This window comes from Thermobia domestica, chromosome 7 (assembly GCF_964235325.1).
Source record: "Thermobia domestica chromosome 7, izTheDome1.hap1.1, whole genome shotgun sequence".
NCBI lineage: Eukaryota > Metazoa > Arthropoda > Insecta > Zygentoma > Lepismatidae > Thermobia > Thermobia domestica.
Window position 1 is genome coordinate 295,292,111 of NC_137460.1, and position 124,074 is coordinate 295,416,184.

The following is a 124,074-nucleotide window of genomic DNA, read 5'->3' on the forward strand; positions in this document are numbered from 1 at the left end:
GACAGTTTCAGGAGCTTAAGAAAACATATTTTTGCTATCTCGTTTTTCAAAAGAAAAAAAAAATACGAAAGAAGTTAAGAAAGGCGGGATTCAATTTTTTTTAAATGCCAACAGTTCCAAAAGTTTGAAAGAAGAAATGTGCAATGCCAATATTGATTATCTTTAAAAAGTTAAGGAAACTGGATATATCCTTTCATCCCGAAAATATCTAAAAACGAGGATTTCAGTTTGAAAGAAAAACTAGAAATGTCAATATCTTGAAAAGCATAAAAGATAGGAAAAATGTTTAAAGGCCATTTTTTTTTTTTTTTTTTTGTTATTTTTCTCGAAAAAGAAAGAAAAGATCTGTTAATAGTTAAATAACGGCGTTTGAGGTTCATAGATTGTCTCAGAACTTGTTTTACGAAGCAGAAACTTGTTTGTCTCTTTGTTTTTTTATTTATCAATTTTGCTCGAGGTGCTACTGTCTATTGTCTTAAGATGCTATTGATTTCCATCCATAGTTACAGACAAATAAATTCCACACAGGGGCAAGAAAAGAACAGTCTGACACTCGTCTAACAAGAATTACAATTGCGGATAATTTTATTTTAGGACAGATCTTAAGAAAGGAAGAATTTGTCTCTGATGTTCTCTCCCCAAAGCCAAAAAAAAAAAAAAAAAAAAAAAGGAATTCTAATCGATTGCTCTCTCTCTCTCTCTCTCCTGATGAAGAATATCCATACACCTTTTGTCGCAGGGCCGCAAGAGACAACTAATTTCCCAAAAAAAAAAAATTAAAAAACGCCAATTTTATTTATTGTATCATGCTGATGTTCACGCTCAACTAAGGCATTGCTAATACTTTATTTTCGTTCTAACTTTGGTTTCTGTCAGTTGATAGTTGCAAAAATTTTGAATTTTTGAAATTTTAAAACGGCCCTTATTTTAAATTTTTGACAGGTCATTGATTTTCACACTGAAACATTTTAATCATATTTTGGGGAAAATTTGGTTCAAATCAGTTAAAAATTTTGTAAATTACAGTTTTAAAGAAAATTTTAAAGGGACGATATTTTGAAATTTTTCATGCAATTATTTTGGCATCCAAATCTCAAACAAAATATTGCCAAATTATGTTTTAATTTTTGCCAAGTTGGAGTGTGTCAGCATTCGAAATTAAATAAAATATAGTGCTTAAAATTAAATTAGTTACAGTGCTTAAAATTAAATATTATTTCTCAGATATTGATATACAATTTTATTGCTTCTGTCTGTAAATTGGGGATTATTCTGAAGTAAAATGCTCATCGATTAGTCTTTTATTTGATCTGTTCTGATTCGAAATGGGACTGGGGTATATTGGTCTTTAACGAGGTAGACCAACAAGTTTGCCTTTTTGTCAACTTTAAATCAATAATGTAACGTTCACCGATTAAAAAAAAAAAAAAGCACATTACGACCAGAAAGGCAAGCAAACAGTGATGGTAGTTGTCGCAATTAGTGCTCTCAATCGGGTCAGTTCGGGTCGACTTTTGGTTGGACACCCTCGAGTAACGGGTCGGGTCAGGTCAGCCTAACTCGGGTCACGGGTCGGGTAGCGTTAGACCAACTCAGTTCACCGGTCGAGTCGGGTCACCCGAGATAGTTTGACCCGACCCGACTGGTGAACTGAGTTGGTCTAACGATACCAGACTCGTGACCCGAGTTAGGCTGACCTGACCCGACCCGTTACTGAGGGTGTCCAACAATAAGCTGACCCGAACTGACCCGTTTGAAAATACTAGTCGCAATGTACACGAAGAAAATTAGAGAATTTGAAACCGAAATTAAAGTTAAAACGCCACCATCTTCACTAGTTTTGTAAGAAGCATTTGAAAATATATTTCTAAGCGTTTTTTTTTTTTTTTTTTTTTTTTAAGGTTTCTCAGGAAAAGAAGTGCCACTTAAAGCAACACATTGATGGTGCTGGACATCTTGCCAAATCTAAAGCGAAGAAACAACAGAAACAGACACAGTTAACTCAGCCTTCTGGATCTGGATCTGAATCTGGAACTGCGAACACATTTAATGCGGATCTTGCTAGAGCCCTTGTCGCTGCCAACATCCCATGGAACACACTTCAAAATGAAACATTCCGACAGTTTTTACAGAAGTGGTGCCAGCAATCGATACCGTGTGAGTCAACACTCAGGAAAACGTGTTTGGATTCTGAATACAACAATACACTTGATACAATCAGAAAGGATATTGGCGATTCCAGCATTTGGGTAGGCGTCGATGAGACTACTGATGCATGCAATAGATACATAGTGAATGTTGTTGTAGGAAAACTTGATGAAGATGGACCTTCAACTCCTCACTTGTTAAGTAGCAAGGAAATTAAGAAAGTGAGTGCCCAGACAATTGCTTACACCGTGAACAAAAGTTTGCAACTTCTGTATCCTAGTGGTGTGGATGATTCTAAAATTCTTCTTCTTTGCACAGATGCAGCTTCTTACATGATTGCTGCGTTTAAGAACCTAAAACCTTTCTACCCCAACCTCATCCATGTTACCTGTGTAGCACATGCTTTTCATAGAATTTCTGAAACAATCAGGAACGAATTTCCTCAAGTCAATGCCCTCATTTCTAACATGAAAAAAACTTTTTGCAAAGCCCCATCGAGAATCGCTGTCTTTAAAGAAAAACTGCCTGGCATTTCTCTTCCTCCACAACCTGTCCTAACGCGCTGGGGAACATGGCTTGAAGCAGCTTTGTATTACGCAGAGAACTTGGACGCTATTGCTGGTGTTGTTGGCGAACTTCCTGGTGTGGAAAACATTGCAAGTGTTTCAGTTTTGAAGGAACTTTTCAAAGATCCCATTCTCAAAAGAGATCTTGTATATATCAAGTCAAATTTTTCATTCTTACCTACGACGATCACTAAGTTGGAAGCTACGGGAAAGCCACTTAGTGAACAGGTGTCAGTAGTTAACGAAGCCGAAAAGAAAATCCAAAGTGCTACGGGGAAAGTTGGGGAAAAAGTGCAGTGTAAGTGGGAAAGTGTAGTGAAGAAGAATGAGGGATTTCTTGTGTTGGCTCGTATAGGGAAAGTTTTGATGGGAGAGGATGAAACCATCCCCGACGAAGTGGAAATGAAAAATGTATCGAAATTTAAGTATGCTCCTGTAACATCTGTCTCAGTGGAAAGATCGTTTTCGGCAGCAAAGATGATCCTTACAGACAAAAGAGAGAGATTGACAGTCGAAAACTTTGAGAAACTGTTGGTAATTTACTGTTTCCAAAATTACGAATGAGCAAGTTGTGTACTGAATGAATCACCTGATCCACTAAAAACAAAAGATGTTAATAAAAAGGGGTATGTAATAATTTATACTATTATTTTTAGAGCCTATTTTTAATTTTTAGCGCCTATTTTCCTATTTTTAGTACCTATTTTAGGCGCCTAAAATTAAACTTTTTGGTGCCTAAAATTCCGAAGTCTAGTTATAATATCGAAACTGCTCCAACTGGTAAATTGTACATCTACGAATAAAACTGTAATAATGGTAATTGCAAATGTGAGTCCTTAAAGCAAGTAGACAAGTTTAAATATCTAGGTGTTTTTGTGGATAAGAACCTTAGCTGGAAGACACATATCGAACACCTAAAGAAACAAATTAAGAAACATAGGAAAGTATTTAATGTTGTAAGACGAAACTCCCACTGTTCGGCTTTGTTCCATGCTTTCGTAAACTCTTATGTACAATACTGCCTTCCGATATTTACTATTGTGGAGGTAACGCGTCTGGTTTGTTTGCATTACATAGGTACTTAATTAGAAAACACAAAATTAAGTCTGTAATGCCAATAGGAACCTAAATCTTGTTGCGAAAATTATTATTTGCTCTTAGAACCAACGAAACATCTATACTTACAGATAGGCAATTGGGATTATATAAAGAACTTGGACAACCAGAAAGAGTTAAAGAATCTTTAGACACCCGGTACTTAGAACGAATAGCTAAGGCAGAAGAAGCAAAAGAAAAGAACATAAAAGTTAACAAACAATTACAGAGTAAAATTGTTCTTCCATGTGTTGATTTAAAATTCTATATTGTAACTCTACCACTTTTATCAATTAATTAGTTGTGGTACAGTTTGTTGTTAAGCGTTTGTTCAACTGCGTGACATTAGTCACTAAACAATAATATTGAACCACACATTAATTGGCGTATTGTTAATTGAAAATGTTGAAAGTTTAGACGATAATTGATTTTGTATATTGCTGGTTTACGTCACCTTGCATTTCAGGTATTTTTAAACGTAACTGTAAAATTGTCACCTAGTTTTTGAACACCCTGTATTGAGTCGTGTTCCATATAAATTTTATCTAAAAGGGTTCATTTCGAAAATTATAATCTGTTTCATACCCAATTATAATTGTTTAAAGGATGAATGTTATAAAATGTTTTAAAAGTATATGCGAACCTATTCATTTTGCGCTAAAAGAATTCGTCCTTAATTTCATTTAAAAGTTTAGTTCAAAGAATAGAAACTCTTCTTTTGGCCATTCACTATTTAAAGAAAAAAACAGACCCTTCCCAGACAGGGCTGTCGTATAATCTATTTTTTTCACACCACTCTGACCTCAGCGTCGAGTGTAGTAGCAAAAAAAAAACCTTTGAGTGTCAGTTTCCAACTACCCTTAGGTAGTGGGTAACCTTACGACCCTTTCATCTTAGCGAATTCTAGTAACCCAATTTCGGTAAAGGTTCCCTGTCTGTAGTTAAAAAAGAAAGAAAGAACAGCAAAACAAACTGGCTCCATTTTCTTATCGTATATTTAATGGTTTGTTTTGATGAGTTTAGAGTCAGTTATGTGTGTATTTTTTTAAACTAATGTAGCCAAAAACTAAACGTAGTTTGTAAAAAAATATATAATAATAATAATAATAATAATGGATAAATTAATTACTTCATTAACTAATGTAGTTATATTCTATATACGGTAGTCTTGCGATTCTATGTAGTGGTGTTATAACCTCTAGATTTCAGGTAGTTGATTCTTGTATTCTTAATAATATAGAAGTTAATCAAATCTTTTGCTAATTTAGTAACTCTGTATATATATCTAATAGAATTTCGTTCAGGAAACGTGCAGTTCCTTGAATGTTTAGTTAGGTTAAGGACACAAATACTGTGAGCGATTGTAGAGTAGTATATATGTATACTTCATTTTTTGTTTATAATTGATTTGTATAGCATAATTGCATGTTCCTTGGGTTTAGTTTCTAATTATATTATTTTATTATGGATCATTCATTCCCTTTACATATATGTATATCCTTTGTATATGTAGGAACTCACATAATAATAATAATGATTATAAAATTGAGTAAAAAAGAACTATTTTGCATGTGTACTGTATATTTGTATATATTTGAGATTATTTATAATGTTACCCCTCGATATAATGTTTTAATATGTCTTATGTAGATATATGAAACCATGTTGTATTGGCCTTGATAAGCTTCGTATATCTCTATAGATAAAGTTTAGTTTTGTAAATATGTAGGAACAATTCATATTAATTAGGGTATTCTTTGTATTATACGTATATAATCATTTATAGAGCCACGTAGTTATTCATTAATTTGTGATTCACTTACGATCGAGATTTTATATATAAATTAATTATATTAGGTAGTAAATGTATACTCATACTCAATATTAATCGTGTAAAATTACTGTATTTGGTACTATATTACTGAAGCCATTTTTGATATATAGCTGCCATTTGAAGTAGTCCTTAATATTTTAAGTTTTACTATGTATGTGTTTTGTAGTTAATTGGTCCAACTATATATATATATATATATATCTTTAATTGATATTGATATTGATAATATGTGTATCGTTAGTGTGATATTATGAGTTCACTCTGACCTTTGTATCTCTCTTACCTAATATAAATTTTTATATATATTAGCTTAGACAAGTGTTTTAAAAGTTATTCCTATCGCCATATCTATATATTAGTTAGGTAAGTGTTTTAGTTAGAATTGTAATCACGATCCTAATCTTACATAATTTTGTGTTCAGCAGTGTTGCAAAACCTCCTTAACAATTTCTTACTATTTTTACATCACTGATTATTTCAAGGTAGTGTTGCAAAACCTACATACAGTTTAATAGTAGTTAACAATGTTTCCAACTTACTTCACAAAATAAAAATTTTCCCATCTAAATCTAAATATGATCCCGTAACGAAATTTTCTTGACTACATTCGGACATTAATGTAGTCCGGCAAGTACAAAATTTCTTTCCCAAGGGGCGTCGAATGTCGTGGCTAAAATTTCGACCAAACTTTTTGCGGTGTTTTTGCAAACACCCTGTACATCCACGACAAGTTCTCCCCTACATACATTACGCGAATTTGTTTAAATCAGTTGTTATACGAGTATCGCCAAGGCTTATTCTTAAACTTCTTCATTTACGAATTCGGTGGAATAACTTTATTTCTTAAACCCCTTGTAAAGACGATAGATATTCAGAGGTGTCTGCCTCACTTCCGTTTCAGACACCCTTCTCATCCCTTACGACCCACTATGATATGATAAGGTTCTTTTCTCTCTCTTTTCTCCCTTTTGAAGTCACTTCTCTGTTTTACGGTGAATCATCTGTCTGACATTAATGTTACCAAACCCTCTTAGAGTATTACTCCTGGTATTAACTCAGATTCTATATTTAGCGCTGACTTCATACTTTCGCAACTGCTAAACTGACCTTTGAACCGAACACTGGTGGTGACTGTGCGTCACCCCCTTTTTGTATGATGTTATGTAATCTTAACTGGTTTTAGTTGGAACCCATGTCTGTATTCTTTTTTTTTTTTTTTTTTTTTTTTTTTTTTTTACTGAGTGTTAGCCTGGTGAAGGTGTGTGCATTTTGGAACTATCATAGTCATCAGAATCGTTGCGCGCCTGTCATAAGTAGTATGAGATCGCCTCTAGCCAATCAGAGTTCACCAAGTGGTCCAAACCGTTACCTCATCAACCTGGTGCAAGACTGACACACCCAAACTCGATACACATAAAACCTCCGGAATGAGATTTCTGGAGGTTCATTACCTCCGAACTACGCGATGAGCACATAACCCGTGCTCCAGTCCCCCCCCCTTCCTTCGCGGGAGGCAGTCCTCTGCACTCCTTGCAGAGTTAAGTTACTTAGTTACTTAAGCGATACGTTAGACTATGCCTGTCTTTGCAAGTCCACCTGATTGTGAAAGTGTTCTGTATAGTGAAGTACGAAAAAGACTGGAAAGTTCTGTGTCAAGTCAATAAGGCGTGATGACCGTTACCACGCCCATCTCTGGAAACTGGACTTCTAATTGCGTTTGGAATGTAATACCTTCTTCCTTTCTATCATCCAGAGGGCTGTTGTACACTTATTCACTATCGCCCTAAAATATTCTGACTATTTCGTGGATTACATTATCTGCCTCCGCACCTATACTCTTTGAACGTGGAACTATTTTCCTGATGTCGACATGATACTTTTCTGAATGCCACATCTACGTTTAAAATCATTGATCTGTGGAAACCTGTGACTTTTATCTTATTTACCTGTGATCCTTAGAACTGTTGTCATTAAGGTCTGTAAAGAAACTGAACTCTTTAACAATAAATCAAATCTCACAACACAGTTGTCTTGCTGTTAATATTCTTGCTACTACAACAGACCGATAGAAAATCCCAAACCTCTTCATAAATCGACTAGATACGCCTCCACTCAGACCATACACTGCGAATTAAGTGGTAAGCCACCTTGCGGTGGGTCGTCGTGAGAATGATTCTACAAGTAGTCTAGTATCGTAGTCCTGCTGGCTCCCGGGGACTACTCTCCCCCATTCGAGGGACATCACCTGGACAAGGTGCGTCAAGATTCTGTCTCGACTAAGACGCCTCGGGCTATCAGCAACCGCTCCCAGTTTTCTGACTTCACGAATTTACTTTAGTGAGTGAGTTAATTTCGTGACTCATGACAAATTTGTGTAATTCGATTCGCAGTTGTGTTGTGTGTCGCCAGTGAATAGTGTAAGAGGGCTTTGGTAGGAAAGTGCCTTTTAGTGTAAATCATGTGTTCGTCATTCTCATGTTTAGCTCAACATTACCGTCTTCCTATCCTTGCGATTTTCAATATGGTGTTTGTAATGTAATATTTCATTTGACCAAGGGGAGTCGCTTACTCAATTTTCTTAATACTTAATACGTAAATGAATATTCTTTAAGCCCTAGTAAATTAATTAATTGAGTTACAACGTTCGTTGGTTCTGTTTGGTCGTTTAACTACTCTCCAGCTGTAATTGCCCATTTGCTTGAACCCTCTCATTTCTGACGAGGCGCCCTCATACCTTATTGTTTCGTCCGCCTCTCTTGATGTAATTACTGGTATCGGGATGTGCTTGAACTCCTCTCCTTTGATGTACGAAACCTGGATGTTCTCCTATCGCCACCCGTGTGCCCCATTGTATTTGTAAATATTTATTAGGTATTTAACTAATTATACATGTGTATAATTTGACAACACGGCGGGCAATTAATTTCTAAGTATCTTTTTGTAATCTTGCAATACGACCTCTGTTGGGTTAATGATTCATTGCGCCACTCTGATTGAACGACCGCTCTCTTAGTGAGGCCGTAGCCTCTGACCTTAGAATCATAAATCACACCGCTTTTTGTTCAGATCACTGCTATCGGTGTGATTCAGAGAGAAATTATTTAAATCTTATTTATTATGTTTATTGCATTGGCATTGTCTTAGGAACCCCGTAATATTTTGAGATTGAGGAAGCGACTATTCGACGAGCTTTTACCTTTTACGCAAGGATAGAGGTAGTATTCTTAAGACCAAAACGTTAACCAAATGTCCTACCGGTGCCTTCGTTCGAGTTCGACCCCTACGGGCTCGACAACGTTGCAACTATAAATACAGAAACCCAGACACCAAGACTGAAATAAACCGACTGGATAGAGAAATAAAAAACTATATCATCAACCACAACAAGGAAAACTTTACCACCCTTTGCACCAGGCTCAACGAATCAAGGAACACAAACCCTCGCCTGTTCTCGAAAGAAATCCACAAATTCAACAAGAAACCATGTGGGAAAATTGCAAATGATATAGATGGACATCAACTTCTCACCACAGCAGATAAACTGTACTTCTTTGCAACATCATGAAGAAAAAATTCCAGTATAGCCCGCCAGACAACACTGAGCAAGAACAAATTTAAACTCGTGCGACTCTGATACGCAATGTCAATACTACAACAACCTAATACAAGCAGATTTTCGAGACGATCACCCTGGAGAGACAGAATTACTACTCAACGAGGTTAGAGTCCAGAAAGTCGAAAACGCCCTAACGAAAAAGAGGAATACCGCCCTTGGATCCGACAAAATACACAACAGACACCTAAAACAAGTTCCCCAAATTCTACATAGCAAACTGGCCTCACTCTATACTGTAAGTCTAAAGACGGGATACATACCCTCCGCGTGGAAGAAATCTGAAACCATAATTATAAAAAAATGTGGGAATCCTAGACAACATTCAAAAAACTACAAACCCATCTTGCTCACTTCCACCATCTCCAAACTGATGGAAAAGATCCTGGTAAAAACTCCACCAATACTTTGACTCCAGCAACCAGCTAACCCCCAATCAACCAGGATTACGCCCGCAGCACTCCAGCATAGATCAAGTACTCAGGATTTACAACATCGAAATCGCCCTCAACAAGAGGCTGCGTGGAGGAGCGGCCTTTCTGGACCTTACGGGGGCCATCGACGCCGTGCGACACGGACTTGTCACCGACCTGAAGCTCGTTTTTTAGATTTAAAAGAAATTGAAAAAGATATTGTTAATTTTAAACTTTATTAACCAAGCCTCGTGTATGCGGGAACAATTTCGAAGCATCTTTCACTAGTTTGGTATGTTATGCATTTGTGTTAGGAAGCCTAGCTTCGATTCTACGGCCACATATGGTCAAGAAACAGGGACACTGATCACGTGACAGCAACATGCTTGGTGACTGTCTCTTTATATCTGACTTTCGGGACTCTCACCCTTCGCCTACGCACTGTTATAGCTAAGAGCTAATTGGAAGATAATTCTGGTCCCGATGCTATGAGTAAAAATCGGGATTTTCCCAGCTGACCATATACAAGCTTTGGTTTGCTAAAAGCACCTTCAGTGCTTTGCACGAACGCTTGGGCGCGAGACCCGCTACGGTCGTCGCTCGGGAAAGCACCCACGAAAGCGCGCGGGGTGCATTGTTCTAAAGTGTATATATGTTAGTTTTCTATATGCGCTCCCCTGTACGGGTTGAGCTTCGCAGGTTAAAATTGCTGTTTTATATATGTGACCATTTTTCTAATATTGTGCAGAAATCAGCCATGACGTGACTAATACCAGGGAAGCAAGAAAGTTCGTGCGCTTTTGAACCACTCCCGCGTCCATTTGGCTGCTGCGGCTACATCTGTAATCGTAGCATGAAAGTTTTGACTGTTTAGGAAAGCTTATTCATTGACGCATCAGCCACGGTGAACACAACAACGCATTTGTTAGTGTGGAGTGTAAAAATCGCTCGTGATCATGTGAGTGTCAAATGAAGTTGTTAGAGCTTGTTTGCTTTACGAGTTTAAATTGGGGACAAATGGTGCAGAAGCAGCTAGAAAAATGTGTTGCTTTCGGAGAGGGTGTAATAAGTAAACGTACAGCACAAAAATGGTTCCAGACCTTTTCAACTGCAAGATAAGCCTCACTCTGGGGGGCCTAAATCAGTGGATATGGACCACCTGAAGGCCGCTGTTGAAGATGATTCCAGTCAAACGTGAGGAACTTGCTCACCGATTCGAGGTAAGCAGGAAAACCATTCGGGTAAGTCTACATCAGTTGGGAAAGACCTGGAAACTGGGTCAGTGGGTCCCTCACCAGCTGACCGCTACGAGCCAAGTTCTAAGACTGAATATCTGTTCATCTTTGTTGACGAGAGACAAAATCTGTCCAATTTTGGACCGTATATTAACTTGTGACGAGAAGTGGGTCATGCATGACAATAAAAAACGGCCATACCATTGGCTATCACCGAATGATCCGAAGCTTTTGACTGAAAAACCGAACATCCATCAACGCAAGGTTTTGCTCTGTGTTTGGTGGATTGCAAACGGTATCGTGCACTACGAATTCTTCGAACGTGGTAAGACAATTACCAAAGGTGTGTACTCATCACAACTGACAACGGTAGCCGCTAAACTGACCCAGAAACAGCCTGCACTAGTGAAGAGAAGAGGTGTGCTCTATCACCAGGACAACGCGCGCCCTCACACCGCAAACCAGACGCTGGAGGTAATCTTAGAACTTCTACCTCATCCTCCCTACTCCCCAGATGTCACCCATTCGGATTACCATTTATTCTTGGTCATGGACAACTTTATGCGTGGCAGGCAGTTCAAGACTGAACAAGACGTCAAAAATGCAGTTGCTGAGTTTTTCGAGTCTCGGGAACAAATATTCTACAAAACTGGCATTTATAAGCTTGTTGAGCTCTGGGAGAAGGTTGTAGAAGCAAATGGAGGCTATTTTGTCGAATAAATAAACCGTTAAAACCCTGTAATTGACAGTTTTCTTTCATAGTATAAAAGCGCACGAACTTTCTTGCTTCCCTGGTAAGAGTCACCGGCAGTTACCAGTGTATATATGTTAGCACCCTAACATTCTTTTGCTTTCTCAGTTTTTATGTAATAAGCTCTGGCTTTAAATCGTTAAACCGGAAGAAATAATTGCGTCAGCTTGGACGATCGTTTATTACTACCAGCAGAGGACCACAGTGGACCCCTGTGATTCTCCGACGTGGAACGTCTGAGATTCTTATAACTGCAACGCCCCTGAAGGTGTTGACCGGTCGAAGATTATTGTAAGTAACTGAAAATTTATTAACCGCGTTGCCACCTTGATTACGTAAAAGCTACCATAAATATATCAAGTAAAAGTTTATTTGTCTGTTTGTAACCTTTTGATGTTATTTTAATGTAGTACGGATTATATTCAGTTTCATTATATTCTTTGCACACTTTAATTAGGCTTTGTGATTTGATCCTCAAGTAAATTTTAATTTATCGTTATTTGTGCCTAGTTTAGTTATTTGCACGCATTTTCATTTTACGGTATTTATATTTTTGTCTGTCGTCTTCCCAGCTTCGGATTATGACAAAAATGTAGGTATGGAAGAAAAATAGTTTTTCGCCGTGGCAGAGCTGGGATGGATACGCAAGAAAGAAAGAAAAAAAAGAAAGGAAGAGAGGCGTAAACCTTCAAGCGAGGGAGAAAACAAATGTAAATGTTACAGTTATATTTACAAAATTCCAACCACGACGAAAACACGATTTCAGACTGCTAACCATACTTACAGATCTCAATCTACCTACCACAATAATCAGATGGGTAAACAACTTCCTCTCCAATAGAACCACGCAAATCAAAATCAATAACCAACTATTGGACAGCATAAACCTAGAAAGAGAAGTACCTTAAGGCTCAACACTCGCACCCATTCTATATATCATCAATGTCAACGACACACCTGTTCATAATCATCTTGGCACAAAACTGGGGCTTTTTGGCGACGATACCGCATACTGGACCACCGGCAAAACAGTCTCATATCCTAAAAAAAAAAATCCAGACCCAAACTGCATATTTCAAACAGTGGTGTGACAAATGGAAACTAGAACTAAATCCCACCAAAACACAAGTTCTCCTCTTCTATCCACCTACAAATTATAAAGGCATATATAGCCTTCAAAAAACAATCAAGATTGGCAACCAATTCATTCACCCAAAACCTACGCTCACTACTTAGAAGTCACACTTGGCAACAAATTGTCGCTCCAATCACACATCAAACAACTAAGAAAGAGAGCATTTGCTGCCACCAGAGCCCTCTTACTCCTCACCAGAAACAGGGAATAGCTATATCTCACAACAGTTAGACCACTACTATTATACGGACATTTCATATTCTCAACCAACGATATAGAAGATCTTGCACGTGCAGAACGCTATTGGGCCAGAAGAACCTACATGGCCTTCGACGCTCCCAAAGAACAGCAGTAGAATACAGGCTGGATAGATGACAGAGTCATCAAAAAATGATCTTGTTTTCCTAGAATTCGATATCATTTCCTGGAATTCGGAGGCAAGTTTCGACAAGTCTTTAGTTGTTATGTTCATAGCCTTTTAGGCTACCACAGGAGCCCGTGGGAAAATTTTGGTGATGAGAACCGGGTGGTGCTATGCTCATAGTCTGGGATGCCTACCAGATGTAGAAACAAGATGAAACATGCCTTTTTCGGCCTTTTAGAGCTACCATCAGCTATAGGTTCATGAAAAAACATGCCTTTTCTAGTCGTCTTATATTGGATAGCTAATTTGGATTCCCAAGCCCCGCCCCCTCCCGCAAAGACTCTTGGACGGCTACCGGATCTTCATCAGAGTCCGTTCAGTTATCACGATTGAAATAGGTAAGTAAAAATATATATATGTTCTTTCTTCATTTAGTTATAAAGGCAGTTGAAAGAACAAGTGTATTTATTCATAGCTCAGTTCAGGTTCTAACATAAAAAACACATAGACACATACATACATATATGTGAATGTCTGTTTTGCTAGTCTCTTTCTTTCTCTGTTTGCTAGCACATTGAACTCCATCTTAAAATTGTTTAGTTTCAAGAGCAACAGATAAGATAACATTTTCAAATGTTTTGATGATTCGTATTGCAACTAGTTAACAGACTGACCTACAGCCCTGCTAAACGAATGATAAAAGGTAGAGTACATTTAATTGTATGTTAAATAATAATATGTCTTAAAATGTTATATCTGTTTGTAGTATGTGCTTGGGAGAGCCCCCTGGAACATCGAACCACTTCACCTTTAAGTAATGATAATAGAATAAAAAAACAGATGGAACGAGAGAAAAAAAGAAATGAAATCTATGAGTGTTAGTCCTATAGTTATGACTACTAGACTAGTGGAGAGAAAGTGATGATGAGAAATGATGAAGTGAAGAAAGTGGGAGGAAACGGGAGAACTCCCAAGGAAATCCATTCATACGATGTTTGTCCACCATAAAGTTCATTTGTCTGGAACAGATTTTGAACACGGTGCCTCATGCATCACAGGTGAACGTTCCGGGAGAACCCAGAGGAAATCCACGTATACGGTGTTTGTCCATCATAAAGTTCACTTGGTGGGAACAGGATTTTGAACCTGGGATCCCCCCATGCACCAGAAGTGAACGCTTTACTAGTGAGCCACCGAGGTCCCTGATGAAAAAAGTATAAAAATATGGTAAGAAACACGTCCACCGAGCTAAGATGCACTCCAGACAGTGTATTTACTTTGCGTTTCCGTATTTGATAATGAGATGAAATTCTAACGTTAAAAAACACATACATATAAGCGAGCCTGTATGATGTATGATGCTTCTGTTCGCTGCACGTTGAATTCTGAGAAAATGATAAGATGGAATTCTTGAATGTTTTCTGACTCGCATTGCAAGTAGATTACAGCTGACGTATAAATCTCTGGAGACTTGTATAAAGCAGATAGTGAACGTAAATTCGTATCACTTACAATTTAACATTAAAATAATATTATAAAAAGAAGAGGTATATTATGTGTTTTAATTTTGATAATATCATGAATACCTTTCTGTCTTTCTGTCTGTAGTGTGTACTCGGGGCCAGCAAACATTAAAGGCGCGAACAATGAAATCTTTGAGTTCTACGTCCCACGATTATGCCAGCTAGGCTAGGCGTGAACAACGAAATTAAACGTCCCACGAGTTTTACGTCCCACAATTATGCAAGATAGGCTAATGGGAAATCCCAGCTCCCCAACCAAAGTAGATTTTTCTGTACAGAATTTTTGTATCATAAGTTAACGAAGCTACACCCCCAAAATAATAATAATAATAATAATAATAATAATAATAATAATAATAATATTCAAACGAGGAATTGAAATGATATAAGGAAAAAAATATTTCTGGTTTTAACACTGATTATCATAAATCCGATCAAAATGTGATCAAACCACCCCCTCCCCCAACCAACGAAAGAAACAATGAAATAAAATCTTTGAGTTTTACGTCCAACGCTTATGACGATTATGTTAATGGGAAATCTTTGAGTTTTATGTCCCACAGTTATGTCGGTTATGCTAATGGAGACGGTGATGATGAGAAATGAATGAAATGTTGGAATGAAGAAAGTGGGAGGAAATTCACGTACACGATGTTTGTCCACCACAAAATTCACTTGGTGGGAACAGGGTTTTGAACCTGGGACCTTCCACGTACACGGTGTTTCTCCACCACAAAGTTTATTTGGTGGGAACAGGAGTTTGAACCTGAGACCCTCAACGTACACGGTATTTGTCCACCACAAAGTTCCCTTGGCGGGAACAGGATTTTGAACCTGTGACCCCCATAATGGCCGATATTAGTGTCAAATACATATTTTTCGTGGTCGCTGAAACTCTGAAAGAATAAGTATAAAATTCACATCCAGAACGTTTATACATTAGACAACACACTTGAAGCAAACTGTGAACATACATTTGTTTCACTCCCAGGTGTGAGCGTGTAGCCCCCCCTCACTCCCATTCCATTTTAATTTTCCCAGTTTTTCGTGGCTGAATTGGAATAAGGCTCCGTGTACTGTACGTCAACGCAAACTGTGTTTTAGTTTTATCTTTTTCTATGAGTTGGCAGTCCTGTGAGTGGTGACTTGTGCTTCCTGTTCGCCGAACAAAAGAGATGTGATATGGTGATGATGTAATAAAAAAAAAAAAATAGTACCACAGAATCTGAAACAATCTAGAAATACTTTTATTATTTTTAGTATTTTAATTATTTTATCTTAAAGAACACATTTAATCCTTTCAGATATATGTATTCGTTGTGAAACACTCGTAGATATTTTTTTTAAATATTTTCTCTAGCGTGACTGGCGCAATCTTACTGACGCCAGAAGAATAGCGCGCGATGTGGGTGTGTGCAAATGGACGCCATGGAAAAGACAAGATGTACACAACTTGCCACCAATATCCGACGTTAATTTAGTAATCTTTTGTGTAGTTGTGTTAACATAATCAAGAGTGAACTACAGAAGTTACGTTACTTTATTATTTACGTAAGTTATAGTGAAGTTCTACGAAAATGTTATAAAACACTTTAACTTAGCTCAAACTGAGTAAGAGCACATTGTTTCAGTTTCTTGCAAACGTTGTTATTCAAACACAAATACTAAATCTAATGTTGAATTTCACTCGTGTTTATGATAAAGAAACGTAGGTAAGACGAGAGATCAATTTATTTTATAGATTGTTAATCAGTGGAACCATAAGTAAGTACATGGCCAACTATGCAGCCGGATAATGAAAATTGAAACTAACCTAGAAAACAGGACAGCCCTTCAAAGAAAAATGGGAAGAAGATTCCAAAGAATTGCCCTCCAATATCTCTATTGACCCCCCCCCCCCAAATCCATTAATTTATAGTGCAGTTAAGTGGGATACGAGAAATAGCGTGTGTTTAATGCTAGTGAATCGTGTAATGTAAATTTAAACCGGCATCCACAGTGGTTCGTCTTCTTTAAAGAAAGAAAATAATTAATCATATTTAATCATTTCTCCGTGTAAATTCCAAATTACTACGAATATGGGCTCACGTAATGGTAGTATATGTTGAATAAAAATCACTAACAAAATGTTGTAATGTTGTAAACGTAAGTATTATATATAACCTGTGTTAATTGAATAAAATTTACATATTGTACATCTTTTGTGTGCATTTACCTTTACAGTATTTTCTGCACAATCACTACCAAAAGGTGGATATTATGTTTGAGTACGTGTGTTCATTCTGCTAATGCCAGCAGGCGTGGCAAGGACGGTGGGCACTCGCGGTCGCAACCTCAATTAAATATTATTTTGGGTTCGAGATCCAACTTGGAGGTTTGCGCACTCTTCATTTTAGTGTTGTCATTTGTGTTGCGAATGTCCTTTTCCCACCAACTACTAAAATCCACCACAGGTAAGGTGTACCGAACAGGAGTTGTATTCAGTGGAGTTGTAAGAATTTCTTATCCCAAAGTGAGAACAGGTAAGAACCAAATGAAAATTGAATACTTGGTATCATAAAACAATTTGCCCGAACAGAAACACGATCCAATCGTGTCATAAAATGGCTAGCCCGAACAGGAATCGAACCAAACACGATCTAATCGTGTTATACAGGGAATACGAGAAAAAAGTTACAATTCATTTTAACTACTTAAAAGGTATGCTATTTTTTTCCTTGAAAATTCTGCTTTTTCCATATAACGAATTGAAATCTATGTGTATATATACTGTTTATATTTATAAGTAACGAGATGCATTTCTTTTTTATTTTAGGTTGAATACAAATAAAGATACGTGTAATTTTTTCCTTATCATTACTTATATATATATAATCCTTTTTTATTTATTCGTATATTCTTTTAAAGCGCTTTTATTTATATTCTATTTGAAATAATACTTATATATCCACTATTTACATATACATATTGGATTTTTTTTTGTTTTTTTTTTTTTGCATTACGTCTATACATCTGGAGAGTAAAAATGGAAAACAAGGAAGGAAGAGTTATTAAAAGAGATTACTGCATTTATTAATGACATAGAAGAAGAAGAAGGAGATCGTAATAAATAAAGAGACGCAAGTTCTTCTAAAAGAAATAGATGCTGTAATCGGAATAGAAGAAGAAGATCATCATGAAAGGAAGGAAGAAGAAAATGAAATGAAGAAAGGTACACAAAAAGAGGAAGAACTCATAGAAGAAGAAGAAGAGATGATCATCAATACCGAAGAAGAAGAAAGAGATGCAGCTAGTGAAATTCAAACTGCAGAAGAAAAAGAAGAATATGAAGAAGAACTATTAGAAATATTGGAAAGTGCAGGTAATAGAATGATAACAGAAGAAGAAGAGGAAGTATCCGACCGTATTGCCCAAATTAAAAAATGGTTAGAAGAAGGAGCAAAAGAAGACGACGTCGAAGAACAAAAGAAGAAGAAGAAGAAGAATTGCTAAATTTAACGTTCTCCCAAATAATAGGAGAGACTTACAATGAGGAAGAGAAGAAGACAGAAGATGAGTTCTACGAAACAACTAGAAAAATGGATTAACAATTTATTTCCTAATCCTGAAAAAGAACAACAACATGAAGTAATATATCCATCAATTATGGAAATATTAGCTGAGACTAATACAGAACATACAGAAATAGAAATCGATTTAGACGAAATAGAAAAAAGAATGGACGAGTTGTTATCCGTATTTGAAGCAGAACGAAACTCAAATGTACAAGTAGGATTTGGAAATAACAGCCGTAATGATGAAAACAATAGATTTCATATAATAGAAAAACGCAGAAGACAATACAGAAGATACAATATGGCTGGTACAATGCTAAGATTCCGTCTATCCCCCGTGCGTGCAGGTGAAAATCCTTTTACTGCAATTGAAACAAGTCTACAGGCTTTAATAGATTATTTGCTACGTAATGTGGACCAGCATGATTACGTACGAATAACAATCACAAATGAAAGAGAAGGACATCGCCCTTTTTGGTTATCGTTCAGAGAAGCAAGAAATCTCTCAGCAGAAGTTCTATGGACAAGTTATGAAAACGTACTGCAAAGTAATGCGGCTTTTCTTATAAATGAAGATTGCATCGTGAATTTTCATCATGTAAGGGGGCAAGGGGGATTAAAACAACGTGTTATGAATACTAAAGAATATGTAAAGGAAAAACGTGGTATTATCACAATTAAGAATAAAGGCACAAGATGTTTAGCACATGCAATCGTAGTTGCCATAGGACTGAAAAAATACAAGGGAAGAAATCAAACTGAATACAATAGATATGTAAAAAATCAAAGTAAATATATCATAGAAAAAGAAGCAGAAGACCTGTGTGAAGCTGCCGGTGTAGATCTTAGTCATGGTGATGGAATTCCTGAATTTCGTAAATTTCAGGAATATTTAAAGGATTATAAAATCACGGTGTATAGGGGCTTTTCAGAAAGTAAGGTCATGTTCGAAGGACTACCAAGTGATAATGAGAGAACATCTTTAAATTTACTTTACATAGGTAACCTTTACAACGTCATTGAAAGCTTGACAGCATGATTTAGCTGCGGATATTATTGGGAAAGCTGTCATAAGAAATATACAACAAAGCATGAACATTTGAAACATTGTACATCTGTATGTTACCGTTGTCATCAGAAGCCACCATGTGACTTTAAAGAAGCCCATATTACTTGCAATGATTGTAATCGAGAATTTTATGGCCAGTCATGCTATGACTATCACAAGGCAGCGCCGTATCAAAATGGAAAGCCTTCGAAATGTTCGAAATGGAAATGTTCGAAAGTTCGAAAAATCGAAACGTCACATGTAAATGTTTTTATATTAAATAGGTGCAGTCTTGTTCAGCAGTGTGTTTATTTTTCAAACTTACACAGTTTAAAAGCCTGTTCCTAGGCTTAAAAAGCAAGGCATACCGATTGTGTTAGGGCAAATGGTTTCTCAGTTATTACGCTTTAACGAAAAATGGAGGAAAAATTCGACAAATTACCCGATTTCTAAGGGTTAAAGACGAATTTTAAGGCGATTATTGACATTTTGGGGAAACTAATGTTATGCACGTTATTAGTACCACCCAACGATATTAAAAAAAGAAAAGAAATCAGATCAACATAAAATTGGTCAAAATTTGTTACCCAAATCATTGGAATGCAGTATATCATCAAGGGAAACCTGTATGTAAAATGGTGAAGCAATGGTGGAAGCACCTGGAATCGGTGTGTTCATTGTTCCAAACTCGAGGTTATTACAGTGTAAGGCTGTATTATTCGGGGTGAGGGACCGGGCAGGCCCTGCGGAAGTCACTGAATGATGGAAGCCGTTTGCTCGAAATGCGCAAAACCAAGACTGTCATAGCGCAACCTCGCCATGAGGTGTTCATTACGCCCAAAGCTAATGTAACTACAAACAAAATCAAGAAAACCCTAACGCAGGTTCTCAACACTGCGAAGGAGGCGCTGAGAAACGCAGGAAACAACGTGGTTATAAAGACCGAGTCTGTAGGCGACCTGCAGAAACTGAAGGACAACAAAGAACTACCGGCGAGGCTTAGGGTTGAGCTTCCGAAGAAAAGGGATCCACTGGTGACCATTTATGATGTGCCAAAGGATAAAAGTTCCGATGAACGCATTGCACATGTACACAGTCAAAGCCGTGGTGACTGGCGCATCGAGGAGCTCAAAAAGAATTTCAGACCGAGGTTCAACGCTGGACCGAAATGAAAGCCTACAGTCCATCATGTGGTCGAAATGTCGGCCAAAATGCGCAATCACCTGATTCGGAAGCGAGTCTACATGGACTTACAATCAATGGCGGTTAAGGACTTCCTTGTAGTGCCACAGTTTCAAGTCCCGTGACCTCGGTCACATCACGAAGCATTGTAGTCTGAGCAAGTATGTTCCCACTGCGGTATTTCAGACTACAAGAAGAAAACATATCCCTGGAAAGATCGTGACACGACCTGCATTCCATGCAAGAAGCAGAAGTGAACATGCCCCAAAAAGAAAAGGAATATACCACTTACAAAGTGCTGTTGCAAAGATTAATAGATCACACTGATTATGGGTTGTAACTTGGCTAACAACGCCGCACAGCAACTGCAGACACTATCTACAAGGTACTAGAGTTGAACGCAATGAGATTCAGAACAGCTATGTACGAGGTCCGGAAAATTGCAGAGGGAATGTCTCCGCATATTGTCGCACTGCAGAAATCATATACAGAATATGAAAGAATATCGGCCTCGTCTATCACGGCACAGGTAGCGATAAAAGAAAAGCAGCCATAAACTGCACTTGTACTACTAAACCGTCATCTACGGATGACACTGGTCTCGCAATTGTCAGATGATCACAATATCTGCGCGGAAGTGCAGGGTACGAAGGGATCAATAATAATAGTGTGCGTGTATTTTCAGTTCAGCCACCCCATCGAGCCGTTCACAAACAGTACGAGAAATACTGGAGATATTTCCTACTAGGCAGGATGTAATCTTGTATGACGCCAACGCCAAATCAGCTCTCTGGTCCTCTCGGGTACTAGACGAAAGGGGAGAGACAGTAGAAGAGCTCATAGCAGAGCATAGGTTGACAGTGGTCAACAAACCTAGTCATACTCCTACCTATCCTAACAGAGCAGAACCTACTGGGAATATTGACTTAACGCTGAGCAATAAACGAACGTGGTAGGGAACCGGAGGGTGCACGACGCTATCACGTATAGCGAGCACAATGTGCTTACTTTCGAACTGGCAATTGCAAGGACTGGACTTCAGGAGCGAAGATACCAGACGCCAAAATATAATCCCAAGCATATTAATTGGGTACTATTTAGGGATGTACTGGATCTTACCCAAGTCATAGTGCCAAATGTGGATAAGTCAGTCAGAAAACTACTAGATGCCATTGTGCGTGGGATCGAATGCAGACAGCAGCCACTTCACCAGCCGAGTATGAAAATGAAATGAAATCTGAGTTTTACGTCCCACAGTTATGCCGGTTAGGCTAAAGGAGACGGTGATTATGAGAGATGAGTGAAAATGGTGGAATGAAGAAAGTGGGAGGAAACGGGAGAACCCCGAGCACGGTGTTTGTCTACCACAAAGTTCACTTGGCGGGGGCTGGGATCGAACCCGGGACCCCAAGCACCAGAGGTGAACGCTCTACCACTGAGCCACCGGGCCCCCCAGCCGAGTATGAATACCATGCCTTATTGGACACGACGGCAAACTAGCCTGAAAGCGAACAGTCGGGAGAGGAGGAAGCATTATCAGTCTGCGTTGGACTCAGAAATCCGGAGATGCTTGCAAGGTACCCGAAAATGAACGGAGTATTTGAACGGGCTCTCAACAATGCCAGGGTACCCTCATGGAATAGTATGTTCAGAGCAATTTGAAACACGATCCTTGGGGTGTGCCCTACAATATCGTCAGCAAAAAGATCTAGAGCGCCGGAGGTCATGCAAACTCTCCGAAAAAGTGCGAATGCACCCATGGAGAAAGGGCTGGAGACGGATGATCTGCTGAAGGTCCTTCCGGGTAACATTTTGGAGGAACATGATGCAGACCAATGAAGAATGAACGATGAAATCGAGAACGATTGCGATGCTGATAGGATATCCCTATGTTCTCGGAAGCAGAACTTAAAGTAGCGATTTCATGACTGAGGTCTAGAAAGTATGAAGTGCAGGTCTTCACCCTGTACTAATTTGCATTCCAATATGTGAATGATTGAATTTGCATATTAATATTTAAATGAAAATTTAAGTAGTATTTATTTATCATATATTATTTTTTTTGTAAGACTGACATTATTGGATAGGGTGTTTCATACGACTGCAACTATTTTGTGTAAATTGTTGTATATCTATTGTTATTGAGCCATAGTGAAATAATTAAGTGCACAGAAACTGTATTGATTATTGCAGGTTTCAGATCTATCTACTACGATGCTTTAACATGAGAAGCCACATGGAGAATTATTAATCCTGATATTTAAAAAAAAAAAAAAAACTCTTATTGGAACTTGAAATCTAATAGTGTGTTTTCTTTCCTAGTTTACAGTTGGGAATCGCAAATACGAGAACAAATGAAGAAGCCCACTAATTAAGAGGGGAATTACTTTACTATCGTATCTGAGTTAACATGGCTACAGATATATGGAAAAGAGGGAAAGGTTAGCACCACTGCTACCAACTTGATGTAGTTCTCGGTAATATCCCACGCACAATAGCTGGTGCATTAGCACATTTCGAAATATGTAGCACCTCAAAGAAGCAATGGTTGGTTTTGTCAACCGTCACTGTGGTTGTCAGTGGTCGAGGCTACCTCTTACTTGCCATGATGCACTTGACTCTGAAATTTTATGTAGTTGTTTAACCCTTAGTTTTACTAAACTATGTAGAGGCAGTCGTATGAAGCATAATTATTCTTGGAAACATATGAAATTCCTTCATGAAAAAGCCGAGGTACTTCTGGTCACTTTCTCGTACTCTGATCTGCAAGAACATCTCCACACCATCGACCGAGCTACACCATGACTTATCACACATGTCTTCAAGTACACACAGAGGTGGAATTGGACGATCACTTTCCGAATTCGATACCCCACGCTAACCATCGATTAATTTCATTGGAAACCTGGTTCCGGTATTTCAAGGGATACGGATATATTTTCGCTTTTACAGGACATTCATCCGTTATCTCGATCTTGTGCTGATAATTGGATATGCAACCAGGTTTGACATCGAAAAGTGCCTGGTGTTTTATTAATACTGCCTTCAATTTTTCTCTCTGTCTCTGTGAGATCAGTGTAGTTGTCTACGTACTCTTTTATTTCTGAGAGGGATGCACGAGTTCGGACTTTCATCCAGTCGGACGCCGAGAAAACATAATTTGCCAGCTCTTGTGTGGTTGGGTATCTTCCCTCCAACCTAAGCGCTTGGATGGCCGTCTCTGTTACGGGCTTACATTTCTCTATGGCTGTTATATGCACAGGCATGGCATTCTGCCCTTCATCTGACAGGTAAATTTCATCAAATTTCGCATCCCCTAACTCCCTTACAGGAGTCCAAGTACTCGTGCAATCCATCTGCTACTTGATACAACGTACAACTAAATCGGCAGAATTGCAATATATTCTTCTAAACTGTATTTCTACATCATGTGGATTACTGAGATGTAGAGTCCCTTTAGCATAGTCCAATATGGCATGTGATTCATTGAAAAAGTTGGACCCAAGTATCAATGAACGATTCAGTCCCGTTACAATAATCCCTAAAGTATGAAATATTTTCCCTTGAAACACTAGTTCTAGCATAGTTTGACCTACTAGGGTAGCAGCTTTTTTTTCCAAAAGCAGATGTTACGCGAATATTATTCGCCTTGAGAAAAGCAGGGGGAGGATGGCAATCTCGAACTTTATCCCATAGTTCCGTTGACAATGCACACACGCTGGCACCTGTATCAAGTAGGGCATCTACTGCTTGTGAGAAAACAATAGTGGGGATTTCAGGAAGAGTTATTAGATTGTTGCTGGCATCGGATCATTAGTAGTGTCCAAGAGATCTTTGAAAATTGAATTTGCCTCTTCAAAAGTTGTTTTGTTTATTTTAGCTTCCTGCCCATCTCTACACAACAATGTAATAGTATTTAAATCCTCAGTATTAAAACATGTTCGCCTCATAATCCTATCACAAGTTATACAAGATTTATCTACTTTCTCTGAGTTTAACAATAGCTCTTTTATTGTGGTCTCATGTTCTTCATAATTCATTTCTCTTTCACTATTTTGCACACACTCGGGTTTCAAGTTCGTCGACTCAGCCAGAGTATTCTTCAGTTCCCCTGTCCTACCGTCGTTCCAATTGTGTGCAGACACACCTCATTGTCTGTTCGTGGAATTTCCACGATCAGTTGTGTCTGGATAAGTGTATGTATTGGCATTTCCTATTTCTCTTCTCTCATCATACGCTTCAAGGACCTGCACCTGCTCGTCCCCCCGATGAACATTCCTTTGTTGGTTGGGGTATGACCTTGTACTTCCCCTATGTCCCCTCGTCCGTCGTTGGGCCTCGTTACGGGGACCAGTCCCACGACCACGTGAGGTGGACGCACCCCCATGCTCATTGCTAGCGTTATGAGGTGGACTATACCTTCCCTCTCGCTCATTTCTCCTTCTCTGATAAGGCATTCTCTGCTCTCGGAATCTCCTTTCATTTTTGCGAGAATTCCTACCATTTTGGACTGGGGAGTTTTCTGATCTGTTGTTTATTTCTAACTCCAACATATTTACCCCCCTTCCTTGTGTTTGTATAGTACTCCTTGTCCTTAATCGAAGTCTGGAGTTCCTGAACGAGGTTCAATAACTGTGAGATGCTCGTGGGGCGAGAGGAGACAATTGAGCGGAACAACCAATTTGGAAGTTGACGAGGGAGTACCTTGAGAACTGTTTGGTCAGCCATGTGTGGTGAGAGTATACTGTTCTTGTGCAACAGTTCCAACAAGTAGTCGGAAGGCACTTTGTGTATACGCTGGTCATAATGGGAAGTTAAGATTGCTGCTCTTAAGTTTGCAAGTCTCTCTTCGCTTAAGTAAGTGTCCCGAAAGTGACTCACAAACTCTTCATATGACTTTATCTTCCCTGACACTACTTGGTACCAATTATATGCTGTATTACGTAAACACTTCGAAACTAAGTTCAAGCGCAAGTCGTCAGGTACACCAGTTAGCTCAAAGTACCGATCCAGATCGACCAGGAAGTTGTGAGTCATTGTCTCACTTTCATTACCATGGTACGTAGGTAATGTCAACTCCCTGTGTAGGAACCCTAGGGCGGTTGCCAACTGTACTCTGTTTTGTTGGTCATTTGCACAAGTACGTGAGGTTGACGGTTCCTCCTGAGTCACTGTCTCACGGGTGTGTATTAGGTTTTCGGGGTGAGAACCCCCCAGATCGCGTCCCGAAGAGATATGTTGTGTGGACGATGGAGAGTGAGCACGGTGTGAACTAGCTGAAAGAGTGGCTAATCTCCCGTCCAATAACTCAGCTGTCTCACGTTGCACCGTCTCCTTCCACTGAGACAGCTGCCCCTCTATTTTCTCTCATACCCCTTCTACAGTCTCCTGCATCCGCTGAATGCTGCTGTTGCATTCAGAGCGAATCCCTTCCTGTTGGATTTCCCCCGTTATCTGTGAAATCTCAGAATTTAAATTCAACTCCACCCGCCTCATTTGCTCATGCACGCGAGTCACTGAAGTTTCCACATTCTCTACCCTTTCCGAGACGACTCTAATATTCTGTTTGACACTAGACGAAACCTGTTGCAACTCTGTTGATAACTCGACGTAATTTTCCTCAACCGTACTGGCAACCCTGTCCGCATTTTGTTCTAGCTGTCCTAGTTTTGTGTTAGTATCAACAACATGTGAGCTCCACTCCTCCCTACTACTTGTTAACTGCGTTCGTAATTCACAAGTGTTTTGTTCAATCCTCTGAACAAGTTTACACTCACTCTGTTCTAATTTTTCTTGAACCTGAGATAACCTATGCTCCAATTTCTTATTACTTTCTTGAGTTTCCTTTCGTACCTGTTCTATCCCCTTTTCTAGGTTTCTATTACTAGATTCTAGTCTCCCCTCTAGAAGCGCCGCACTTTCTTTTGTTTCGTTCCCAATTCCGTGTTGAGAAAGCTGGTACCCAAGTATGGCAATTTTTCTACGAGCAAACTCGCATTTCTTCAGTCTGAGGGTCAGGCCTCCTGCAGTTAACAAAGTGAGTACTTCATCAAGATGACGCATGTGCTCATCAAACGACGTATCTCCAATTACAAGGTCATCAACGTACTGGCCACAAAACTCTCTCACCTCTGGTCCTAGAATGGAATCCAGAGCTCGTACACATGAGGCTAGGCTCTGCTTAGTGCCAAAAGGTAGTTTTTGGAAAACATTTAGAGACCTAGCACTTTAGTTGTTTGGGGGGAGAATATTTTGTGTATATTAATATTGGAGATATTGATGGTTAAGACTCGCGCGCAGGCCAGAATGGAAGAAATAAATCTTGAACTAAAACAGAGAGTTGACAATCTCTCTGAGGTTGTAACGGAAGAATCTGAGCTGAGAGGAAATGATGTCTGTCGTGACATCGCTCAGATGCCACAGGAGGTCACTCCAGATGCTCCATCCGAAAAGGCTAAAGAAACAGCTAACAGCTTACAGTTAGAAATAGGGAATGCTGGGAATGTAAATTTAGTTGTGCTGCTAGAAGAGTTGTTAAAGGGACAGCAAAAATTAGATAAGAAACTAGAACAGTTGCGTAAAGAAAAAAAAAGAGAGACGGACGTGCGGATAGTGCTGGTTTTGAAGTGCTGTGGATAGCTAAAAAAAGTTAGAGAGTTCTTGTGTTGTTTATTATGATGAGTGACCAAACAATAATCGTAAAGAGACTACCAAAACAGTTTTTGCATCCGGTTTTAAATGAAGTGACGAGATGTTTTTAAAGGATTGCTAAGAAAAGTGTGGTTGTCGCCGCCTGGATCTCTCTCTCTCTCTCTGCATTTACATGGATACAGTGCTATAGTTTATATGTGTGGTATAGACACCTCATTCAGTAGTTCAAAGGGTTGAAAATGTTATCTCAGTTTTACCGTCAACAGTATAACTAGTGTTCGCCAGCACAGGCGTAATCGGCACAATCCAAGACAACGGACTGAGCCAAGAGCTGTTGTCTCGTCTCGGTACTAAGTCGACAGTGAGTCATACTCTTGGACAGCGTTATTCCAGTGACTTACACTTCACAGTTCCTGGAAAAGTTTGTGTTCGTCGGACACCGGCGGTCCGGACTAAAACGAAACAGACCCCCCCAAAAAAAGAGACACCACAGACTAAACTTAAGAGATCTGATCTCATTAGCAGCAATTGATGAACGGTAGGATTCTACCATCGTTAGTAGAAAGAAGAAAATCTCAAGAACTTTCACGACATTTTATGGGGCACTCGAAAATAAAGCAGTAAATGACAGTGATTAAGGGGATCGTTGCGAACAATATTAAGCTTGTAGAATTTGGATTTATAAGTAAAACACGATACTTCTTGGGTGAATTTTTTAGATAGCTATATACATGTAAACATTTGAGAAAGAATATTATTATTATTTTAGTGGTCTCAAGTAGTGAAACGTTTTATGTGGCTTGTTTTGGGTTTCGTTGGATCCAGACCACGAGTGAATTAGTATATATCTATACCAAATGATTAGTGTGAGGCTGTGCACAGCGCAAAATAAAGAATAATAGGCGTAAAGTGTTTCTGTTCTGCTTGTCAGCATATTAAAGGTTTACATATATATAGCAGACATGGTGGTGTTAGTTGCTGTTTTTCCTTCTACGAGTCCGTAAGACCTTCATTTTACTGCTCTATGATTGTGTTTTTCCTTTCAGGAGAGTCAACATGGGGAGAATTCCCTGTGTTTTCTGTATGCTGTAGAACTTCCCAAATTAGGCATGGGAAGAAAGGAAATAGAATCCCGTAGTACTGGAACAGGTAGTGGTGGTAAGAAGTACCAAATTGACACCATATCTAACATACATGCACCTTTTAATTAAGAGATAGGGGAGTGGAGATTTTTTCTTTCTTTCGTTAACTACCCCCCCCCCCCCGTCCTTTACTTCTTACTGAACTTCATATAGACAGCTATCTGATTCATTTTACTCTGTTTTGGTGTCACCAGTACTAGCCCTGAGTGTAGTAGATGTGGACTACAACACGTATAGTGCATTATACTGAGTAGTGGCGGCTCTGAGGGAAGTCCCCAAGGTGCAGCTTCTTTCTCGTTTACTATAATCCCCACTACGTGGTAGGTGTTAAATTTGTGCCTACCTGGGAGAATGCACAACACAAAAAGCTGCAAGGCCAGACGGCATCAAGCCCAAAGTCGTTAAGGAATGTTGAAATGAACTTGCAGAAACGTTGACAGTTCTGTACAACACATGTCTGGACCAGAGGAGAGTACCGGAAGTCTGAAAAGAAGCAGAAATGGCCATATTCAGCAGAGAGGACAAGGATACATAAGAGCCGAGTAGTACAGGCCAATCTCACTGTTGAACGTTCTGGGCAAAGTGTGGGAAAGGCTGCTCATCCAGAGGCTAAATCTACCAGGATGGTGGCACAATAGTACGGATTCAGAAGTCTACTGAAGATGGCTTCAACTACGCGTTGACGGCAATCAAGAAAGCAACAACAATGTCATAGTCACATTTGTCGATATCTCTGGGGTATTTGATAACCTCTGGTGAGCAAGCAGTTTTCGAAATACACTCAGCCCTAAGCAGAAGACATTATAAACGGGTTATGTTTGGCAACATCGCACGGAAATGCTGAATTGCATGAAAGCGGTAACAGGTAATTGAAAAACTTGAAAAACGGGATGAAGCATGGAAGGAACGGTTGAACAAAAAATGGAAAGAGCATTACCAGAAAATTTCGCATATGAAATTAGCGCCATATGAACAGGATAACTGTTAGTTTAAGAACAAAGACAAAAGAAGAATTTATTGAATGTCTGAAATTTTACCAAAAGAAGTGCTACATAATTTTTAGAGTACTTCGATCTTTCAAGTAAAGTGGCAAATACGTGCTGTACAAATATATATTAAGGAAGCGCATTTTCTAAAATTTACAGAAGAAATGTGTGATATAAATTTAAAAGCTTATTGCGTTATTACCGTAAACATGTTAGGACCTTACCTGGGCGATGCTTATTTTTATAAAATTTCACTAATAGTTGTTAAAGTAGAGTATTGATTACTCCGTAAGGAGTGTTGTAATTCTTGAAGCAGTGTGAAAAGAAGTTGTGCAGAACGAAAAAAGTATCCGAAAGGTAGGTTATTGTAACGCACTGACAATATTAATACTATGCAATACGTTGGGGAAATTGGAGGATTCGACACACGTAACCAAATTAATGGTATTGTGGTAGACGTGAACGTGTAATAAAGCATCAGAGATCGGTAGTGTAAAGGTGCCAAAAAACGAATATAAGCACAAGGATTTTCACCTTATGTTTTACGTATTCAGTTCACGCTATTTCATAAACTCTCAGAATCGCCTTCGGTGGTTATCAAGGCAGTAGGTAATGAGTTTGCGACATCGCCATTGCTCCGTCGCGGGAGCAATAGAATGCAATCCTCCAAAAGTTGACCCAGTGGTGCGTCGTTACCAATGAACGTAAACCTCACCAGTTACCTCATTCTCACGAAAGTTACCTCATACCTGAAAACGATTTTGTGGATTCAGGACTTATATAGAAACATTTCTTTCATAACCCAACCAGGTGTGGGAAGCGAAGACGATTAATGTGAGGGTCTACAGGGTGTCTACTAAAATTCCAAAATGAAATTTCGTGACCTTATCTTCAGCAAACCATAATATTTCGTAACATTCAATAACAGTACATATATTCTTTAGCATTTTACCTTATCTATACTTTCAAAGGCTATTCCCTGGAGCAATAAAAACTTGGTGTCTTCTCATATCGCTTTCACTATATCCACTGTATACAGAGTGACCCAAAAGTAATGGTGAAAAATGAAACCACAGATTCCTGGTACCAAAACGAGAACAAATGTTTATATGACATACAGTCCGGAAATGGACAAGGGCGGAGCTAGACAGCTTCGAATGTGGGGAGAAAGGAACTTCAGTTTAGGGAAAGTAACTTGCCGATTTACAAAACCGCATTGAAGATGCATGTGAATAGTTACGCAACACACCGGGAGTAATAGGATGCATTCGAAACTCACAATTAGCACGTTACATAGATGCGGGAGGACAGCATTTTGAACATCTTCTGTAGGTACGTTTATTGTTAGGACGTATGACCTAGTAGTTTGTAGTGCTACTCTGTGTAAGATTTACGTTACAAAAACAGCACATCGTTGTAGATTCTGCCTATTATTTCATTACAGGACATGGCTAGTTATACTTGTTTTTATTTCTACCCTCTCTCTGCAAGTTTGTATCTGGTATACCCACTGAGATTACGCAGCCATCATAAGTTATCTTTGCTTTGACCCCCATTGTACATGTGCGTGCAATCGTGCCATGGATAACAACTTTTTTCAGTATGGTTCAGTATGGTTTCCATCTGTACTGCACCGTTTTATTACCCCTCTACCGTACAGATATTCAGCGAATCCCTAAATGGCATATGGAGAATCTCTGGCGCGGTTATGTAACATACATGTAACATTTCAAGCGTTTCTGAACCCCATTCCTAGCTCCTATCATTATCCCGTTGGCAGGTGGTGAAGTTCCTTTCACAAAATATTCAAAGCTGTCTAAACTCCGCTCCTGTGCATTTCTCAACTGTATGTCATACAAACATTTTTTTCTTGTTTTGTTGCCAGGAATCTGTAGTTTAATTTTTCGCCATTACGTTTGGGATCCAATATATACATAAAGTTCACAGAATTATGTACGATATGATGTAGTATCTTAAAGAAGTAAAAAACTTATGCGTGTATTGGACCTGTGTGAAGTTTGCCCGCAAAATCGAGATAAAATTTAAAACTCTATATAGAACGATTGCTCATCGTTTGCCCATGTTTGCCCACCCAAAATTTTTGTTTGCCCACAAATAGAACCTAAGTTATACTTAAAAAACAATTTTAGGGCCAACTTCACACTGACACAAAGTGTGAAAATAAAATATTGCAACATGCAAATCGATTGCCCATCGTTTGCCCATGTTTGCCCAACAAAAATTTTTGTTTGCCCTACAAACAAACAAAAAGTTATAAACAAAAACTTTTTTACGCCTAATAAACTTTACAAGCAAAATAAAAGATTTGTAAATATTTATATTCTTTCTACATAAAATATTAATTGCTCATATTTCTCTATCAAAACCAACCATTTTGCGCTACATAAACGGAAAATTATGGAACGGACTATGCATCCAATAGTAACAATGACACAATCATATTACTGCATTTGTAGTATGCAAATTGTAATATTGCGGAATCTAACTTTTTTCTATATGTGTAAATACAAGAACTATTATTAAACAAACGAAAACATTTGCTGGACAAACTAAGGCAATCGTTGGACAAGTCAAACAAGGGCAATCAATATTTGTGATTAGAAACATAGCCCGCTTGAATTATCACATGTAGTCTCAAAAACGTACGAAATTAGGTTCCAGCTTCTTTTCTATCGTTGGGCAAACAAAAACTAATGCTGGGCAAACGAAATCAAGTGCTGGGCAAACATAGGGCAATCAATATTTGTGATTAGAAACATAGCCCGCTTAAGTCTCAAAAACGTTTGAAATTAGGTTCCAGCTTCTTTTCTATCGTTGGGCAAACAAAAACTAATGCTGGGCAAACAAGGGCAAACATAGGGCAATCAATATTTGTGATTAGAAACATAGCCCGCTTAAGTCTCAAAAACGTACGAAATTAGGTTCCAGCTTCTTTTCTATCGTTGGGCAAACAAAAACTAATGCTGGGCAAACGAAATCAAGTGCTAGGCAAACAAGGGCAAACATAGGGCAATCAATATTTGTGATTAGAAACATAGCCCGCTTAAGCCTCAAAAACGTTTGAAATTAGGTTCCAACTTTCGAAACCCCAGGACGATTGACTCCGTCAATTTTTTTTTATGGCTGAAATATTTGGTTGATTTTGGATGAGGACGACACGCTTTTTCGCCCACTGCATAGATGTTTTTGTTTTGTTTGTATAGCTATGTTACGTGTATCTTCCCTATCCAAAATCGCTCAAGTTTTTCGCCCATAACAAAAAATTGACAAGATCGATCGTCCTGGGGTTTCTAAATTTGGATTCTGTGTAACAAAATACATCGAACCCATATACTGGGGTCCGGTGAACAGAACTTTTATTTATTTTTTTTATTTTTATTTATTTATTTGTGTGTGTGTGTGTGTATGTGTGTGGCTGTGTTATTTCATGTTTACGTTCTTCGGATCAAAACTTTAGAGATTTCGACAGAAAACACTTTAATTTAGGGCAAATTCTGTAATATTTATTTGTATCGTCTACCGTAAGAAATGTATTTTATTGTACGTATGTGTATACGATTTCCCGTGCGATTCTTTGTACACTTCTATAAAATTCTATTGGTTAGCTGCTATTTCTATCAAAATTCTCATCATACTTTTGATTTAACTTCCGGTAGTAGTTCTTTAAGATTAGAACCTAAATCATCCGTATTCAACAGATGACTGATAGCTGGAGTTTTAACGTCTTCTTACAGCACCAAAAATATGAGACGTGATCTGCAGTTTAACGTAGAATTTGAACCACTTCTAGCGACATTTGGGAATCCACTTCCAGAATGAATGTTCCCCAATGAATCATGATAGCCCTGATATAATTTTCACCCATTGAAGTATAACCACACTAGAACGAACACCTTTCTATTTACTCGGGATTTAAATTATATAAATATGTACAATGCACGCAGAAAGTACGAATGCAACTACTTGACTACTAGCGACCCCGGAAATCATGGATAACAACAGAGGAAGGTAATTTAGAGCGTCTTGTACTCAAATTTGAGTACATAATTATTTTGCAAGCCATACACACATTTGCAACAGATAAAAAAATAACATATCGTCTCCTACTAACAAAGTTAAAAACTTAATGTAAAAAGTAAGAAAATAATTCTCATACGACCTCCTTCCTAGAATAAAACATTACATAGAAATAGCAATCCTACCAGTTTCCTTTCAAAAAGTTTCAACATGAAGATTATGTTAAACTATGAAATAAGACACTTTTACAATTCTTACAACTGGTATTCTTTCCGTCAAGATTTATAAGCGATGTCTGATTGCTGTGCTGTCCTCTTCACGCGGTGCTGCTTGGCGTATTCCCAAATGAAGATGGCGCCAGTGACGTGGACATTTAACGAACGAATCAAACCCTGTTGTGGCACTTCTACACATACATCCAACAGAGGCAACAAATTAGGTGGAATTCCTTCCCTCTCATTCCTGAAAAATTAAAAACAACAAATATGGGAACATATTGCGAGATTTCAACAGAGAGGGTACTTTTTCTCTTACATAATCCTATTCAAATTTGGACTGGTTTATTGCAATTGCAAAGCAGTTTAAAGTTAATGTGAAAATTTATGTACAGTCTGTTCGAAAAGTTATGGCCACCCATCTTACTTTCTAGGTCACTGAGTAATATTTTCCGCAAGTTATAGCACAATATACATATATTATTTGCAAGAGGAAGGTATTCACTCACTCGTTTCTGAATGATTTTAACCGAAGCTGTAAGTATACTGGAGCGCCTCAAATAAAATGTACGCCACACTGAATCGAAATGGAATATATTTTTTTACGGACGTTAGTGTGGAATATAGTTTTACATCAAGCATAAGAGTAAATTAAAAATGAAATCTTTCAGTTTTATGTCCCACGCCTATGCCGGCTTCGCTAAAGGAGATGGCGATGATGAGAAATGGATGAAATGGTGGAATGAAGAAAGTGGGAGGAAATGGGAAAAATCCTAGAAAACCCACGCACACTGTGTCTGTCCACTACAAAGTTCACTTGGCGCGATGAAATCTTTGAGTTTTACGTCCCACGGTTATGCCGGCTAGGCCAAAGACAGTGATGATGAGAAATGAGAGAAATTAAGAAAGTGGAAGGAAACGGAAGAACCCTGAGAAAATCCCCATACAGTGTTTGTCCATTACAAAGTTCATTTGGCAAGAGCTGGGATCGAACCAGGGACCCCATATACCAGAGGTGAACGCTCTACCGCGGTCCCAAGACTAAATAAACATTTTACCGAGAGCATTTATTTAACCCTCTATCTCGGCTAATTTTAACCCTACGCAATGGAAAGCCTCAAATAATATATTGTTTCAACCAGGAATAACTTTTTATAATTTTAATTTAATTTAATTTTTAAAGGAGTAAATTTACTTGATTGATCTTAACTCCATGCAGTGGGGAAGACTGGGGAGCTTCAAAGAAAATATACTCTGTATTGCATCGATATTTATTTATTTTGTATTTGTGAAACATATATATATATATATATCCGGGCTGGCAGGAGAATTCAGAGTTGACTTATAGTTTCCAGTCTAAAGAATGAGAATGGTTGACTCAAAAGAAAATGTACGCCATATATACTGCATTCTGTACGTGTAATAAAAATTGATAGTTTTGTCTTCATGAAATGTTGCATGAGAATTGAATAATGTTGATTCAAATTGTCGGTGAAAATTAAGTTATTGCCTTCCTTAAATAAGGAAGTTCAACATAAAGGGGAACATACCCTTCTTTTCTTGATTATCGTTGACCAATTTCAACAATAAACAATGGAGATTATCAGGAAACTTAAACAAAATATACTGAATACTGTATCAAAATATGATAAATTTTAAGTAGGTTGCATGACCTTTATAGGCAATAACTTTCAGCATTTCTTCGCTGAAGATGTGGGGTGTTTTAAGGGATCTCGTAGTGTGGATTCATTGATTTATGATTTAATGACGTTTTCAGTTACAGGTGAGGTGGTGAATATGGAGTTAACATTTGGACTATGAAGCATTTAATAACCAGTTAACATCAATTTTGAGACGTATGTTAATAGTAAATCACTTTATTTATATAATAAATATAAACAGCAAACAGTGACAAGTGAATTACTATTAACATATGTACCGTGTTATGCAAAAATGAACTAAGCGTCAAACTTTGAAAATCCACGTAAATGCGACGATTGGTTCCTGATATGCATTAGAACGTTTTGCACAATCGAAAAGAGAGGAAAACCAACACCTTTCTAAAAAAAGAAACATAATTTCACTTTTCATTACGGCTACATTTATGTTCGACATCAACCTTTATACGTAATTTTCTTAAAAGTATGAAAGTGGCGCTTAGTTCGTTTTCGCATGACACGGTACATATGTCTATTTCTAGTGACAAAAAATTTTTGTTTCGCATATTTTTAAAATTGTTTTTAAGATTTACCTATCCATAATTTCTTTCCTATGGTTTAAATCGGTTTCGAAGTGTGCCTAGGCTGAAGATAAAGACGATGTTCTTCGAAAGTACTTCCTAGTGATGTGGTTTGTTTCTTGCGGTCACTATTAGCCTTTTACTTACATTATTACTAAGTTAAGACATTCGAAATTCATGCGAGACAGTGAGTTCCGAAGATTTTCTAAATGAAAAGTTCTTGCAGTAAGACGTGGGGAGCATTTGCTAGTTATATACATGACAGGTCAGCACATTCCAATCTTATAGATTATTATTTTTATTTATTTATTTTTTATTTTTTTTTTTTTTTAAGGAGTTGTCAGCCGTCCTCAAGAATTAGTCCCGAGCTTTATTTTCAAACCAATCATAAATCTCCTTTAAGCACTGACAAATTACTTATTATTTTGTAGATGAACTAACGTTAATTGACGAACTTTTGAGGTTTTCTGCAAATATAATGCTACCAACACAGGTTATGAAGGATATTATAAAGAACATGTAATGTGTGCGAAGCGTGATGACCTGTCTCTATCAGGAATACCTAAACGTATGTTTTTCTACATACAAAATTATTTATATAAAATAACATTTTCCATATTCAGAAAAGAAACTACTGTTCAACCGTTTTTTTTTTCTTTCTTTTCTTTTTATGAGAACCAGAAATTCTTGATTGAATCTGAAAAATAATTTCGAGTTACCTATTATTAGACCTGCATCTATATTGCAATAGTGATTAAAATCTGGCAACACTTTGGTTTTGTTCGACATGATGCATTACACAGTATGTTTGAATTATAGATTTCGTATATGGTTCGAATCTGTGTTTTTAATAACGTTGCCCTTGTGACATTTATCTATAAATAACATGTTTTTTACAGTATTATTTCCCCTAAGCTGAACTTTTATCAGTGACTATGGATATTACAGTTTTATCTCGGTCAACCGATACGGACTTTGACATTACAGTTTATATAACGGTTTTTGTGGTGAACATACTGATAAATGCTTGTTGTGGACTAGCGAACCGTTTTCAAAAATATGTAATTAGTTCATCTCACAACTCATCTAGGAACTATCAAGATGCGGTGAAGAAAATTGTAGGTTTCTCAAAATTAAAACGAAAAGAGTGAAAAAGTCACTGACTGGACCGAGACTCGAACCCTGGACCTCCGGCATACCATGCCGATGCGTTAGCCACTACGCCACTCAGTCTGTTTCCCAGAACAGCCACTTACTCTCTCACTCTCCCGGTCGGTGCTCTCCACTCGTACCGCGTGGTTTGTATCACAGACCCCTGCTGTGATTTGACAATCCTGTGTCCATATACCTGTGCTTGTGGTACATATCTCGTGATCCGAGATTGAAAGCACCGACCTGAAGAGTGAATGGCTGTTCTGGGAAGCTGGCGTAGTGGTTAACTCATCGGCACGGTATGCCAGAGGTCCGGGGTTCGAGCAAGGGCGCCGATTTCTCTGTAAATTGGGGGGGGGGGGCATTCAGATGCAGAAGGTATATATATGAAGATTTTAAGACAAATTGCACTTAAATTATGCCAAATATTGCATATTCACAAATACAGTAGAGGGGCCCACATGAGCTTTGGGGGTTCCGGGCCCCCTTGGCACCCCAGGTTCGAGTCCCGATACAGTCAGTCACTTTTGCACTCTTTGCGTTAGAATTCACACCTATAAAGGATTTGGTGTGTGAAATTAGAAAAATCGCTTGTTTTCTTCTTTCATAAAAATATATGAAATTACAACTGTCATAAGATGCTAAGTATATGGACGCAGAGATTGTCCAATCACAGCTGGTCCGATATGAGAGCACCGACCTGGAGATTACATATTCTCAAAATTATTCCTCACGGAAAACTTTTCAAGCACTTCAAGTACGTTTTACGATTTTCGGAATAATTTAAAGATTTTTTAAAATTATTATTTTAATTGTAGTGACTCCATAGTTGAAACAGGAACTAATGCTACATTTTTCTTTCCTTCTTTTAAGCTCTGTCTCGTACACAATCTTAATATGGCAAAATATTTTGGATGAAAATAGAGGTTTGAATCTAAGTGGAAATTGCAAGATTTCAAATTTCAAGGAAGATAAAAAAAAAAAATCTGCTGCTGACTAGATTGTGATAGTAACACAAGCAAGTTGTAGCTTTTTTGTAACCTTTGATTCGGAAACTGTACTATAATAAGAATGACTAACCCTAATAAAAGTAGGCTCTTGACAGGGAACGTAAACTGCGTGAGAGAAACGCTATTGGCTGTTTGTTCTGCTCCAATCAACTGATACCCTTCACGCTTCTTCTCCTCAAGGTATTTTGGTAACAGATGCGGCTTCACCTGAAAATAGAAAATTATTTTTTGTTACCAACTGTCAATCTTTCACGTCATAAAACAATCGGTACAGTACTACTTTCACCAAGACACATATTATTATTAATATTAAATAAAAAGATGTGTGATTGAATTGTTCCTTTCAATTGTGACTTCTCATAGTTGCAACTTTCCTTCCACGAGGTTAATCAACTAATAAGATAGAAACAGATTATCAAAGTATTGTCTACAGTAAAATGCTATCTCATGAACTTTATAAAACGACAATAACTAAAAGAGCCTTTGTACGTTAGAGTGCATCTCAGGCACATTTTCTGTAATAATTGAGAAGTTGAGCCTAGAAATCGTGAATCTAATTCATCCAACGATTCGATTCACAACACAATTTGAAACAGACAACTCCAATTTACTCGATTTGAATTTCAGGTAATAGAATACGACACTACTCTCTAAATTATGCAGAAAACCGATGTTTTGGAACTATTGTATTCATATATATATTGAAATATATACAGGGTGACCGCGTGACTATGTTACAAAATTTAAGGGATGATTCCTGACACGGAAACAAGAAAAAAAGTTCAAATAAACTTTTGTCCAACGTACATAATTTCGGAGCTACAAGGTGCCGAAAGCGTGGGAAACTGACATTCAAAGCTCTATAGCTCGACTATGGTGAATGATAGAGCTAATGCGGCATGGTCACGTCAAAGACACCGAAGCTGCTGTATTCAAAAATGCTTAGGTCGAGATCGTGCAATTCGTGCACAAGGGATTCCCCAAAGGAGCATAGGGATTCCCGGATAATCTGTCAAGAAAGATGGGTCGAAAAGGATACGGATGAATAGCTGTCCCAACTGCTAGCAATAATGCGTCTGTACTAAGTCGATATCTCGCACAAGCACAAAATGGCGAACAGTTTTATACGTGCCATGTGTGGTTGCATAACGCGCACTAAATAAGAATGGGAAACATGAAAGGAAAATGTGAATAATTTAGTACAAATGGTAAATACATGATAGTACACTGTCCTGTTCATTGTACGTATAGACGCGTTTAATAAAGGGAATAATCATGAAACGTACTAAAATGTTGTACAAACATCACACTATCATTGTTTCCTTTCATGTAGTTTTGTCATTGAAAGCAAGTAAAACTAAGGGGAAAAACCGGGGGATATGCGTGCTTTCTTCCAGGCAGAAACTTTATTTCATTTGATGATACGAGCCGAGGATACTTTTTACGAGAGGGGGATTTTTCCGCCATCCCATGTTAATTTGACCACTGCCAGAGAACAACAGTAAAATATCCGTTTCTTATCATTAGCCGTAATGTGCGTTACCCGAACATTGAAAAAGAACAAGGAAAAACAATTTATCAGGACGTCTGCTTCCGATGTTTTGCAGGACTAATTCCGAGATTTTGTCTAGAATGCTTAACATGTCGTATTGTTATCGTTTAGAAGATATTTTGTTTTCACAGACGGTGCTATCACCTGAAGTACACCACAGTTTGCAGGTTCGATCACAAGCATTTGTTCTTCCTTCTGTCGTAGAAAACAATCGAAGGTAAGGAAAGTATAAGACAACCCTACTAGAAGGTGTTGTGGAAGGTGGAAGGTCATTCTTCATGTGGTTTTGTTCGTAGCGTACGAGTTCCTTAGTGCAGTTTGTGCTTTGCTTGTTCGAATGTGAGATCAAATGGAGTATTCGATAGCAGAACTTGCGCACATGATATTTGCATACGGTCAAGCAAATGGCAACAGTCGACAAGCTAATAGGTTATATCGACTGAACTATCCAGAAAGAAGACATCCAGCCCATACTATGTTTGCCAGACTTTTTCAACGCTTACGAGACACGGGGAATTTACAACCTCAATACTACGACCAAGGAAGACGAAGAACCACAAGTACTCCGAACTTTGAAGAACAAGTGCTTGACCGTTTCACCCAAGACCCAACAGTAAGTACCCGGAAAGTAGCACATGAAAGGGGAGTAGCACAAGATACTGTTTGGAAAGTAGTACACGAGCAACAGTTACACCCCTATCACCCGCAGAGGGTTCAGGCCTTACGTCCAACTGACTTTCAACCTCGCGTTCGGTTTTGAGAGTGGTTTCTCCAACGCTCTGTAATTGATCCACAGTTTGCTTCCTACCTGCTTTTCACCGACGAAGCTTGTTTTACGAAAGACGGGATATTTAATAGTCACAATAGTCATGTATGGGCAGACGAAAATCCTTATGCAATTGTGGAAAGGGGCCACCAAGACCGATTCGCCATAAATATGTGGGCGGGTATTATCAGTGATCAGATAATAGGTCCATATTTACTACCACCACGATTAACTGCACCAGAGTATACGAGATTCCTGCGAGACATACTTCCAGAGTTATTAGAGGATGTCCCTCTCGGTGTTCGTCAACGGATGTGGTTTCAACATGATGGCGCCCCAGCCCACTTTTCAGCTAGTGCTCGAGAGTATTTGAATCAAACGTTTCGTGACAGATGGATTGGAAGAGGTGGTCCTTGTAATTGGCATGCACGTTCCCCAGATTTGCATCCACTTAATTTTTTCTTGTGGGGTCATGTCAAAACACTTGTCTATGAAACGTCTATAGACAACGCAGAAGAACTTAGCACGAATACTCGCTGTCTGTGATACTATAAGAACAAATCCTGGGTTGTTACAGCGGATGCGTCAGATCTTACTGCGACGCTGTAACGCCTGTGTTGAAGTAGAGGGACGCCATGTCCATCACCTATTGTAGGATAATTGGGAGATTTGTCTCGTTTACAGGTAATTGATGATGTTCTTGGCTGCATTCAATCCTGCTGTAAAATGTTGATTGAAGACATTATTCCCATTCTTGTGACTTTTGTTTTTAGGAAACAACCTCTTTTGCATTATGGTTGTTTCGCTCAGTTTTGTTTATTTGTTTTCAATGACAACAATACATGGAAGAAAGACTAATAGTGTGATCCTTTTACAACATTTTAGAACGTTTCATGACTATTGCCTTTTATTAAATGCGTGTGTTCAATGATAGGACAGCGTAATATCATGTATTTAACATTTGTACTAAATTATTCACATTTTCCTTTCATGTTTCCCATTCTTATTTAGTGCGCGTTATGCAACCACACATGGCACGTATAAAACTGTTCGCCATTTTGTGCTTGTGCGAGATATCGACTTAGTACAGACGCATTATTGCTAGCAGTTGGGACAGCTATTCATCCGTATCCTTTTCGACCCATCTTTCTTGACAGATTATCCGGGAATCCCTATGCTCCTTTGGGGAATCCCTTGTGCACGAATTGCACGATCTCGACCTAAGCATTTTTGAATACAGCAGCTTCGGTGTCTTTGACGTGACCATGCCGCATTAGCTCTATCATTCACCATAGTCGAGCTATAGAGCTTTGAATGTCAGTTTCCCACGCTTTCGGCACCTTGTAGCTCCGAAATTATGTACGTTGGACAAAAGTTTATTTGAACTTTTTTTCTTGTTTCCGTGTCAGGAATCATCCCTTAAATTTTGTAACATAGTCACGCGGTCACCCTGTATATATATATATATATATATATATATATATACAGGGTGGTTCAGTAATGTTGGACAGCCCTGAATAAATCGGAAACCAGAAGAGATATTAGCAAGAGTGTGGTGGATCCAGATACTTGTGGAAGGGGGACGTCTTTTGAGGTACCACACAATGTTACCAGGTCAACAGTGTTGCCAGCTCAGTACAAAGTTGTATTTTTTTAAATGGAACATATAGAAGTTTATGCCATCAAAAGAATTAGTACAGAATGTGAATACCAACAAGCGATACCGCACCTGTCAGTGTTGCCAAATAAGGAAGTTATAAAGCTTCAAAGAACAAGAAATTAAAGTGTCCGTAGGGCAAAACTAGCAAAAAGGCAAGAAAAATAATACTACGGAATGAAAAGGAGTAACAGAAAGAGTAAACCAAAGAACGCACAGCATCCAGTGAGTAACAGGGTTGCCAAAGCAAAGGAGGAAAAATTGAAAATTTTGCAGTTGCTATAGGAGGAAAAGTGCCCATATGACATAATGCTGGAAACACCATAGAAAGTCTATGTAAGAGTCAGGAATCCTAATCGCGTTTGTTCGAAAGCGATATCTCTAACCGTTTTCGAGATACACCAAAGGTGTGCGGGGTTTGCAACACTGCATAATTGATTTGACGATTAGACCCGTGTAGTTCTTACATTTTGTTGGGCGTATCATTTTCATTACTCGTTCCTGTAGTTTGGAGGGCGAGGGAATTATTATGCAGTGTTGCAAACTCCGCACAGCTTTGGTGTATCTCGGAAACGGTTAGAGATATTGCTTTCGAACAAACGCTATTAGGATTCCTGAATCTTACATAGACTTTCTATGGTGTTTCCAGCATTATGTCATATGGGCACTTTTGCTCCTATAGCAACTGCAAAATTTTCAATTTTTTCCCCCTTTGTTGTGGCAACGCTGTTACTCACTGGATGCTGTGCGTTCTTTGGTTTACTGTTTCGGTTAATTTTTTTCATTCCGTAGTATTATTTTTCTTGCCTTTTTGCTAGTTTTGCTCTACGGACACTTTAATTTCTTGATCTTTGAAGCTTTATAACTTCCTTATTTGGCAACACTGACAGGTGCGGTATCGCTTGTTGGTATTCACATTCTGTACTAATTCTTTTGATGGCATAAACTTCTATATGTTCCATTTAAAAAAATACAACTTTGTACTGAGCTGGCAACACTGTTGACCTGGTAACATTGTGTGGTACCTCAAAGGACGTCCCCCTTCCACAAGTATCTGGATCCACCAAATTCTTGCTAATATCTCTTCTGGTTTCCGATTTATTCAGGGCTGTCCAACATTACTGAACCACCCTGTATATATATATATATAATCTTATTCTTACAAAATTAAGTTCGTTGAATTTCTTTGTATGACTGTATACACTGGTCTCATCCGCAGATGCTATTAAGAATAAATTGGAAACAATTTTGAAATTATAATGAAAAATGGTTATGAAAATGATACTTTGGAAAATTGACGAGGCAGACATTCAATTCTTACAACTTTTTACACAATAAGGTCGGTGATGAAGTTCAATGCGTTTATACTTTATACTGTCATTCAAATGAACACGATTGTTCTATGGTTTTAGGTCACTTACAATTCTCCAATAAAATTGAAAAGTCTATATTATTTTGCAGATAACTCAGTGTATTATGGAGTATATCACACTAGATGTGAATGGAAAGGTACGCACATTGGAAGACGTTGACTAAGAACACTGGAACGAGGAACATGTAAGGAATGTTAAAGATTGCATTCGGTGATCTCAAGCTTGTCAATACACCTATGCATATCAAAGATATCAGAAATAAAAATTATCCACGAAACTACATCACAAGTTACGTGGAGAGCTTTCCATTTCATTTACATACAAACCATAAATCCTACTTTAAATTTATATTGCAAGGATCCCCACATCAAAACAGACGCACGTGTCAACTCAACACGTGCTATTATTTTTAAACAACATAGCAGACAGCAAGCCAACGCAGAGGACACCGAGGAACGCCGAAAGCAGACGGACCTCACGAAAGGACCCGAGGAGGACAAATAAAAGGAGGAACACCGAGGGACCCAGCATCAGTCGTCCAACTGATCAAATCACCTACACAGCCTTGAGGTCGCACTGGACTAGGGGTACACCCATCCTTCCCGAGGTCGCACTGGACTAGGGATCCTCTCAACAACAAAGCCTTGCGAAGCTGCCTTGAGCTGAGGGGGCTATCCTTCAAGACTCACCAAAACCTTGCAGGTGCCTTGGAGACTGCTTTGAGAGAAGGGACACCGTGCAAAACACCTATACTCCTCTACTTGGACATTAACGAGGAAAGAGCATTATTCTCTTTGTAATCGAAGACGTTTTGTATTTATCAAATTTTATAATAAAATTGGTGAAGGGATAAATCTCGGACCATTATTGACTCTACCAAAAACATTACAATATCAAGGCAATTTATTCTTTTTTATTTATTTTTAATAAACAGCTTTATTAAAAAATGAAAGGTTTACAGAAACTAAATAAAAAGAGTATCCGTACATTAAGTCAGTGGTTCCCAACCTTTCTTCATTGACGACATACTTTACCAAACGCCCACGACATCGCAACACGCTTCTTTGATTTTTTCATTAATAATCTAATACATAAAAATGAAAATGATTTTGTTTGTAATCGAATCACATTAAAACAACGAACCGTTTGAAATCAATATTTGAATCACGTCCCTCGAAATGGGCTTTTATTATGTTACTTTCACTAAAGTGTTTATCTTAAGGGGAAGTAGGAGTCAAAATTTATGCCAAAAAAAAAAAACTCACGATCCTATTACATTAGGAAAATGAAACTTGGTATACAAACTCTTCACTAAAACTAAGTGGAGCCATGTCTCTTTGCCTTTTTTTAAAATTCCCGTTACAAGAGGGAAAGGGGGAATTTTCTATCATTTCTTCCTTCGCACTGAAATCCATGTTGTCTGTTATTTGTGACTGCGTCACAGGGAAACGGTTCAAAGGTTTGAAATGAATTTTGGAACCTAACATAGTTATTACCTACCTCAAGATGGAAAAGGCATATACTAAGGTGGTGAAAGGGATTCAAAGCTTTTTCGATAAACATTTTCGTGGTTCGAAGAACGAGTATTCCAACTAACATAAATTATAATATTGTAAGTCTAAGTTTCTGTAAAGAAGTGACTATGCAATACTGAGTAATGTTGGTCACTGGACGCGTTCACTGGTGTAGTATATTCAAAATTTAATTTAAGTAATTATTACATGTTTCATGATTTTTAACTTTTCAAATTTAGTGACACATGAAACAGTCGGTTTTGGAGGCAAATTTACCTGCCTCTATTACTCTTGCATGATTACCCCTGACACCGCCAAAAAAAAACCCTCAATGCTATCAAGGAGACTGAAGTGGCGGGGCAAATCAAGAGCGCTCCTATTAAGGAAAGAGAATCGTTTCTTTTCCGGATATTGTGACGGTACATGTGCAAGTGAACGGGAAACAGGACCCGGAGCTGGCATTCTACTATGGACAGCAATACGCTACACATCCCTCTCTCTTTCGTTCAGATGAATATCACTAGTGTATCACACATTCGTAATGCCATCAATCTTGTCATCTGATCTTATCTGTACACTTTGTGGAAAGCCATCTTCTTCGAAAAGAATAATAGACTTCCGAATACCATCTGAGCAACCTAGTGTGCTATACTCGCTATAGCTTACTACCTTGATCTACTAGTCTCCGACCTATTAGGCACGTGTGGGACGTGATGAAACGGCGAATGACTGCCACCCGGGCTCCAGCAACGATAATTTCACAGATATGCTAAGACTTACAAGCAAGGGGGAATGACTGACATTTCGCATCTGTATGATCGGCTACCTATCCGAACAGCTGTTTGTGTGGGGTCACTCCAGGTAGGTTTACTACATTAAAGTAAAGAGAATGACAGAATATTTCAAACAGAATGACAAACGATGGCTACTGAGTATCATATTTATAAAATGATGAAGACGTCTGTCCAAAGATTTCCACCCTTGAGATCAGTGTTGACCTCTGACAACAGCATCCGGACAGATCATTTGCATCCGGACAGATCGTATGAATTGGATGTTGGCTCCTTGAAAAGTTAGGTGTCTCTTTTATTACCAAAAATATACAGTAGACTTCCGAGTATCCGGCCTAATGTGGCGGAAGGGCACGCCTGATAACAAGAAAGCCGGATAGCCCGGAGTTCTATGAGCTCATTTGTTTGCCCCATCAATACCAGAAGGCAAAGTTTTTATACCAAAAATCACTGTTATAATACAGCGGCAAGCGTACTGTATTGAGGTCCGTTACACACTGACGAAACAATGAGCAAGAAGCGGAACGCTGCTCTTTTCCTGTCACAACTTGTATTTTTACACACGACACGTAGGAGGATCGTAGCAGACGACCGCTTCCAAATGCCTTGGCAATGTTGCCAATGCAACGTCTTACCTTTCTCACTTAATTACGATAAAAGAAAACTAGGCCGGATAATCGCGAGCCGGATACTTGGGAGTCTACTGTAATTAAGTAATAATTCTATCACTCATCCTGTTTGTTACTGTCAATCACTTCACTTTTATCGTAATCCAAGGTAATTATGGCACACACAGTTCTTATATTATTACACCGTTCATAACTGTATTTCAAACCACTTCCTTCTCTTCTTTATCTTCTGATCAAATATCTCACAGTGGCCAATTAGTTGTTATTTGTTAACTTACATTTCCTACAAAGACTAATTCTTAACATTCTACTGATGAATTTGTTAAAGAATGAAATGTGGACCAAGAACTTAACATGAAGTCCCACCGACAATCAAGCCACAGAAGGTTAGAACGCTACCTATTTAGCAAAGAGGAAGCTCTCGTATGGAAATTACACGCGTATAGTTGGGAAAGTTTTTTATGAGGTGTGTCCAATAACTTATCTACGTAGACAGGAAGGGAGGAGCGGAACATAATGACGCGTGACACACATGCCAAGGACTGTGGGGAACCCCGCTGCGCAATTTGAGGTCAGTGGCCATCAGCAGAGTGTGTTGTGCCGCGTAGCGAATGCTTGTGTGTCCCGAGACTTTTTGGACTTCTTTCAGACTATTCCTGGCTCAACTGGTAACAGAGACGAAACCTGGATCCATCATTTGGAAACATCACGATTCCAACGCTCCCCAAGAAGTCCAACAGGCTGTTTTTTTTAGTGGTTTGCTAGCCAGATAAGAAGTATGTTTTATCTGGAATTTCATGGGGCTTACACTGAAAAACAGTGAGCATATCTGCATTCCTTCCTGTCTAGGTAGATAACTTATTGGACGCCCCTCGTCGTTATGCGAACAGGATGAGCACATAATACAACAATAAATTTTAATAATCATGACAGCTGAACTGATAAAGCATAAAATTCACTAGAGGGCTTTTCCCTGGCAATGACCCTTCGGATTTCTTGGGTTTATGAATAATTCCCAACCGTCACTTATGACTAAAAGTAAAATTTTACCTCTATTATGGGAACCCAGCGTTCTGCTGTGACGCTTAGATTCTGGAACTGCTTGTCCTCAGTATACTTGAGACTTCCGAGCACGTACTCAGACGCCCCGAACACCTCACAACTTCTACAAAGACCTCCGAGATTCGGAGGTTTATCAATCAGAGATGCAACTACTACCAGGCCACCTTCTGTCATTTTCTTCTTCTTCTGAAGCGAGTCTGAGTACGAGAGAAGCACTTCAAGATCAGGAAGCATTGCCTTCCACGGGGTTATCTTCTTTTGAACATTAGCACTGGGCTCTCCACTTCCATCCGCGTTGTCTTCTACCAATCCGCCTAACAATAAACAAAATAAGCCTTAAGATACAACTACCGAGATTTTGTTTGCTGTAATAATAGGATATAGAACTTAAGATCTGATTTTATTTTTCTTGTTAATTGAAAAATATTCATATACACATCGTTCAAAAGTTTGGAAGCACTAAGAAATGAAAAGAAAAATACGAAAAAAATCAACATCAAAACTGTTAATAGAAAAAAACACCTTTACCATTAGATAACGAAATCTTTAAAGAAAATTAATAAAGTCCAAAATGGGTTCTTAAACTCTCAGAAATTACATTTTAGTTCCGTCAAAATAGTCAACTTAAGTTTTGTTGACTTTCTTCAACTTAAGTTTTTTACATTCCATTGATTAATCTGTTAAAGAATGTAATTATGATAAAAAGGTCTTGTATCCATCTTAAACACAAATTAAATACAACTTTCTAACTTCTACAAGTACATATGAGGAAGTAGCAGAAGCAGGGAAAGAAGAGAAGATGATAAGAAGACAGGTGATAGAAGAAGATACTCAAAATTTCTTGATGAAGAAGGAAGGATACTGAAGATGAAAGGTTTTCCTAAAATTCATAAGAAGGAAGTAAAACTAAGACCTGTTTTAGACTGTACGAGTCATCATCATCATCATACGTATTCTGCCTTTATTGGCAGGTCACTTGCCGCAGCTGTGAAGCTTCCATGCTCCACGGTCCTCCGCTAACCTTTTCGTCTTCGCGTATGATCTTTCTGTTTTAATATCGTCCATTAATTGTAGTCTCCTTCGCCTCCTCCCTCTCTTTCCCGACACCATACCCTCTAGGACGTCCCTCATGATACAATCTCTTCTTAGGCAATGTCCCAACCAGTTTCTCTTCCTCTTCCTAATAATATCTAAAAGTGTTCTTTTCTCACCCACCATTTCTAACACTCTCTCATTCGTTTTCCGCTCGACCCAACTAACTCTTTCCATTCTTCTCCACACCCACATTTCGAAGGCTTCCAGTCGATTTTCGTCACCCTTACGCAATGTCCACGTTTCCGCCCCATACAGCACAACACTCCACACGAAGCATTTTATGAGTCTTTTTCTCAACTCTTTGTTCAAGGTCCCACAAAACACACTTTTCTTTCTTTTAAAGGCTTCTTTCGCCATTCCTATCCTTGCTTTTATTTCACGTTCGCATTTCATGTCATTACTAAGAACACTACCCAGGTATCGAAAACTATTCACTTGTTCTATTTTCTCCCCTCCTACTTTTATATTTGACACAGACCCCTTTGTTCCAATCACCATGGCTTTTGTCTTTCTAACATTTATTTTCATCCCATATTCTTCAAAGCCCCTTTTCATTTTTTCTAACATTTTATTGATTTTCTTTTCAGATTCTGCAACAAGGGCCATATCGTCTGCAAATCTTATGCATCTAATCATTCTACCTCCTACCGAAATGCCATCATCATCATGTAGGCTCTTTTTCACTACCTCTTCTAGATAGACATTAAATAGTGTTGGCGAGAGGCAGCATCCTTGTCTGTAGGAGTAATTTCATGGAATCATTGGAGAAAAAGATTTAAAAGATTGCAGAAGCTCTCAGGAGAATTCAGGATAGCAAGAGGGTAGTTAATTCAGCAGAAGTGAAAGAATTGATAAAAGGTTTAGGAACCAGAAAAGAAAGGACTGTTATGTTTAGTGTGAACATAAAAAGTATGTTCCCTAGCATCAAGAGAGAAGAAGTTCTAAGAGTAGTGGACAAGATAATGAAGGACAGAAAAATTGAAAACTAGGATAAGGAGAAAATGAAAAAGCTTTAAGGTTTGTGTGGGACAATAGTTTCTGTAAGATAAGTGATAGGATAGTGAAAATGACAGATGGGTTGAGCATTGGATCATGTATAAGCCCAGTAATAGCAGATCTGGTAATGAATGAATGGGAGAAAACAGTGATAGAAAAAGGTGGTGATAAATTACTATTGTTTTGTAGGTATGTGGATGATTGTTTCGGAGTATGGAAAGGAACCAGAAGGCAATTAGAAAAAAAAAATATTGGAGAATTGAATGATGAAAGGAAAGGTATCATGTTAGAGGAGGAAATAGAAAAAAGAAGGTGTAATAAATTTCTTAGATATCAAAGTAATGAGAACAAAGGAAGGAAATTTTATAACATCGTGGTTTCAAAAAGAATGTGCAGCAGGAGTTTACTGCAATAAAAGAAGTGATGTTGATGAAGGAACAAAACTGAATTTCATTAGGAATATGGAAGAGAGGATCAGAATGATAAATATGAAGGAAGATCAAAAGGAGAAAGAAATAGAAAGACTATGGGAACAGCTGAAAGAGAATGGTTACAGTGAAAAGGACAAGAAAAAGAGCAGGAAGAGAAGGAAGAAAAGTGAGAAAGAAGAGAAGAAGAAGAAAAGATGGCGTGGTATTGAAAGTGCAGGGGTGATATCAGAGAAGATAAGAAGAATTCTTAAGAGAGAAGGTATTAAGACGTACAGGAAAGAAGGAATGAAGATAATAGATATCATAAAGAAAAAGAAGATGAGAACGTCAGCGGAATTATGTAAAAAAGGACTGATATATGAAGTACCGTGTGGGATGTGTGATAAGGTGTATGTAGGGGAAACCAAGAAGAGAATGCAAGAACGTTTGAAACAACATAAAGACGGTGTAAGATTGAAGAGAGACACTAATGCCATTTACAAGCACGTCGAGGAAACAGGCCACGAAGTAAACTGGGAAGGAGCGTATATATTGGAATATGAAGGGAGACAACTGGTTAGATAGTGGAAAGAAGCGAAGAGGATAAAAGAAGTTTACGATAAAGCTATTAACTTGAATAGTGGTCTGAATATTAATGAAGAGTGGGAGGACATATTGAAAAGAGAAAAAAAGGTAGAATATAAGGACAATATAGGGTTAAATTTATTTATGTGTTTTTACATTATTCAGGTAGTTAAATAGTATTCAATATTCAGGTAGAAAATTTCAATATTTAGGTAGTTAATTAGTGTTTATTTTAGTTAATATATATGTTAAAAGAAATATTAAGAATTGTTAACAATCTATTATGTCAGTTAAGAATTTAAATGTCACGACAATGGACATATATATATTGAATTTTAAAGAAAAGTGATTCCTGATTGGTAGAGATAACAAATGATATAATATTATTTATGATTTCAGTTGGAGTAGTAGTCTGAAGAAGGAAGTGATATACTTCCGAAACAGTAACATTTTTAATTAATTTATAATAAAGATTATAGACAGCCTTGTTAAAAGTTGTATTTAGTTTGTGTTAAAGAATGTACTATTCAATTGTTTACATTTGAGCTGTAAGTAGTCCCTTAACTACCTGACACTAATTATAAACTAACTTTTTATTCTTCTCTCTACTTCATTCTTCACAAACCTGATTCCAGATAATTCGAGTGATGTGATGGCCATTTCATTATTTTTATTAATCCTTCTCCTGGTTTTGTTCGAGCAATCTTCTAAATAGTTTAGAAGCATTCTCTAGATCGTTGTCTTGTGATATACAAAACTCGGGCCGGTAATATTTTGCTCAGAGGGTTTACAATGGACTCAATTTCAATATCCTTCTTTTTATAATATCATGTCTATTTTCATCAGACTCCAATGTTTATTGCCTTCAAACCATCCCCAAATTATCATGCAACCTTTTCTGTTCTTAATAGTTGACACGGTACACATTTCAGTTGCCCTTTCGTTCAACTGAACTTTAAAAGCCTCTTCTAAAAACTTTGCTTCCATTTGCCTATAATTAATTTTTGTGTGTTTTTGTCTAGCTTAATCTATTTTTTTTTCTTATATTTAGCTGTTAATTTTGGTTTCTTAGCATCTACGCATTCTACTAGAGCAACGGTCTGTAAAGCGTTCAACCGTAGTGCTTAATACTCGAGTTTCGCGTGATTTATTTAAAGCAGTGGTGAGTTGTGGACCAGTTAACCGTTGATTCCTGCCTCGTTGTGGTGGATTTAGACATTTCGGTTCTATTTCAGTCTTCACCTACATGAGTCTCTCTTTTCTAACAAGAGAGCGATGAATATCTTTCAACGATATGTTGAGCTTACTACACACTTCTTCATGTAGAGTACAGACAATAGATAGCTATTCAACCGTAAGAAGCTTTTGCTCTGTCATTATAAATGCACTAATAAAATTACTTGAAGCACATTGATGTAAGAGGGAGAATCAGAAACTAAGGTTATAAGACACATATTTCTGGAGTTTCGTCTGCCATAGACGATTGAGAAATGTGTGGTAATTTTACTACATGAAGTTGGCAACTGTGCGGAGTTTCTGACACCCACCACCTGCGTTGCTAGTTGTAGGTAAAAACAAATGGCGACTCATTTGGAAAACTAGTCTCGCGAAGAAATCCGCTAAGTTATTCGATTTCTGTGGGTGAAACATGTAATCGCGGCCGAAATTCACCGGCTGCTGGTAGAGATTTACGACCAAGACTCTTCACCCAGAGGTAGTGACGAAAAATAACGATACGGGACTCATCCGAGGCCCCGTAATCGTAATGAATACACTTTAAATCCTTTAATGAGAATCTATCGGAGGGCAAGTCTGGTGCCAGACTTTCGCGTGTTTTATTTAAAGTAAATTCCATCTCCGCGCGGTAATTTCAGCTCCGATAGCATATATTAAAGTTGTTGCGATTAAAAAGCTCGTAGTTGGATCTGGGTCATCTTTCTTCAGGACAACGTGCGTTCGCATACAACCCAGAAGACCACCACGCTCTTGGAGCAGTTTCGATGGGACATCATCAACTACCCTCCCTACAGCCCAGATCTCGCTCCAAGCGACATTCACCTGTTCCCGCATTTGAAGGAACACCTAAGAGGCAGTTGCTTCGCTTCAGATGAGGAGGTGAAACACTTCGTGAGAACGTGGCTGAACACGCAAGGACAGGATTTTTACCAACAGGGAATCTTCAAATTCATCCCACGATGCGACGAGTGCCACAGCCGATATGGAGACTATGTCGCAAAATAACCTAATGTGTGACTATCTGTTGGCTGTATCAGGGTTCATACAAAAATATTGAACTCAATTTCCCTGAACTTTCCAGGTTTTTCAGGTATTAGTTTTGCAACTTCCAGATCTAGTGGAAGAAACTAACACTAAGACAACATAAATTTTAAGAATAATATATTTATATAGTTAAGAATGGCCACCCTTCTCCCCAATGAACGATTGCAATTAAATATTGAGTCGCAAGAAAATAAATAATTAAAATAAATAAAATTTAAGTTGAAAAAATATTAAGTTGAGAAGATACTTTTGTTCTATACTTGAATATTCAAAATATACAAAAATATTGAACTCAATTTCCCTGATATTTCCAGGATTTTTTCTTTCAAAATCAATTTCCCTGAGATTTCCAGGTTTTCCAAGTAGTGTATGAACCCTGTGTATGAAATAATATATACACGTTACTTTGTGATCACCCCTCGTCAGCCCCGTATTTATATATTGTGCGTTCCTGTGCTCTGAATAATTTGCCACCTCCCCCTTCCCCCTCGCACAAACTTATGTCTCAAACAAGAAAATAAGCCGTGATTTTGCAAACATACCAGCTCATGTTGAGTAGCAGTTTAGGTATTACAAGTTACAGAAGTTACAACGTAATTTTAAATAGCTTAATTCTCTCAATGGTGATTATGATGTGCTGTTCTGCCCGAAGGTAGGTGACCATTGGTGGATGTTACTGTGATACACCAGTAATTATTGGTGATTAAAAAAAAAAACACCTATTATTTACATTATTCACCGTCAGTAATGGTTTAATAACATTTCTATCTGTAGCGCTTTTCAACTCCAGAACAATAATAAACATCAAATTTTAATATGTTTTAAAGCTTTCAGAGAAATGATCCAAATGACGTGTTCCAGGCATCTAGGTCACACCTGAGCTGAGATATGGGAGTGCAAAGTCCCCATACGAATAACATGAGGACATTTTAAAAATATCGAAAACCATCAATATTACAGTTGAATTCATAATTTTTGGGCTCGCTGAGATAAATAGTGACAGTCTTAACCCAATTCTACTTCAAGGTCTACTCCACTCCCCAGGGAGGGGCGAGATTTTAAAAGTAATCGAAAACGACAGATTGTGTTGAATTCATAGTTTTCGAGGTCGCTGAATTTAATGATATTAGTTTTCATGATGTTCACATTCATCCTTACCCCTTGGAGTGGGGGTGAGAGGAGGACCTTTTAAAAATAATCAGATAAGCTAGATAATTAGTAACTACTGTAATTAGAGCCAATTAAACACATTAATATATTTTCTCGTGCTTGCGTGGGACTCTGTGGCTTGCTAGTTTTAAATATTACTTTATCGTGAATCTTTAAAAAATCCAAAATTTTGCCGCCCCCTAAGTTCTGCCGCCCTGTACTCAGATCATGAGAGACGTATCTCAGATCATCAGATACTGAGACTAATTACTAATTTATTAATAGATTCTTGTAAACACTAAAAGGCTTCCTGCATTTGAAATAATCCACATATCTGATTCTCACTTAGTTTTAAATCTACGAAAATCAGGGAGAAAATTAGTAACTTAAGCGTAATGATGACTGTCTGCTATTTTGCCTTTCTCATTTCACAACAAAATACTAGTTATTCCTATCAGTTCCTCACACATTATTGGAAACAACAAAATCTTGTTAAAGAACAGGCCATAAGAACCAACTTTTTCTCCTGTGACTAGCAAGAGCACCCATTTTTAGCTCCCGGAATAAGTATACTGAAGCTTATAGTTTCACACCCTGTATTTAGCACCCGGCGTAAGCATATGGGAGCTTATAGTTTCACTCCAGGTTTATGTGTGTGTGTGTACGTGGTACATTATTTCTCGGTAACTACAGCTGGATCTAAATGAAATTTGATGGAGAAGTAGCCCATCGTCTATGGAATAAAGGTCGCGAAATTTGGTATCCAAGCTCGACCAGGGACAGGCTTAGCTCAGCAACAGAAGCTTATGTTCCACAGCTTTGCACACCGGGAACTTCTGAGTTCGGTTCACAACGGCTTGTGTGGATTTACAAATAGCGTTGAAGGACACAACTCATTGCGTACATATATATAAACTGAACTCCTACTAACCGGTGGCTTTGAGGACCCAGTTAGCAACATTGTAATCCCTCAGCTCTCTTCCTTGATTGTGTATAGGCACAAAAGACGAATCGATCTTCTCCAGAAAAGAAATCGGAATCCATTCATCATTAGTAATGTTGGCCAACCTTGGAAGCTCGTAGTAGATCGTCTGCAAAAAAGTAAATTACTCATTAACATTTCTGTAACAATAATTATAACTGAAACTAACGAGAGTCAGTTAAAATCCTTGCGATAAGTGCAACGGCTCGACTTTCACCGATACTGTTTCTTATAATGAACTCATTTTATGTGTCAGTTTACTGTAGGGAAGAAAATGGAAGTGAGCCGTGGTTGAGAGAAGATTGTAAACCGATATGATCTGTAGCATTGATGTGCTTAGTAACACATTTGTAGATTTCTTGTCTTCGGCTCTCAGTCAGCAACTGTGGTGAGACTACACTTTGCGAAGAGAAACAATCCTTCATGCAAATTTTATGCCATATTATGAGGAGAGCAGTGGAAAGCTTGAGTGTAGTGAAGGCAAAGTAAGGGCAGAACACATAATTGATTACCGTGACTCTGTTAATGCAGTAGCTTCAAACTCTGTTTAAAAACGGCAATCCTTTTGTGTAAGGAAATCTAAATAACCGCCAGTGTTTCATGCAATGTACACATGTACACACGGAAAAGAAAGTATTTGACAGTTAATAAATTTTCTTTTGCCAATAACTCGGGAACAAATGAATTAATTTGGATATTGTTTGTTGTTATCTTTAGAATAGTTATAATTTTATAACGTGCCAATATCAGTACTCTAATAGGATAATTTATTACTCAGGTATTAGGAAACAAAAAATGTCAACTGAATACTTTCTTTCGTGACTGTACACCACGTGAAATGTTAAATTTTCATTTCACGTGCACTTGAGTGTAATTTTCATAGTATTAATCTATTTGGTTTTGATGTTCGATTCTCAGAAAAACACCAGCATTTCGAGAGAAAACTACAAAATATATTGTCGTGAAATCATATCAATAATAACTCATGCAGTAAGATTTAGATTCTACCACCTTGTGATTAATTCTAACTAGTAACGCTCTATTTTTTTTTTTTTTTCAAATTAGCCTGTTTTTTAATAAGTTTGATGAACTTTTCGTTTTCAGGGCAGTTGTAGGACCTTTTTCAGCACCGAAGTTACATGAGAAGTGTACCCGCACTTTAACATGTAATCCCAACAACAGTTATAAGTTACAATTTCAAGGCTTCCCATCAGGAATCGAACCTGGGATCACGTGCACCAAAGGTGCGCAGGCTAGCTACTAGACCTGTGGGAAGGAGCTATCTATTTTCTCCTTTTTAAACTGGTTGGTTGGTTGGAGCGGAAAATACGAGGCGTGTTCGGAAAGTAACCTGGTCACTGTGCATAAACTAGTAGGGGCAGCGCTACCATCTTTCCACAGACGTGCGCGGCAGATCAGTCTGTATACAGCCGTTGTAGAGTGAAGGTTGTCTGATCACTAGTTCCAGTTTTGTAGCGTCACAAAATGTGTGCTGCAATAGAAAACCCCGCCAAGAGCGAGGTACGAGCTGTTATATGTTTTCTTACACCTATTCATCAGGAACTTTCTGTCGTATATGGACCAAGTGTAATGAGTGAAGGAGTTGTTCGTGAATGGGTTCGTTCATTTAAAAGTGGACACATAAACATTCATGACGAAGAGAAGTGACAGGCCATCAGTAGTCACTGATCTACTCGTTCAGAAAATTAATTGAAAAGTTTGTGAAAATCGACGTTTCACAATCTCGGAGCTTGCCGATGAATTTCCACAAAATTTCCAGAATTGTGTTAAATAACGCAGTGACTAAGCTTAGGCTACAAAAAGTACTGTGGCTCAAGGAATAGGCGGGAGTTTTCAGATGCATATAGTAAATTCTTGTTATTTACTTTGGTGTTTCTTTTTTAACCAATCAGATATTACTTTCCGAACAGCCGTCGTATTTGATTATTTTTTGCTGCAGAAAACTGAGTTTTGATGACTTGTTACCAAGCTACTTTATAAATAGTTTGAGCAATCTGTCACAATCGTATGTTCAGTTCGGTGTGTTCATGTAAAACATAATTTAAAATAACTGATCTCGTAAGTTTCTGCTATTTGTTAAGAGTAAAGTAGAACACGACTAAGGATGAATGACTCACCTCAAGCGTGAAATGCTTCAGTGGATGGAATGTTTGAAAATAGAAGTCCTGCTTTAATTTCACTGCATTTCTCACAGCGTTTCCTCGCTCAATGCTAACATCCAGACAAGAGTGCACCACTCCATACTTCTCAGTTATTCCATTCAACTGCCGTTCAACACTTAGCTCCCACAGCTTCTGTAACGCTACCTGCAAACGAAATCACAGACAATAAGACAAGTACATGTTTCATTTATACACCTATGTTCGACGAATATATTCCATGCGAATTTTGTCATCCACAAGGAATACATACTGGGACTAAGTAAAAGTAAAACTGTAATACATGGGGGCGTTACCCTGCAACGTGAAGTGGGCACTTTGAATACTCTGGACAAAAAAACATGATGCAAAATGAACCAGAAAAAGAAATGCAAGACATGCTTTCGTAGGGTTTCTTTTTCTGAATTCGACCACCTTCTCTATGTGACTCTAATATGTAATAGGTGGCACGGTGGTTCAGTGGTAGGGCACCTATTTTTGGTGCGTGTGGTCCCTGGTTCGGCCAAAAAAAATTGTGGTGGATAATATCGTGTCTGTGGGTTCTCTCGGGTACTCCCGTTTTCTCCTACTTTCTCATTCCATCAATTTTTCCATCATCAGTTGTCTTAATCATCCGTCTCCTTTGCATAAAGGGCATAATCGTTGGACGTTAAACTGAAAGATTTCATTTTTTGCAATACGTATTCCAGTTACGAGTTCGAATTTCGGTGGAACAACCTTCAAATCGGAGTACTTTACGGTAATTCGGATTCCACCTTAAACTGTAATTCCGTGTGTCATGTGGCCTTTGTGGTGAAACCGGAGCTAAACTCCAATCCAATGCGTAATCTCTTTATCGAAGTATTGTATTTACTCATGTATTACGCACTCCTTGAATAATCAGAATTAAGAGAAAACGCAAAACGAGGAGATAAAATATCTTCCTGAAAACGAAAAGATAAATAGTTTTCGTATGAAGTTACTTAACAAATGGGTTAAAGGAGACTAGAAGACCGTAACCTCCAGTAATATTTTAAAAAAATGGATTGGTATACCACACTCTCAATGAACTCATAAACAATAAACTAAATAAGGCCTTTAAAAGAGCTTAAACATTTAAGCACGTACAGTGATCTTTATTATGAACTAATTTTGAGGATATTCATTTTATTGTATGCATATGCATTGGACTTAAAGAAGTGCATTCCGTTTCATCATTTTCTTTCTTTTTTACATTATAATGCATTCATTGTTCACGTTTGAACCTCGCCCGTGAGAACTATTTTGATAACGTATTCTCACATACAGTGTTCGAAGTAAAAAAAAAAAAAAAAAGCAAAGGCGGTATATTTTATGATTTTGACTTAACATACCGGCTATTTAAATATTGTCTTGATCACTGAAAAACCAGAGACGGTATGCCTTCATCAATGAAAAACCAGAAGCGGTATGGCATACCACCGCATACCGTCTCACTTCGACCACTGCTCACATACCTCTCTTATAAGTAATGATAATGCTCCAGCTAATCAGAGTACGTGCAGACGAAATGAATAAAAATTCGTATATTGTGAGTGGTTTGAGACTTCATTTTACGCCTGAGTTCTAGGTCCATGGGCGGAGCTTCGTGAGAAAAGTCAGAAGACCGATTCACTAATCTTCAAGATCATCTTTAACGTAAAGACCTGCATTGTGTGTCGTGGTTATTTTTTCTACTATTAGAACTTTATTATTATTATTATTATTTATTTATTTATTTATTTATTTATTTATTTTTTACTTTTCTGTAAGTATGAGAAGGCAAAGAATATTAATAATATATGTATGATAAATTGGACCTTGTATGTATTTAATTCAGGATTTCTCCTCGGTCCATATTATGTGCGTAACAATTCGTCATAGTATGTTTTATTTATAATTGCTTAATCCATAACTTTTAACATAGTGGTTTATTGCGGTTGTTTGTGATTAGATTAGAACAAGACTTCGTATTGTTTGGATCGCACCACAATTTGCAGGAAAACAGCATTTGTGTACAGATAGCTTTGTATGCATTCAGGCTGACATTAGCAAAGTTGTCAATGCACAGGTGCTGAACGGATTCCAAGTTCGACTCCCGAGCTTGGGTATCACGTTGGTTTCTTTTGTCGTTCGCAGTAATCATTATACACGAGTTAGAGAAACAATTAAGCAGTGAGTGGGATCTACCAAGTTTCCTGCTCCTGTGAAAAAAAAAATATTGAAAAAGAAGAAAAAAAGCATAGAAATATGTCAACAGGAATTACATATCATCATAGGCATTCTGCCATTATTGGCAGGTTACTTGTCACAAACTAGGAAGATTCCATGCACCATACTCTTCAGCTATTCTCTTTCTTCTTCACAGACGATTTCTTTTTGTTTTAATGCCATTCGTTAACTGTGGCCTCTTTCCTCTCTTCCTCTTTTTCCTGACACCATTTCTTCTAGCACGTCCATCTCACCCAACGATTCAGCCATTTTTTTCTTTCTCTTTTGAATCTATTATTTATGTCTGTATGTATGTTTCAGCATAATTCTGGAACGCCATGAGCAATTTTAACCAAACTTGGTATACATATTATTGACAAACTGGAATAAATACTGTGGGGGTAAGATTACTATAGCATACCTAAGGAGTAGTGGGAGGTAGCACACACACAAAAATGATCAAACTATCAATATTAGTGTCAAATCCATAGTTTACACATCACCCAGGTGAATCGTGACACTCTGATGCCGTTTAAGTCCAAGTTCAGCCGCCATAAGCGCCTCTCTCGGAAGGATAACAAAATACGTGGGTCCTTCAATATATAAGATTCCCCAGGCTGAAAAAAATATACATTTGTAAACTATACATACTTGTGTAGGTGGGTCCTTCCTCACTTCTCCACATAATCCCCATTGAGATTCACTCACTTGTCCCAACATTGTACCAATGTGTCCAAATCCTTTGCAAAACAGTCAGGGCTTTGGCTATTTACTCTCTTCTCACATTCCGTTTCTTTTCTTCAGCTGTTCCGAAATGTTCATCGTCCAACGAAAGTGCAACGATGGACATATATATCATCCTCTGTCACAATGCACATGAGCAATCCATTGCCACCTTGCTGGAATCGCATTAAACCTTCAAAACTGAAACCCATTTTCATCTGTCAATTATCGCCACTCAGTTGATGAGAACCCTTCGTACACATACACTTTGCGGTATTGCAGTTTCTCGTGAATGATGTGATGGGCTGTTCCAATAGGAATGTTCAACATTTCTGCAACTTCGCATACCTTAATTCGACGGTTTTCTTCCAGAAGTTCATTCACCCTGCCAATGTTCTAGCCCAAATAACCAGAGCCTTGATTTTTATGCAAAGGGTTTGGACAATTTGGTGCAACGGTGGGTCAAATGTCTGAATCTCAATGGAAATTATGTGGAGAAGTGAGGAAGGACCCACCTACACAAGTATGGATAGTTTACATATTTTTATTTATTATTATTATTATTATTATTATTATTATTATTATTTAATTTTTTTCTTTTTTTTAAGATTTTGAGACACACATATATTGAACGTCCCTAGTAATCGAAAATAATTGTCAAATTAATCGTTTTCAAAGTCGCTAAGTCAACTGGTGACAGCCCCGATGTCGTTCAAGACTCCAAGTTCAGCGCTCCTAGCAGTATGTAGGAAGGAAGAACGTGTAAAAATAATCAAAAATTATAGATATCAGTGTTTAATCCATTGTTTTCAGGGTTGCTGAGATGAACTATAACACTTCTGATATCGTTTAAGTTTAGGTTCAGCCCTCATTAGCACCTTCAGAGAGATGGGAAGAGGATGACGTTGCATGTTGTACTCAGTTCCTTAATTTCTGACAGGGAAAATGCCGAAGACGCTGCTCGTACATCTGTATGTACGGAGAGAGAATAAATATACTCGAATAGTACACAATTATGTTTTGAAGAAAAAAAATGTGTCTTCAGCGTAATTTTCTTTTGACAGTCTTTATCAAGAAGGGAGTTATTTCACCCAAACTTGGTAGACGTATGATTTAAAATTTACTAAAACATGCTGTGGAGTAAGATAGTTCTAACAGTATAAGGAGTGGGGGCTAGAAAAGAGTGACATGTAAAAATAATTGAAAACGGTATTAATGTCAAGTCCATAGTTTCCGGAATCACTGATATGAATACGGACACTCCCAATGCTATTTAAGTCCATGTTCAGCATCACTCGCCATGGTGGCTGAGAAGAGGAGAAAAATAAAATATACAAACTGACCGAGAATAGTGTCGAATCCATACTTGTCGGAGTTGGGAAAGCGGCTGAAATAACTTTTGGAATATAGTTGCTAACGAGTCACTTTGATTGAAGTTTGTGTTCTATGAGGATAGGATGTTTCAAAAAATTTATGCGAAAATTAGAGTATCTTACAGATTATCATCATTACAGTTTCACTCAAATGCGTATCTTAAGGGGAAAGGGGATTCAGTATTTCCCATACATCTATTCTCCTCGTGCAATAAACCAGTACTTCAGTAAGTCTCTTTCTTTCTCTCTCTCTCTCTCTCTCTCTATCTATCTATCTATCTATCTATCTATCTATATATATATATATGAGGGGCTAAATAGTTGGCAGCTTTATCCAATGTATACCTGAGCGTCAATGGCGAGGGGGGGCTATAGCCCCTATAACCCCTCCCTTGGATCCGCCTCTGTATATATATATATATATATAACCTGCGCTTCATTCACATATGAGCATGAATCTCCTTGTCATTTCTCACATCTGTACATGTCCCTTTACACACACAAGTGAAAGACGTCCTGATTAAAATCGGCAAGGAGTACCATAAAGGGGAGATGTTTTGATTATTTTTTTAATACCTTGCACCGTTTGCGAGATTTGAGTTTACTTCTGGTTGGAGTTTCTAATTCAACTATGATCAGTGTTTTCTTTCTTCTTGCATGCAGTATGTAATAAGCAAATACATTACACACACAATTTATTATAATGTCAGTGATATATATAGTGTTTATTGTGCAAAACACTCCAAACAATGAAGATTCATCTTCGCCTGGAGAAATGGTTATCCTTCGTTTTTCATTATCATTTGGCAATGAAACAAACGCCGGCGAGATATACTAGCCCCGTATACAAATGTATAATGTTGGAATGCATAACTCGTAGGATATGATGCTTTGCTTTTCAAAATTTCAACTTTCAGTGTACCCCTGAAAAATGTAATAAAGAAATAACGACCATTTTCTCAAATATTCAATTAGAACTGAACAATCTACAGAAAATTTGCAATCGATGGCATCTTTCTAGAGCTTGTGGTTTCCGAGATATTATTCTCAAAAGAATTGGTCATAAACATATAAACCTAGCGTTTTAACATATATTTAATGAACATTAAAAATGTTCAACGGCTAACTTCTCATGCTCCTAGATTGCTGGACCGATTTTGATGATTTTTGATACATGAATGAATCATGGTCTAACTTAAGATTTTTATTACATTAATTTTCCCGAAAAACGTATCCTAAGGGGAGGGAGGAGAAGGAGATAAAGGAAATTCAAAATTTTATAACAAGAATACAATATGTCATAAGCTCGTCAAGTGAGAAAGATGGAACTCAGTATGTAAACTCCTCATTAAAAACAGAAGAAGACATGTTCCAGTGTTTTTGTAATTTTTCGTCTACATACAAATGAATGTAACGATGTTCAGCGGACAACTCCTCCCAGATAGCTTCACCAAAACAAAGAAAATCACATATACGAGGGCGATTCAAATGAAAACCTTAAGTGCTACAAAATGCCGAAAAATTGTGTAATGGAATTGGTATTTGAGAGTTCTATTCCTTGGGCTTCTCAAAATGACCGACAGGTGACCTATAGCACAAGGAGACGGCAACAGTATTACTACGGATGGTGGCGCCACTAGCAACATGCACAGAGATAGAGCAACGACCTGTGATACATTTTTGAGTAGTGAGGGTGTTAACTTATTGAAGTTCAATGCAGGATGACAGCACAGTACGGTGATTCGTTTTTGTCACTGTAGCAAGTGTACGAATGGAGTAGAAAATTTAAAAATGGCGTAATGTCTGTAGAGGATGCCCCACGACTGGGGTAGACTCACTGCGTAGTGACGGACGAAAACATTGTTTTAGCGGAAGAGCTTATAATGGATAATACGCGCATTACTCCGAAGGAAATAGCCACCATTTTGAACATTACTGCTGGTTCAGCTCACAATATTGTAAATAGCGTGCTGTAGTTCAATAAAGCGTCTACAAGATGGGTTCCATGTCACTTAACAGCTGAATTGAAAGACCGTCGTGTCGATGCCTGTGAAGAACTGTTGCGTCATTTCCACGTCGAAGGTAAGTCATTTCTGGAAAGAATCGTTACAGGTAATGAGGCCTGAATTCATTATCACCGACCAGAAACAAACAGATCAAGCAAGGAATTGCACTATAGCTCATCACCGAAATCCCAAAGATTCCTCATCAATCATCAGCGTAAAAATCATACTCACTCTCTTCTAGGATGCAAAGGGAATCATTTTGGAACATTACATGGAGAGGAAGCCAACAATAACCAGTATTTCTTATTCATATCTGCTCACAAACCAACTTCGCCCGGGAATTCGGAGTTAACGACAAGGACTACTGACTTCAGGTGTAATGTTACAGCATGACAACGCTCGACCACATACTGTCCGTTTAACAGTTGAGATCAGCCGGGATTTAAAATCTGAATGTCTCCCACACCCACCTTATTCACCACACTTCGCCTCTTGTGACTCGTGTTTGGACCGCTCAAAGAAGCGTTGGGAGCCAAGCATTTTAGAAGTGATGAAAAGGTGAAAACCGCGGTGCACGAATGGGGTACACTGACGACCAAAAGACTTTTTTAAACATGGTATTCATACGACACCTCCGAAGCGATGGAATCATTGCACTGAACGTCAGGGAGGCTACGCTGAAAAATAATAGGTATGCTTTTTCTTAATTTGTTATAATATATACAGCACTTTTAAGGTTTTCCGAGTAAAATAAAAGTCTTCAATTTAAGCACTCGTATTTGTTAATTTGTCTGTACACGTTTCAACGTTTGTGTGTCGTTATCCTCAGTAAGTACGATGTTTAGGGAATCGCACTACCAGTAACACTGCTGTACAGTAGAAAAAAATTTATACTTCGCTTGCACCAATGATAACAATGAATCCTACTTTAGAAGCAGCCACTTAAAGGGGTTCATGTATTTCACTTCACTACAATCTTATGCTTCTGGTTCAAACTCGAGGATGAAGCTTTTTTTTCTTTTTTTTTTTAATTCGCGCCTATAAAACTAAAGAATTACCTTGGATGGAATTTAAAAAAAGGAACAGATCTTAAATTTCAGAAATCAGAAACACAGGTTGGTATTTTATTATTAAATACGCATCGTATCAGTTCATAAGCAAAGTCAAATATGTTTGCAACCTTATTCCCATTACACAGTGGTTCAATTATGACAATAACAATTATATTCAAAGGGAAAGTAAATATGAAGCAGAATTAGAATTGTATTTACCTGTGCGTAGAGTCGGACGTTGAAATGCTGTCCCATACACCAGGGAAGAATTTGTTCGAAACACTTATCAACGAAGTTCTCTTGCTCTGCACCGCTTTCCAAAACACAAGCTAGATGATACGCTACTGTGATAAAAGACGCCAAGCTTCCTGTGCGAACTTCTGATGCCTATAACATAACAAAGACAAAAAAACGATCTTCATTTAAAGAAATAACAGGCATTAATGAGAAAGGAAAAATGAAATTAAATAAATTGGTTGAGAGAGAGATGATCACGTAGAAACAATGTTTCTTTTGATGGTCTCGATAATTTCTCAAATTGTCAATACATTTTTCACTTTTTTTATGTCCCATGTACCCTATTACAGGTGGTGCGTAAGGATTTTCACATAGTTGTTAAACGACTTCATCAACAAAATGTCTCGTCTGTTGCTTTACTCAGCAAATGTTACGAAAGCGTCATTTCTGCCACGTCGAACGAAACTGAAATGAAATCTTTAAGTTTTACGTCCCACGGTTATGCCGGCTAGGCTAAAGGAGACGGTGATTATGAGAAATGAATGAAATGGTACAATGAAGAAAGTGGGAGGAAAAGAGAGAACCCCGAGAAAACCCACGAGCACGGTGTTTGTCCATCACAAAGTTCACTTGGTGCGAGCTGAGATCGAACCAAGGACCCCATGCACTAGAGGTGAATGCTCTACTACACTGAGCCACCGCGGCCCCCGTGGTGTGTAAGGGCTTCCACGGAGTTGTTAATCACAACAATGAACAAAATGTTTCGTCTGTTCCTGTAATCAGCAAATGCCACGAAAATGTCATTCTTGCTACATCGAACGAGTTCAAATCACCGTCTCATGTTGTGTAAAAGTATTTAAAGTAAGACATATTGTGCCGTACTAATGAAAAGATTGTGTGAACTGTAACAGGTTAGGCTAAACGTATTGCCTCCTCATTTTGCTGATTTCTGATAAACTTTGCATTCCCGAACTTTTGGGTATCTTCTGGGCCCTTGTTCACGTAGGTCAAAAACAGAAGTAACAGAAAGGAAATCAAGGAAACACAAAGGAACGGATTCAACAAGAAAGAGCAATGAAGACACACACAGCTTGTTCTACGAGTTGCTGTGGCCACTCAAGTGGCAGGCAGTATGGCTAGCTGAGAAATATATATGGGTTCTTTTGTATTAAAAGGGATGATTGCAAATTCATTATTATTATTATTATTAATAATAATAATAAACATTTGTGGTAAAAGAACGCAATCTATTACATACACAAATAAAACTCAGTGATAATAAATACATTAATGTTATACAAATACAGAACATTATTAAGGATTTGGATATTACGTCAGTTAAGCTTACTTCAGACATTCTAGTGACACGCTCAGGAATTCTAATTATTATTCTATTTATACGTTTATGCAATTCCTCTATACCACTTGCATTTCCCAGCTTTCAACTCTTCCCTGGTCTCTTGATCACGAAGGATAAAACCAGAACAAAAGAAAATAAATAAATAAATAAAATAAAGTAAAAACATCAGGGAAAAGTGAAAGAAATGGATATACCAAGGTAGAGCGGTGCTGGAGGCACTTTGCCAAAATAATGGATCACTAGTAGGTAGGTTGCAACTCATGTATGTAAGTTTTTTTTTTTTTTTAAATATTTATATTATTATTATTATGCCAATGGTGCGCAAATTTGTAATTACTGCTTCCCATTCATCACTTAACCATCGCTGTCTAAATTTAACTTTTATTTATTTACTTTTACAACAGGATGTCTAGTAAAATTCCAAAATGAAATTTTGTGTATTTTTCGTGACCTTTTCTTTACCAAGTCACAAAATTTCGTAACAATCTCAAGAGCGAATTTCGGTGCGAATTAGGCCGAATTTTCATGCATGCGATAGAAGCGTGTTTTGCTTACGATTTGGTAGCGTCTAAAACCGACCATACACATTCTTTTGGTGGTGAATTCTGACGTTTCATACAACAAAATTTTCCTATCTGTACTCATATTTGTACAGATTAAAAAAAGCTAATTTTGTGAGTTTTTCTTGACTTTCATGACCGTTTTCTGATTTCATGACTTTCGTGACCGATAACAGCCTGTACAAACTAATTTTTAAACATGAATCTTTCTACTTCAGTTTTAGCCCCAAATAAAGTTTTTGAATTTTCTATTTTGTGTTCAGCTTTTTTGTAAATATTTCAATAGATCTGACACCGAACTTTCCGTTTTAGCATTGTAATGTGTTCCTTTACCATGCACTTTAAGGTTTCTTTTCGTATTGCCTATGTAACCCTCGTGGAGAATACACTTTATTTTATAGATACCCGATTTCTCATTGGGATCTGTGTAATAAATTTTAAATTAGGTGATGTTTTTCTCTGACGTTTTGGAAGCTTCAAAGCAGTACAGAAGCCGTCCTCAGTAAAGTTTAGTTACCAAGTAAATTCTACTAGACAAGGTGCCAGAAGGATAGGTTTGATTTTTAAACAGTGGCCTGTGTTTCAAGGAGAGAAAACAAATGTGTATTCATACAAATAATAAATAAGGTAAAAACTATAATTTGGATCGGTAATACGAAACAGCGTTTCTATAACTTTGACAAACAGGATGAAGTTTGTGTAAAAATGTTTTATTAGACTGCTATGTTTTAAATTGAGTGATTTACTATTCAAATAGCTATGAATATTGGAATGATTACTTAAGATTAGAAAGCCTTACAGACAGAAGGAAAGATTTTGACAGTGTTTGCATGGAAAACATATAGATAATGTATACATTTGTGAATACTGTTTAAAAAACATAGGTTTTAAAGTACTAAATTACAGCATAAAAAATATAATTTTAATTCTCCTACTGGAAATGCGAAATTTTAAAGACATAGATTCTTTAATTATATAATGCTCCTTCGTGGCTAAGCGGTTAGCGTACGTGCCTTTGGCGTGGGAGACCCGGGTTCAATTTCCGGCGGGAGCTCATGTGGTTTGGATTCCAGATTAATCAGTAGGTGCCGGCTCATATAGCCTCGCTGCTGAAAGGGACAATACTCAACTCAACTCTTTAAATATATACATTTAGACAAACTCGAATAAGCACATAAAATTTTATGAAACCCAACTAATTGTTTTTAAGGGTGAAAACGGTAACACTACTTACAAAAGACGACACACTGTAACTGTTTCTAAAATCCAACACAACATTCACTGAATTGTTTTTAATATCTCACATTACACTAGCTGTTCACCAAAAAACAAACTATTGAGATTAATACAACATTCGTTGAAATGTTTAAGACCTCAAATGACTGATTTCCTCATCAACTGCAGACAGCTTCTCCTTGACCTCAGCTAACAAACTTCATTTTCTTTGCTTCGAGTTCAACAATCTTACCCTTAATGGCATTCCTCTTCTGCTGTTTCTTCTTTTCCTCTTTCTGGTTCTTCAGGGATTCATCATAATAAACTAGATGAGCATTGAGGGCAGCATGGACAACTTTCTTTGAATTTTGAACTTTTCTATACCACCAACAGCCGAAATTGTATCGTGCACCCTCCTTAGTGCAATTACACTCAGCTCACTTTGATATTCAAACATTCTTTGTTGATTGAAAATCTCCTCTCTATACTGGCATTCCCATGAGGAACAATTAGGAGAAATTTCACAAGATCAGCCACCTGCATTGATCATGCGCATAAATTTAGCATTTCCATCCAATGGTCATCTAATCTCTTATATTTTCTGTCATAAGTCTTCATTGCCTCCAATACCAGAGGATTCTGAGAAAAAGTTTTAAATTCAGCTTCGATTTGATCAGCCAATGCTCCTGAAAGCTAATTTCTGGATACCACGATTTCCAAACAATTGGACACTCTGCAGCTGCCTTGTCATCCACAAATACGCTTGGATCCAGAAACAAAATTACTCTTGTCAACTTGGATTTCAAAGGCGACCTGTCCATTATTTTTACTACAAATTTCTGACATCCTGTATGACAATCTGCGAAATTCAAGAATCTCTCTTTGAAACATAGAACTGACTTTTCGTAAAGCATCCTTTGATGTATAGCCAATGTTCACTAAAGGTTTGCCTACCAAAGCACTATTTCACAAAACGAACAGCTACAAACAACACAACGGCATAGACGGAATTGTCAAGGAAAAGAGCTAAGGGGGCCTCTCCGTCAAATTTGCTAATGTTGTGAACAAGTCTAGTTTTACACCAAGGAACTAATCATTTATGGAATTTCTTACAGTAGCAAAGCTGTTACACCCTGGTACTTTTCTCTCGTCAGCAGCCCGCTGCACATATTTCATCACGTGTGGTATATTTGTATGGCTCGGGATGCAACCTCTGCATTTTCCGTCCAACTAATGCTGCAATTTCTTTTTTAGGAAACATGGAACATGCTGTGAATCTTATATAATCTGCTCGACCAGCTCGAATGTCTTCGAATAAATTATAAGAAGCTCTCAGATATTCTAATTTCCAGCCTGTTACTTGCATGGCAGCTTTGAAAGCACAATTCATAGTATGCAGCCCACAACTTCCAATATCAAGGAGGACTGGATCTGAAAGAGAGTACATGCAAGATCTTTCTACAACTCACTAAGAAACCTGAAATTAACATGAGAGTCATCAGTTGAAATTTGAGCCATTTTTCCAGGTCTCAACCTAAGACGCCACTCTTCAAGCTTGATTCAATGTCTGTACATGTTGAATATGTGAGGAAAACTGAATTCAAATATCTTGACAAAACTTGTTTTTCATTCATGTCCCAAAAGCAAATCGTGGGGTCCATGTGCTGCAATTTGTTAAGGCTTTCATCAAATCTAGTAACGTAATGCCTGCAGTTTTGTAGTTCATTGAGATCACTTTTAAACAGTAGTTCAAGCCCATGAACAATGGTATAATCTGCTTCTGAAGCCGCTTACGGCCACCTCTTTACTAATACACGAAGATCCTGGATTTTCAACGGCAGTACTAATCACTTCGATCTTTTGTCAAAAACTTGAAATCTGCTGATTGCCCAACGAGTTCTTAACAGCTGCACTGTGTTTCTTACCTAGCACGTAGTTAGTGACAGCCTGCTTTCTCATATTGCTGAGGCTAAAAGTAGTTCTGCAAATTTTTGCAAAATGTTGTATACTTATTGTGCTTCACAGGAGAAAGCAACAATGAAAAATTTGAGTTCAACAGCCAGTTGTTTGAAAACACTGCTACCTACCGTTTCCCTTGGATGCTGGCTCCCGAAGAACTCCCTAAGAAAACAGCTGATAACAATTCTGGTCCAGGCTCATACTCTGTTTGGGCGCAGATTGATAATATTGAAATATGACCAGTGATTTGACATGAGCCACGTTGGTGCTTTTGAGACTCAGGTTGCATTATACTTACTTTTGCGCATGCACACGCATACATATACGCAACCGGCAAGCCGTCTGCTCGCAGGAATTCACACACATATGAATGAAGACGATAATATTTACTTAAGTAAATTCCTATTTATTGAATATGAATATATGTGGGTACGGAGCGGAATAAGAAATATATATATACATTGACAACACACAAAATTCTCACTTTACAGAGCTAAATGCTCAAACAGAAGAAATTGCATTGAGGCAATCGAATAAACGAAATGAAGAATAAAACACTTAATCCTGCATAATAAATGTAGATATGCACACACTATATACGAACACTAGAAACATAGCCCTGGTTTAGATATCACTTGCACTATAAATTTACTATTAGCACTGAGATAGGACTTTCATTGCGTGATAATGGCAAGGGGAATGGGGAAATACAATTGATGAAATTTCTTGACTTCACAAGGATGTTTCATGCCCAGGAGGTACTCGTTCGCTTTTTTAGCTTCACACCCTATATATTAATGTGGCGACACAATGTTCTTCATACTATCACTTCCTACGATGTCTTGCACTGGCTCTCTCTACGACGAACTTTTGCTAACTCCTCTTACGACGAACTCCTTTTGCTAACTCTCGCTTCTACTCACGCTCAGGAACAACCCGTCCGCTAGACTTAGGGTTGACAATGCATTATGTAAAATAATAAAGAAAATGTTAAAGTTTTCTGCATTCATACACAATGTCAATAGGTCGATGTTATAATAGAGAACACTGGCAACATTTCTTTTGGTCCCGTGAGAGTGAAGCTTGGAAATAATAGTTGAAAAAAGTGTGGCAGTTTAAACTAATAGATTCTTCCCATGGTTATAGGATTTTTATACACCACTGTTATACGTAAAACAGTTTAGTGGAAAGGAGCGTACGATGGTAGTTGTGTGTATGAGTCATTCCATCTACGACTCCTGCAGGACATAAACACTTGTTCTCACGGTAGGAAGGATGACGTAATACGAGTGCGTGAGAACACGACAAACACAATATCATTCACACACAATATCAACTTCGTATCCAAAAATATTCCCAATCTTAATAAATGTTGCTATGGAACAGTCATGGTAACGAAAACTATAAGTTGGAAACTATTATAGGGAAAGAAAAAAAAGTTTGCTGCGACGAAGCACTTTGTCCAGACGATAAGCGTTGCATTGAAAAACAACAAGTTCTTTGTTCCACCGTGAGAAACAATAAGAGCGACTGAAGAACACCTGCATACACAGAAAGAATTGAAGTTCTCACCAAAAGAGAAATTGCTTTTCTTTTCTATGAGTAAAATAATAATTTCGTTGCATGAATAAAAGTTAAAAAGAAATACACTGGTCGTCCAAAAACATAGTTTTGTGGCCGGGCAGACGGTCACAACACTGACTTCTTAGACATGAGTGTGGCGTAACATGCAATTTCAGTAAACTAACTAAACTAAACTAAACTAAGAAACTCGACAATTACATTTCGACATAACAAGGTTAGGTTAGGATAGACAACAAACTACCGCCGCACATATACGAGGAATAATTTTGCATTGACTACCCAACTTCAATACTAACCAACGTTCACTTATACTTCAAAAATTACTAATAAGAAATCAATTTCGGTAAGGCCTGCAAGAGGTAGGTTGATTTCGAAGTAGGCATTGCATATTTTACGCTATATTGCGTTTTTACACTAGTTCACTTTGGCAGTACGTTTTTGCAATGCAACGCAAGAAATGCAAAATCCCATTATAATTGCTATGCCGTATACCGAAAATTAATACATAAACTTTGCGTTGTGCTGGCGCAAACCGGATGGAATGTGCTCCATGAAACACATATTGACTTGTGTGATAGCAACGCAAAGTTTGCAACTTCTTTGTCCCCCAAGCCTCATCTAGTTACGCCTATGCGATATTACCACCAGTAATACGAAAAGTCTCGAATTTGACAAAATAATTTATTAACGCCGAAGATGGAATTCTCCCTTCTACACTCTTCCTTCGTCCCAGCAGTGGCGGGTCTTGAAGGAAATCATATCGATAAAAATTAAAATTTTGTCGATACAAGTTAAAGGAAGAAAGCTTACCTGTTGTGCTAATTCCTTTATACAGCTTTATGATGCTGCATAAGCTTCCTGCCCTTAGCTCGTAATGATAAAATTTAAACTTTTAAAAAGCCGCCACTGCGACCAAGGCCCCGCAAATTGACGATATGAAATGGTAATATATCACTCCCATATTTGTCTGTGACTGCACGCATGCATTTACAGTGCCATTTCAGACACAAACAACTTAAAATGTAACTATAATTTAATATAATTACATAATACGCACGATAGAACATTACCAACGCTCTTGCTTTAATCACGTGACAGTCGACTTGCTTTGGCACAGCAGAAGACAGACCATGTTTGCAACCATGCTGTTGGCTAGCTGAAGGTCACGCGAACAGCATTGGTTCCGCTCTCTCCGCTAGCACCGAAGTACTGACTGATTCATTACTGTTGCAAGTAGGGGTCTGGGGGGCGAAGCCCCCAGAAACCGAGAGGATTTTGAATGAAAACAGAAACTCTAAATGGCCAGAAAGATAGTAAATACTTGTATTTTCATCGAAGCAGAAATTCCCGATTTTTTCAAAATTCCCTGACATTTCTCGGTGTTTGTAAATTCCCTGACTTTTGCATGTTTTCCCGGTTTTCCAGGTGGGTGGCCAGCCTGGAGAACTAGTATGTCTCACCTAAAAACGGAATGTTTTCGGAAGATTTGTGTGGCGAATTAATTTTACTAAACAAACAGGGAGTTTGAAATCATATCCATTCTTTCGTTCTATGGGTCGTTTAGCTTCCAGAAGGAAAAAAAGGATTTTAAAAATATTCAAGAGAGGGGCATATGTTATTGCAATAATTTCTTGAATACCACTTTCAATAGAGAAGAACATCTTTCTTCCCGGTGACGACCCTTAACTACTAGTTATTTTATACTTCAATCGGCAGCGCAAAACTGCTTCATTGTTGGAATTTTATTCAACAATGGCGATACTGCTTTCGGTCGCCGCATGCTAACCACATTTAAACTATTTTGTCATGTCTTCCGTCTTCTTAGGCACAATTTTACAATAAAGCGTTTTATCCAGTCCAATGGGTATACTATACATATCTTTGCAAGTGAAGTGAATTGAATTTCTTTGTCGGTGTTGAGTGAAGTCAACGTTCTTATTTCACATTGCTGGTATTTGGTGTATAAAATGTTTCCATCATGCCCAAGCGCCAAATGTTCTTTTCAGGAGAAATATTCACTGGAATGGTCATTTATAAAAGGAGGAAGAAATGACCATGAACTGGAGTGTAAAATGTAAGTGTTACACATTAATATAGTATTTTTTCTTGCTAAATGCTAAATTTCTATTTTTTTTAGAGCAGTGTTTCTGACTCTTGATGACGCAACAAAGAAAACAGTATATCTTCAATCATACATGGGAGGGTGCTTAATTAACGCAATATTTAGGACCTGTTAAACACAACAAATCGGAATTCGGAATAAGGGACACAACCAAATGTCCTGACCTTACATATACTCTGAGACTGGTGTCCCGGTTTTTCGTTTACAAAATCCAGACACCCTAATTGGACTTCTATTTTTTTTTTTTTTTTAAGAGAAAAACGGTACATATCTATGAGAAATAAATAAATAAAACAACAATGAAAAGATGTTCTATACATGGAGGTAAATAATGTAGAGAAAACAAAATTAAAATGTCGTGGTAACAGTACCTGTTGAAAAACAGTCCACAGCTTGCCTCTGAAATCCGGGTAATAATATAAAATTCTAACTAAAAGCCATTCTTGGAAATATCTGACACTGGGTTGATGGTTCTCAAGAAGTAAATTTTCGAATATTATCCCCAGGAGTCTCTCACAAGCATCCTGAAAGAAATTAAAAGTCTCGTTAACAAATTATGTTTTACTGTTTTATAAGTATTTACACTTCACTATTACAAATATATACCTATATATAAAACTACACGAAATCACTCACTGTAATACAATAGAGGGTATTTCCTGTTGATATGCCATGACATGGAAAGTTGAAATTTGGCATGAGTGTAGCTTCTGAGGGACTAACTCACAGGAAAATTGCCAAAAGTTGATATTTTCACTTTTAGGGGGTCTACAGGGGGCATGAATGAATTCCCCACGTTATTTAAAAGGGCCTTTTTTTATCTATAATGTCACGTTTTAGGTAATTGGAATTGGAATTGGAACAAAGCTTGAAATTCGGAATGCTTGTACGTTTTCGTTAGTGTTACCTCAGTAAATCACCAAAAATAAAAAGAAAATTCCAACTTTAGAGTGGTTTTATGGGGAACTGAAAAATCTTTCCCATGTTATTTATATGGGACATTTTCTACAACCCAAAATGTTTAGGCAGGATTAGAATGATGAAATTTGGCATGACTGTAGTCTTCCGGGACTAACCCACAGGAAAACTGCCAAAAGTGAATATTTTTAGTTTTAAGGGGTCTAAAGAGGGTATGAAGAAATTCGCATGTTATTTAAATGGGTGTTTTCTTGGGATACAAAATCTTATCTTTTACTTAGTTGAAATAGGAAAAGAAACTTGAAATTCAGTAAAATTGTGGATTTAAAACGTGGGAGGCCGTAGGCCAAGTAAACGCGGGGGCCTGGGGGCAGAGCCCCCAGCTAGCCAAAGGCTAGTTACCATATACAGGTTTATCATGTGATTTCCTGCAACCTATATAACCCTATTTTATATTTTGAAACATTGGACTCAAGTACTGGCGTTATAAACGTGTAGATGTGCGTTCGTCGTGCTTCCAAAAAAAGGAGCTCGGTTTCGCGAGAAGTAGTGCGTCTCGTGTGCAGTGTGTGTGTGAACATTTAGTGAGAGAAACAATGAAAACAGTGTAACAATCGGTTAAGTGGTTTAGAAAAAAAATCAAAGAAAACTTTAATATTTTGTGTTAGTTACCATTAGAAAACAGTACACGTATTATTTAAAAGGAACGAAGATTCTACTTCCTGCGTGGCTGCCATGAACTTCAATGTTGAGGTGAGTGATTTCTAATTTCTTATTATTATTATCGGTAGTTAGGCAATCCTCGTGGCAGTTTGACGGGTCAGGTTGCATAAACATAGGCGTACGCACACGAACATTAAGATCTCTCAATATAAACCTATAGTCATCTTAAAGGAGCAGTTCGAGTTAAAAACAAGTTTGATGCAATAGAAAGAGTAACAAAAAATAAGAGCCGTATTTTTTTAATATTTTGATAGGCCGTCTCGTTTAGCTTCTACAGGCATTTGTTTTTGATGAATCGTAAATGCTGACGTCACTGGTGGGATACGCAAGAAACTCAATGTGAGTCAGCAACCACTCCCTTGTACGCAGCTGATAAAACCTTTAATAGTGCATTGGATTTAATAGATTGTGTTTTGGATTTGTTAGCAGTCTTGCTCTGTGTTGAATTCTTGAGGGACGTTTTTGTTAGTTGTTTATCCTACAGCATTAGTATAAAAAGAGTAGAGAGAGAGCAGTAATTACGTTTGTCGTGCGAAACAGTGTTTCTTCCACACATGTTTTTAGGGTGGCACTATCTCCCGGAGCTCTGAGAGATTTCCCCGGAGGAGACCAAAATAATACGTCTATAATATAATAAATATAATAGTACTGTGTAAAAATAATGTGCCTCTCCGAATACTAAGTGTCCCCCGCCCCGGATTTTTTTTTTCTGAAAGAAACACTAGTGTGAAGTAGAAAAAACGTGTTAGTACAACGCGTGCTGTGTCTGTGAAGTGAACTAGAAATGCCTAAGACCTGCTGTGTTTTCGGTTGTAATTCTTGTGCAATGAAAGCTGAGGACATAAAGTATCTTTCCTTACGTTTCTAAGTCATGAGAAATCACCAGATCGATATAAATTATAGCTCAAGAAAATCAATGGGAAAAAATGTACCAAATAAAATCACTCGTGTTCCAAACATCTTGAAGAGCCTGCTTTCGAGAAGTCAAGTTTACTGAAAGAAAAGTTAATGCCAGTGGCGGATCTAGGCTGGGGTCGGGGGCCTAGGCCCCCCAGTTTTTGAGTGACAAAATTGATTTAAGCTATTATTTAGATATTTTTGAAAGTTTTTAGTAAACATGATATATATATCATAGTCTGGGTTGACTCCCCCCCCCCCTGAGTTTTTAGCGTCTAGATCCACTTCTGGCTAATGCCAGGAGAATTATTTACACGCAAACTGAGAAAGAATGCTGTTCCAAGTATATTATTGAAAGGTTTAAAATCCGAGCCATTGAACAAGCACCGATCTATGTCCAGTTACAAACGTACAAATATCGTACAAGACGCAATTGTCGGTTGTAGTCAAGACGAGGCATTAGAGGGTAATAGAGACGATGTCACTCATGATTCTGATGATACTGCTTTAGAAATAAGTTATACAATGTGAATTAGGGAGTGAGATATACCGGCTTGTAGAAGGAATCAGTGACGATGACTGTTCCTCAAGACATTGATTCATCGTTTAATTTCTCTGTATCATGTGACAATGATGATGAAATGGGTGATGAGAGTTGTTCCGCGGACAGCTATGCGAATAAAAGAAATTTAACCGGTGAAGTGTTTTTCGTATTCTGGAAAACTTTACAGATGTTTTTTCATTTTTGCCTCATATGTTGCGCTCCTGTACATACCTTGAAGCACAAAATTATAGTGTCAGCGTTAAAAATTGCAACAAAACGTGAAAATGAACATACTTATGTTCGGGAATCGGAAGAATGCTTAAAGAAAAGGTACTTAGGTGTTGCAGCAATCTCGTCCGCCATCTATTTACATATTTTTTTTTTTTTTTTTTTTTTTTTTTTTGAAACGCTTAACTCATGCTTTATAGGATACGTTTTATAATATTATAAAAACGTTTGTACAGCCCACCATCAGATATCATTTTCTACATGCAGATGATATTTGTAAGTCTTTGCAATCAGTTCTGGAAAAGGAAACCGCACTTAGAACGTGTCACCGCTCCTCTCACAAACGAAATGCTTGGCACTGTGTAGTAGGTAAGCTTCCTCTCGCTCCTTGACTACCTATGACGTCATCAGGAAATCTTCCTTCCTCTGTTACTCGCTAACGACTGAACATATCGCGATCAAACAAACACCATTCCTTTTAGAATTTTCAACTCTACAAATGGAAATAAATTGTAAAAAAATGCATTTCTAAGTCGAACTGCTTCTTTAAGGCCAGATTTCGTGCAGGGAAAAAGAATCAAAAGAAATGCCACTTAGTAATTGAAGTCTCCCCAATATCAGCAACTACTTGATAAATAAGGATAAAGTCTACATCGACTAATCACATAAAGCTAAGGATTTCCTGGTGGTGCCAAAGTGCTATATCTGTCAGCAGTTTAGGAACATTGCAAAATATTGTGATAATAAAGTAAGATGTAGACACTGTGGTACACTGAGACACAAAAGTGAAGACTGTAACGAAAAGGATAAAAATATTTTAGTTCCGTGTAGACATGCCAAACTCCAAATACAGAGGCATCATATCCTATAGAGTACCTCGTGAAAGGATAATTAGTAAGATTAATTATGGATAAAGACACCACACATAAAGGTAAAACTAGGAAAAACAAACCCCCAAGCAAAATTAGAAGAGACAAAATAAGACCTAAAAAAGAAAGAGGAAAGGAAACATAGTAACACAAAACAAATATGTTTAAACAGAAGAATCAGTGAAAGCGAAGTTAATTCTAAAAGAATTTACAACTTGATTGGAGAATAGAAAGAAAAACCGAAAGAATAAACATAAACAAAAAAAAAAAAAAAAAAAAATGGAAATACCTAAATTGGAAAATTCATTTATAAATGGTGAAGAAAAATACTTATTCCCACCCAACGAAAAGAAAATTCAAGATCAAACAATTTCATCGACATCTACAGATATTTCAGATAAGTCACCAATATTTAAAGAACCAAGACCACTTTATGAGAAAATGGAGAGGCGATATAAATTAGCCAAGCTGGAAGATAAGCAGATATTAACAGTTGCGTTTAGGCAAATAACCAGGGACCTCCACGAGAAGGGAAGATCTGTAACATATCCTGTTCTCGAAGAAGTAGATAGGATGGAGTTATGTACATATGATTTACCAGCGAATGGCTGGGAACTAGTAGCCTTAGTTGACGAAGCATTTGAACGACGCGGAATTTACTGGAACTTAGAAAACGTATATAAACAACTAGTCAATGCTCACGGGCGAATATATTTCGACTTTAGTTAATCCGGCAAGCAGGCATTGGTCCATACCAAATATGCATAACAAAATCACAAAATTAAAATTAGTGCAAAATAATGCTCAAAGATCTAAAGTTGACACAATGGAATTAAGGAGATTTGCCGAAATAAATGAAATAGACATAGTAAACATTCAGGAACCATATACTGTTAAGAGCAAATTAATAACATTCCCACCTACAGCAAGAATAGTAAAAGAAGGAAATGACCCGAAAGCCATAACTGTAATCATGAATAAAAATATTGAAGTTCTGAAAATATTGTTCCTAGTGTTTAAAAGAAATGTTAAAAATTTCTGAGAAGGATTAGTCCTCTGTTGCACAGTCGATATTCCACCAGCAACCTCTGAAGGATGAAGCTTTCAAATGATCTAGAGCAGTGTTCGAAGTGGAAAAAGAGCAGAGGCGGTATGTTTTATTACAATTTTAACTCGACATACCGGCTTTCTACATGTTGAAATATAGTGAGGGTATGTTGCCTAAAAGATTGGATTTCTATTTGCATAATGCACTGAAAACCACTCCAGAGCTTCTCTTTAGTTACGGGAGGGAGGGGGCATGGAAAGGCTTTGATCCCTCGACAACACTTTCTGAAAAAATTTAAAATATTCCCTCACGTTGTATTATAGAGAATTGTACACGAAAATGTTCATAACAGACCCCTACTCGACTCAGGGGTATTTCAAATTCCTGGAAGAATCGCTCCCACAGCAGACAACTCCTAAATCCACTCATGCTCAAAACACATTTATATGAATTAACACAAGAACACACAAATACCTACGAAACATACAATTCAATATGGCACATCAAAATATAAACTAGTTGAATTCCTTTGAAGTCACCTCATTTTAAAAACAAAAGGTAGGAAAATGAACAAAAATGTGTTGTCAAGTTGGAAATTATTTCTACGTAAGAAATGAAGTCTTTTTACGTACAAAGCTATTCGTCAATACCTGTGTATAAAAATGGATTTATTTAAGGTGCAGTGACGGTATGTCTTGATAACTAAAAAACCAGAGACGGTATGCCTTCATCACTGAAAAACCAGAGGCGGTATGGCATACCACCACATACCGTCTCACTTCGACCACTGATCTAGAGGCAACATCCTTCGTAAGACAACACTTAATGTAAAGCACATTTAAAAAATTCTCAAGAGCTCGCATATACTTATGAAAGATATAAAAATGAACAAAATACGTAAAGCTTGATATTATTTCTCCAACTGAGGCGGATCTAAAATGAGATAATATGAAATGTCACACGCATGAAATGTATTAACAAACAGCTGGACATAATTAGATACGAGCTTTGTCATAATCTCAGGAGTGACACTGCATATGCGGTGCTAATTCCAAATAAATAACTGTCAAAGTGTAAATTAAATTTCATTCTATTTTATGTTCGAATTTTCTTTTTAGGCTTTTTGTGTTATTACTGTTATTTCATAATTTAACTATATTGTCCAATTTGGTGTATATATATCTATATATACTTGTGTCGACTTGTAATTTCTAAGCACTATTGTAATTTGCAGCAGCATCCATGCCATTCAAACGTATTAATAGCATAGTACATGCACTACTTGTCAATATGAAGAAAACTTATATCACTGTTTTCTTACCTACACACAACTAAAACGAACAAAGGCATGCTAATCACGTAATTGTAACAAATATCTTTATATAATAACATAATGACTCTCTGATGTCAACTGAAAACAATTTAATAAACGCACAACAACCACAGGATAAATAAATCAACAAATGGAAGTTTCTCTTCCAGTTCTTTTACGAATATAAAATAAAATAGTTAAAAATACACAAAACACTATTAACAACAGAACCAAACTGAAAACAGTGTAAATCATACATGTACTAGATACTAATCTTTGATACTAAACGCTTCTTCAGTTAGAGAAAGAGAAGAAAATAAAGAAGCATTACATTAATTAAAAAACAGAAACTAGGTAATAAGGAAATATAATATACAGGGTGAGGCAAAGTAACCCCCTTTTAAGCTTTCATGATGTTTGTTTTATTTTTGTTTTGTTCGTTTGTTTAGTTTCACAATGTTTTACAATAAATCATTTTTTCTTTTTATTATAGGAATTTGAAATAAATATTGCCTTGCTATCAACAAAGGAGCAAAGAGTGAGAGTGGTCCAACTTTACTACGAAAATAAGAAAAATGGTGCTGAAACCACTTGTTTGTTAACTGCATAATTAAACATTCGACAAGTGCAGAGTCGAAACATCACAAGTTTAATATGGAAATTTGAAAGAACAAGTAGTGTAAATGATGCTCCAAGATCTGGTTGGCCAGTCTCAGCAATGAGTGTGGAAAAATGTTCAGAAGTAAAAGAACCATTGCTGAGTACTCCTCAAAAGTCTAGTAGACGTCTTTCTCAAGAGTTAGGTATTAGTGATACAAATGTTCGTAGAGTCTTAAACAAACTTAAGATGAGACCTTATATCCCTCGTGTGCTACAAAGTTTGCATAATGAAGATGAATACAGGCGGTTACAGTTTGTAGAATTTTCATGAACAAAGTTAATGAAGATGAGACTTTTCTTTATAAGATATGGTGGTCAGATGAAGCAACTTTCAAGTTGAATGGATATATCAATAGCCATAATTGTGTATACTACAGCGAAGCTAACCCAAATGTCTTTTTGGAAAAACATGTTAACTTACCAGGAGTTATAGTTTGGATTACCATTTCTTCAATGGGAATAATAGAGCCGATATTCTTTGATTATTGTTAATCAAGATAATTATTTACATACGCTACGAACTGAATTCTGGTCCCAAGTTCAAAATCAGAATGACATTTCCTTTCAACACGATTGTGCACCACCCCACTATGCGTTAAACGTTCGGGAATGCTTAAATATTCATTTTGAGGGCAGGTGGATACCACAACGTGGAGCAATTAAGTGGCCATCAAGATCACCAGACCTAATACCACCTGACTTTTTTCGTGGAGTGTATTGAAACATGTTGTTTACAGCCTGAAACAAACAAACAAAACAAAACAAAAAAAAATGTGAGTTAAAACAAGCAATTTCCGACAAATGTTCTGAAATTAACGTCGAAATGTGTCAAAAGGTTTGTAAGTCAATATTGTATTGATCAAGAATATGGGCATTTTGAAAATGTTATTTAATCTCAGTGAATGGTGTTGTTTTGTTGTTTTCATGGAGTTGTTTCCCAGAAACTAGTGTACTTTATTTTATACATTTAACTAGTGTAATAAATTTGGGTAATTAAGAAAAGGGCGTTACTTATGCCGCACCCTGTATAGTAAAAATCTTCAAGCGGTGAGAAGAATGAAAAGCATTAGAAAGTAATCATAAGAAAATTCACTCCTAACCTTTGGAAGAATGTTCGCCAGAAGCAGCAGAGCCTGCATAACGCGATGCTTCAATCGGTGGAGCTGAGAATCTCCAAAGTAGCGAGGCTTATTGGTCGACTCCTGCTTTTCTCTCTGAAGCAACACTTCCATTAGCTTCGGAGTTAGCTGCTGGTGTTCCTTCGCCAATAGAAACAGCAACCGGATGCCAACAACACGAACTTCAACATCTGCATAACAATCGCTAATAGGAAAGCATCATTAGAAAAACCTTTATAACACAGTGAACATAAATAATAAAATAGTTTTAGAATAGAAAGGGATCTCTTTAGATAGAAATCGATAATCAATTATTAACCAATCGATAGCGCGCGCGCACGCACACAGACACACACAAAATAAATAAATAAATAAATAAAATGAAAGTTCTGTGCACCGGCCCTCAATGTATGGATTCGATGTATCTTGTTACCAGGACGATTTTTTTTTTTTTTTTTTTACTGAGCGATTTTGGATAGGGAGGATACACGCAACACAGCTATATATACAGGGTGTTTCAAAACAACACCAACAACGTCTGGGAGGTGATTCCTGACACCAAGATAAGACAAAAAGTATTGACCATCCTGGGTGCACAAATGCTTCCTTTCGGAGTTATAGGCTGCCGAAAACATGAAAAAATTAACTTTAAAGGTTCATTGCTCCAAAACTATAGAAGCAATCGTAGTCGGGTCAAGACTTCACTTACGAACTAGTATGCGCACTATCCAAATATCCATGTTTCAGAATCCTGCTGTACTTCCGCAACAATTTTTGTTGAGGTAGTTGGAGAGTACTTCAACTTGTATGCCCGTAGCCAAACTCCCTTTATTAAAAATTGTATGAATACCTTAAGATCCTGAAACATGGATTTTTGGATAGAGCACATACTGGTTCCTAAGTGAGGTCTTGAGCCGACTACGGTAGATCCCAAAGATTTGAAGCCATGGGCCATTAAAGTTCATTTTTCCATGTTTTCGGCAGCCTGTAACTCCAAAAGGAAGCATTTGTGCACCCAGGATGGTCTATCCTTTTTGTCTTATCTTGGTATCAGGAATCACCTCCCAAACGTTGTCGGTGTTTTGAAACACCCTGTATATACACATGGCATCCATACCCTGTTGTCCGGTGCACAGAACGTTTATTTGTGTGTGGCTCTGTAATCGGTATCCACGGAACCAATCAATACATCATCGACAATCACTTAATATGGGTTCGAAGCCTTTGTCTCACAGTCACCAGTATGAATCAAGTATGAACAGGTAAAGGGGAATCTTTGTCCCCGTGCAAACTCGTCTTACTGACTTTTCATTATAATGATTTTCATTCATCACAGTAGTGGACGTTTTATTATTATTATTATCATTATCATCATCATCATTATTATTATTATTATTATTATTATTATTATTATTATTATTATTATTATTATTATTATTATTATTCTTTTATGGACGGATTTTTAATTATTTGAGCCTTAGGTTAACGTCACAACATTGGCAGTGTATTATTACTTTACACAGAATTCAGTTTGATTATTTTTGAATCGAATCAAGTCAAATTTGAATTCCGGGGCTTTTAGTTTTCAGGATTTATTGTTAAATTTTGAAACGTAATGTTTATTTCTGAGACAGTCATATCAGTTTAAATTAAAACAGAAATTAATTATGTTCAGAATCTAGTTTGACATTTTGATGATCACAAGATTTACGAATGTTATTGAATCAGGTATGAGATAGTCGTGTGAAATAAAAATCACTATAATTCATCAATTCCGACATTAGTCCAATGGTAATCAATTACAAAAGATCTCAGTAATTGAGCACTGATCTTAAGAGTGGGAAAGTAGTGGTTAACTCAGATACTGTAACACCCAGGTTCCATTCGTGTAATTTGTCACTTTGAATGTTACTTAATTTTCAACTATAGACAAAATGGTATAAGAAAAAAATCAGTCATTTCCTTCACTTACCATGCAATATTGGGTTTGGATTTAGGTATAGTGTCCCGCTCAGCAGCGAGGCTATATACGACATGAACCTACAGCTTAACGTGAGATCCAAATCACATGAGCTCCCATCAGGTATCGAATCCAGGTCTCCCGCGCGAGAGACGCATACACTAAGCATATAACAATGAGGGAGCTCAGACTACATTGTTGCAACTTAATACAGGGTGTATCAAAAAGAATTTTACAACTTTGAAAACTCATATTAATTAATTTATTTAACTTGCAGACATTGTTTTGGTGTCATTTTGTAGCAAAATACTTTTGTGTGTGTGTGTGTGTGTGTGTGTGTGGTTTGAGATGCAACCGTTTTCTCAACAGATGCTAAACTGTCATGTGTGGCACGTCCAGCTGTAGAGAAGCACGGGTTAATTTTTTTAGGACTGATCACAAAGCTGTCTTACTTGCTCTACAATGTCTTCAGACGTATGGGGATGACCTGAAGATTTCTTGTATCTTACCGGTCATCCAGCTTCAATGAAACAATTATGCCACTGATAAATAGTAGGCCTGCTGGGAGGATCTTTACCATATTTTGTACGAAAATTACTTTGCACAGTTGTCGCAGACTTAGATTCTTCAAATCAAAACAAACGCTAGCATGCTCTAGACCAGTAAAGGGAGAAAGGCAGCCATCTTTGCTTCAACTACTGCTAGCGTTTGCGGTGGCTTGTTTCTGAACTAGTGTACCACATGAGTCAAAACTTAATGTATTCTGCTACAAAATGACACGAAAACCATATCTATAAGATAAATGAATAAATTAAAATGAGTTTTCAAAGTTGTAAAGTCCACTTTCATACACCCAGTACTTTCGCTGAAATTATAAACTCCAGAAAGTTAAACATTTGCTTGATCTACTTTTATCCATAAATAAGAATTTAGGGCTCTGAGAGAGTTGGGTAGGAGTTCTCAATAATAATAATAATAATAATAAATGAGAAAAGGTGGAAAGGCTATTACTCACCGCAAAAATATGTAGCAGAATATTCTTCTACATGCAACAGGTAGAGCTTTCGGAAGATGCTACTTCCTTCATCAGCTTGTGGTAGAATAAAAAACATGAAGGATGGTTAAAAAGTAAGGATATGTAAAAAATCTTCTGTCAAACATTAAAACACACGGGAAGTAGCATCTTCCGAAAGCGCTACCTGTTGCATGTAGAAGAATATTCTGCTACATATTTTTTGCGGTGAGTAATACCCTTTGCGCTTTTTCTTATTGAATATAATCACAGCTCGCAATATTGTGATAATAATAATTGGGTTTCGAGGTTTCACTGACAAGCCCTCCATAGAGATCGAAGTCAAGACAAAGCGCGTTAGTTACTTAGATACGAGTCACTTACTGTGGAACAAGTGTGCTTAAATCCAGTGAACTTTGAAAATTATGTAGGCGCACGAGAGGATGATTCAAATTAACAAAAAATTGGTTACTTACCAATATATCCTCCTGTTGGAAAACTAAATATTATTCTAGTATTTCCCCGAAAAGTTTAGAAAAACATCTTACCGGGTTTAGAAGTTATTTTCTTGATCCACTAAATAAATCAGGTATTTGTCGTGCTCAATGTGAATATGTCTCCTCATATATAGGTCAAACGAAACGCACTATTAACACCCGAATTAAAGAACATATTAGGCAATCAGAAAAGTCACAAGAAGAGGGTATGTCGGGATTGGCGCTTCACTTAATACAACATTCACATAATATAAAGCAGGTTAGTGTAATAGGTTCACTAAAAACAAAGAAACAACAGCAGGTTAAAGAATCATTTCTTATTCACAAATATAAACCTGCTTTAAATCAGAATTTTGGCAATGTCGATAAAATCTGGTTACCTACCTCTGATGTGGCAACACTGAAGTAACATAGACACTGCGCTTCCTTCAACTCAATTCTTTGTTTTGCTCACTGTGCTCGTGGTTTTATTATCCATCTCTCACGTTATATTTATTTGATGGTACGTATTCCTTTTTCTATACCATATTTCTCTCATCCATTTTTTGTCTTTGTTACTTTACCAGTGAAGACAGAACTTTGTTCCGATACGTTTGAAGACTATTTAGTTTTCCCACGGGAAGATATATTGATAGGTAACCAATTTTTTTGTTAACGTGTGAACTTTTATCCGCGTATAGCTGTCACGTATAGCTGTCATTCACACGTTTACACACTCAAGCAACGAAGTTTGATTCTTATTAGGCTAAAGCCACTTCAAATGGTTACCCAAAGAGGAGTTGGTCTCCGCTGTCAAATAATTTTCACTGGCAGACTGTTATTTCCTAATCTTACTTCTGTTTCTTCTAGTCGATAAAGTTGCTAGGTGGCAAAGAATGCGGTTCAAGTTTCAGGATAAATTTATCTTTTACTTAGCTTCACCTACTTCCGACCTAACAAGACAACAGAGGCTATTATATATATATATATATATATATATATATATATATATATATATATATATATATATATATGTGAGAGAGAGAGAGAGAGAGAGAGAGAGAGTTTTATTTCTGACGGTACGCAACGGTAGGACGTACCGGCACCTCTTTCCTGAGAACGGAATGTACAGGGTGGTAGGTAACTCTACTGACAAACTTTGGGAGGTGATTCCTTATGTGAAATGAAAGAAAAAAGTTCTAATAAACATAGGTCGAAAAACGTCTCCTTTCAGTTATGAACCGCCGAAAATGTAAAAAATCACGTTTCGAAACGCCCTGCCTCAGAAACAATAGGACCTATCCCAAGCGGTTTAAGGAATTGCAAAGGAACTAGTATGCGCTCTATCTAAATATCTATGTTCTACCATGGTCCTTTATCGGCGAAATGAACTGTAAAAAGGAAGTTAAGGTACAGGGATACTCCTTTAAGTACTAACGGCGCGTTCGTTTCGCCGATAACGGAGGATGGTAAGACACAGATATTTAGATAGATCGCATACTAGTTCCTGTGTAATTCCTTAAACTGCTTGTTATAGGTCCTATAGTTTCTGAGGCAGGGCGTTTCGAAACATGATTTTTCACATTTTCGGCGGTTCATAACTCTGAAAGGAGACGTTTTTCGACCTATGTTTATTAGAACTTTTTTCTTTCATTTCGTATATAAGGAATCACCTCCCAAAGTTTGTCGGTAGAGTTACCTACCACTCTGTATATCCTCTTCTCTCTTAAAAAGGGATTGACGGGAAACTGAAAATACCAAATAGTAAATATGTAGTTTTGTTGAAAATCACAGGTTTTATTGTTTTCCTTTTCGTTTTTTTCTCTCTTGAGAAAGAGTTGTGAATCTTTGTTTCTTCTTGAAGTCAGTTAACAAGGTGTCTACTAAAATTCTAAAATGAAATTACGTGACCTTTTCTTTACCAAACAATAAAATTTCGTAACATTCAAAAACTAATAACAGAACCTATATTCTTTAGCAGTTATCTTTATCTTATCTCTACTTTCAAAAGCTGTTCCTTGAAGCGATAAAAATCTGATGTCTTCTCACAGTTGAATAGAACGGTTAGATGCATAGGTGGTTTCGGCAATGCAATGCGATTTGCCAGCTGAAGGACAATCTCAAAAGCGAATTAGGCCGAATTTTCATGCATGCGATAGAACCCGTGCTTTTCTTCCTTGCGATTTGGTAGCGTCTAAAGCCGACCATAGACATTTTTGGCAGTGAATTTTGACGCTTTATGGAACAAAACTTTCCAGTTGCTACTTGTATTAGTACAGATTTAAAAAATCGTGACCGCAAAGCAAAATTTCGTGACTTCTTCTTGACTTTCATGACCGTTTTCTGATTTCATGACTTTCGTGACCGATAGACACCCTGGTTAATTGTATTCAGGGACTAGAAATATTTGAGCCCTTCTGTCTCTCGCTCGGTAGCACGTCCTCGCGCCTCCCTTTTCTTCATTCCTTTTTCGCATGGTAATATAAACCATAAAGGCTCTGAACTAACAAAATCTTTTTTTTTTTTTTTTTTTCTGAAAAGACACGTCCCACAACGAAATAATCGCAACAAATTTGTCTGTCGCTGAAGTTCGACTAAACTGAATGCCAATACAAAAATTCTGTACTTTGTCCGTAGAGGCGCCTTTGCTCAGTTCCTATTTTAATGTATCTAATTAATTGCTTTTATTCATTATTACGAAGCGAATTAAGTGAAAATATCCCTTAGATTTTTTCGCGAAGCTTACCCTTTAATTTAATACAGGTTTGTATGTTTGTATAACGTTTTGGGAGCATGATTAGTATTCTGAAGAACATTATGTGAACAATGTATGATATGTATGTTGTTATTAAAATTCAGTATTTGCAGGACTCTTGGTGACCTTTGAAAATTAACAATTGCAGCTTACTTTCGCCCGTTTACAAAAAGAGAAGAAAAGCAAGAAAACAGCCACTAAGAATATTGACTAAGAATTATCATTACGTGTAGGTTTATTGTATTATAAAATTAAGATATAAGAATCAGACATTTTTAAAATATCTTTATATACATGTACATAAGAGTTTTTAGTTACAAGACTGCAGTGATATGCTACTGGATATTATTATTATTATTATTATTATTATGGTCTATTATTATCCTGAAACGTATGCAACGTTTTAACCATTATGAATATCCTCTGAGAAATATTTCCAGAGAACTTGAAGAGTCTCTAAGTACAAGGCTACAGATTTAATTGAAAACAGTGATTAGATATTAGCACTCACCTTTCAATGAGGGTGTTGACGGAAAATTCCTTGCCTAATGACTTCACGAACTTACATGTGTCACTCAAAACCCTGAAAGAGAGAAAATAATAAAATTAACTTCAGTATATTATCAATTATCTACTAGCCTGAATAATGTTAGAATTGTATTGGTTCTTTCTTTGATACCTCAAATGCAATGTTTGAGTATTGTTCATCAGGGGCACAAGGCTTAAGCCGTTATCTTTGTAGTCTCCACATTGTTCTTGTATTTCAACAGTGGCGTAATATATATATATATATATATATATATATATATATATGCAGTACATGTACCTATACTTGTAGCTTTCTCTACCAGTCCCAGTAGGGTTGTTAATTTATGTTTGTAAATATTTAAAACTAGTGCACCAAGAAAGTAACTGTAGAAAAAGAAAAGTTGTCATTTTATTTGATAGATCATTCAGATTAGTAGCACTAAGTATGGCCATTAATGAAATTATTATTCGAATTCAAGGAATAGGGAACGGCTAGTGCCATTCTATGTGTAACGCCTGTTAAGGTACTTCAAAATAACCAAACCGTCGTCATCCGGCAGAGCGTAACTACCGAGCACACCCCTACATTGAATACTGTTGAAGACCGAAATACTCCTGCCCAAAAATAGTTGCACAATTACAGACTAGTTTTAAATTTTACAAACATAAATTAACAACCCTACTGGGACAGGTAGAGAAAGCTACAAGTATAGGTACATTTATTGTGTAATATATATCCAGTAGGGTTGTTAATTTATGTTTGTAAATATTTAAACTAGTCTGTAATTATGCAACTTAACTATATATAAAAGTAAATGAGCTGACATAAATTATTGAACACTTCCTGTAGTGCTACAATGATTAAATTTTGCATGATTGTAGCTTTCCGGAACTAACTGACAGGAAAATTGCCAAAAGTGAATATTTTTAATTTTTAGGGTTCTAAAAGGGGGGGATGAAAAAATTCCCTTGTTATTTAAATGGACGTTTTCTTGGGATAAAAAAATCTTATCTTGTAGATAGTTGAAACAGGAAAAGAAATAATAGAATTGTAGGTTCAAGAGGTGCAAGGCCGTAGGCCAAGCAAAGATAGTGTGTAGGGGCGGAGCCCCCGGATGAGCAGATTCAGGAAATATGAAGAGCAAGTTCACGAAATTCACTGTTGATGCAAAAGTCGATAGATAAGAAATGCGAGGCCGTAGGCCGAGCAGACTCGGGGGCCTGGGGGCAGATCCCCCAGCTAGCCAAAGGCTAGTACATATATATATATATATATATATTAGGGTGGTCCAATTTTTTTTTTTTTTTTTTTTCGAATTTAATTGCGCATAGTTGCTAATATTGTTCCTTTCCTACAAGTATATTTCACTGCAAAAAATCAACTCAATTGGATATTTAGGGGTCGCTCAAGCGACATGAAGTTGTACCAAAGGATGCATATAATTATGTCGTATACGAGACATATTGGAGTTTAAAAATTCAATCCTTATAAAGGAAACTGTACTTTTTGCCCTACAAAATGAATTATTTATTATTACTAAACTTGCAAATAGCTATTACCAAAATTACCATTTATTGATTTCAAAATAAGTGAGATACCTCAAAATATGCAGTTGCTGTTCATTTTAAACAGAAAAAATAAGGTTATTAACGAAGTTGGTAATTTTTCAAAGTTCTCTTTCGAGCGTCTGAAACACGCTTTCTGTGGTCCTCAACAACCTGAATTAGGTTCTGCATTTCACTGTCTTTCTTTGTGATTGACTCATTGAAATTGGACATAAGGGCCACTGAACGTTAAAGCAGCATCGTTGACAACCTTCAGTGACTCGACGATTCGTTTCTCCTTTTGAAATTTGTCCGAGTTACTCCAGTGCTCGGGATCACATTGGAACATGAAATTGATGTCAACTCGAAGAGAACGTAAGGCGCAAACAGAGACTGAATTAATCAAATCATGAAGATTCTTTGTTTCTAAGCCGTGGCAGTCTGTGAGGTTTATGCCTCTTGAACTCCAATTTTCTTCACAAGCCTTAAGACGATTTATAATATTCCGCTGGTCCTTGAAAGATAACTTCTCAGAGAACAGTGAGAGTGAAACTAACTCTGTTTCAAGATACCACAAGTGAGTTTGAAACTTGTTCACTGCAGATTCAGACACAGATTTATTCACTATGGCGTATTGTTTGATCTGCTTGAACAGAAGTAAGTCGTTGACGGGAGCATCACATGTCTTGGGACACGAAATCCATGCTTTAACGTATATGAGACTTGGAAATAAACACATTTCCCGCAGATTTTTTTCCTCTTTGACTGTAAGCTTAAACATTTCGCGGAAAATTTATATCCTGAAGCAGCATATTACCTTGCTCATCCAACGAGCCATATGGTAAGCACCTGGTGACTTGAAACGGTACTCCATTGGAAATTCACCAAGTATCAACAGGCAAAGCTCTATCATTTCTTTATAGTCATCACGGGGAATATAGTTATCTTCCTTATGTATAAGACAATTTTGTAGAAACATAACAACTTCATTTTTCAGTGTTCGTACATATGGCATGGAAAGGCGTTCGTCTTCCAGCGCCTTAAAATTATAATGCTTAAGGTTCGGTCAAAACTCTTGGAAACGTTGAAACAGTGGAATATTTGGACCTTTAGTATGTTCTCCAAAATTGTGGGAGGTGCATAATTAATTAGGTGAAATTAATCAGTATTTTAGACGATATTAATCATAAATATAACTCCGTTTCTCTTCCAGTCGTGCACTTATGTCTTATATTTATGCCTACACTAGAAACGCCATTTCAGGCACGTAGCCAGGGGGAATATGGGTCCCCTTCGAAACCAAAAAATGGAAAAATTAAGGATTAAACAAAAAGAAACGAGAAAAAGAAAAATCGGCGTTAAAAATAAAAAGCTACAGCAAGCGCGTGGTTACTCTTTCTTATGAGCAGCTTTGTGTGGAGGAAACGGGGGGGTGTAAGTTAAAAATGGATATTGTTGTAACGGGGTTATTTCATGTCACGGACCCCTTCTTCGCCTATTACGAAATCCTGGCCACTTTAAATGTTGTTTTTGTATGAAATTCACAAGCACTGCACTAAACAACGGAAAGGTCCATCACCGCTTAAATGCGAATACGTTCAATATTTCAAATAACAGGTATGGAGAATAATTGAATGCTTTGAGCGACTTCTAAATATTTTTTTACTACGATGAAATTTTTTATTTAGTATATTTAGACCACAAGGATCAAAATTGGCAACTATGCGTTTAGATCAGAGATCTTTTTTAATTTATCATTCTCTGCTGGACCACCCTAATATATATATATATTCAATAAATTTCAAAGATTTATCTTCAATAATCAATTCTAACAAGAAGATAATTATTTTATCATCCGTTAAAATCTGTAACGAGTGAGTTAGAGAAATACAGGATGGACTTAGTAGGAGTTCAGGAAGTTAGGTGGGAAGGAAATGGATCTGAGAATTCCGGAAATTTTACGTTCTTTTACGGGGAAGGAAATAAACATCATCAGTTAGGAACAGGGTTTTTCGTTCACAAACGAATATTACCAGCAATTAAACGGGTTGAATTTGTTACTGACAGACTTTCTTTTATTACTCTTAAGGGACGGTGGTGTGATATTATTGTTTTAAATGTACATGCTCCAACTGAAGATAAGGGTGACGATATAAAAGATAGTTTTTACGAAGAAGTGGAACGTATATTTGACCAACTCCCGCGATACCATATGAAGATTCTATTAGGGGATTTCAATGCGAAGGTAGGACGAGAGGATATTTTCAAACCGATTATAGGGAACGAAAGTTTGCATAAGGAAAGTAATGATAATGGTGTTAGACTCGTGAACTTTGCAACATCCAAAAACCTAATCGTGAAAAGTACAAAATTCCCACATCGCGACGTTCATAAATACACTTGGACATCACCAGACGGAAAAACACATAATCAAATTGATCACGTTTTAGTAGATAGAAGAAGACAATCTAGCATAATTGACGTCCGGTCGTTTAGAGGGGCTGATTGTGACACTGATCACTACCTGGTAGCAGCGATAATACGGGAGAGATTATCGTTGAATAAAGGTAATACTCAATGTCCGAAAACGGAGAGATTTAATTTAAAGAAATTAGAAGAGAGCCAGGTAAGAGAGGAATACCAGGTTGAAGTTTCGAATAGATTCTCGGTTTTAGAAGACTCGGAGTGCACTAGTGTTGAAGATACTTGGATTGAAATTAGAGATAGCATTAAAAGTTCAGCAATAGAAAAATTGGGACACGCGGAAATACGTAGGAACAAACCATGGTTCGACCAGGAATGCATTAAACTAGCAGAGAAGAGAAAACAGGCAAAATTACGGTGGCTACAAAATCCGAATGAAATAACTACACAAAATTTCGCAGATATCAGGCGGGAAACTTCCAAAACTTTTAGAACAAAGAAACGGGATTTTTTGAAAGCTAAAATTATGGAACTTGAAGATAATAGTAAAAATAAAAATATTCGGGACATGTATAAGGGGATCAGCGAATTTAAGAAAGGCTATCAACCTCGTGCTTATATTTTAAAGAAACCTGACGGAACAGTTCTCACTGATACGGATAGCCTCTTAAATAGATGGAAAGATTTCTTTGACGATTTGCTGAACACGCAGCCAAAAACTAATGTGCGTGGAGAAAAGGAGATACACACCGCAGAACCGTATATTCCAGAACCTAATCGAATAGAAGTGGAAGCCGCTATAAAGAAATTAAAGAAACACAAATCTCCGGGTGTAGATGAAATTCCGGCTGAGTTAATTTTAGCTGGAGGCGAAAATTTGTGGAACAAGATACACAAACTCATTCTCCTTATCTGGAACAAGGAAGAAATGCCACAAGAGTGGAAAGAGTCAATCATTGTTCCAATTCACAAGAAAGGCGACAAAACTGACTGTAATAATTATCGAGGCATTTCTCTTCTGTCAACATCCTATAAAATCCTTTCAAATATTCTGTTAGCAAGATTGACCCCATACGCAGATGAAATTATTGGAGATTATCAGTGCGGATTTAGACGAAATCGATCAACTATCGACCAAATATTTACCATTCGCCAAATACTCGAAAAGAAGTGGGAATACAATACCCCGGTACATCAACTATTTATTGATTTTAGAAAGGCTTACGACTCGGTTAGGAGAGAAACATTATACAACGTTCTTACAGAACTTGGAATACCGAGAAAGCTAATTAGATTAATTAAGATATGTTTAAGTGAATCCCAAAGTAAAGTCCGGGTAGGAAAATTTTTGTCCACGAGCTTCCACGTCGAAAATGGTCTGAAACAAGGAGATGCGTTGTCGCCATTATTATTTAACTTTGTGCTGGAATACGCCATAAGGAAAATCAAAGATAGCAACCAGGGCCTAGAGTTGAACGGCATTCACCAGGTTATGGCATATGCTGATGATGTGAATTTAATAGGGGATGATAGGAGAACAGTAGAAATAAATGCAGAGAGCTTATTAAACGCTTGCAGGGACATGGGTTTAGAAGTAAATGCAGAGAAAACTAAATACATGGAAGTGCGTCGGACCGTAATACTGCAAATTGTGAAGGCGTTAAAATATTAAATAATACTTTTGATAAAGTGGATACTTTCAAATATTTAGGATCAATATTAACAGACGAAAATCATATTCACGAAGAAATTAAATGTCGACTAAAAGCAGGGAATTCGTGTTACTATTCGGTTCAAAATCTCTTGTCGTCGCGAATTCTGTCGAGGAATTTGAAGCTTAAAATATATAAAACGATAATCATGCCTGTTGTTCTGTATGGTTGCGAAACATGGTCGCTTACTCTGAGGGAAGAACATAGACTGAAAGTATTTGAGAACAGGATCCTGAGAAGAATATTCGGACCCAAGAGGAACGAGAATGGGGAATGGCGGAAGCTTCATAACGAGGAACTACATAGTTTATACGGTTTGCCCAACATTGTTAGGGTCGTCAAGTCTAGGAGGCTTAGGTGGGCAGGTCATGTAGCTAGAATGGAAGAAAGTAGAAACGCTTTCAAAGTCTTGACTGGTAGACCCATAGGAAAACGACCATTAGGAAGACCTAGGCGCAGATGGGAGGATAATATTAAGATGGATCTCGCAGAGATAGGAATACAAAGTAGAAACTGGATGCAATTAGCTAAGGATAGAAGTCAGTGGAGAGCTTTTGTGAACGCGGCACTGAACCTCCGGGTTCCATAGGCCATAGAGTTAGTTAGTTAGTTAGTTAGTTTAACGTCTATGATTCTTAAATCGCAATTTAGTTTTTTTTTTTTTTTTTTTTTTTTGTGTGTCAATTGAACACGCAATTTAGGATAATAATAATATAATCCAAAAACGCTACTGAAATTATATATGTTGTATCCAAGATAGGAATATAAATGCTATCTTTTCCGAGTATCAGGTCACTAAAAACATACTACATTTAACTTGATACACTTGTATATATATATAATTAATTTAAAGCTACACAATGACCTTTGTTCACATTACTCAACAATATCGGTAGGTAACCACTTGGCTTCAAATCCGAATACATTTTTCCTTCTTTACAATGATTTAATAATCCACAAATGTAAGATTTTTACCGGTTCGATGGCTAGTCCAAAAACAGCACCAGCAATTCTCTATTCCTTCAATTCGAATAATGATTCCCTTAATAGCCACACTTGGCGCTACTAATCTGAATGGCCTATCAAATAAGATGACAACTTTTCTTAAACCCATTACATAATAAAACCTGTATTTTTGTTTTTAGGAATTCCTGTTTCTTAAAAGTGACAACATCCGTTCACTCAACCAGCGACTTCTTCAATTTACTGTACGCACAATGTGCCCAGCTCAATATTCCTTCCAATTGGATGGCCATATGTAACCAATTTTTATAATTTTGAACGTTGTTTGGTATATAGCTAGAAAACAGTAATAAAACCATTTCTAATCGTTACGTTTATTTTCATTAATATAATTGCTGATAATAACATCCTAGTCCCTCTCCAGACTACCTTTCACAGAATCTAAGGATGCATTTTTAGTCCTTATGTAATATGCTTTGAATACATTTCCTCCAGTGTTAGAGGTCGCCTGACGTAAAATTTCCACTTATTATACTGAGGGTTTACAAAAACTTACAAACTATTAAATAATCAGTATTTACTTTAGGAAAAAAACGAAAAAAAAAAAAACAGCAACTTGAATCTCTGCATTATGCTAAACATAAAATTAAAACCTTGAAAACCCACGTTCACATTTCTTATGAGAACTGAAGACAAAATTCAAAGTGGCGACAAAACTTACGCGAAAAAATTCCGAATTTTTCTGGTTTTCGGAAACATTTTTTTTTTAATTCTCCTGATTTTTAATTAGCCATACAGACTTTTAGAGTTAGACTGAGCAGGGTTATCTGATAAATTATTTTCTTTTAAAGCTACAAAATCAAATATATTTTGCTTAAAACAGAAGAAAATGCGATAGTTGTGATCATTCTACTGGAACACTAATCGAAGTAAGTCTTAACTTCGTATGATGATTCTTCTTCTTCTTCCGCTCCTAAGGACGTAGTTTCTATATTATTAATAAATAAAAATAACACTGACGTTTATTCCATCATGGGAAAACAGGTGAACAGTTCGGAATGAGTTGAGTTGATTTTAGTTTAGCGTCCCTTTCAGCAGCGAGGCTATATAAGACGTGGACCTACTGATTAACGTGGAATCCGAACCACATGAGCTCCCGCCGGGAATCGAACCCGGGTCTCCCACGCCAAAGGCGCGTACGTTAACCGCTTAACCACGAGGGAGCTCTACAGTTCGGAATGAATTTTTGAGGATAGTGAGCACTTGTCTCAAGCCAGGTTTTTATCTTGTCACTTTCAACGAAATGCATATCCTAAGGGGAGAAGGGTTTAAAATTTATAACCAGAATATGTACCTCACGAGCACTTCAAGATAGGCAGATGGGATTCAGTACATGAAATCCTTATTGAAACTAGGTTGAAACGTATCTCAGGATTTTCGAAAGGAGAAACATTTCTGTAATAGTTTAGTCTCCTATTTTGTATTCATAAACTGTCAAAAGTGAGGGCACGGTTGAACGGTTTAAAATGAATTTTTGAACGTAACTTAGGGTGATGGAAGTATTTATAGTTAGTTCTGCACTAGTCTCCACATTTCAAAAAACTGTCCTTATTTTTTAGGAAGAGAATTCGACTCCCATCCTATCGTGAAGCACATAAAAGCCATAAGTTTGAAATTTCATTTCGATGCGTTCAACGGTATGACCTTTAGTTGAGTGTACATGAGGACGAACAGATCTCGAAAAATCATTTGTTCTGTGTATGTGGGCCATGAAACAAGAAAATGCGTTGAAATCTCGAATTCAATTTTCTTCTCGATCGCCATACTTTCTTTTCTTCTTTCGTAGCTCGATAGTAAAAAGGAATGTAATTTCAATTGTATTAAGTTCTTTTTTTTTAAAAAAATTAACCCTCCCACTGAATATTGACCTTATACATACATTGATGTGAAATTTTATCGGCTGTGTTTTCGTAAACTCATAAGCACTTCCAAATAAATTGTTTTGGGAATTAAAATACATTATAGTGAAAATACAGAAGCTCAAACACGAGGAACGGTATTCCAAAATCCTTTCATTTGGTTGATTAGGTACCCAGACTTAATGCAGATCAGGAAAGTACGATAAAATCGAAAAAATGAAATGAAAACTTTGAGTTTTACGTCCCACGGTTAGGAGACGGTGATGATGAGAAATCAATGAAATGATGTAATGAAGAAAGTGGGAGGAAACGGGAGAACCCCGAGGAAACCTACACACACGATGTCTGTCCATCGCGAAGTTCACTTGGCGCGAGTTGGGATCGAACCACGGACCCCATGCACCAGAGGTGAACGCTCTACCACTGAGCCACCGCGACCCCACGATAAAATTGAATCTAGTGGATCCAACTGTATGCTGCGGATGATTCATCAATTTTATATTCCACTGCATAAGCGAAAGCAAAAGATAACCCGTACAACTACAGAACACAAGTTTGTTACACATCATTAGTGGAAAACACATAAGTTTCTAAGTTTCAAGTTGCCAACTAAAAGATAAGCAATCAATAACATCTAAAATCGTTTTACAATTTCCATTTAAAATGGTTTAAAATCTCATTCTTACGAAATCGAAATTTTAAAGCTCTCAGCAGAATTCCCTGACTATCTCCAGTTTTCTCAAACCCTCTGACTTTTCCCAGTTTCCCAGGTCTGTCGCCACTTTTATGAAATCCTACTTACATGCCAGGGAAGAAAGATCTCACGGAAGGAAGAATAATTTTCAATGAACTCTTATGCAAACTTTTTAAACCTATTCAAAAATTATGTATAGGTAGTGGCACAAGTTTTTCGCACTAAGAATTTGAGAATTTCGCGTTTCGGTTTTCATATTTCGCGTTTTGTCGCATTTTCCCAATAAAGTTTCTCAATTTGTAGCTCTTGGTGGAAAAGATATTCCCTGACATTTTTACAATTATTCCTTTAATTCATAGATCATCCTTTAATTATATTTTCAAAATCAAACTGAACTTACTTTGAGTAGGAAAGTTCGCGATGATGATAGCTAACGTTGAAGATGGTCTCTAAAGCCGTGTCCGAATCACCTCAAATGCATCGTTCATACCAAATTCTACCGTTCCATCAGAGGAAAACTGGCGTTTTTAATTCAATGAAAACGTATTTCTGAAATTTCGCGTTATTTCGCGCATTGTTAGAAATTTCGCGCAAAACTACAAATTTCGCGTTTTGTCGCGCAACGGAAACCAATGAAAATACACAGAATATTATAAAACGTCAAGAAACTGAAAATTATTTAATTCTGAGGCATTTCGTTTTATCGCGCATTGCGAAAAACTCGTGCCTCTATGTATAGGGGTTAGAAAATGAATTCGTTTACTTTGACGTTCCACGATTATGTCCTTTAGGCTAAGGGAGACGATGATTAAGACAAAAGAATGAAAATAAAATAATTGGTGGAATAAGAATGAGGAAGGAACCAGGAGTACCACGAGAAAACTCCGGACACGATCTTGTAAACCACAAACATACTTGGCCGGGGATCGAACCATGGACCCGACGAACCAGAGATAAGCGCTCTACTACTGAGCCACCGTGCCCTCTAAATTACGGTTAGAAACACATTTATCACCTTCGCTTGCATTTTGGGTTAAATTAATTTTATTGGTTGAAATCTATGCAAACGACTATGAACGTAAGAGCATTTAAGCGTGTTAATTACATTTTTCTATTCAAGTTTTTCCTCACTATTATTTACATCAATTTCCTTTTCAATCTGCTCCTGAATACACCCGAAGGTTGATTTTACTTATAAGGAACTGTTAATAACTATATATACGACGGCAAGTCAAAAATTATCTACACTTCTGTCGTAACTTTTCTTACATTGCGCACTTCGTCTTCTGTCCTCGCATGTTTTATTGTTATACTCCTGTGGTAATGCTGTGAAAGTGTGATCTTAATTCCTCCATTTTTCTTCCTTCTGTTGCAGATATATCATGGCTGCTCCATTAGAAGTTTGCACCAAAGAGGAACAACGAGCAGTGATCCTATTCCTCTGGTCGGAGGGTGCCAAAGGATCAGACATTCATAGTAGACTATCATCGCAATATGGGAGAAGTGAACTATCACGTAAAACTGTGTTTTTGTGGCTCGAGAAGTTTAAAAGTGGTCGAACAAGTGTAACGCATGAAGAGGGAGCAGGACGGCCATCAACCTCCACTACAGAAGATAACATTCAGCAGGCTCGAGAGATGGTTCTGGCAAATAGGCGAATCACTATCGATGAGGTAGCAGCTGCTTTGACATCAGTCATGGCTCTGCCCATCAAATCATCCAGGACGAGCTCGGTTTTCATAAAGTCTGTGCACGTTGAGAATGCACGGCCACATATGGCTCATCACACTATTGAAACCATCAACAAGCTCAAATTTGAGTTATTGGAACACCCTCCCTACAGCTGAGACCTAGATCCATCTGGCTTTCACTTGTTTGGGCCACTCAAGGATGTTTTGCGTGGTCGCCGATTTGCTTCAGATTTAGACGTGCAAAATGCGGAGCAAAAGTGGCTACACGAGCAACCGAAAACCTTTATTTGGAAGGAATACGTTACGCTCGTTGACCGTTGGGCCAAGTGCATTAAAAAGGAAGGAGTTTACGTAGAAAACTTGATGTGCATAGTATAACCATAGCTTCATGTAAATAAACTGTAGAATGAAAAGTGTAGATAATTTTTGACTTGCCTTCGTAGATTCATATGAATATCTAATTTTACTTATTTACTGTTTTAAGACCCTCGACTGCAATTACCTCTGATCCCGCCTATGAACAGGTCCAAAGAGTAACGCTCCTGCAAGAAGCGAAATGCATGAATGCCATACACTTGAAGGTAAAGAAGGACTAACTTCCAGGATTCGATTGGCCAATACATTGTACAGGCAAGTAATTGTCTCCGCATGGCTGCTGATTAAGTCTGCATACTAAAATAATAGAGAAAATGCATTAACACAAGCAGTGGAATTGCAATCACCTGCCATAGATAAATCACAACCAATTTATTTATTTATTTCAAATATGTTGGACACATATAAAGGGGGATACACCTGATTTATCAGGTTGTAACATGGCTCGTATTACACATCGTTCTGAAATAGAAACATGACATATTCAAATGCAAGTGGTAAATTTAATGGCAATCATTTGAGCTTACGAAACGGACCAAAAGTGGTCTATATAAGACAGATATAGAATTTTTTTAAAATGAAAAGTTATTCGTATATGTTTGAATTAAAATTTGGATTATACGTAAGAGAATAAGAATCTTTCGTTTTAATAAGCTTTCCCTAACATGTCTCCTTTGCCGTCAATTTGCCACTGAAAAATTAATGAACAATTACGTTTAATACGCCAGACATTACTTTTTCCCCACCTCTAAAATGACGAGCGCCAATTTTATGGAAATATTAACTAATAGGTATTCGAGCTAAATCCTATATGATCTACTAAACAGTGAGATTTTCAACTTCCACAATACACACAAGGCTAGATTTTTAAAACAGAATGTTCTGATTGCTTTTGCGAGACACATATACATCAAAAATATGTTTTACAATATTCTCACAATGAATCCTTTCCCTCAAATAACATGGCAAATTAATCTTCTATGCAAAGTATTTTCGTGGTGGACAAACACCGTGTGCGTGGGTTTTCTCGGGATTCCCCTATTCCCTCCCACTTTCTTCACTCCACCATTTCGTTCATTTCTCATTACCACCGTCTCCTTTAGCCTACCCGGCATAACCGTGGGTCGTAAAACTCAAAAATTTCATTTCATTTCGCGAAGTATTTCCATCACAATCTTTACGGACTCCAAGGGCAACGTAACACAAGTTTTTTTTTTTTTTTTTGTTTTTTCTTCACATATTCCAAATCTAAGTGAAAACCCATCGCATTCCATTTTAAAAGACTGACTTTTGTTGAAAATTCCACTGACAAAGTACGAGGGAGGTCACAGTGACTCAATGATAGGGCGCTTACCTCTGGCACCTAAGGTCCGTGGTTCTATCCCCGGCCGATGAAGTTTGTGGTAGTCAACATTTGACTGGGTTTTTTCGGGGTACCCCCCTTTCCTCTGACATTCTCATTCCACTAATTTTTCTATCATTCACTTGTCTTTGATCATCCGTCTCCCTTAGCCTAAAGGACATTTTTTCCATTGGATAGAGCACTCTAAGGTAAGCCTATCATCCTGTTAAAATGTTTTGAGAACTTCACGTCCCTCAAATTCAGAAACGCTAAATGAGTGGTACCTAATGAATTATGGTTTAATTATTTTTTTCATTACACTTGGCGTTTTTGAGCTAAACAGACATTTCAGGAGAAAAAGGAACAAAAAATAAATAAATAATTAATTAAAATTTCATGAATAAAAAAATCAGATTTCCGGCCAATTCCGAAAGTTCAAAATTGCACTATTAAATTTGACATATGGGATTCGATATGTGATACTGTTATTTTAAGACTATAGTTATATTTACTAGCAGAAGTGCCCCTTGTAGCAAATTGGAATTCACTGATGTTCTTCACATCCCTTAGATCCTCCCTCAGTCCCTTACATATTCCTAATGTAAAAACCAAGCCAAACTGACTTCTCGCGCACTCGAAACAGCAGATTCACCTCATTCCACGGTAATCACTAACCTTCACGAGATGATTTTTTTCAAGGTCATCCCTGAAAAAACTTTTTTTTAACCACCCCAATTGACGAAAATTCCTACGGACTGCGCTCTTTCATTATAAGAAACAAAATCTCAAACATCAAACTACGTGTAGGTATGGCCATAGGCCCTACAAAAGTGATTTTCGGAGGACAACATTAACTCATGATTTATATTCTCGTGGTCCACAGTTTGATCGCCAATGAGAACCTTATATTGGATAAAAACCGAGTCGTGGTTCGAATGCCACTTTAAGCTAGGTGCTGTTTCATAGCTAAGCAGCCATTCCCGCTGGTGTAGTGGCTAACGCATGTTTCTTTGGTGCACGTGCAATTCATATTCTCGAGTCTAAGATCACTAGCACAAATTTCAGCACTTCCTACGTTCAACTGTTTGGTACATATGATATATGTCGGATATCTAGATAAATTTACCTCTCCTTCTTCCCTCCTCGAAATACGTTGTCATTACCACAGCCTACAGTTTGAGAAGAAAAATTCTACTTCTAATATTTTCGAAGGTTGAAGCCCTATTCTCCCATATAGGTGATGAATTTCGCAAAAATCTCGTATATACGGCCTAGGATTGAAGACAATTTGTACAGAATGTTTAAGTTCTTAGGAAAATAAGAAATGCTTCACATTGGTTCTGCTTGCGCATAAGAAACTACAGCTTCTTAACGGATCACAGTGGTTCAGTGGTAAAACTCTCTTCTTCGTGCAAAGGGTGTTTAGTTCGTTCCCCGGGCACGAGAGCTTGTGCTGAACATTGTACCCATGGGCATTTACTCTTTCCTTCCTCATTCTCATTCATCCAGTTCTTTTTTGATAATTTACTTTAGTCATTTGTCTCCTTTAGCCAAAAGGTACAAACGTTGAACCGTGGATTTAAATTTTTGACCTTGGAAAGAGAGATGACCTGCCACTTTTTTATTTTCTTTTTATTATGAATCAGTGCACATTCTTGTGCTAAGAAAGGCGACTCCACCATGACGATATGCCTTAATGGCGTTGTTATACAGATGAAGGTAGTGCTTAAATACTACAATATTAGTGCCATAAAGACACATGTACTTTAAAAATCTCGTATTGGTAATTTTACTCTTTTAGTAGAAATTAATTACTTGGCACAGAAATATGTTTTGTACTCAGTTTAATATTTTTTTATTGAACATTTAGGAAATGTATAGTGTTCAATGTAGTGCAATGAATTTGTATATGTAAGGATTTAAAAAAAAATGTTAATGATGTAGATGGTTTTCCTCTTGTGAACTTGTTTTTGTACATTGATGAATGAGACTAGACGCGAAATTTCCTGGATTTACTACTTATCCAGTGCAACAGAGAATTAGAATAGACGGTAATTGAGTGTTACTTTTTATAGGATAGGTTGAGTTGCGGTATTTTTGAAAGGTTAAGGTGTTGATCTGCTAGTTACAGGTGCCTATACTAGAGACCGAATTGAACTGAATAAAACTTAGAAATCCTCAGTTTATATTAGTAGTGGGCAAAAAAAAAAAAAAAAAAGGTTTTTCGGTTTTTAGAAAAACAGAAACCGGCTTTTGAGTTTTCAAAGAACCGTTTTCGATTTTCTACACACCGGTTCGGTTTTCTACAAAAACCGGTTATCGGTTTTCACCGGGTCCGGTTTCGATTTTCTTTAAAACCGGTTCCGGTTTTTTTTTTTTTTTTCAAAATTTCATCTATTTCTGACCAGAATAGTGTTTCGTTGTTCTCCGGAAATCGTTCCGTTTCCACAGAAATAGTTTTATGTGTTCTCCAAAAGTTTTCACCGAAACCAGTTTCACTGAAAACCGAATCGGTTTAAGAGAAAACCGAAACCGGTTTCAGTGAAATACCGAACCGGTTTTGGAGAAAACCGAAATGTCGGTTTTTCTAGAAACCAGTTTCCGGTTTTTATAAGAATCGGTTTTACTCATCCCTAGTTTATGTATCACGAAAGAGGTATGTGGGAAAGTACAACCTGTGGTGTGTCAAATCCAAAACCTCAAAGTGTGAAAAAAAATATTAGTTTGAGAGAAATAGTCCATCAGTATAACCAACTAGGAAATTCATACAGTTTCTTACAAATTGTTGCATACACACTTTTACATGACATCGAATTTACACAAAGGAGATAAATAACATAATTCACATATGTAGACGTAGGCTAATGCTATTCTTTTCGGCTTTCTAATGAAATGAAATGAGTTGAGTTTAACGTCCCGTCCAGCAGGAAGGCCATATTAGACAAGGAGCTACTGATTAACATGGAATCCAAACCATATGAGCTCCCGCCGGGAATCGAACCCGGGTCTCGCACGTCAAAGGCGTGTACGATAACCACTTGAAATTAAATGATATCTTTTAAGTTTTACGTCCCTCGGTTATGCCGGCTGAACTAAAGGAAACAGTGATGATTAGAAATGAATGAAATGGTGGAATGAAAAAAGTGGGAGGAAACGGTAGAACCCCGAGAAAACCCACGCACACGGTGTTTGTACACCACAAAATTCACTTGGCGCGAGCTGGGATCGAACCAAGGACCCCAAGCACCAGAGGTGAACGTTATACCACTGAGTCACCGATGCCCCGATAGAAACAACAAAACTAAAAAATGTACGTGCGTGAAATAAAAGATTTTGATAAAAATTGTAATTTTTACTTTACGTTTGAATTTTACAATATAGCTTGACGTCCCGCGACTATGGACCAAGGCTAGGAAGATTGTATTGATGAGACAGACGATAGCACTGATATGAAGGAAATGGAAGAATCCCAAGAAAATCCACGGAGACCATGTTGTCCATTGGAAAGTCCTTTGGTGAGAGCTATAATCGAACCAGCGTCCAAACGCTCCACAGGTGAAAGTTCTAGAACTGAGTCACCGCATCTTATTTTATCATTAATTCACAAACATAACTGAATTTTACAAACAATTACAGTATAAGACTGAGAAAAAGTCTCAATCCCATTTACGACACTATATGCTAGACCAGACGAAGTAGGCTACATATAAAATAAAGCTGTACGTAAAGAATGAATTACTATTACAACACAAATGTACATATTAGACAAATGATTGGAAAAGTTAATTTGGCAAGTCTTTCTTTTAGGCAATTCTTCCATTATTTCGATTGTTTCGGTTCAGTGATTTGGTTCAGCTTGTTCCGATTTTTTGAACGAATCTGTTCCAATCGCTACCTCAGTATACCAGAAAATAGAGAGATCACATGGTTTTTCTGTGAGCTTGCTTGTATTTTATCGTAATCGTTGGACGGGTGTTACGTGATGAAGGTGAAATGTGACGCGCAGTTAAATGATAGATTTGACATTTGAAAAGAAAGAAAGGAAAAAAAAAAAACTTTTAGTGACGAATATTATATCAATGAGTTATTTTTTGAAGAATTTCTCTGTAATTGAAACTTAATTTGTCAAATAAAGTTTCCGACACAGAAGATAATTGTTACAAATAACACTTTATTACGTGTGAATTTTTTCCACCTTTCATGAAGAACGATTGGCATCCAGAAGTATGTAATATCAGGGTGTCTACTAAGATCCCAAAATGAAACTTCATGACTTTTTCGTGACCTTTTCTTTACCAAATCAAAAAATTTCCTAATATTTTCAAGAGCGAATTTGGGTGCGAATTACGCCGGATTTTCATCCATGCGATAGAAACGTACTTTGCTTGCGATTTGATAGCGTCTAAAGCTGATCATGGACATTTTTAGTGGTGAACTTTGACGTTTTATAGAATAAAATTTTCCAATCTGTACTTACATTTGAACAGTTAAAAAAAATCGTGACCCAAAAGCTAAATTTCGTGACTTTTTCGTGATTTTCATGACCATTTTCTGATTTCGTGACCGATAGACACCTTGAATATTTATGAGGCACGCAGTTGAATTGTATTCATCTATGGCCTATAAGTTCTTAGGTATGTAGTTATTTATTTATTTTTTGTTTAATATATATTTTTACATGCATTAGTAGTTTGTGTTGGGAAGCATGCCCTACCTCAAGTGAATAAAAACTCATGCGTTATTTCAATTGCCTCTGCTACATGAATTCCGATATAATGGTTAGTTTTAGATTTCTATCAATTGTTTTCTACAACTTTGTGGAATTAGGAAATATGGTTATTCCTTATGTAGTAATTTCGTTTATTCTAGCCCCTTAACATACCGATTATTTGTGAAAGAGCGTTTTAATTTTCATCTATTTTTTTATTGCTAAATTCTAACAATCATTGAGGGGCAAATCTAATGGCAACAATGATATAATACATGGCCCTAAAATCTTCCTTTAATAAAAGCTTGAGTATACTTGTCACAAACGTAGGCAAACGATCATTTTCGAGCTTTTAAATTTTGTATAGCTCAACAGTGATGGTACCCGACTATACTAGAGGTTTTATGATAAGGGATTAAACATTAAATATTTGAACTGTTGATTACCGGTAATCTAAGAGTGGAAATTAGGATTAGTAATACTTCAATAAGCAATGTTTAAAATACTTAGTGAAAGAATGGCTACAGGAATCACCATGATTCCTAACCAGATTCCGATTCTGGAACATTAAAGGAACTGTTGCGAGGAATCAGAATCATTGAACGGAACAAAATGAATGAACTGCCTGAAAGAGAAAAATGCCATTAATTTCTTCAGCTACATTGCGTAACGGTAAAATTTAAGGAATTAAGAAAAAAGTATACCTGAAGAAGAGTGGGTATGAAAGCCTTGTTTGCCATGAGAGACGGCTGAAATGTTGCCTGCACGAACTTCTTCATGGCCACCCAAAACAACTCAGACTTCCGTAATTCTAAATTTCTCTTCCACATTGTTGATACAAATCTCTCCGCCATATCTGGACTTACGTTTACTAAGTCCGGCAAAATATATTCAGCCAATCCAAGAACGGGAGCCAACACACTTCTACCTCCAATTTCAACGGCATCCAACGCTTCATTCGCTACGAATACGACGTTGTTTGTAGATACAAGGTCTTTTCTGTCTGAGGGCTTACACATTCGTAAGTAGTCATCGAAAATGGACCACACTGCGTGTAAATAACTAGACACGGCATGGCCTCGAAGCGTTTGCAGATCTCGTGTTAAGTGGGCGTCAGAGTCTGTTTTCTCGAATGATCTATTCAGCGCACGTTTCTGTAGCAAAACAAGCAAGCAATTTTTGATCTCATCTTCAAATTCAACCGGTAACTCAGCTGCTTTGTCAACATAAACTTTTCTCATACATTCAAGATAAAAGTGCAGTATCTGAGCAGAGTAATACATCGTAACAGCAGAACTGTCCCGATCACCTTGAAGGACTGCCGAAGGACCGATCCTTACGTCTTCTACGAGCGATATATATTGTTCACAGAAAATATCAGCTTGCAGAATATTCCGTAAAGCATCCATACATCGCTCAACAGACGAATACTCCTCAAGTTTCATGTCATATTTAAACCGATCATCTATGTACATGAATAGGCCCCTGAAACAACGACGGACAAAGGTTGTAACGTTCTTCCATGTACACACAGTGTTATCATCATCCTTATCTAAGACTGAATCAAATGGACATTGGTTCAACAAGTCACCTAGGAATTCCAGTATAAAATCCATCTTAGCTTCAACATGATACGGGGAGCGTATATTGAGATCACAGTAATAAATAATTTTTGACAACAAGCACTTCGAGTTGTTACAACTGTGGAACATGTGTTCAGGCAAAAGGCCAGCATCTGAGAAAAGAATGATCATGCGCGGGAGATTTCGATCTGAAAAATAAGTTTCATCAGCTTCTAGAGTCCTATGCAAGAATTCTAACGAATTGGACAGGTAAAACTCAACGGAATTCTTATCGAAACTCTTCTGAAACCATTCCACAATATTTAACCATATATCAGTGCCTCTCCGGAAAGATTCTTTACGACGTAGACTTCCAACAAAATCAGCCACAGCAACAATACTATCCCCGTTCACTTCACAGAGTTGTGTCACAGCTTTTACAAAGAATGATTGCGTAGCACCGCGTAAAAATACGCTCTGTGCTCCTAACGATTCAACCATCAAACGCTTTAAAACAGCCAACGAATCACATCCCCATACTTTCATTGGAGGCACAGATGACAAAGCGTAAGCTAAATAAAATATTGGGGCAGGCCCCCATGACAGTTTAGATGCAACATTTAAAATCTGCGAGAAGAAACCACGCCTCACTTCCTCCCCAAAATTAGCTAACGTCAAAAATAATCGCTTTAAATCCTCACCCAACTGAGATGCACCATCAGTACGTTCAATGTCCTGATACAAACTAGAAGAATTGAGCGTCTCCAAAACCGGTCCTAAAACAAAGTAAATGAGATTTGTACTTGGAGGAAGAGAACTATCACATACTAAGTCAATAAACCTTTTTAAACCCCATTTAACAATGAAACTACTCTCATGAGTAAAAATTCGTTTGAAAACACAAAACAACCACGAAATGTGAATTCCATTCTGACCAGAAAGTTTTCTGTTGTGCATCTCTACAAGCTTCTCAATCTCTTTCAACACTGGTTTAATTAAGTGCACTTGTTTCTCCTCTAAGGCCTCGACAATTAAAAATAATGCTTCCCACACGGGATACAAAACTGAAGCATATTCCGCTGTCCACCAAAATAATGACGTTCGTAGCGTGTAATTCCTAGATGACAATAAGTCAATTACTCTTTTAATTATACATTGAGCTTGTTTACGATTTTGTGGGTCTATGTCATTTAGTCCCGATTGCAAAAGTAGCCACAATCTCTCATCCTGTATGACAGTTTGCGATAAATCAGGGAGTAGTATGGAGATGTCCTCTGGAAAATAATAATAACCTAACGCACACAACACCAAGAGACCACGACAACTTCCAGTTAAAACTATTTCATTTTGTGAGTTCCAATCGCAAGCCAAACTTTCCCATATTTGTTTTAACAAAATGTCTCTTTCAAAATTAATCAAACTTGGCAATATTCTCAGGAACTGCTTAATTATGTACTCATTCTCACAAGATATACACTTAACTACCACATTCTTCAAACTGTTCATATGTTCTGAGAAACAATCTTTATCGACGACTGTCTCCCTCATTCTGCAAATGTTTAATAACTTTTCTATTATTCTTAACTGCACTTCCCATCGTCCACTCCTCGAATTATCCCTTGTACTTCCACTAACATCAATGGATTCTAATTTCGCAATGCTTTCACTAAAAATCCTCTGTAATGCTAAATTGAACTTTTCTTCCGGAATCAAAAGTAATGTTAACTCTAAGATATCATACAAAAACGGAAGACATGGGTCATCAGTGTCACGACTTGTGCAAAAACTCATCCAACATAAATCAAGTAACTTCAAACACACGGGTGAAGACACATTATCTGTCGGTGGATTCTCACTATTGTAAGCTATGTATCTGATGTATAAAGCTGTTTTAAGTAATTCTAAATTTCCTTTCACATAATTTAACATTTCATTCGACCTACATGGAATATTTAGTGCGATTTCATTTACTAATGACAATATATCATCTGATGACATACATATTCCCATTTTTGTGTGTAAACGAAGTAATAAACCATCTTGATTTACAACTGCCATCTTCAGTGCAACCAAATAATATTCAATCAACTAAATGTGAAATATTTATTAGATGTCACTGTACAATTCAACACTTCTTATTTCTTATTCACACGTGTAAACTTTGACTCTTAACAGACCGCCGATACACATTTTCTATCAGTAAACAACTCAGAACGGTGACACTAATAGTCTTTTGATAATCTATCCAGAGTGTGAAATATGCATTCTATTCATTGTGCATTGGTGGCAGCAGGATATTTCGGTGTAAGGCAATATTGCTGTATGGGATCTCATTAAAAAGTGGCTTGCGTCAAAACAGTGAAATACTTGCGTTTTACGATAAATGGCGTAGCAGTTATTATTAATTTGGTACAGAATTACAATACACCGTTACAAAGTAATGGTTTACGGTTAAAGCAGGGATGCAAACAACCACTCGCCCAGTCGCTCGGGGTGAGTGGTTCATCTGTGCGGGCGTGTATTTACTATCATACCGAACGTAAGTAAATGATTTATATTTTGGGAGGTGGGTTAGTAGCTTTTTTCTTGGACGAGTAAAATTGTGTTGCTTATTTGCATCCCTGGGCATATAAAAGAGGACTCCCTAAGATATTAATTTCAACTGGTGGAACATTCCTCACAATCTAGGAAACCCGTATTTTATGTTTACGAATGTTAACCATTACACTTAGTATATTCCGGTTAAAATGAGTGAGTGCATTTGAAAGACAATTGTCAACATATTAATTTCTATCGGCACATTCTTTCTGCACAACGTAGGGAAGGTGTATTTTATTTTTATAAGAATAGAGTTACTACTGTAAAATCATGATAAATGCTCTAAAATATATAAGTACGTTGTTCTTATGCAATATAAAATGTTCTTAACACTATTCTAGTGTGTGTACATATAGCCCGCTGCAGACACACCTGCTTTCTACGAACGCACCTTCGCGCTATGTTCTGACTTGTTAGATAGCATTCGTGCCTTTTAGTGGCAACCTAGCAAAGGATTCCCGTGCCATAAACGTCGCCAACACCTAGTGCCCCACTTGCTAGTAAATGTCGATAGTCTATATAGTGACGCGTTGAAGGATTGCCGCTGGTGTAGATATCTAGAATCAGGGTGTTGAAGTCACCACCGCGTAGCAGCAAGGACTTCGTTTTGGTCCGCGTCCCTTCGATTAGTTGCGGAGAATCGCGAAGGGACCAACACGAACTATCGCCAGTCATGCGCGTGCGGTTATTATTATATATTTTTCCCTGGCAAATTGTTCCTAAAATCAGCTCGGGGGGTAAAGAGTAACTGCTGCGTCTAGATCATGAACTGAAAAATCTTGAGGTGACTGCATATAATTGTATGAATTAAGATTACAACTGTCGTCGATCATTTGAAAGTGGATATGGGAGAACTATGAAATAAAGTAAATATATGAGCGTCATTTTGTTATAAAATTATATGGCGAACGCATTTTATTTGATCCCAAACGGTTACCGTCGAATATACACGGTTAAAGGAACTCTCTGATTAGCCAAATTAAAAAGATTTCAACGAATTATTCCTCTACAAGCGAGGTTTTCTTCATCGTCTCCGTGAGGAAATCGAAAGAGCACGCACCTGGTAAACGTAAGGTTGATGGTTCGCGCCAAAGCTGGGGTACTTTTTTTAGAGTCTTTTTTTTATACACACCTTAATGTAAACAAATCATGCATATAGGCGATTTAACATATTTTGGGGGAGTAATTTTGTGGTTCATTGGCGTCTCGTCGTGTATCTGCTACAGATGGGCTGCTGGTGGTATAATTTTCAAAACGGAAGTGAGGCCACCGCGGATCGTTGCTGCGGGGCCGCTAATTTTTGGAAAGATGTCGCTAGTTGCCCATCGGTGGTCCACCGACGCTTACTGCATGGAATAGTTTGTTTCAAGCACTCGTTAGTATTTTTTGCATAGAAGTTTTTACAGGGTTCGTGAGGACGCGAAATTATACCTGTAAAGGTCACATAAGTTTGTACGTATATTATCAATCTGTTACTCATTATTTGGGTAAGCGCAAGGAAATAAGGGTGGAAAATCCGTTAGGAAATCTTTAGAGCGTAAGAAGTGAAGTAATTTAAAAAATGACGATGTATTGTAAATCTAATCTATGCCTGTTACTGCTATGCCCAGTGGTCGAAGTGAGTCGGTATGCGGTGATATGCCATACCGCCTCTGGTTTTTCAATGATGAAGGTACATCGCCTCTGGATTCTCAGTGATCAAGACATACCATCACTGTTAAATACCTTTAGTAATTCCATTTTTATACACAGTAATTGACGAATGGCTTTGCACGTAAAAATATTTTATTTCTTATGTAGAAATAATTTCTAAGTTGACAACACGGACATTTTTGTTATCTTTTTCCTACCTTTTGTTTTTAAAAATGAGGTTTCTTCAAAGTTCATCTAGTTTATATGTATTTTGATGTGCCATATTGAGTTGTTTCTTTCTTATGTATGTTACCTTATGCTCAGCATAACGTAACATGGCCCGATGCTTTTGAGCACCTTGTATATTGGCAGGGAAATTTTAAAATTTATTTAGAATGTAAGAGAAAACTTTTATTTTATAGTAGAAAAATGGTAGGTCGAAAATTTTGTGTAGTTTTAGTAAAACAGATCGTTTCAATGGATGTTATATGAAGATTACATGATTATTAATTATATTTTATATATTTTACGCATTTATCCGAGAATATATCATTATTTTAGACAAATAAGTGTATCTTCCAGCTTTTTCAATGGTTTTCAGTTTATTTCTATTCATATTTCGGCATAGGGAATCTTCACAAGAAAGCTAAAAATTTTATTTCGTAAAATCTTCTTCAAAATTCCAAATTAAGAAAGTCAGCCATAATTTCTTCTTGGTGCATCTCTTTGTTTCGAAGTAAATTTATTTGATTGGCTAATCCACAATCACAGCTGCGGCTGAGATTTCGGTTTTCTTTGATCTTCGCACAGAAGCCTATCATCCGATCGTTACGTCACGATTATCTTCCAATTAGGGAGCATCTTCATGTGATTCTTTGTCTTACGGCGTCAGCCATTTCAGGAGTCAGACGTGCAATGTTTAGCGTCTGCAGAAATAGTGGAATAATTTGTGATTACGTTAAATTGTGATAAATTCTTCGTTTTGGCGAATATTAGAAATTGTCAGCAGAGACAAACGTACTGTGTTTGGTGTTTCAACGAAATTATTAATCCAGAAATATTCCAATTGTGAAGGGATTTCGTATTGCAGAAGGAATACTAGCATGGAAGGTGCTGGTGTTACGGAATGAGCTTCTTGGCAAATTTTGCGTTCTCGATCAGCCAGAGAACATAAGAGAAGCCAGAGGAGACGGTGAAGGAGAAGAAACATTGAGTAGTGGTGCAGACATCGAGGAAGAAGAAGTCAAGCAACGCTCGATGGCTTTTTCTGGATAGGTGTTGCAGGAGTTGGTATCCTAAAACTGTTTTGAGACCACGATTTAAGAGTTTCCCAGGAAACTCAAGTGGAAAGTCGTCAGGAACCTTTTTTTTTGTTAAAATATCAGTTCTGTCTCTGTCTAAGAAGCGGATTCAAGTAAGTAAGAAATAGTGAAAGTGAAACTCACTCCAGGTATTTGGCTTCAAAATTTCCTTGTTTCGATAAACAAACATGTGTGAAAATATTTTCTGGTGTATGTGTAAAATACATAACATGAAGTGTTAAGTTCGTAAAGTTTCCCTCAACGCCGCACACATGCAGATTCAGGCAATGTGACGTCGTGATTTCATTCGATGGGGGGGGGGGGGAAGAAAGCTAGAATCTCAGCACAGAGCGATTGTTGTAATTTCAAGAAAATGTGTGTACCGCACACACATTTTCCCCAGTGAAGAAAAGATGTTTTAGATTCCCCAAAATCTTGAAAGTCTTCATTTTTCGGTAACACTGATCGAAATTAAGTTTATTTATTTTGGCATGTTTTCTTTGGTTTTTGAAATAGAATGATTCTATATGTTGATTTATAAATGTCAGATTCACGGCTACTGTCAAGTGCAAGGGTACATGAATTTTTGCGTACCGGTAACTGAAAACTTTCGGCAATAGGCTAAACCTACGTAATATTTTAAATCTGATACCCATCAAGTTAGAAATTGCAGTTTTTTTTATAATTACTAGTAAATACTTTTCTTCTTTTTTTTAAGAACCTCAATATATTCAGAGCGACACCAATGCCAGTAACCACTGCGTCTTCGGTATGATTGTGGTAGCGAAACAAAGACAAAATAAAAATGCAAAATAAGTATGGTGCTTTATGAAATATATGTGTGATTTTTTTTTTATATGTATGCTTGTTTAGGTTAAGTTAGTATAGTTAGAGTAGGGCTTTAGATTTAAGTATGTCAATATGTACATGAATGTTTACCTGTGCTAGGTTGTCAAGTGGGTCCGAGCTGTAAAAGAGGTCACGAAGAGCGTAAATCCTCTACGCCGGCCACAATCTCTATGCACAGAGAAGTTTAAGCACCAAAGAATATATAAACAAAAGTAAATGAGCTAACCACAACATGTAGGCAGTGAGGTATTATTTTGTGTATTGTATTTCTATTGTGTCCTTTTGTTTGTTTTTGCGTGTCAATACAATGTCAATGTTCTAGAAGGCAAGAATATTAAATGAATATTAAAGAATATGAATATTTTGAGAATATGAGCAAAAGTAAAGAATGTTTTGGCTCTGAGAGATATAGAAATCGATCATATTAATATTATTTAGATGGGTATGTCGGTTCAATGTAAGGATTTTCCTGTTATCGAATATCTTGTCCAATAATACATTCATGAATATTTTTAAAGAATAAAACTTACTGGCCGTGAAAACATCTTTCTTTTCGAATAAAAAATCTAATTAGCTTGTAATTTTAAGAAGTGATAGAAATAGGTAGTTGAAGTTTTTGGTATGCATGCGAAGCATGATCAAAACAAAGAGCAGTGCGTACAGAATAAGTTTACTGGGGAAATGAAATAGCTGTGAAATTCAGGGAAGAGACTTTCCTTAGTGTGACCGAGTTGAAAACAACCGAATCTGTAGAAAATTTCTCATTTTATCAGTTTCTATCAAAATCTCAGTTTGGATTTCTCTTTTTTTAAAATTACAAAATTCTGTTTCAAGATATTTTTTTTTCTTAAATTCAGATAGGGCTTTCACAGACAACATTAAGATCTTCATTGTGCTCATTGCCAGCTCCACTCGTAGGTCGATGTCCTGAGTCTGTAGTCGTGGTTCACAACCTATTTCCGGATGGGATGTGGATGATGAACCGCAGGCCTGGATATCGGACTGTGAGTTGAGATGGAAGAGAGTTTGGAAGCTTTATATTTCGGGCCAAATTTGAGTTCTATTTTCCGTAGATGATTGGCTTGGTGAGTGTATCAGTGACTGTTGATGACGAGCCCATACGGGCCCAGTAGGTTCGGTGTCACTAGTCAGTGATACATTCAACATAGCATGAAATCTCAAGGAAAGGGAACATCATACAAAAACACAAACAATTAAATCAATTCAATTCATTATTATTTAATTCATTTACTTTTTTTTTAAAGTTAAATGTATGTGTATGTCTTCTTGCCTTAATGCATATAAATGCCATGTTTTGAGCATGGGCGGATTTAGGGGTTGTCTGCTGTAGGGACGTATCTTTCGGGTGTTTGGAATACCCCTCAGTCGAGTGGAGGGTCCGGGAGTTTTCCCGCAAGAAATTGTTAATATAAAAACTCGGTTTTTGAGGATTTTCGTGTACAATTCTGGATAATACAAAATAAGGGAATATTTTAATTTCTTTTTCAGAAAGTTGTTAATGGAGATCAAAGTCTCTCCATATCCCCCCACCCCCCGTAACTTCAGAAAAGCTATCTAATGCGTTTCAGTCATTATATAAATAGAAATGCAATATTTTAGGCAACATTCCCTCACTGTATTTCAACGTTTAGATAGCCGGTATGTCGAGTCAAAATCGTAATAGAACATATCACCTCTGCTCTCTTTCCACTTCGAATACTGAGTATGCCTGTTATTGCAAGATTTTATATTGTGTTGACAAGCTGTTATGCAGTTAGGTCTCTAATCTGTAACTTTGCCTTAAAACGAATTTGTAAATTGGGAGTATTCTATTGACTACATTAAATAAACATTTTATTGCAGAAGTCGGCTACTAGTGCCTTAAGAGTTCGTATTTTGTTAGCGCCTTTGTTCTTTCTCCATTAAATTTCAATAGATACAATATCGGTATAAATGTAATTTTAAATGACATGGGGTCTTATTCCATAGCGCTTTTCGTCACTTGAATGCAAAATTTGATTTTCACCTTGCGATAGCCGTATTACGTCCCGATTATCGTACTGCCTTTAGCAATCTTCTCCGAAGCTTCCAAATACGTTCCGAATAGTGTTGCGATTAACTGCAGCATAACGACTAGTTATTGCGCGTTAGTGTGATAGTGCAGTGCATTTCCACCCATCTGTTTATGACCTCGCAAGAGCCGACATGGGAATCCACGTAAAGACTTTGGCCCATTAAAGAAGTCTACAAAGGCTAAGTGCCCCTAGTAAACGTAGAGAACACTATCCACATTCTATAGAAAAAGCATGGATGTTCAACGATGAACATTGATCACAATTTAAGAAGCTGAAAAAGGGATTTAAACCATTGTAATAGTGGCAGTTTTAACGTGATTACTCAAGCTTTAACAATACTAAACACAATCCCAAAGAATTATAGGTGAATATAAAACAATTACAAGCTAGCTATCAGTAAGAGGAAACATGATAACGAACAATTTATAATGAATGATTGTATTTAATATTTCTATTTTTCTTTTCTTTCAAGTTGACATAACCAAAAGAGTAGAAAGACAAGATCATTAAAAGAAGGTTAGTATACAGAATGGCCTCAAATTCCTTTACCCATTAAAATAAGTAACGCAAATTACTAAATGTACGTAAATAACTACACGGAAAAAACTGAATGCTATGAACAACAATGCTTTTGAGAAGTTTTATTGAAATAGGGAATATTAAGTGTCTAAAGGATCAGTCTGTCAACCGTCATTCTCATGACAAAGGATAACATTCCGTCAGATTATGTGCGACATTTTGCGGAGCATTGCAGATGTAACTTGAGTGATAGCTTGTTTCACAGCTTCTGTCAGTTCGGCAGTGGCATCGTAAGGGTTTTGTGTAACGATGCCCTTTATGAGCCTCGCAGCGCATTGTCACAGGTGATGAGGTCTGGGCTTCGTGGTGGTCACTACTTGCAATCACACCCTCTTCAATACTGTAACTAGAAGTAGCAGAAATTGTTTACACAACCTGACACAATAAAAAACCTTACATTAGCATTTATGAAAGGGCGACAGGAAAACTTACATTAGCATTTATCAAGGGGTAACGGGGAAACATACATTAGCATTTAACAAGGGGTAACGGGACTTTGTGGTCACCCTGTAGTATATAACGATTAATATAGCAATGGCTGTAGCATATAATAGTCATAATAGTTTCAGATTAGTCAGCACAAGCAGTCCAACTACAGCACAGTGAGAGTCTTACTAGAGTAGTAAGGACATTCATTATTCGCCAGCAGTAGTATAAATATATCACTAGTAATCTATAGCTGGTATCATTAGATAAAGAGTAAACTATGGTATAATTTGTATGTGGTAGGAGTAGTAATAGCTTGAAATTAATGGTAGTAGTGGTCTTAAATATTGCTTAGCTTCATAGTAGAAATGTGCATGCTGTAGACAGTAGAATAGATTATGCTTAGGAATAATACTTAGGGATAACTCATAATCCAGGGTTATTGGTGTAAAGATTTTAAAACTTGGAACCTGATAGGCAATGATCACATCGATTGATATGAAACGATACTTTGAAATTTAATCACAACTCGTAGTCTAAGGTAGAACGTTATCTTCAGTAAAATCTGATTGGTTGATTTCTGCCTCGAGCTTTAAATTTTGGACTTGAAACCTGATAAGTAACTTATTGATGTACATAAAAAATTGCACTTTGAATCTTAGAATCGTAGTTAGTTATGACTCATAGTCTAAGGCCAAAATGTTATCACTTGATAAATCGATTCATATGCAACATCATTCAAACTTCAGTCACAATTCACTGTCTAAGGACATTCTCCATGCATTCTGCCTGGCTGATCACCGGAAAGTTATTCTCGGTGCAATCTGATTAGCTGGTAAGTGGAAAGTTATTATTGATACAATTTGATTGATTGATGACTGAAAATTTAATTCAAAAATATTTAGTTTAAAAATTTTGTTTTGAATTTTTATTTTAGTTTAAAAATCTTGTTTTGGAAATTTTTGTTTGAATTTTTTTAGTCCCAAAATATTATTTTAACTTTTTTGATTTGCAAACTCTTAGTTTCAAAATTTTGTTTCGAAAATGTTTGGTTTGAAAATTTTGTTTGGAAAATTTGTTTAAAACTTTTAGATTGAAAATTTTGTATGAAAAGTTTAATTTCAAATTTTTACGTTTGGAAATTTTTGCACTCATTGAAAGTAAACGTTTTAAAAGAAATCGGAACTGTAGAACAAGAAAATCTGGGAACATGCTCCATCATGATGCAATAGTACCTGTCAGAACATGTTTATGCAACGTTAGCAGAACAGTGTTCGTAGTTTCATGGGAATTTCCCTAATCTAGAGAACTTTCATAGGTAAATTTGGGAAAAAGGGAATTTTTCGATAAAAAGTAAAAAAAAAAATAAATTCGGGGAAATTCTCACGCTGATTGATTGACCAATATAAATGCCTAAATCAGTGGTGCCCACCCCCCTTATGTCCATGATGCACCCCCCAATTGTCTATCCGTACGTGTTCTTCCATGAAAAAATCTTTTCGATTAATTTTTACACCCCCTCAAACATATTCATATGGATTTTTAACCCCCCCAAATATTTCAATGACGCACTTTGCGTCATAGCCCCCCTCTGTGGGCACCCCTGCCTAAATTTTCCGTTATTCTTCAGAAATAAACCAAAATAATAGCAATAGTTTGTATATATTCCGTGTAGGTATATAAATGTGTATCTCTTCAAAGTATCAACATTTAAACCATTTGTTTGCTGGATGTATTTGTGTGTAATTTTTTGTTTTTAAAAATGAAGAAAAATGTCAAAAATGTAGAAGCAAAAAAGCAAATAAATAATAGAAATGTTGCTACTTCTTGTAATACAGCTAAGTCAATAGATCATGAAGATAATAGGGAAAAGAAGACAGCATACCTAGCCATCTTATTTGGCACTCCGATTGCATGACCTTGTTGATAGACGGAAAGGCAGAAAGGGAATCGGGAAGAGGAAGACCAAGGATAGAATATTTAGATGCAGTTACGAAGAAGAGATTTTATCAAAGTATAAAAAAACTCTCCCAAGGGAAAGAAAAACTTTAAAATTTTCATGTTGCGCATCAACCTGTGGTTGAGCTGAGAAAAAAGAGGAAATTAATCTTATCAGATAACTTCTGTCATAGGAATTGGACTCTCAACAAAGTAGGGAAATTTTGATAAGGAAAGGGAAAATTTTGTTAGTCGAGGGAAATTTGCTTAAGAAAACCTACGAATACTGCAGCAGGATTGCATCACATCCGCTTATGACGTACTCATATATCAGTATCGTTCGAATAGTCTTCATTATCACGTCATTATGACTGAAACAGCCCTAATTTCTCCCTTTACTCAGTACTTACTTGAGTTGTAAATATGATAACATCACAAGTGCATGGGTTCCGAACTTGACGCCAGTATCCAAATATGGGTCCAATCTGGAGAGCAACTCTAGAAACATTAGCAAAAGCAGATAACGCTTTCCAGATCCAGAATGAAAAGCATTCAACTCAAGCAATCGATACTTCCTTTATTTAAACTAATTAGAATGATCATAAAAATAACCAAGAAATTAGAGGCATTAACATTTCAAATAGTTTAAAGTCCAAAGCTGGAAAACGAAAACAGTTTAATAAATAGTGTACTAAAACTGTTAAATATCTAAATATATAAATAAATTATCTGTACATAATTAAATAACATTTTGTTTCATTTTCTCTTTCATGTGTCTTCGATTTTGACATTCCAGAGATGATAATCACTCATTACAGGTTTTCAGATTAGTAATTTTATTATTTATTTTTCCAACTAAGTAAATTTGTTATTATTCATTAGCTTTAGTTGTTAGATAAGATAATATTGGTGTTAGATATACCAGTAATGAGATAGATAGTAGTGGATTGATGTCTTCCTGTTGTATTCTTTATTCATATTTCTACTTGCCAGCATTTGAATTCAATGTTATGCATTTATATTGAGATTACAAGAATGAATACTATATACTTTCATAAGAATGAATACTATATACTTTCATAAGAATGAATACTATATACTTTCATAAGAATGAATACTATATACTTTCATAAAAATGAATACTATATACTTTCATAAGAATGAATACTATATACTTTCATAAGAATGAATACTATATACTTTCATAAGAATGAATACTATATACTTTCATAAGCATAAATACTATATACTTTCATAAGAATGAATACTATATACTTTCATAAGAATGAATACTATATACTTTCATAAGAATGAATACTATATACTTTCATAAGAATGAATACTATATACTTTCATAAAAATGAATACTATATACTTTGATAAGAATGAATACTATATACTTTCATATTATAACTAATTATGTACAGATGTATTTCAGCTATAACTAATTATATTGGATGTTTGGGTGAGTGTACAGTTTTCTATTACTTTATTTCATTAACAGTCTTATTATAACTTTATTTTGTAACTTAATATTTCATTTTATCTTTTATTTCATTCTCGTAGCATTATTTCCAATTAGACATAAATAATTTTTATTATTATTTTCCGTATTTTAAATTATCTTTATATTTCATTATAATTATTCTTTATTATGTTTATCGATGAAACCATACCTCAACCGTAGCATCAACAAATGGGGATATCTAATCTCAACCCTGATTTCAAATTAACAAGACGTACCAGTGTTCATTTTTATAAACTCCAATATAATACATACATATTCCACTAATAGTTGACGAGTAAATCTGGACATGAGTGTACATCTAAAACTTTCAGTAATTTCTACTACCTACTGTATTTGTGAGCAATAAGCAGGATCCAGAGCCATGTTGATGTTCTATGGACAAACATTAAACAGCATACATACAGATAGTTAATCATATTCACTTGTAATTTTGACGTGGATGAAATCAGAACCTAACCGACATAATCGTGAGACGTAAAACTCAAAGATTTCATGAAATCAGATTCAAAACATAATCTTAAAATAGGAAGAACGGGGAAGCATTTGATAACCGAGAGTGGGTTTATTGGATACATCAATAACTCTCATTATATTATCGTCAAATAACAATAACGAACGGAGGACTGATTTGAAAGTGAGATTTCTATTACTAAGAATTTTCTCATTCCAATATTTTTCCTTATTAATTCAATTAGAAGACTTTTATATAAAATTGAAAGTTTGATTTAGAACTCCCATTTCAATCCTTTCCTTTCCTTCACCACCATTATCGGTGTTTATCCATAGTCGCACGAACCATTAGGTTGTATGCGCTAAAAATGCAATTCTTAAAAAGGAAATAAAAAACTCTCTACTTAAGCATATAATCATATAACGTGTTAAAATCTCACCAAAGAAGATAAATTGTGTCAATAACATGAACCAAACATCTTGCACATGGTACGACGTATTGCTTACGTTTATATTTTGGTATTTTTTTACCAATAGAATGAATAATCGGGACCATTGAAAATTACAAAAATATATATTTTGTTCTAGAGAACATTTACTAAAATTTACTTTAAAAAAACTATTTCTAAACTTAACGGTTGGTCCTATGTATCCTCCCAAATTCTGAGAAAGAATTTGGGAACCGTGTCCGAGAATGTGAGAACCGAGTCCCGTGTCCTATAAAAGAAAAAATGAAATGAAATTTTTGAGTTTTACGTCCCACGTTTATGCCGGTTAGGCTAAAGGAAACGGTGATGATGAGTAATGAATGAAAATGGTGGAATGAAGAAAGTGGGAGGAAACGAGAGAACCCCGAGAAAACCCACGCACACGGTGTTTGTCCACCACAAAGTTCACTTAGCGGGGGCTGGGATCGAACCCGGGACCCCAAGCACTAGAGGTGAACGCTCTACCACTGATCCTATAAAAGAGAATAGACCCTTGTATCCAATCATATAACAACATACCGTGATAGAACTGCATCAAAGAAGATAAATTAAATCAATAATATACCACGTGGTATGACGTATTGCTTACGTTTATTTCATTTTTTTTAACCCATAGGAGGGATAATCAAAACCAATGGAAATTACGGAAATGTATGTTTGGGTCTTAGAAAACATTTATCAAATTTCATTTTTGACAATTTTCAAATTTAAGGTTGTTCCTAGGCACTCCTCTCAAAAATTTAAGAGGCCCCTATCCCAAGACCCCTATACTTATCCAGATAACATATAACATTTAATAAAGCCCGATCAAAGAATATAAAATAGGTCAAATACTGAACACGTGATCTAATTAATATTTGGCAACTATTTATCCACAGAAGAAATAAGCTGGATCATCCAAATTTACAGTAGGAATTGCAAAACATTTACCAAATTTTGGTTTTTGACAATTCCCAATTTTAAGGAGTGGGCCAATGTACCCTTCTGAAATTTAAGGCGGGAATACCAATCTTATGAACGAAAAGGGACACATGTACTCATAAATATAATCATATGTAATAAAGCTTCGTCAGAAGGGATAAATTAGGTCAAAAATCTCCAAATTTAGAATTTTTATACCCATAAAAGAGAACAAGATGGACCACCCAAATTTGCAATGATACATATTGGAGTCCTAGAGTATATTTACCAATTCTTTTTTTTAACAATTCCCAAGTTTCAGGGTGGTCCTAAGTACCCCTTCCAAATTTTAAGATGGGTGCGCCAATGTATTCATGCCTTATGAAAGGGAATAGACCCCTGCACACACTGATATAGTCATATATGGTAATAAGACCTCATCAAAGGGGAGGTCAAGAACTTCTGAAATTTACATCTTCGGCAATTTTTTACCCATGAAAGGAAACGAAATGGACCCCAAAAGCTTACAGAATTACATACCCTGGTCCCATGCTACTATGCCAAATTTTCAAATTTGACAATTTCCCAAATTTAATTGAGGTGGCCAATGTATCCTTCCCGAAATCTAGGGAGTGAGCCAAGATACCCATATCTTATGAAAGGGAATGTGCCCCTGTACACATCTCTATAACCATATAAAGTAATACGGCCTCATCAAAGAGGATAAGTTAGGTCAAAAACCTCCGAAATTTAATTTTTTTAAAATTTTTTACCCATGAAAGTGAAATAGATGGACCACCCAAACTTACAGAGGTACATACCCTGGTCCTATAAAGAATCCTCAACAGAAACTTAGTAATTTAATCCAATGTGAAAAACAGTTACAGAACTGCAGAGTAAATGACTTCACAAGAATATTTCAATTGGTTAGTATTAAACATTTGAAGATTACACAACAACTATTTAAAACAGGTGAGAGGGAACTACTATACAATTTAAAGATTTAAAAATTATTACTGTATCATTCTATATAATGAAATTACATTTCAGGAGCTTTTTTAAAGTACTTTATTATAATGAGATACATTAACAACAGGAAATGATTATATCTCAAATAACAACAAAAAATATTGCCAAACAACGACAAAAGAATCAAAGCTTTCTTGGAGGTGTACACTAAATAATTGTTTCTGGGTGCTCAAAAAGATAAAATTTGTTGCAGTATCCAACGTTTGGAGAACAGATATCACTTTCGTCTTTACAGTTATAAAAGACCAGTCATGACTGATTATCTCAGCTTATAAGTATCGCCTGGGATTGCTTCCTCCTTATAAACATTTTGTATTTCGTTTCCTTACTGGATGTAAAGTTTGACTTAGTTAATCTTTACATAAATACAAAAGGGTGAATATTTTATTGATCTCTGTACTAGAAGCAGGGAATTTTGTTTCTGATTTACGAAAATTAAGATGTATTCTCTTGTCTGAGATTCTTTGTTCAAAATAGTACGATAGCCTTTCCTATGTATGATTTGTCAATTCGTAACAAATGTTACATACTTTGAAATATCTCTAAATCTCTCTAACAGACGGAAAATATATTAATATATTAGCTCCAACAACATTGTGTTAGTTCAAACTCCACACATGTCCTTACACAGTGGTGTTATTCTAATTTTTTTTAACAAGTTATTGTGAAGTAACTGTGTATTGGATATGAAGTGACGATGAGATAATTGTATAAACTCTAATTTAATTCACTAAATTCGATTATTTTATTAAATTACATTATTAACGAAAGAATTATGAACTCTTGAAAACTCATTGGAAGAAAACTTTGATCAGGATTGTACATTCTCAGACACCTGTTGTAAACACATTTTTGTTAATAAACTCGACTAGCTTCCTGATTACCTTTCCGCATACCTTCAAGCATAGCCTGATACTTCCCGATTCTTTGGACGCTTAACTCATCATTCTTCAGCCAAACAAAATCACGAGGAACACAACAAGG

General features: G+C 37.0%; 1 protein-coding gene across 1 annotated transcript; it reads right to left on the reverse strand.

The window, feature by feature from the left end:
- Nucleotides 1-30,026: 30,026 nt before the first annotated feature.
- Nucleotides 30,027-109,503, reverse strand: LOC145691072 (tRNA (guanosine(18)-2'-O)-methyltransferase TARBP1). Its single transcript, XM_081766728.1, has 11 exons — nucleotides 106,440-109,503; nucleotides 99,813-99,982; nucleotides 88,346-88,417; nucleotides 81,614-81,836; nucleotides 73,686-73,838; nucleotides 64,497-64,664; nucleotides 56,874-57,062; nucleotides 54,685-54,844; nucleotides 47,227-47,552; nucleotides 37,965-38,101; nucleotides 30,027-33,740 (listed from the first exon to the last, which is right to left on the reverse strand). Exons 1-11 carry the CDS (start codon nucleotides 109,353-109,355, stop codon nucleotides 33,554-33,556), a joined length of 4,701 nt encoding a protein of 1,566 aa, XP_081622854.1. The 5' UTR covers nucleotides 109,356-109,503; the 3' UTR covers nucleotides 30,027-33,553.
- Nucleotides 109,504-124,074: the final 14,571 nt, after the last annotated feature.

Bases quoted from the DNA above. Each gene is read 5' to 3' on its own strand.
- LOC145691072 (XM_081766728.1), bottom strand. From the start codon at position 109,355: ATGGCAGTTGTAAATCAAGATGGTTTATTACTTCGTTTACACACAAAA. The intron at 99,983-106,439 runs GTATACTTTTTT...CTATTATTTTAG, and splicing joins TCATACCCACTCTTCTTCAG to TATGCAGACTTAATCAGCAG. The intron at 81,837-88,345 runs GTGAGTGCTAAT...CTTTCCTATTAG, and splicing joins GTCAACACCCTCATTGAAAG to CGATTGTTATGCAGATGTTG.